This window comes from Protopterus annectens, chromosome 3.part0, assembly GCF_019279795.1.
Source record: "Protopterus annectens isolate FY-2018-M chromosome 3.part0, PAN1.0, whole genome shotgun sequence".
Classification (NCBI taxonomy): domain Eukaryota; kingdom Metazoa; phylum Chordata; order Ceratodontiformes; family Protopteridae; genus Protopterus; species Protopterus annectens.
Genome location: NC_056731.1, coordinates 1,276,226,840 through 1,276,371,018, shown reverse-complemented (window position 1 = coordinate 1,276,371,018; position 144,179 = coordinate 1,276,226,840).

The following is a 144,179-nucleotide window of genomic DNA, read 5'->3' as shown; positions in this document are numbered from 1 at the left end:
ATTGGGGGGAGACAATAGATGCCCTCCACAATGTGTCTTCCATGAGCCAGGATGGTGCGGGACAGGTGAGACATCAACACGGATGCATGCCAGCAACAGCAACAGCTGGCAGTTGTCGCAGATGGCACACAGATCACAGCCACTCCCATAGTGGCAGTACCAGCCCCAGCAATGCTGGGGCTTGCCTGTCTGTTGACTGCCCTAGTAAACCACATGCACATGGCTCTGGCCAATCCCAGCAGGGACATGGGTCCATCATCATACCTCTGCCTCTGATGATAGTACCCAGTCAGGGTTGGTACCCGATACTGCCCGTAGCACCCCTGCCAGGCACAGGTACCATGTCCGTGCCCAGAGACAGTGATCTGTACAGCCTAGCAGGTACAGTCTGTGGCTGTCCCACAACCTCCCATATATGGCACCCACATGGTGGAGCTGTGTGCATGCAGACACACACACACAATAACCAAACAACTAGGGCTCACACATACACACACACATTACATCAACATTGGCCCATGCTGTACTGTTGTCCCACACACACACACACACACACACACACACACACACACACACACACACACACACACACACACACACACAGACATGTTGATTGGATGGGTCAATGTCGGGCTCTGGCAAACCAACAACACACCCTGTGCATATGATGACACTTGTGCCACCTCCTGTCATCTGTAACATTGATGCAGGAACAGGCTAACATGGTTCTGATGCACGGGGTGACATTATAGCAGTGTAGCAATATTAGCAAGTTGTCAACAGGAAAGTGTAATGATATCCTTGTAGGTATATCTGAGCAGGCATTATGCATCACAGCTCTGATTGTCAATTTAGCATTGTTTACACCAGTGTTAGGTCTGAATATGTATTGTCCACCCATGTGCCACTTGGCTGAAGTGTACAGTGTTGCCAGCATGTGTTAGTGAGTGAACAGTATGTGTGTGGTGTGTGCATTACAGATTAGCAGGTGTATGTCTGTGAACATGGTGGGTGTGCACTGTCTGCATGTATGTGCATAGTGGACACATGGGACGTGTGCCATACCCTGTTGTACACATTGTTAACATCTCATAGTATCTTTCGATGGCCAGTATGCATTCTACTACAGATATGTACTAACATGGGTACACATGTGTGTATGACATGGGTTGACACTATGCTGTGGATGATACTGTTAATGCCTGTCAGTGATTTGCAGTCTGGTAGTATACCCAACCTCAACAGCATGACTTTAACTAATCATTAGATGATGTCCTGACAAATGACACACAGTTGTAGGGAACTCAGTAACAGTTGGATCCTTCCGGTACTATACTATAACAGTAACCAGTGGTATTGACCGCCACCCATTCCTGGGACCACACCTATTTGGCATATAGCCCTCTTAGGTACATGCAAACACACTAGGGATATGTCCATCCACATCTGGAAATGCATGCATTGGCCTACAATGCATTCCCTGGATGGGACACATATCCTACACAAGGGTATCATACAGACAGATACCACTTGTCCAATACATGTTGTATAGCAGTAAGCCAGCTATGGCATAGTCATCCACATTTACTATACATACTATCCCGACAGTACCACATAGGTGGTAGCCCTCAACATGTATGTTGGGTACCAATGTGTACATACAGCCATGTGTTATGTCATCTATCCCTTGGTATCCACATATCCATAGGTATTGTGGAGTCCCTTGGTGTGTCACATAAGACATTAGGGGCCTGAATGCATATCCACAGGGCTGTTGTACAGCTATAATGACTGTCCATTATTGCCAGTCGTTGTTGTGTATGAACATGTCTGACATATACCCCAGGCATGTACCCTCACTCACAGTACTCTATAGTAACTGTCATGGGTGTGTGTGGCACAGATGACCTTGGACACAGATCACTACAGTGGCCGGGCTTGTCACACACATACATATGTGACCTACGATCTGAGAAGCAGCGGCAAAATCTGTCAAAGGAAACAAATGTATTCATGTAGTATGCAGGCTTCACACCTATGTACTGATTGAGGTCACATGTATGCATATTTATTTGCCATGCAGGTACCTGATGTGTGCAATACACATACTGTTTTAATCATGATATGTCATATCATAGTAAAAGCAAAACCCACACTGCATTGACCAACTATCACACACACTCAGCGATTGCAGGATTCAAACTCCTACCTAACTATGTTATGATAGTAGAGAGATACGCATTAACACCGTGCGCTATATGCTTTGTTGGGTGATTTCTCTTCTCCTGCTATACTTGTAGGATGCTGACATCATCAGACTTTCCAAAGAGGAATGTACTTCTCTTAATATGTTTTCCCAGACTCCAAAAAGGGCACTCCTCTCAAAGGAAATCACACACACCCCCACACAAACTGTCAGTGTTTGCAGGATTCAAACCCCTACCTAACTATGTTATGATACTACATAGATACGCATTAACATGGCATTCTATATGCTTTGCTGGGATGTTTTTCTTCTCCTGCTATAATTGTAGGATGCTGACATCATCAGACTTTCCAAAGAGGAATATACATCTTTTAATGTGTTTTCCCAGTCTCCAAAAAGGGCACTCCTCTCAAAGATAATCACACATATACACACACACACTGTTTGCAGGATTCAAACCCCTACTTAATTATATTATGATACTACAGAAATACGCAATAACATGGTGCTCTACACGCTTTACTGGGTAGTTTCTCTTCTGCTATATTTGTAGGATGCTGACATCATCAGACTTTCCAAAGAGGAATGTACCTCTTTTAATGTGTTTTCCCAGTCTCCAAAAAGGGCACTCCTCTCAATGGAAATCACACACATGTCAGCGTTTGCAGGATTCAAACCCCTACCTAATTATGTTATGATACTATAGAGATACGCATTAACACAGCATGCTTTATGCTTTGCTGGGTGGTTTCTCTTCTCCTGCTATATTTGTAGGATGCTGACATCATCAGACTTTCCAAAGAGAAATGTGCCTCTTTTAATGTGTTTTCCCAGTCTCCAAAAAGAGCACTTCTCTCAAAGGAAATCACACGCATACACACACTGTCAGTGTTTGCAGGATTCAAACCCCTACCTATGTTATGAAACTTGAGAGATACGCATTAACACGGTGCACTATATGCTTTACTTGGTGACTTCTATTCTCCTGCTATATTTGTAGGATGCTGAAATCATCAGACTGGACATGGTAATATGTGTACACTTTGTTTTATGCAATCCCAGGAATGAGCAATGTGGGTCGGCAGGTGTCAACAGCTTGAGCAGGACCCCATAATTCTTACCTTGTGTGAGCTATCTGTCGACACATTGACATTCCTTCATATGTCAACACATATTTATGCACAGATTGTTGGTTTTGTGGATACGACATGTGTCAGGGATGTTGATAAAGGGCTATTCAAAGTCTATGTGGGACATGTGTAGCTCTGTTCAGTCATGTATGTCCTGGGTATCTACCTTGCAAACAGTCTAGCATGTTTGGGAACCATGATCTGCACATGAACATACCACAGTTGGTAGGGTTCTGTGTTTATCAGCTTCCACTAGCTCTGTTTATGACTTCAACCATGATGGACTCCATGGTCTTGCAGATGAGACTCCATAGGCTTACTGGACTATACTTCCCATGGTGTGTTGTGCACCAGCACTTGTGGGAGTGCCATATGTTGCTGTAACACATTCAATGGTTCCATATCCTGTGGAGAGGCTGAGGCTCAACAGACTGTTCAGGTGCAGGGTCTGTTTGTTCTGTAGTTCAAGCATGACACATATTGGGAAACAATGTAATCCAATTGCTGCCATGCTTTTGGCTTTGGGGGGAACTGTTCAGACATTCTACATGTGATATCTCCTGGTATGATGACTGGGACTATCATCAGTGGGAGGTGGGTATGTCTATATGGGCCTGTCTGACAGGATGTCGGCATTGTCAGTCAGGTACAGTTGTCCCTGGCTCAGGACATATATGAGTGTACATTGCTATTTATGAAATAGCTGAAAGAGGTGTCATGATTCAGTCTGGAATCCTTCTCAGCTACTCTTTGCAAAACACCAACAAACCTGAGCACTAATCCCTGTTATACTCTTTTACACACTTAACACCCTACTGATCCTTTGCGATCAGGCTACAGAGTATGTCATCATAATATCCTGGCATGTATTGCAGGTGCCATGTCTGACTATACACCAGTTACACATGGCATCACACAAGGCTCAGTCCTGGGACCTCTCTTGTTCAGTATATATTTGTGTGATGTACAGGCTAACACAGGAGGAATATGGCTGACCATGTTCGCAGATGACTGCAAACTGGGTGCCATAATCAACTCTCCAGCTGGCACATGCATACTCAAACGGGGTCTCACAGAGATAGGATGACTGGTGCCTGAGCCATGGCCTACAGCTAAATGTCATTAGTTGCATAGTCATCCCCTTTGGGAATAACAACATGCCCACACATTACCACATACGGTAGTAGTTGTTAGGGGTTTGGGGACACGACTTGTTTGTATTCTCACTTTTGACAATCATGTTGCCAAAGTGGTTAGACAGAACGTCTATATAGCCCACCTTATCCCATATGGTTTCACATGTTGATCAAGTGAGGTCATTGTGCCCATATACTCATCACGACCATGCTTGGTTACAATGCCACATTTGGGGTGTACCTTACCCGACACCTGCAGCAACTGTAATGGCCACAAATGTTCCTCAACAAGCAGATGTAGGGACTCACACGGATGCCCTGCACAGTTCAGATACAGTAACTCCAGCTCTACTCAGTCGCTTACCACCTACTCGGATGTGTTGTGTGCCTGTAGTTTAAGGAAATATCCGACCCAGATTTAATGGACATGCTCCACCTCAGGATATCTGACTCCCTTGGAGCTACACACTCCAGGGACATATACCTCAGCACAGATGTTAATAGGACATGCTGGAGGGACAGATTCTTATCCCAGAGGCTCCACTCACTCCGGATTGTAATCCCGGTTTTGCATGGGCAGAGCCACCCACTGACCACCTACAGGAGACTTCTTGACAAGTGGATGGGTGATCGTATGTTTACCCATGGGATATCTTCTGGGTCCCTGCTAGACAGAGGCACAATACACTAAACATAAATGGGCTATCTTGTGTGACCTACTATTCACAGGCACAGTGTTCTACTTTGACAGGGTTGCGAAAGCCAAACACACTCTGGCTAGGCTTGTACATGCCCTAGGGCGGATAGGCTAGTATCAACCTCTGAACCTATGCTAATGTTCAGGATGCACAATGTTTATTGCTGATACTGTTTGCAGGTTTTATCTTCTTTGCTTTCCCACTTTCTATGAACAACTTAGGTATCTGCAGAACATATTTGATTATGACAGGGTTCCACTATATTATATATGTGCCTGTTGTCATATAACTGTGTGCACAGGGCAGATTGCTGGATAGTGAGAGGTTCTTGGGTTAACACATGCAACTGCCTGATATGTGTGGCCCACTGCTGTACTCCAACATGGCCTAAGTGTGTGAGCATGCCCAGTTCAGACTGTCAGAGTTCTGACTCCTTGAAGGCTTACTGTGGCCGAGGCAATAGAGTGAGAGACAGAAAATAAAGCTGCTTTTGGATCCTGTGCTGACTCCTGTTGTTTTGCTGTGCTGCTTTGCTGTGTTCAACGTTGTTGCTGCTGTCAGTGTTCTGTTGCCTGACATTTGTCTCATTTATTCAAGTGTGTGAGCATTCCCAGTGTGACCTTTCAGTATGTTGCTGTCTGAGGTCCACTACTTTTGTTGATGTATGTGTACATGTCCAGTATTAACATTTCTACCGTGTGTGTTGAAAGTCAGGTTCTATTCTTACTGCGGGACTCACCTTTGTGTCATAACTCGACAGGGATTATGATGTGCCTGCAGGGTTTCCATGGAATACTTTGCATAGACTTATCAACATTTCTTCATAAAGGCTGACCACTGCAATACTGTCATGGTTTAGTGGTTCAGTACTATGACTGTAGTGCACAGTATACTGGGTTCGAGGCCCATCACTGCTTTATATTTTCATACTGAGCAGACCAGACTGCTTAAGGGCCAGTAGTGCATATATGAGCATGTTGGCTTTTGTTCAGCTATGCCCTACTTAGGTTCATAGGTTCATACCAGGCTATCTGCCCTAAGGCATCTACAAGCCTAGCCAGAGTGTGTTTGGCTTTCGCCACCCTCTGAACTGATTTTACTGTGCCCTTTTTAAGGTTAGCTTACAGTGCCTCTGTCTAGTAGTGACACCGATGTAATCCCCGGGGTAAACCTACAATCTCCCATCCACTTGTCAAGATTCCTCTTGAAGAGAGTCAGTGAGGGGCTCTGCCTAACATGGACTGGGATTCTATTCCAGAGCAAAGGGAGCCTCTGGGTTATGAATCTGTCCCTCCAGCATGTCCAATTTATTTCTGTGCTCAGGTTCAAGTCACTCGAGCGTGTAGCTCTAAGGGATTTGGATTTTCTGAGGTGGAGCATGCTCATTAATTCCGGGTTGGACATGGCTTTATAAGTCAGGCATAGATCGCCTCTAAGTAGGCGGTATGCAACTGAGTAGAGCTGGAGTTTCTTTAACTTAGCAACATATGGCATCTGTTTGAGTCCCATGATCCTCTTTGTGAGGTACTTTTGGGGTCTTTCTAGTTGCTGCAGGTGTTGGGTAAGGTACATCCCAAATGGGCCATTGTATTCAATTATGGGCCTGATGAGGGATGAATAAAGGGGCACAATGACCTCCCTCAATCTAGATGTGAATCCTTTCATGATAAGGTGGGCTATATAGAAGGTCTTTCTAACCACTTTGCCAATGTGGTTGTCAAAGGGGAAATTACTGTCAACTTGAATCCCCAGGTCCCTAATTACTTCTTCCGTACTTAATGGATTCCCGCCTATGTGGTAATTTGTGGGCACTTTGTTTTTGCCAATGGGTATGACTATACACTTTTTAGCGTTTAGCTTTAGGCCATGGCTCTGGCACCAGTTATCCATCTCTATGAGACCCTTTTGGAGGATGCTTGTGTCAGCTGGAGAGTCAATTATGACGCCCAGTTTGCAGTCATCTGCAAACTTGATTAGCCACAGTCCTCCTGTGTTAGCTTGAACCTCCTAAAAATATATGCGGAACAAGAGAGGTCCCAGGACTGAGCCTTGTGGAACGCCACTTGTAACTGGTTTAGAGTCTGACATGGCCCCAGCAATTCTGACTATGTGGGTTCTGTCCTTGAGCCAGTTTGCAACCCATCTTATGACATAGGGGTTTATATTTAAGCTTGAGAGCTTATCTATGATGCCCGAGTGTGGTATTGTGTTGAAGGCTTTTGCGAGGTCCAAGTAGGCTGTGTGGAATACCTTCCCCTCATCAATGGCCTTGGTGACTGTTTCAAAGAAATCGACCAGGTTTAAGAGGCAGGATCTACCCTTAACAAAGCTGAATTGGGTAGGAACCAGTGTCTGTAGGTCCCCAATGTCTTTGTTTATGAGTTCCATGATGATCCTTTCCATAGCTTTGCAGACCAGGCTAGTCAGGCTTATGGGGCGATAGTTTTCAGGGTCCGTAGAGGCACCACCTTTGTGGAGTGGGACCACTGTTGCTGTACGCCATTCTTTGGGTACATGTCCTGTAGTAAGGCTGAGATTGAACAGTAGCTTTATGTGGGGGTTTAGCTCTTCTTGGAGTTCATGTAGGACGCAGCCCGGGACACCGTCTGGTCCCATTGATGCTGTGTTTTTTGCTTTGGAGAGGGTGGCTCTCACCTGAGCATCTGAGATGTCAGGGAGGCAGCACTCTGCTGGGATAGATATTTGCTCTTTAGGGGGGGAAGGGGGGGAGATGTTTGCACTGAACCTGTCTGCCAGGATGTTGGCAATGTCTGTGGGTTCAGTGTATTTTTTGTCATTTTGGACCAACTCTGAGCATATCTGGGAGTTGCCACCCAAGTTTCTAACATAACTAGAGAAGGCCTTGTGATTATCTTTAGTGTCCTGTGCAATTTTTCTATCAAAGCTGGCCTTGGATGATTTTATGAGGGATCATAGTTTTTTGCTAGTACTGATCAGAGATGTGTTCCCTTTTAGGGATTTTGCTCTATCATGTAGTAGCATCCTCCTTCTGTTGTACAGCTTATTTATGGCTGGGGTCCACCAGGCAGGACACCTGCCTTTGGACGATTGGGTCTTGGTTTTATTTGGGATAGCATGATCCATGAATTCCTGAAGGTGTCCATAGAATGCGTTTATAAAGGATTCTGCAGTTTGAGCCGTAGTTTCCACTGACCTGGGGGCCTTGGAGGATTCCACCTCGGTTTTGAGAAGTGTGATGTTAGCTTTTGAGAAGTTTTTCATTGTGGTTTTCTGGGTTATGGGTGGGATCAGGATGTGGATATCCAGTGAGATTGATTTATGGACCGATCTTACCAATGAGGGGAATACCTCTGGTATGGAGAATAGACTCCCCATGTTGGTGATGACCAGGTCCAGTATGTTATCCACTCTTGTGGGGTTGGTGACTAGTTGTTCCATAGCATTTGAGTTTATAAATTCTAGGAACCTTTGGGCTAGGGTGTTGGGGCTTGAGTAATGCTCCTAGTCAATGTTTGGGTAGTTGAAGTCACCCAATATAATGGTGTTTGGAGAGACCTTCATATACTTAGACCCAGCTTGTCCAACATTGCTCAATATTAACCAACATTGCTGGACGTTGGCCTATATTACTCAACATTGACCACAGTTGTGCTAGTTGGTGTGTGCGATTTTCTTTACATATAATACATGGTGGTAAATGCTGTTTAGCACTGCTTTATATTGCTTAACACATGGTAATCATGCCTCAGGTGGTGCTGCAGGGCTGGCTATGTTGGATGCACATACTACACTCCCTATATATGTTTGGAAGCAGGTAGTGTCAACTTAGGCATCCCTTTTACTATATGTGTGAGTCAGAGAGAGATATCATTTCCAGAGTTCCTACTGAGCCAGTGTATGTGCGATGCGTTGCCTCTTTGCCAAGGCCAAAGCATACTGGGCATGCCTCCTTCTGCCTACTGGGGCAGGCTCAGGTTGTTTCCCCTCTGAGTCACGCTCTGCCTGTGATGGCTTTGGTGGGGGGCTGTTTGACCCAGGCCTATGCTGGTCCTGCTGCAGCTGTTTTCGCAGGATCATATTATGTAGAATAGCACATACCATGACAATTTGGGTGCATGTAGTTGGTGAGTACTGCAAGGCTCCACCAGATGTGTCCAGGCACCGGAACCGTGACTTGAGCAGCCCAAACACACGCTCAATTACATTTTGTGTTTGTGCGTGTGCCTCATTATGACGTTCTTGTTCAGGTGTGTGTGCGTTTCTGATGGGTGTCATCAGCCACAGCTCCAGTGCATAGCCAGCATCCCCCACTAGATGAACATGTGGGATGTCCCCGTTGGCAAATGTCTGGTACAGCTGCATCAGACGCCAGATATGGAAATCATGGTAGCTTCCAGGGCAGCCAGCACACACATTCAGTATTATGCCCTGGGCATCACACATGACCTGGCAGTTGATGGAGGGGAAGCCCTTGCGGTTGAAGTAGACCCTACCCTGCTCACCAGCTGGTGCTTTGATGTGTATGTGCGTGCAGTCTATTGCACCCACTACCTCAGGGTATCCCGCTATTTGCTGGAAGAGATGCATATTGCTGGCCAATTCCTCATGGGAATTGGGGAAATATACATGATCACTGACATGTGCTGACATGGCATCCAGGAACTGGTGCAGTACCCTGGATGCTGATGCCTGTGATATCCCCATCATATCACCATTTGGTCTCTGGAAGGTACCTGTTGCTAATATTCATAGGCCAGCACATACCTTGGTTTCCACTGGAATGGGTTCCCCTCTGTTGGTTCTGTGTGTGAGGCGTGGCCTGCACAGCTCAACAATTTGCTGCAAGAGGTCTCTGTCCATTCTATAGAGCTCCACTATCTCCAGCTCATCTAGCCCCTGGTAGGTTACCCTGGGCCTGTACACTCTTCTCCGTCTCCTCACTGTGGGTTGTCCAGCAGCATTTGCATTATCACCACCCTCAGCATGTTGCATATGTTGCCTTATAACAGCAATGGCAGCCCCTAACATTTTTTGTCTCAGTACAGCTTTTTCAGTTTTCACTTCTATTAGCTTACTGCAGTGTTGCAGTGTCTCTTGAGAGAAACATAATGGACTGTTGTTTGCAGAGTTTTAAGTGCTGGGCTGGGCTGGGCTAATGTACTGCCTCTGTAATTGCCTGATTCTGATTGTTTTCACCTGCTAGCTCTGCTAGTACTCCCTGGTAACTTCCTACTGTTTGGTGTGCTTTCTTTTCCCTTTCTGTTTCCTCAGGGGGCAGCGCCATGCACACAAGCGCAAACACGCTCACACCAGCTCACACGCGCGCACACATGCTTACACGGACTAAAACTTGCTTATTCTTGTTAAAACGTGCGCACACCAGTGCAAACGCGCTTACAACTGTTTACACAGCCTTACATATGCTTACTCTGGCTTACACGTGCGCACACACACTAACACGTGTGCACACTGTCTTACTCGGGTTTACTGGTGCGCACACGCACACATGCACTCTCAGCAAGAAACTTTGGTGTTATCCATGGCATACACCTTCAATTTCTTTACTTTACCTAGCCTACCTGTTGACACATCTCTTTCAATGATATATGAATGTCACCTGACACATGCCACTCTGCTCCAATGAGCTTCACTTCTTTCATACATGTCCCCCTCGTGATGTCACCTATCTTCTACTCTGTTACTCCCCTTATCCTACTCCTACACACCACTGACTGTGCTCATTTGCTATGTAAACTTGCGATTCACTATCCTAACCCTCATTTGCATAGGATTGCCTACTAATGCTTGGTTACATCTCTTAGACTGAGCTTCCCCCCTTAGCAATCTCTACTCGGTGGCCATGTTGTCTTCAGCCTGCCATTCACTTGCATTGTAAATTCATATCAGCAATAAAATCCACATTTGTGGATCTTAATTATTGATTTTCTGGTTTTTAGGATGCAGTGCATTTGCGCTGCGCTGCTACCCTTAAACCCTGGAGATCGGGATGAAAAAAAAAATAGTTATTTTATTTTTATTTTGCATCACTTCACATTGCCAATGGCCATATTTTTGGCCATTGGCATGCTTCCTCCTGTAAATGCATCCTTTTTTGGAGCTGTCACGGCTCCGTTTTGTTATTTGCAGAACCGTACTCAGTTGTCAACTGAGTACATTTCTGCAAATAACACTACTACTCGGACAGGTTCGGGTTTCCTGGATCACAAATTTACCTCATTTGCATAGCTTTTGCCTGCAATTGAGGTAATTTGCATATCCAAGCCCTGTCCATGTAGGACTAGTTTTGTGAGCTCTGTTGCACGCCCCTACCGGCTGTTCCTGGATCGCTCGGCGGACATGTTGGCTGCATGGAGTCTTACTCTACTCTTAGACTCCATGCAAGCCTTCGTGAATCCGACCCAAAGTTTTAAAAAAATTAGCAATAAGAATTGATAGAACAATCCTTTTGCTTAAAACACAAATTTTGAAAGTGGTAATAGTCAAAAGTTGCATACAGAAACTCCTGAAGCCATGTCTCGAAATGAAGCTGTTGTGTAGCAAGAGATGTCCCAAATGCAAGACCCAGATGTTAAGTTCGCCAGATGTGGTAGACTATAGAAATAACCAGATAGATCTACTGATGTTTCAGAGCTTACTATAATTCTAAGTCTAAAACTTTATTAAAAATTATCTATACTTTAGAAAGTCTGAGTCTGATATAAATAGCCTATGATATTCTTAATATGCTGCTAAAGTTAATTTACTGTGACCAGTGTAACATAATGCAAGTAAGCAAAACCACAATGCCAGTGGGTTAGATTACACCAGTATGATTCTGGAATACATCTGTGAAAAAAGCAATGCTGCAGTTGCTTTTCAGTGCAATGTATCTATGAGGGCATGGGAGAGGGGGGCATTTTACAATCACAAGTGACTTCCAACTGCCTGAGAAAGGTGAAAACCACATTAAAATGTCTACATAAGACATTGGCTGCAACAGTGGGTGACCCATAAAAGTGCAAGATTAAAATGACTATTTGTAAGCAGCTTTGTTTACAAGTTTAGTAACATAACTTTTTGATAACTGAAGGTGTGTGTCGATTCACGTATTTTGACTTTTGTTATTTCTGATTAATTCTGCATTAGATGTTTCATACGTGATGATAGTGTGGGACTGATTTGTTTCTTTTTAAAGTTCAATGTGTGCCTCCAGTTGCAGAGTATGGAGTTTGCTGTACATTTGAAATGGTGCAAGAAGCAGATGAATACGTGACCCATCCTGCTGTTTACTAGTCATGTGACTTATAGCTTGCTGGATGGATTAGAAATGATGTTGCATCACAATGTGGTATAGCAGCAGCCTATTACAAAAACTATGTCACAACCATCTGGAACAGCTAAACTGAATTTACACAAATAAAAGGCATTGCATATCCTCATCTTTGTAACACTTCAAGAATATGACAAATGAAACGCCAGCAGAATATGTATTTTATACCCCACTGGAGCTTTGTGTACACATTTTGAATTATAAACTAAACCCTGACATGTTTATAAAGTAAATTCTAAAATCATGATCTTAATGTAAAGATGGCAAATATTACTAATACCTTTACTAAACGGTCAGTACCAGCTATTAGGAAATTTCTGCCACTCCTGGACCAGTGCTAAACATCTATATTTCACAAGCATCTATTCCAGTGTCACCATCATCACACAAATATTAAAGAAATTAGTTTTGTGTTTCACAATGTTTTCTATGAAAATATTAGTGCCACCCTAATATAGATACTTTATGGATGAATTTTTTTTCCTCTCACCTTACCTATCCAGGACCTATCTAGTCATTGCTCTACCTGTAATCAGTTAGCTTATTCATTGCACAGGGAGAGGATAAGATAAAGGCATCCCTGGGCTAGGTGAGAGCCCTACAGCCAATAAAGTCCCACCTAGGAAACCTAACTAGCTCATTTCTTCCTCTATCTGGGGTAAGTCAGGTGGTCTGGAGCAGTCCAGCTTCAAGCCCTAAGGAGTGGCCATTCCCATCCCTCCCAAAGGTTGCTTGCTGCCTTGTTCTGAGGGGGTATGTTAGCACCCATACACACCTCCCCATTCCCTGGCTGTGTGAAACAGAGTTCTACACTGACAGCAGTAGTAAACCCGGCTATTACAGGAAAGTGATACATCCAACCACTGCTAGGTGTCACCAATGCCATGGGCTCAGCTGCCTCTTTCCACTGAGGATGAGTGTGCTGACATGGGACTCTCAAGTTCATCCTCACCTACCTAATCCATGGAACACCTATGCTGCTAAACAACAGGAGGTGTCTAGGTTATTATCAGGACTTCACCCCTCTGTGCCACGGCTGGAAAGGTTTAATGAAAATGAAACCTCTGGAGATGAGCAGAAAAGGGCAGAGAAAAAGAGTGAAAAGGGAATATCTGTTCAAAATAGGGTAGCTGCATTTCTGGTACGCCAAAGAGACACTTTGTTTTTCTTATTGTTTCACAAATGTAGCCTGCAATAAAAATGGCAAGCGTTCATAATCTTACAGAGCAGGATTCACTGCTCTGCACCACAAATCTTGTGCCAGACTGAGTGAGATGAATGGCAAGATATCCTTTAGAATATAGTAAGGAGGTGGTGTTTCACATACAGCAAAGCATAGGCCAAGCAGTACAGTGAGCCCCCAGGACTGCAAAGATGCATAACAAACATCAGTGCAAGTAGCAAGGTAATGGGCAAAGCTTGCACACGTAACAATGAATACTCTGAATATGCTGTATTTGAATGCATGGTGATGCACTTTACCTACATATTCTATGTGTCATAGATATAGCAACACCAACAGCATTAAAATAATCAAAGAAGAGAGCATAAATAAGAACATGATAAAATACACACAGAAATAAATAGAAGCACCCAATAACAATTAACTGTGCCACCAAGAAGATAAATAGACTAGATTAATATTAATAGTGGCAGAAATAATGATGTCATGCAGGAAGAATTGACAAATTCTCATTTGACTCGTTGCATTTTTGGCATGTGTGTGTGCAATGTTACGTGCAGTGGTAACAAAAACAGGACACATAGAATCTAATGCTTGGTACACTGTATGGTCACTTAGACCACAATTGTACAAGTAGCCATCTTAAGTTTCCTATGACTGAAATATATGTGGAGCGAGGATGCCCAGGACTTCTGATGACTAAAGAAAGGTTATCAGTTAACTATTACACAACAAAAAAACATAAATAATGACAACTGAAAGGTAACAAGGTAAGTTTATTAACAAATATGCTTCAGTTATGAGTGAGTGTGGCCTAGTCACTGGATTGCTGCTGCTCTATACAGGACTTATTCAATACTATCCTGCTACACATCGAGTAGTGAACTGCAAACTGTTGTGGCTGCCTCAGCTGTAGAGATATGAGTCCAAATTATCAGGATGGGACAGGGATTTGCCCCCTTTGGATGTGATACAGCTCCTTCTCATCCATGGTAGTGATGCTGACCCTGCAATGGGGAGACACAGTGGGAAGAAGTCATGAATGTGTACAGTTAAACTCACGGTAATGACAGATATAATTATCAGTCAGGGGCGGCCCGTGCTATCGGTCTGCCGGACTGCAGCCCCCTCAAACCAAAAAGAACTCAAAAAAATAAAAAGAAAACAAGTTTTAAATTTCGCGGACTACGCGCATGCGCAGTAGACCAGACTACTGGTCTACTATATGCGCATGCTCACGGCAGTCCAGCAGGACTGATAGGGAAACGCAAGGAGACATCTGTGCACTTTAAAGTGCACAGACACGCTGGGATTATACAGCGCGGCCGGACTGCAACACGAGCAGCAGGAATGGGAGCTGCAGTCTCATCGGGAAAGGGTTTGGATGCGATCTACTCTCGCGAGTCGTTGGAGTATTGCGCGGGAAGGGGTTTGGATCTAACATTGGTTGGAATGGAGGACAGGTAAGTGTTGAATATATGGTGCTTGTGAAACTGGTTGAGTATGGAGAACGAACAGGTGTGTGTGTGTGTGTGTGTAAATGCCCCAGGTGCTCATGGTGGTGTGGTAGGGAATACCTCAGGCTTGAACCCTGTACCCTGTATGCAGGTGTTAAAGACTTGAGTTCCCTACCCACCACCATTTGTAAAAAAATTGCGGATTTTTGCCTCATATTTTATCTGATCTGTTCCTCATAATATCTGTGGTTTGTAAATGTTGTAATGCTTGATATTTGATGGTGAAGTAGTAGCATTGTTGCCTCACAGCTGCAGGTTCTCAGGTTTGATTCTTGGCTGGGGTTCCTTCTTTGTGGGGTCTGTATCTTCTCCCTGTGTTTGTGTGGGGTTTGCTTTTATTTGATGGTGTACTGGTAGCATTGTTGCCTCACAGCTGCAGGTTCTCAGGTTTGATTCTTGGCTGGGGTTCCTTCTTTGTGGGGTCTGTATCTTCTTTCTGTGTTTGTGTGAGTTTGCGTTTGTGTCCTCCCGTTTTACAAAGACATGTCTGCATTATTTTTTTCCTGGGCCTCTGCTGAAAATTGTTTTTTGTTCCAAGTCAGACTGTCCTGATTAACAAATGTTAAATAAAATTGACAGGCATTTGAATTTCAGACTTCAGGTTTCTGAATGTGTGATTTCTTACATATTTGATGGTGCAGTGGCAGTATTGTTGCCTCAGAGTCACAGCTATAGGATTTGTGGTTTGATTCTTGGCTGGGGTGCCTTCTTTGTGGAGTCTGCATCTTATCTCTGTGTTTGTGTGGATTTGCTCTGGTGTCCTGCCATTTTACAAAGACGTGTCTACAGTATTTCTCCCTGGGCCTCTGCTGAAAATTGTTTTTGTTCCATCACAAGTAAAATTGACAGTCATTTGAATTTCAGACTTCATAGTCTTCAGAAAGTACATAGTAAAACAACTTTTTATTCTAGCAATAAATGTATAGTAACACAACCTTTTATTATAGCAATTTTATAAGGTTTATAAGGTGACTATTTGAAATGTTTCCTTATTTTTGGGACTGTAATATCCTGTTAGTGGCTTTGTCCAGGTTATTTGTGCTAAGGTTGACAACTCTGGCAAGAACTGAATTCACTGAATATGTTTGAGGGCTGCATTCCCTCATTACTGAGTTTGTCCAGGTGTTTTGTGCTAAGAGGTTGACAGCTATGGTGAGAACTGAATTCATTAAATGATAGCCATTTAAGTTTCAGTCTTCCTCTCATTCACAAAACAGCTGATTTGGCGTAGTGGTATGTTGCTCTTGACTGTTTTGCACAGGGACCTTGTCTGTAAAATGTACGGTGGTAACACAGCATTTTTCTTTCACAAAGCAGGTGATTTGGCATAGTGGTATTTTCTGACTCTTTTTTTTTTTTTTTGCACAGGGACTTTGGCAGTAAAATGTATGGTGGTACCGTGGTAACACAGCATTTTATTCTAGCAGCTTTCCAAGATTATACAAGCAATGTTTAATGTGTCCCTGGTTTTTGCCCTTTTGACCCACCCCAATAAATTTGGCTTTTTCCAGACTTCTTGTGCTGTGAAGTTGAGATGCAGTTGAGTATTGAGTAGATTTTACAAGGAGCTGAGAGCTGCAGGGGAAGAGAAGTTTAGTGCTAATAGCACACCAGGCTGTGTGCTTGCTTTTGATGCAGAAGGTTGTTGGTTCTACTCCCATAAGGGGTGAATGCTGCCGTACTGAAAGTTAAGATACTAATTATGAGCCTGTTATCAGTTTGCCATCCATTTCCTATTGCAATATTACTAGCTTATTTTTAATGTAATTTAGGCAATTTATTATACAGGAGCATCAGACACTTTATTGTTCGATGAAACCATGAAATATAAAGGTGATTGCTAGCACCAACCTCTTCATTACAGATTTATTTAACGTGGAATTATTTAGATGACTTCTTTACTACTTCAGAGATTGTGCATATTTACTGATAATGGTGGACTGTAGAATTGTGCATATTTACTGATAATAGTGGACTGTAGAAGTTTGAGTAGACTTTTATGATGGAAATGTTCTGAATTGGACAGTTTTGTTTCATTGTTTACTGGAAAAATGTTCAAAGCAATAGGAAGGTGTATCAAAGAACACATGTGTTTCATATGCAAGGGGCCTATGATTTGAAAACAGCCCAGAATTAATTTTTATCTGCCACGAGTAAAATGTATTTTCTTTGAATGTGGATTTTAATGTTGTTTCAGTGAATGTGAGTTTCAAGGCCAGAGAAGGTTTAATGCTAATTTTGTTTAGCAGATGTCTTAGTGTTTGTGCTGTAAAATGCAAAAATAAAACTTTCAAATGAAGTTCAAATCATCATAGAAGTAAATCAGTATGCACATTAGTGTTTATGGTAAATGGAGTGAAATAGCAAAGTAATGGATCATTGGAATGGCTGCAGGGAGGCTCCATTCGACCAGGGTTTTGTGAGGGGGAAGGGCGGCAAACTTAGACAGCCCCAGCTGAACCATACCTCCCAACTGTCCAGATTTTCAAAGAATGAATAGATTTTTTGCTTCTTATTTTTGATTTGTTCCTCATAAAAATTTGTGGTTTTCTGGCAAATCATTTAGGAATTAAGTCACTAAATAATGACACACCTAGTTTCAGACTTCATAACCGTCAGAAAAATCCATGCTAAAGTAAGACCTGTTCTATCAACTGTCCCAGTTTATAGAAGAGCATTTTTTAGTACTGTTTATATTTTCCCCCCAATATATTTAGCCTTGTCCAGATTTATGTCCCAGTTTATACAAGAGCAATTTTTAGTACTGTTTATATGTTCCCCTAATATATCTGGCCTTGTCCAGATTTATTGCATTAACAGGTTGAGAGGTACATGCAAATAAATTGCTTTATAGAATTAGGCATAGCTAAACCTCTGAACTGTCCCTGATTTTGACTCAAAATGTTGCTCTTCCCCTAATGATCCCTCCAAAAATAGCAATTTTGGAAGAAAACATGGAGGGTTTATAATTAAGAAATAACTGTAATAATCAGATTACTTTTATTTCAGAAATGCATGTAGATTATTTTATTTTGTCAGCTGCTCAAGTTAGCAGTACTAATATTAAAGTGTCCCTTCTTTGGTAGGTTCCCAGCTGTATTGTGTTGCTATTTTATATTTTTACATCACATTTGTTGGTCCATTTTTCATAAAATTGTGTTTTTTTTGGCAAATTAGTGACAAATAATTAAAGACTGAAGTTATAAAATAATGACAGACATTTGAGTTTCAGATTTCATACCATTCAGAAAATTCATACTAATGCAAGACCTCTATTAGCTTTCTAAGGTTATAAGAGCGATATTTAAAAAATTGTCCTTATTTTTGGGCCTTTGTCCCATTTCTTTGTATGGCTTTGTCCAGATTTCTTGCTCTGAGGTTGAGAGGTATGACAAATGTGTCAGGGCCATCACAAGTCAGCCAGAGACATTTCAAACTGTGACATACTTGTTACACCCCGCAAGGCAAGGAGTAGTTATGCAGTGTAAATGTGCAGAGAATCCCACCCATCCAAGGTAGACACAAGTACTAGAGTGGCTTTTCATCTGTCCTTGATTTTTGCAGAATGGTCTGGTTTCTGTCATATTTTTTGTACTGTTGATTTATGCTTATTACTCAAAGTGCCTGTTGTTCTGTGTTTAAGTAGCAATACTTTAATGACCATCAGGTAAGCTTGGCTGAGATTGCAAGATGCAAGTAAGATTTAATAAGCATACTGTTAAAGAATTGCCAACATTGAAAGCCTTTCTGTTGCCATGTAGAGAATACTTAACTAGATGATGTATAAGCCTTGGGTATTGAAATGCATATGCCAGTATTTGTAATAAAGGACAGAATTACATTATTTTAAGAGTCTCATTACACTTGGAGACTTACAGACAGTCATCTCTGCAGGCTTTAACCATAAACCGAATGCCAATCGCATGGTCTATAACCTGTACAGTAATCCTTTTAAGCAATGTATCTTGAGCTTATTTCTTGTTTGCTTTTCATTTTTTACTTTGATCATGTTTTCCGCATGAAACAAGTAGATGTCAGGCAGCACGTCTCTTTTGGATAAGAAACATTTTACAAGTGGGGCATCAGAGATTTCTACTTTCAGCATGTTACTTGTTACTTTAATAAAGCTGAATATAAATTATTAGAACTGCAGTGCAAGAAGTGGTTTGAGTTGAGTGCTGCTTGTTTTTCTTATACTTGATTTTGACTGGCATTCCATTAATGTATTTAAAAAAAAGTAATTTATTTTTTCATGCCTCACAAACTTTTTTGTTTCCATCTAGATATTAAGTTGTCATGCAGCCAATGCATTGAAATATTTTTATTCTTCTATACTTCATTTTGTCTTGATTGGACTCTCATGACAACTGTTTGGCACCCAGTGCAGTATATTTAGTTTTTGAGGTTTGCTACTACAGGTGTTTGTGTGTGTGTGTGGGAATACCTCAGGCTTGAACCCTGTACCTTGTATGCAGGTGTTAAAGACCTTAATTCCCTACCCACCACCATTTGTGGAAAAAAACTGAAGATTTTTGCCTCATGTTTGATTTGATCTGTTCCTCATAATATCTGTGGTTTGTAAATGTTGCAATGCTTGATATTTGATGGGGCAGTTGTAGCATTGTTGCCTCACAGCTGCAGGTTCTCAGGTTTGCTTCTTGGCTGGGGTGCCTTCTTTGTGGGGTCTTTATCTTCTCCCTGTGTTTGTGTGGGTTTGCTTTTGTGTCCTCTCATGTTACAAAGACATGTCTGCATCATTTCCTCCTGGGCCTCTGCTGATTTTCTTTTTTTTTTTTTTTGTTCCAAGTCAGACTGTCCTGATTAACAAATGTTAAATAAAATTGACAGGCATTTGAATTTCAGACTTCAGGAATCTGAATGTTTAAGTCCTTGCATGTTTGATGGTGCAGTGGTAGTATTGTTGCCTCACAGCTATAGGTTTTCTGGTTTGATTCTTGGCTGGGGTGCCTTCTGTGTGGAGTCTGCATCTCCTCCCTGTGTTTGTGTGGATTTGCTCTGGTGCCCTGTCATTTTACAAAGACGTGTCTGCAGTATTTCTCCCTGGGTCTCTGCTGAAAATTTTTATTCTGTCAGCAGTAAAATTGACAGGCATTTGAATTTCAGACTTCATGTTCTTCAAAAAATACATAGTAACACAACCATAACACAACCTTTTATTCTAGCAATTTTCTAAGTTTATAAGATGAATATTTGAAATGTGTATTCCCTCATTATTGGCTTCATCCAGGTTTTTTGTGCTAAGGTTGACAGCTATGGCAAGAACTGAATTCACTGAATGTTTGAGGGCTGTATTCCCTCATTACTGGGTTTGTCCAGGTGTTTTGTACTAAGAGGTTGACAGCTATGGTGAGAACTGAATTCACTAAATGATAGCCATTTAAGTTTCAGTCTTCCTCTTTTACAAAGCAGCTGATTTGGCATAGTGGTATGTTGCTCTGTTTTGCACAGGGAGCTTGGCAGTAAAATGTATGGTTCTAGCAACTTTCCAAGATTATACAAGCAATGTTTGTGTCCCTGGTTTTTGGGCTTTTGACCCCCCCCCCAATACATTTTGGATTTTTCCAGTTTTCTTGTGCTGCGAAGTTGAGTATTGAGTAGATTTTACAAGGAGCTGAGAGCTGCAGGGGAACAGAAGTTTAGTGCTGCTTAAGTGAAGTTGGTTTACCTTGTTAATAGCACAACAAGTTGTGTACTTGCCTTTGATGCAGAAGGCTGTGGGTTCTACTCCCACAAGGGGTGGATGCTGCTGTATTGAGAATGTTCTCCTTGGTGAAAGTACTAACTATGAGTCCGTTATCAGTTTGCCATCCATCTCTTGCAATATTACTAGCTTATCATTTTTTTAATGTAATATAGCCAATTTATTCCTGAGGGGCAACAGGCACTTTATTTTTCAATGAAACCATGAAATATAAAGGTGTTTGCTAGCAGCAACCTCTTCATTAGTTAAAGATTTCTTTAATGTGGAATTATTTAGATGACTTTTACTTCTTCAGAGAGAGTGCATATTTACTGATAATGGACTGTAGAATTGTGCATATTTTCTGATAATGGACTATAGAATTGTGCATATTTACTGATAACGGTGGACTGTAGAATTGTGCATATTTACTGATAATGGTGGACTGCGGAAGTCTGAGTAGACTTTTATGATAAATGTTCTGAACTGGGCAGTTTTGTCATTATGGGTGCATGCATTTTGTTTTATTGCTTACTGGAAAAATGTTCAAAACAAATTTAAAACGCCCTCTAACAACTGTAATATATTGTACAAGGAATATAATTTAGTACAATGAGGAAGGTGTATCAAAGAGCACATGTATGTTTCATATGCAAGGGGCCTATGATTTGAAAACAGCCCAAAATTAATCATCTGCCACTGGCAAAATGTATTTTCTTTGAATGTGGGTTTCAATGCTGTTTCAATGAATGTGAGTTTCAAGGGCAGAGAAGTTTTAATGCTAAGTTTTCATTGTGAGACTGCATTGCTTTGTTTAGTAGATGACTTAGTGTTTGTGCTGTAAAATACAAAATAAAACTTTCAAATGAAGTCCAACTCCTCATACAAGTAAAGCAGTATGCACATTAGTGTTTATGGTAAATGGAGTGAAATAGCCAAGTAATGGTTCATTGAAATGGCTGCAGAGGCTCCATTCAACCGTGATTTTGTCAGGGGGGAAGGGCAGCAAAATCACAGGCCCAGCTGAACTATACCTCCCAACTGTCCAGATTTTCAAAGAATGAATAGATTTTTGCTTCTTATTTTTGGTTTGTTCTTCATAAAATTTGTAGTTTTCTGGCAAATCATTTAGAAATTAAGTCACTAAATAATGATACACTGAGTTTCAGACTTCATAACCTTCAGAAAAATGCATGCAAAAGTAAGAACTGTTATTCTATCAACTGTCTCAATTTCTACAAAAGCAATTTTTAGTACTGTTTATATGTTGCCCCAGTACATTTGGCCTTGTTCAGATTTACTGCATTAACAGGTTGAGAGGTACATGCAAATAAATTGCTTTATAGAATTAGGCATAGCCAACCTCTCAACTGTCTCTGATTTTGGCTTAAAATGTTGCTTTTTCCCCCTAATAATCCCTCCTCAAAATAGCAATTTTACAATTAAGAAATAACTGTAATAATCAAAGTTATAGATTACTTGAAATGCATGTAGATTCTTTTATTTTGTCAGCTGCTCAAGTTAGCAGTACTAATATTAAAGTGTCCCTTCTTTGACAGGTTCCCAGCTGTATTGTGTGGCTATTTTATATTTTTGCATCACATTTGGTCCATTTTTCATAAAATTGTGTTTTTTGGCAAATTAGTGACAAATCACTAAAGACTGAAGTTAGAAAATAATGACAGACATTTGAGTTTCAGATTTTATACCCTTCAGAAAAGTCATACTAATGCAAGACCTATTCTATTATCTTTCTAAGTTTATTAGAGCAATATTTAAAAATTGTCCTTATTTGTGGGCATTTGTCCCACTTCTGTGTATGGCTTTGTCCAGATTTCTTGCTCTGAGGTTGAGAGGTATGACACATGTCAGGGCCATCACAGTCAGCCAGAAACATTTCAAATTGTGACATACTTGTTGCACCCCACTCCACCATGTACTGACTCTGGATGTGTCCAAGCAAGGCAAGGAGTAGTTATGCAGTGTAAATGTGCAGTGTGTCCCCCATCCAAGGTAGACACAAGTACTACAGTGGCTTTTCATCTGTCCTTGATTTTGCAGAAAGGTCTGGTTTCTGTCATATTTTTGTACTGTTGATTTATGCTTATTACTCAAAGTGCCTGTTGCTCTGTGTTTAAGTAGCAATGCTTTAATGACCATAATATAAGCTTGTCTGAGATCGTAAGATGCAAATAAGCTTTAATAAGCATACTGTTAAAGAATTGCCAACATTGAAAGCCTTTCTGTTGTTGCCATGCAGAGAATACTTGACTAGATAATGTATAAGCCTTGGGTATTATAGGACAGGATTCCATTATTTTAAAAAGCTCATTACACTTGTTGGAGACTTCCAGTCATCTCTACAGACTTTACCCGTAAACTAAACAGAATGCCAGTCATGTGTGGTTCATAACCTGTACAGTAATCCTTTAAGCAATGTATCTTGAGCTTGTTTCTTGTTTGCTTTTCATTTTTTACTTGCATGTTTTCCCCATGAAACAAGTAGATAGTTGTCAGGCAGTAGGTCTTTTTTGGATAAGAAACATTTTTACAAGTGGGGGCATCACAGAGATTTCTACTTTCAGCATGTTACTTGGAACTTTAATAAAGCTGAATATAAATTATAATTAGAACTGCAGTGCAAGGAGAAGTGGTTTGAGTTGAGTGCTTCTGGTTTTGCTTGTACTTGATTTTGACTGGCATTCCAGTAATGCATTTAAAAAGTAATTTATTTTTTCATGCCTCACAACCTTTTGTTTCCATCTAAATATTATGTAAGCTGTCATGCAGCCAATGCATTGAAATATTTTTATTCTTCTACACTTATTTTTGTCTTGATTGGACTCTCATAATGATGGTTTGCCACCCAGGGCAGCGTATTTAATTAAAGTTAGTTTTTGTAGTTTTGAGCATAGCTCCTCCCCTTTCTGGTTGGCCACACCCCTTCCCCTTGACCCCACCCATTCAGCTGTCTCCTGCAGCCCCCCTTTGATTTGAAGTCACCAGCCGCCACTGTTATCAGTGCCAATATGGCCCTTATCATGTGGCCCAGCTAGGCCACTGTCCCTCATTTTGTGAGCTACCCCATTCTCTGCTCACTCCACATGCACTGCAAATGAAAGAAAATTATAGCAATATGTCCATAAGCTGCACACCTACCAGATCACCCATAAGTACTGCAATCCATACCTATAGATATAACTATGCATAGCCCCCATCCAGCCTTTAAAAGTCTCAATGCTACTGCACATTATCATATCAGAGCCATATTGTCACCACCATTGGTACTGAAGTTAACAGCTGGGTCACTGCCAATCAGAACTCCATGTACAGAATAACTTCACCCCCAACAAGGTAACACAAGTATACAGTTGTGCACATGTAGTATGCCCTGAGGTGCACATGTACACTGTCACATGAGATATATCATACTCTAGATGTAGTATTCCATTCCCAAAAACATCATTCATATTGCCTATAGGTCACTAAATGCATTCAGCAGTCTGAAACACAGATAGGCAAACAATAGCTGACTGCTGTGACAATGATTCAGGGTAAAATCATAAATTTAGCTAGCAGAGCTTAAACCAAAAACAAATGTAACCAGAATACATGGAAGATATGACAATGGCCTCTCTCTTTTGATCATCTGCTCACATTCATGTAACAAAGCCAAATTCATTTGCAGCAGGTCATCATTCCTTTGGTGGAACTATTACGCAGTTCTCATTATCGATAATAAGACGATTTGCATGTTAGGTCAACCCAATCATACCTCTCAACTGTCCAGATTTTCATAGGATGTCCAGACTTTTGCCTCATATTTTTGGTCTGGTCCTCATAAAATTTGTGATTTTCTGGATTTTTGTGGCAAATCTGTGAGGATTGAATTCACTAAATAATGACAGACATTTCAGTGTCAGACCTCATATCCTTTAGAAAATGCATGGTAACAGAAGACCTTTCATTTTAGCCACTTTATAAGAGCAAGATTTAAAATGTGTCCCTATTTTTGGAGCTTTGTCACTCCATTGTTTATGGCTTTATCCATATTTTTTGTACTACGAGTTTGAGAGCTATGAACCCAATCATCTATTTTTAATAGGCCTTCGTAGTGCTGAAGTCAGTATGAATAGAATACAAAAATATTTGTTTTTTTTTTTTTTTGCACCATACTGATACAAACCATTTTGTGCACAGATCACATCCCGCAATGTCCATATCTAGACCATATGATTATCTAAGCAGTTGTGAAACTAAAGATGTTAGCAGAATCACATGTAAAAATACATCTCTAGCATTCTAAATCCAGCATAAACTGAGTTATTGAGTGCATGGAACACAGATGTGAAGTTACACGTTGACAGCGGTCTTGTCTTGCCACAGTACAATGACCAGCACAGATATAAATATACATATATATATATATATATATATATATATATATATATATATATATATATATAAAATTACTAAGGAATACAGAGACTTTCAATTCAGATAAGTCTCTTTACATATGAATGCTTTGAATCATTACAAAATTGAAATTCCATGCCAGACTGCCAGGCAGGCATCTGATCAGACAGAAGCTGAGTACTTGCTGATATTTTGGAATCAGCTACCATCTATGCTTACATACAGTAAGTCTTATATTATACTGAACTGTAAATGCTATGTCCCACTCATCATACCTCTCAACCTCTTAGTGCAACAAATCTGGACAAAGTCTAACAAAATGGGTGAACAAATGCCCAAAAATAGAGATATATTTTAAATATTGCTCTTATTAACTTAGAAAGTTGCCAGAGCAACATAATTTGATTTATCATACAGGTTTTCATGAATCTGAAGTCTGAAACTCAAATGTATGTCATAATTATGTGACTTCAGTCCTCAGATCATCCCAGTGATTTGAAAACCACACATTTTATGAGGAATCAACCAAAATTATGAGGCAAAAATCTGGACATTTTTGCAAAAATCTGGACAGTTGAGAGGTATGCCACTCATCTGTTGTATGGTCCATCAGGGTCTTAGTTTAAACAATCATGAGGGATGTATAAAGCCTAGCACATTTCACCTGTGGCTATGATCTCCAAAACAAAAACAAAGATAGTCAGTACAGCTAAGAATGCAGTGTGGTAGTTTTTCCAGCATAGAACTATGCTGGTTTAAAAACTTATTGCTGTTTGAGGACTGCAACTTTGAGATCCTTTTCAAGAGTGCAGACTATGATATCCATTACAATGCATGTCTACTGCTATACCCAGCTAAGTATTGCTACCTATTCTATAAGCAATGTTGTTATAGATAGTAGTGCCTGTATCTGGTTTGGTCATTATGTTATTTAAAAGGATGTGAAAGAATAGGCTGTTTGCTTTCTGTTGTATGTTACTGTCTTTCAGTGATCAGTCTGGCCAGGAATACAGTTGCCTGTTTTACTTTTCTAGCCACTGACTTTTGACTACCATCTCTTTCCTAACCTCTCTCCTTCACTAGCAGTATCTCTTCCCCTCGCACTCTGTAGCCTACTTTCTTATTGTAGTCATCTCAGCTTACATAAACAAGCTGTTTATCTCAGTGTTTATGCACTGTATGACACAGAGCATTAGGCCACTCAGATTTTAGAATGTATTGGCATTGCACACACATAGGCAAGACATACATACTGCTGCAAGGGGATATACTTACACACATACTCACTGAGTTGCTGTTGCTGGGATTAGAACCCCTACCTATCTAGTTGTATATACTGTAGTGCTACATCCTTATCGCATGCACCACAGCACTTATGTAAATTTGATATTACATTTTCTTTGACTTGTAAATCTTCATTCATTCATTATCTGCATGACAAATTTCATGTTACATTTTGCTGCTATTGTAATCACCATACGTTCATTATATTGTGAAAATTACTCTGCATATTATCAACTCTACATGGTTAAAATATAAATAAGTAAATAAATAAATGTTTTTTTTTTGCCTTTTATGTTTGCTATGTTGGCCAGTATCAAGTGGCAGATCATGACAAAGGCAGCAACATTTTTAGGGCTACAGAAAATGCAGTTCTCCTGCATGCTCTGAGGGAGTATGGTCATGCTTATTGGGTTAGGGTGGTATCACCAGGAAACAGTTCAACTACTTGTGACAGGTCAAAGCAATTGGTGACTTGATGAGACTCTGCTGCAAGGTCACTGATATGACTGATGGCCATGGTAATAAAAAGGCATGGGAAATTAGTACAGCATGGAGTGACATAAGTGGAGGCAGAACACCTAATAATCAGCTCACTGGCCTTTCTGGCCTCTCTATCTAGATTTGATGTCTTCAGAAGCATCCCTGATGGTGTCTTTTTTCCTATATGCTTTTGCTCCTGTGCTGCTGACTATCCAGCATCCCCTAATTGGACTGAGCCTGTTCTTTCCCTCCATAATGGGCATCTCCAGCATGAAAGTGAGAGTCATCTGGAGGGCCATCATTTGGGTAATGATATGAGATGCTACCCTTGCCAGCATCCTGGTAATCAGAGCATTATTTTTATACCCCAATATCTTCACTGGTTAGAGGACATGCAACCTGCATCACTGCAGACAGTGCTACTCCTTCCTAATGTAAGTGCACATTGCTGTATACCCACATGGAAGGCTACCATATGAACATGGCTTAGGGAGTTGAACATGTGCCCCAGAATAAATTCTGCTTTGCTGCCCCTCCTCTGAGGGGATCATGGCATTGCAGCAACCTAGACTGTTGTTACCCATTCAGGATGGGCAGTCATACAACTTCCAACAGTTATCTGAGCTGCTAGATGAAATCATATCACTTGGATTACATTCAGGGCTTTATCCCACTACACCTTCAGAGCTGTCAGCCTGTTGTGGCTTTGATATTGGTACTGGGTGGAACATGAGATTCCAGGTCTTCAGTGATTAGCCCAGTCAATATTACAGTTACCATTGTAACACTTGCATACTTAACACAGCTATAGCAGACCCATTTTCTATGTCATTCAGTCAATGATTATATTCTAGACAGTTCAGGAGTATTAGCAAGATATACATTTAGCCCAGGTAGGCACAGAACTGTATAGCTCTCATTTGTTTTGCCAAGCACCATCACTTAGGGTAGTATTTTATCAGTTACTGTTTGTGTAAGTATTCCCTCACTGGTAACTCTACCAATTAGGATTCTAATGTGAATTCCAGTATTCAGGATTCAAGGCATATGGCTGATTTGGACTCTACTAGATATCTAATAATGTTGAGTATATCTTGGTACCAGTCACAAATAATATGGGCACATTACAGATGATTTAACAAAGAGTCTGGAAGCCAGTTCTACCCAGGGTGATGAGAAGGATACTTTTACAGAGGTGCCAGAGACATTGAACATGCAGGATGCAGTACCAGTACTGCATTACATGTAGGTACACGCTCCATCCAGCTGTGACCTCAAGTTTCTGCCAAAGTCCTCACACATAACATATCCCCAGAAGTTTAGAGATCCACTAAGGTAAATGAGAAGATGGCGAGGAGTGTCATTCAAGCCAAGACTGTTGTCACATATGCCCTCCTGGAGCTGATCACAATGATTTCCTTCTGCTCTGAGATGTTAACAAGCTGCTTCATTTAGGCAATGGCATATGGTTTGGTTCCTTCCACTTTCATTGCCTCCTGGGTGACACCAAGTAAGTCACTTAACCAGACAGTGCTACTGGGTCTCCCCTGAAAAGGGACACTTATGTCCATTTGACTGACACAGTTAAAATGTATTTATTATTAAATAAATGAATAAACAGATGAATGTGTTTAACAGTGCCATCATGAGTAGATGTGGTTCATGACCTCTCTCATGACTGCCACAGCCTCTGTAGGTTGTTCCTTCACAGTGATATTATGCAACACCGGAACTGTCATATGTAGCACAGTTAGGTGTAGACAGGCTAGCTCATAGGTATATGTGGGATAGGTATCTGCAAAAGTTGGAGGAAGCAGGGATGCACAGGCTGCATCTGTGGATTGGAGCCATGTTACCCCCTCAATATAATTATCATTATCACCCTTCTCCCACACAGTTCTATCCAACTCCCAGCATGGGGAACCATACAGTGAGGCATCTAGTAATTGTCCTCTTCCCTAGAGATACAGAAGGATCTTTAGTTAGAGGACTTCCAACCAGTGAGGTAACTCTGTGGCACAACTCTTGTCAGTGCAGTACCCTGGGGGACACGCTGGAGAACATCCAGGGGGCATACCATGTAACATCACAGGGTCACCTTGTGGATTGTCCTGTGGCATACAAACAGGGAATCTCTCTGGAGAATCCCATGGATGATCCTCATGTCAGTGATATTGTGCTGTCCATCCCAACTTACTATGTGTATCCCGTGACTTTTGCTCTGTGTATGTTTCTGCTATTGTGTTTTGTGTCTTCTGCAGATCTGTAACTAGGGTGGTACAATGCGGGCAGCTGCCCCAGGCACAAGCTGTTAAATGGCATGAGCTTCAGATGCCAGTGGGGCAGAGCTGTAGTACCATTATTTATTTACAAAGCTGAGTGGATACTGGGGGCCTCATAAATGAATGCCAGTAATGCATTCCCATTTGCAGTGAAGCTCAAGTAGCTGTAGCAAGGTGCATTTTGCAGCTGTAAGAGTTGTAGCAAGTAGTTTGCTACAGCAGTTACAAAAGTGCAGAGGATTTTGTTTGGTCCTCCATTTGTCACAATACCTTATTTTTGTAGTCCTCAACTCGCAGACGAAAGACCTTTTTTCATTTGGGTAACTGCTGAGGGCATCAGATAACCTATGGCACTGGTATTCTCTTACACCAGCAAATTATGATAGCTGGTTGACATCTCCCTATTTTGCATGTGTTGATATATGGTAACAAGTGATGTATATTGTGAAAAGACCATATTCTGGACTGCATAAACTGCACTTAATTCATCACATCAACTTTTATGCTGTGTGAATCAGTTGTTCTGTGCAGCTCTTCCACTTGTTTGTTATTGCAGTAAATATACTTGTGCCAGAACTTACCACTTTATCTGGCTAACCTGTATTAGGCTCTGTATCCATGGTGAGAGTTGGGGACTTATAAATCTCTGTTATCCTTATTGTCACTGCTGTCACTATCATACCTTGATGAAGGCAGTTGTCCTACTGGTGACTAGGATGGTATCAGTTACCTGGCCAAAGCCCAGGCAGCCTGCTTCTTGGCAGCACTGTTGTGCAGGATGTCACATAAACACAACAAAGATCTAATTAGCCTTATAAAGTAAGTACTGTAGTACCCCTCTTGCGGTATCAAGGCATCTAAAACAGACTTGGAGTATCCCACATACATGTTCAACAACAGCACAGATCTGACTATGAGTGATATTGTAATAATATTGTGCAAGTGTTTCGGAATGCCACACTGGTGTCATCAGCCATGGCTTAAGGGGCATTCCATATCACCTGAATTAAATAAATTTTTATTGGGAGTTACAGTTTTCAAACAGTGTAAATGCTATAGCACATGTAATTCAAAGTACAGAGTTAAGTAGTAATATGATAAATACAAACGAAAACACAATCGGTGTACAAGCCAGTGCAAATGTTGCACTGAGGGGGGAATAAAAGGGCAGATTTTAATCAGTCTGATAAAGTAAATAATATACAGACTTCATTGCAAACTCCTGTTTCAGAACAAAGTAAAGAAAAAAATGCATTCCATAGCTAATCTCAATGTTGTTTGTAGTTCTATAAAAAAGATTTTCAGCTTACCTATAAAAGGTGTGGCACTCCAGCACCAAACCAGAGCATTTATGTGTCACTGTTTATGGTTAAAAGAAATAACAATATTTCATTGTTTACAGAAAAAAAAATATGGAATAATGTACTGAGTAATGCAAATAAATCAACTTCAGTTATAAATAGACCTTTATTAGAGGGGACAAATTCAGTTTTGTCAGGATTTAAAGGGTCAAATATTACAGTAGCTAATAGTTTGAAGTGTATCAGCTCCGTGCTAGGGATGGACATGTCATGAGAGTTGTATGTTGTTTTAGACTTTGGTAATAAGAGTTTATGGAAAAATAAAAATGCTACAAAATGTACAGTAGTGTACACAGATGACACTTGTAAGAATTTGCTTACAGAAGTTTGTGCAAATGTACAGAATTTGAAGAATTTGTTATGACAAGACTGAATTTGTCCCCTCTAATAAAGGTCTATTTGTAACTGAAGTTGATTTATTCCAGTTGATAAATTCCAGTTCAGCTGACAGACCTATAGTGCTCAGAAAGTCATATTGGGTTTAGCCAGTTAGAAAAAAAAGGGTAACCATACGCATCTGTGTTGTGTTGGGTACGCCAGAAATGACAAATTAATTTTTTTGTGTTATTTTGTTTAGCAGTCTTTGTTAAGAGCTTTGTATTGAAGTGCTGCAATGTATAAATAATATCTTAATACAGACAGAGACAAAAATAATTCATAAATATTAAATGATGTTTTTCTAGTTTACAGAGTGTAAAATTTAAAGTCAATGCTACATTGTAAAAGTGACAGTACAGTCAAGATTTCAGATCCCATGCATAAAAAGAGTACATCATCAATATTATGTGTCATTAAAGCCACAGGTTCAACTCTTATGCTATAAAAGACATACAAGTAAACTTCCAAATAAAGAAACTTTACATACTTGCATAAAGGGCAGACAAGTAAACTTCCACAATTAGATCAGTTTAAATCTGGTAATAAATGTCTATGTAATCGGTTTAAAACTGTATATATTTCATACAGAAATTGCAGTTTGCCAAGCACACCAGATCAGATTATAGCCAAGTTAGCAAATTGAATTAAAGATAGTACTGTATGCCATAAGGCAGTATTAGAACGGTATGTTAGAATCTGAGGGTCACGAGAGTAAATGTCAAAAGTTCAACTGTTACGATTAATTTTATATGGGTGCAGAAATGCACAGTGTCAGATTACTACTTTAGTGTTATTTGAGGTTATGACAGGAAAATGAGGTTTCAAGTTTAATCTAATAATAAAGTTATAGCCTTTCCATGTCACTGTTGTACATTATCAGTTTGCTTATGCCCTTGCAAGAATTTATTAGCAGCAAATGTTTATTTCATGCAGAAAAATGTAAATAAAGTCAGGGCAACAAGCATTGCTATCAGTTTATAATTGTTAAGGCTGCAAATGTTATTTTAAGGACCTGATACTAAATATTTTTCAAGAACTTTAGCCAACCAGCCTTGCACAGGAAATGAAAAGGAAAGGTTTAAAAGGCCTAACTATAAAAAGGACACTTGGACATTAAAGCAGGCCTTCCAATACCTCATCAATGACTGAGACAATGCAGAGTAAAATTTGACAAGAGCTGTGGTGTAGAAGTCGACTGTCTATGTGTTTCAGTTATTTCTTCAATGTTTGTTTAAAGTTAAAATGTATGAGTTAAAGCAAGTATGTAAATGCGCTCATGTTTTCAGACAGTTATATAACAGTACTAGTTTTCAGTTTATGTTTTTATCTATGTTCAGACAATACTGACAAAAAGTTATGTCTCCAGAATATAACATTAACAGATTTCAATTTTATTTTTTTATCTGTGTTCAGGTAACACTGTCAAAAAAGGTATTAGGTATGTACATGTTCTCATGTTTTCAGACAATTGCACAACAGTACTAGTTTTCAGTTTATCTATGTTCAGACAATATTGGCAGGAAATGGTATTAATAGTTTAGTTTCCAGAATATAACATTACCAGTTTTCAGTTATACTTTTATCTGTGTTTAGGTAACACTGGCAAAAGATATTCCTTTAGTATTACGCTAGTTTCCAGATCATAACATTTATACACAGCTATTTTAGATGTCCAGTAATGTAAATTTCATTCAAGATTCAGAATACGACATTCATAGTAAGTTATGTGTTCAGTATAGTACATTTCGGTCCAATTTCAGAATATAACATTAATACTCAGTTATACATTTCTGCTACACATCATTCAGTCAGTTTTAAGGGTAAGGTGATAGAATTACATTATTCAGTCATTAGTTTTAAGGGTAAAGTGACAGAATCATATGTACAGTCATTAGTTAAGGGTAACGTGACAGAATTATTTATCATAGGATCATCGGATCATAGGATTTATAACAGGCTTATAAAGATAAGTTATCTAAAGAATAGGTAATAATTCAATATACTCAAGGTATAGCAGGGCAGGCTTAATTTGATTAATTTACATATTACAGTACACTTTACTGTACACTAGTCAGAAGGTTAAAAGGACACTGACAGAGTATACAAAGGTATAGATCTGAAATACAGAAAGCATAGATTTTAGTAAACTATTATAGCTCATAAATATTCATAGAATATTTCAGACACAAATTTAGGAGGCAGACATCTATTACAGCACACATAAGTTAAAAAAGGTAAATAGCATTATTAACAATTCTAAATTATAATTTACAGACACCAGTTAATACAGTATATGGTAATTATGCTTCAAGACCAGTTATAAAGTTATCCCTTTAGTGTCGATTTCAGTTAATCTTCAGAAAATAGCCATCCTGCTTAACAGGCTATACAATAAAAAAGAAAATGGACTAAGCAGTACAATGTTGGAAGAGTTAAATCAATGAACAACAAGAAAAGGTTTCTTTTGCTATATGAAAGAGACATCACGGTACAATAAGGCACCAGTTCATAAGGTAAAAAACTTATGCAATAGACAGTGTAATTTTACCATTACAACATACAGAGATAGGGAAGACAAATAGACAGGGTTAACAGTGTCTAACTTAAATGAAGACTCACAGACAGGTTAAGGATGTGTTTGGCATTTTCTCCATGCTGTTTCTTGAACAGCAGGGTTAGAAGATTTACTTGGCCTAATCAGCTTTAGAAGCCACAGAATTAAAAGACATTGATTTTCAGAATAATGTGCAAGTTTTGGATATATCACACATACATCAGAACAGTATTTAGATGTGTCCAACCTGCGGCCCTCAGAGCTCTTCCATGTGGCCCTCAACCTCTAACTGCAACATCGATGTATGCATGCTCCAAAACACTTTTTTTGTTTTGTGTTTTTCACTCCCATGACCTGTAATGCTAATGTCGGTGTGTGCATGTGCCAAAGCACCCTTCTAGTTTTGTTTTTGAGCCAAAAAAGGGTCAGTGTGTTTACGCTATTATTTTGCACCAAACAATCAATGTGTGTGTGTATGTGTGTTCTCGCTGAAGAGGGACTCGTATGGATTTGCCGCTGTTGCCTTTGAAAGGGACAGCAATTACCTGTGTTAATAGGTAAGTACGGAGTGAGTGCATGCATGAAAGCAGAATTGTGTGCTTGAAATTAGAAGAAGAGTGTGTGTGTGTGTGTGTGTGTGTGTGTGTGTGTGTGTGTGTGTGTGTGTGTGTGTATGTGTGCATGACAGAGAGATATGCATGCAAAATGAGGCTAACAATGATCAGTCTACCTACTGAACACAAACAAGTTAGCTCACAAATACATCATACATTAAGAGTACACTTTCATTAAATTGCGGTTTTCCTGACAGGGAGAGTGTTGTATTGAACATGAACACATATCTCTTAACGGTATGGATTTTCAAAGAATGTCTAGATTTTTGCCTCATCTTCCAATTTGTGTCTTTTGCTTAGGAAATAAAAGTAGTCATCCAAGGTAATGCAGTTCCAGGGAGTAAGAATGAGACAGCAGCCTAGGGTTAATGGGTCAGTAGTGGACTGACTATGTGGGACTGTAGCATATAAAGTTGTATTGTTTTTTCAGACAAATAAAAAAGCACCTAGCACTGTTTTTTCATTGGTGGGTTCTAAGCAGTGGTAAATTGGACAACAGTAAGCATAGCTTTGGCGGATCATCAATCCTGGTAAATCAAATGGGCACAATGTCATTTTTTAAATGTTGGGGATTTTAGTGTGTATGTGTTTGCTTATGTGTTGGGAGTGCTGCAACAGTAGATGATTATTAAAGACAGAGACTTACGGACTGTGGAGAATATGTTTCTTTGTTTCAAAACCTAATACTTGGGTACGCATGCCAAAAGTAGATTTTTTAAGACATAGCTTCTTGCCATTTATAGTGGATGGATATTTACATTTAATGGACAATGTATTAGCGTGGGCCTGTGGGGATCTGAAGGATGCCAAGTCTACCACTGCCAATGTCTTGTAAAGTGATCTGGAAATGGATATTAGATGTTACTGAAAAAATACAATAAGTGGGCTTAGAAATATAGTTTAATTAAAGTGTACTTTCAATTTACAGGCGATAATTTAATTTATTTCAGGTAGTCAAGATACTGGTGGATTGTATACCATTTGACTTCATTAGGGAGAGCTGTCATTCTGGGGAAACAAGCAACCCTAGTTTCAGTGAAAGCTCTGTGGTTGCTTGCAGGTAGGAAGTTGCAGGGTGTGGATGCAATGTGTTTTATTTATTCTTTTAATGCATTTGTCATTTCAAAGCATGGTTTTCTTTGATGCAAAAGAAGGCAGGACTGAATGAGCCACATAATGTTTAACTGACAATGATGGGATAGAAAGATTATAAGTGATGTATAATGTTTGCAGCTACAGTTATTTCAATGGTATCTGTGATGCATAACTATTTTTGGGCCTGTGTCCCACTTTTATTTTTCGCTTTGTCCAGATTTCTTGCTCTAAGGTTGAGAGGTATGGTTTCATACTAAATCAGAAGTTGTATTTACCTTGGAAGACTTTTCGGCATAATTATGAAAAACAAAGCCTTTTTAATATCTCTGCTCATTTCCAATATAAACTGCCATGTAACTTGCAAGTAACCTTCTTATTAAGCTACTTTACTTCTTTTGGAATTGACAGGTATGATTCATCTGTTCGAACCTAAGCATAAAGTGCTAATGTGACTGATTTCTTGCAGCAGTTTGTGGTTTACATAATCACAATAACTTTTCTGTGTTTCTGGGTGTGTAATCAATTTAACAGTTTTAAAGATGTTTTCCAAAAATAAATAAATATATAATAAATAAATAATCCTCTCTACACTTTGAGCTATTGACAAAGCCTGGGAATTTGTTTTTTTTCAAAAGCAAAGGTCGGCATTACAGCTCAGTAAACGTCAGTCTGTGAATAACTTCTGCACAAATTAAAATGCCGGAATGTCAAATGGCTTTAGATTGGAGGGAAGTTTATTTTTATTTTATTTTATTTTACATTTGTTTACCAGGAAAGTCCGACTGGACACAGGTCCATTTTCAGCGGAGGCCCGAGGAGAAAAGCTCCAAAAATAACACAAAACAATATAATACAATACATGAGAGAGAGCAAATTATGGATGTAGTATTCATATAATATGGCAGAGATTACATCTCGTAACAGTGAGAATCACTGAGGTACAGAATAAACTTAAAAACATTTTTTTACAGTTATAATTACAGCAAGGCAAATATCAATGAGTTAAGTTTTTAGGAGAAAGCTGTTAGTACATAGCTGAAGCTCTGAAACAATCTTTTGGTATGGATTAACCTGGGGATTGGCACAAGTTATATGTTTACACCAGTATGTAGCATTATATTTTATGGTGTTCTTATTGTTTGCCAAGCAGTTGTTTGTTGATTTATTGATGGTCCTTTTGGTGGTTGGAAATTACATGGATGAATCCATCTCTATTATGATTTTTTTTTCAGATATTTTGACTTCCAGACAATTTCATTCAGTGAGTGAGTGTCATGTGATTACTGAGGTTGCCTATTTTACAAGTAGGGGCTTTTGTGTGTGTGTGTGTGTGTGTGTGTGTGTGTGTGTGTGTGTGTGTGTGTGTGTGTAAGAGAGAGATATTTACTATGTATACTGAATATAATTTTGCAAATGGAATTATTAGTTAAACATGCCCCTCTTCTTGGGCAACTAGACTTGAGTAACCAATATTAGATCTTAGCCATCCAGCTGGGAAAGGTTAGTATGTGGATTTTCCATCTGGTTTGATGAAGGATATGTTACTTACCCAAGGACTACATTTATGGCTATCCATCCAGCCATCGTGTTGCTGAACTACATTGTTTGATAATGAGAAGAGCTTTTTACAGAAGTTGAAGGTTTTTGTGTCAAGAACCTGTCCATAAAAAGTGGCTTGTTTATGTTGCAGTGAAGGCTGTGGTCTTTGTAGTGAGCATTTTAAGTATAACTAGTATTTCTGATGTAGAGGATGTCTCTTAAGGCAGGATCTTTCTTAGCCTGGAAAGCAAGCCAATGATGAAATTTATAGGGGCCAGTGAGAGACAGAGGAAGCAAGAAGCTTTTTAGTCTGTTTGGATAACTAAGTGAACTTAGTCCTTTGACCTTTTTTGTCAAAAATCGTTGTAGTCTTTATTTTGGCAGGGTGTTTTGCTGAGGCACATACCAAAAGGGGTATTGCATTCAATAATGGCTCTTGTAAAGGAAGAATACAGAGATGTTATGACCTCCTTGTCCCTGGATGAGATACCCTTACTAATGAAGTGGGCCATGTAAAAAGCTTTCCTTACAGCGGAGACAACGTGGTGGTCAAAAGTCAGGTTTCTATCAACCTGGGTGCCCAAGTACCATACAACTTATTGCAAGCTTACAACATTGTTATTAATGTGATAATTTATGGGGACATCACTCTCCTCAAAGGGGATGATGATGCATTTTTGGCATTTAGCTTGAGACCATATTTCTGGCACCAGTTATTTATTTGGGTGAGACCCTCTTTTAGCTTATTCAGAATTGTTTTATTAAGTCAGTAATGTGAATTCTTTACTTTATTGCAAATTTGTTGGGTTATTTTTGTGGATTATAGTATTGTAGGACTGCTGATGTTGACATTTTACGTAGTTGGACTGCTGGAATGGTTTTCCCAGTGAGAAATGCTAGTGCTGTAGTGAATATCTGTTTATTTGTAAAAAAAAAAAAAAAAAAAAATATATATATATATATAGATAGATAGATATATTAACTAAGATGTTAGAATTAACTGTTAGATTAGGGAATTAGAATTAGAATAAGAATTATAATCTTAAGGCAAATATTAGGCATTTATTACATTTATTCATTGTTCAAATGCACCAACAGTACAGCCAGGAGGTTGACTGTGGTCTTCCGGAGCAACAAAAGAGTTAACTATATGATATATTTTATATGCGGCCCCAAGACTATTTCTGTTCACTCAATGCGGCCCCAGCAAGCCAAAAGGTTGGACACCCTTATACTCAAAAGACTATGTATCTAGGTAATATGGTAATTAAATCATAAAGATAACAAACTTTAATCCAAACAGAAGTGACACCTAGTGGTCAATATTAAAATTGCAGGCTTATTCACCAGATAAAGAAAAAACATTAACAGAACTACATTGTTTGCAGAATTCATTCTGAAAATATAAAATGGTTGGCCCATAAAAGAGAGACTGGCACCTATTCAGCACAGGTTTGGGTAATTAAGACATCCATTCCAGTCTCATTTCCGTTGTTTCCAGTTAATTCCGGTATACTACAGTCTTAGGTTCATAGGTTCATAGGTTCATACTAGGCTATCTGCCCAAGGGCATTTATTGAATAAAAACTATGCCTATCATTTTGCCTCTGTCAAGCAGTGACACTGAAGTAATCATCTCCCATCCATTGGTCAAGATTCCTCTTGAACAAGGCCAAGTCTCTGGGTGATGAATCTGTCCCAGCGCTCTATATTTATAACCGTCAAGGTTTAAGTCTCCCGCCCTTGTGGTTCTGAGGATCTAGATTTTTGAGGTGAAGCATATTCATCAAATCTGGGTTTGACATGGCCTTATATGTCAGGCACAGGTCACCTCTGAGCAGAGACCCTTTATCCTTTTGGTGAGGAACTTTTGGGGCCTTTCAAGCTGCATCAGGTGTCTGGTCAGATACATTCCGAGCGGGCATTGTACTCAATCATAGGTCTAATGAGTGATGAGTACAGGGGACGATGACCTCCTTGATCTAGATGTGAATCCCTTCATGATCAGTGATGACTTTTCTGTGCTCAGTGGATTGTCACCTATATGGTAGCTAGGGATGGCTCTGGCACCAGTTATCCGTTTCTGTGAGGCCCTTCCGGAGGATATCTGTGTCAGATGTGTCATCTGCAAACTATAACCCTCCTGTGTTTGCTTGTACTTCAGAAAAGTAGATGCTGACAAACAGTGGAGGACCCAGGACTGCTGTGGGGACACCACTTGTGACAGGCTTTGAGTCTACATGGCTCCAGCAACTCTGACCCTGTGGGTTTTGCCAGGTCGAGGTAGGCTGTATGGACTGCCTTTCCCTCATCAATGGCCTTGGTGACTGTCTTGGATCCAAAGTCTGCAAGTTCCTATGTCTTTATTTATGAGTTCCATTATGATCCTCTCCATGGCTTTGCAGATAAGGCTTGTCAAGCTAATGGGCCTTATCAATTCTTTCAAGTGACATTGTAATAAATTTGTGCAAGTGTTTTGGGATACTACACTGTGTCATCAGCCATGGCTCAAGGGACATTCCATATCACCTGAATTACATAAATTTTTATTGCGAGTTATTGTAAGATAAATTGGTGCATTAATAAGTACAGTATGTCATAAGCTTACCTCTGGGAAATCTCACTGCTGAAAGATGAGGGGAAGTACACATGAAGAATAAGATGGCATCATGCACCAGTCAGTGTATCAAACTATTTTTTTTTTTTTTTTTTTTGCTTTTTTTCACATGCATTGTCTGTCAGCCATCACGTTTTTCCTGGCCAATCAGCCTGTTTGTTTCCCTTCACCAGGAATAGATCATCTTGGAGGGTCCATCATTTAGACAGCCATCAGGCTGGTTTGCGTTTATCTTATTTTCTCTCTGTTCCTAACTCTGCACACTCAGCTAGGTGTTGAGGAGGTGAATGCAACTGGCTATCCACAGAGGACATCTCTTTACTTTCACAAGGGGCATTCCCTCTAAGCATCCTGTCCCTCCCCTCGGAGTAACAGCAGTGGTCTCTCTTGTCTCCATAGCTCTCAACCTCCCATCTTCTAAATGAGGAATACTACCTCTCATAATGTGGAACAAATAGGCAAAATGTGGAACACTTACTGACAGCTTACTAACAACTTCAACTAGGAAGCTCACAGAAAAGTTCAAATGTGATATGTTTACTTATAGAATGGTTCTTTTAATAAATTAATATGATATAGTTCAATCTGCCAAGGATATCCGTTAAAAAATTGCTAACACTGAATGTGTGACAGACCCTTTCAATGTGGAACTTCAAGCAACACAAATTTTTTAAGACCCCAAATTAAGAATGTTTCTTGTAATGAGGTACACTTGAGAGGTATTCTTGTCTCCATCTTACAGACTGCACCACTTAATGTCTCCATGAGTACATTTGAAGCCCTCCCACCCTCCCCGTAGAGGTAAGGGGTTATGCCTCATTACTCCACCCCTCCCTGCCTAGCTTCACTAATGCTGAATCAGGGAGGGGTTATGCCTTATCACTCCTCCCTTCCCTGCCTAGCTATGTCAATGCTGAGGCTGCTAACTAAACCTCAGTCACATGGGTTACAGTAAGGGCTCCATCCCTCTGAGCCATAGAGCCAGATGCCAAATAGACATATCGGTTATGAGGTCCTCTATGCTACAAACAATCCAGATGTTGAAGGAATGACAGCCCTTCCTATTGATCCAGTGGATTCATGAGAATCATGTACATTCCATAAATGATTTCTGCACATGCAGTGTTTAGTATGTGCTCTGGGCATTAGCATAAGTAATAAACTTGAATCTCACTAATGATATGTGGGATACAGTTAGAATGAGCCAGGATTGAGTGGCAAACAAAGGTTGTGCACTTGCCATGTAATAGGACAGAAACTCACTGTACACTTCCTTAATTGCTCACCTGAATACATAGAGTGGATAGTATGGTTAGACATGAGTCCTATTATTATGGTGATACAATGTGGCATGGGTAGTGCTGAGACATGTGAGTATATGAAAGCTTGCAGGGAAGGTGATGGCTGTAGGAGAGGGATGCCTTCTATTCATAAGTATGTAGGCTCTTCAGAATGCATGTTCCCAAAACAGCCTGTACAGTGACAACCCTGTTGTCTTTGATCACTACATGCACAGATTAGACAGTAGCACACAAAGCTCTAGCTATGTCACAGTACTGTGCATGCTGTTGTGTGTGAATGTGTTGCAGACCTTATAAAGATCCAGTGCCGCTCTGTGGTAATTGATGAAAGTTATTCATAATGTTCAGTGTCACACTACACATTTCATTGGAGCAGAATTAATGTCCATAGTATAGCTCATAGCTGATAGGCTGGCCTTGTGTTCCCCTAAAGTTTTGTTGATAAGGTAAGCCCTTAATGTACATTTATTGGCTTTATGAATCAATGGTGGTGGTTTGCATACTCACTTGTATGCATATTTCATACCTTAATTCTTCTAGGTATCCTGAGACATAGCTGCTTATCTACAGGATTTCCATGCAGTGTATGAATTATGTAGCACTCTGCTATGTGATTTACAGGGCATGCCATCTGTGTGCACTTGCAGTCTGTGTTTATTTATTTTATTTTATTTATTTATGTACTTTTTGTTGTGTGGTCAATACCTATTTTCAGTGGAAACCTGGAGACAAAAGCTCCACAAAATAGTTACATTTGTTATATAATGGTAAAACAGTTTTACATAAACAGTACATTTACAAGAACCAGTAAATTTTAACATGAGTGATAAGCATTTTTCTTGAAAAATTACATGGGTTGGCTAAGTAACAGTAACATGACGTTACAGATGTAGCTAAAGGGGCACAGGAAAATAATTTTCTTGGGTGGCGAAAGCCAGGGTACCGTTTGGCTAGGCTTCTATAGCCTAGTACCTACCTATGAACCTGTGAACAGAAAATGGTACATTTTCCATGAACAGTAGAACCTGATATGAGCAGTAAACATTTTACTTGAAAAATCAGTCTTTGAAAGTTGTATAGACTGGCCAAGCAGAACTAGCATGAAAAACATATGCCTGTACAGTGCAAGAGGTAAAGAAGATGTTAGTGAAATAGTAGGTGTAGGCAGTTAAAGGATACAGGAGGCAAACAGAAATAAGAAGGATGTGGGGTGTAAGAAGTGAGAAAGCTGTGATTATGTAGTTAATGTGATAGTTGAGGTAAGAAGCAGGGAGTGATTTCAGAGAGAACTGCCAGTTGAGGAGAAGGAGAACAGCCAGCTTTCGTTTGATGCCGGTTAAGTAGGGTTTGAACTATGCTAACATTATCTATCTACTTTAAGTGAGAAGGGAAGCTGGGCTGCAGTTATGACACATAGTAGGAGTACAGAAAGTTACCAGCAGTGTTGAATGAGTTACTGATAGCCAGTTGGGATTTGTTGCTAGACAGAAAGTTTGTAGTTGGGGAGCAGTAATGTAGAATGTTTCATGATGCTGGGCACTTAGGAGCGTTTAAGAAATTATACTATAAAGGATCATTACTATTCAAAAACAAGCATGCTGATTGGGCAATCCAAACAGCATACCCATTGTAAATCAAGTATACACAAATAGAAAGACGTCTGGCCGCTGACACACCAAGGGGCCAGACATGATATTGGCATATGCTGAGTAACAGCATTGCAAACTTCTTTTACCAAGGACAAAGAAAATATGAGAAAAGTCAGCTACATTCTGCAAAACTAAAGAAACAGAAACATCCTTGATTCTCCTAATATTTTTGCACTGTCACTCATAACACTTTTCAACAGCAATGGAGATGCTTTTGTCTTTTACTTCTCCTGCACTGAACTGATGTACTGTGCAAGCATGGCAAAGTAAGACTCATATGCAAGCGCAGTACACCAGCAAACAGAAGTCTCTGGAAGAACACTAAAGTGCCGTTATACAAAAACATTATTTAAGAAATGTACGCAATTTCTTTCTTAAATAATCTTATTGTATAATAGCAATAACACACTCCTGAATGTGTGCATCACAGGCTTTATCAACAGTTGGCTTTATTTAATCTGTCGAGCTTTGCCCTCATGATCAAACCTCGCCATGTGTGGGTAAATCCTGTGTAACTGTGGGTTATTGCTAAATTATAAGCAATGATTAGTTGAGTGTAGGCAAGATAGATTTGGAGTTCAAGCAAGTTTAACTGTTTTAGTACTGTACATCGATATGTTTCATTAGGAAGTTTGTTGCAAATTTAGCTACTCTGGATTAACAAGATGCCAGTTTAGCTTGATATGTAGGATTGATGCTAGTAAGAATGGGAGAAGGGTAAAGTAATGAAGGAAGAAGGTAGGTTGAACCTTAGGTAATCCTTGGAGTGTGTAACTGATATTCCTTGACTCTCCAAAGGAAGCCAAGTTTTTGGTGAGTTTTCTTGATGGAATGAAGAATGTGATGATCAAACTTGAGGTTGTCATCTATTATGACTCCAAGGAGTTTAGTTTGGCTCACAGTTTTTATTTCTGAGCTATTAGAGGTAAAAATGAAATGTGTTTTTCTGGTTATGGTATTATTTTGGGGTAAATAACATAAGTTTAGCTTTTTTTGGTACTGAGAAGTGTGTTGGCATTTTTTGGTCAGGATTAGTTGTGAAGGAGAGTTGTGTGATCTCCTGTAAATTTGTTACAGAGATGGCAACGCAAATAAGAGTGAAGTCATCAGCATATTGCATGCAAGTGGCAAGTTTAGTAGTGATAGGAGGTTTGTTTACAAAATAGTTAAATAACAGTGGACAAAAAGTGACCCTTGTGGAATGCAGAAACTGATTGAAATGGATCGATTTTGTTGGCATTTAACTCCCTTTTGGTGATCGGTAAGGTGTGAAACCAGGTGAGGGAGACAACAGTGAGACCCTGGGTTGCAAGTTCTGAAAGGAGCATTTGGTGGGATAGTGTATTTAATTCTTTGGATAAATCAAGGGAAAGAGAAGAAACTAGATTCCCTTCATTACTGTTTCAGTTACCTATGTTAGTGATGTTAAAAAGAGCAGTAGTTGAACTATGATTGGGTCTAAACCCATACTGGTTGTTAGAGAGGATGTTGTTCTTAGAATGTGTTGCATAGCTGTGTATAAGTCCATTTCTCTAAGAATTTTGAAAGGGGTGATAGGATGGCAATGGGTGTACAGTATGTGAGTTAAGTTCATGTACCCCCTTTGTGAATGGGTATTATGAAATATTTTTTCCATATAGAAGGGATATAATTTTATGGGCAGCCGCAGTGGTGCAGTGGTTAGTGTTGCCGCCTCAGAGCAAGAGGCTGTCCAGTTCGATCCTCAGCTGGGGTGCTTTCTGTGCGGAGTCTGCATGTCCTCCCTGTGGTTACGTGGGTTTCCTCTGGGTGCTCCGGTTTCCTCCCACATCCCAAAGACATGCTGTAGGTGGATTGGACACTCTAAATTGGCCCTAGGCATGAATGTGTGCATGTGTGTGCCTTCTGTGGAAGGTTGGGTGCCGGGCTGGCAACTCAGCACCGTAAAACTCCACTGCCAATCATGAGTGGACAGGTGATATGCTGTGGCAACCCCTAACTAGGAAAAGCCAAAAGAAGAAGAAGAAGGGATATCATTTTCTGCTATGGACTGGTTAATTAGAAAGGACCCAGAGAAACCTAGTGCATCTAAATAATTTGTAGAAATTTGGTTGGAAGGCCATCTGGTGCTATGGTTGTAGGTTTTATCTTGCCTCATAACTTTCTTATTGTTGAAGATGGGAGAGGGCCCAGGTTAAATGACTGTGTGTGAATTTCCATAAAATGGGGAGATGGAATGGAGAAGTGCGGGTCATTGATTAAGGACAGAACAGGTTACATAACATGATTTTTAACTTGAGTGGATATAAGTTCACTGTTGTTACCAGTGGTAGGACTGGGTATGGTGTTAGAGGCAGGGTGTGCCAGTTTCTTTAGGGATTATCAGAATAGTTTAGGATTATTATGCTGTTTTAACTAGTGGTTGTTGTAGTATGATTTTTTTTTTTTGCCATTTTTTATGTGGGACTTGGTAAGGTTTCCATGATATCTAAAATGTGGCTAGGTATGTTGTGTTTTAATTTTATGCCAGTCATTCTAGGCTTTGTCTTTTAGCAGCATGAATTGTTTTGTCTCTTTTGTCAGCCAATGTGGTGAGTTAGATTTAACCCTTTTCTCCTGACTAGTGTAAGGTAATTTAGAATTTTTGGGAAGGTGAGGTTAAAATGACTAACTACTTCATTTAGGGGCAATGCTCTTAGTATATTTCAGTTGTAAAGGTTTAGGTTTGAGATAAATGTGGCTTTGTCAGATTTGGTGACATTTCACAGTTAATTGGAAATTACTTGTTTTGGTAAACCATGTTGGTTTCATATTACACAGACTGGGAGATAGTCATTGATTGTAACAGGTAAGCATCTTAAGGTTTTTATGCGGTTGGTTTATTTGTTAGACTCCAGTGCAGTATGGACTGCCTGTTGGAGATTTTATTGTGTCTGGTGAGGAAATGTATTAATTGGGTGAAGACATATAACTTTATAGTATTTTTAGGATTGCTGCTATTTAGTGAATTCTGATCTGTGCTTAGGTGTCCTGTTATTAGGGTCATGTGGGATGTTTTCTGATGTCCAGTGTAGGATTTCTGTTGATGTAAGGTTATTGCCTAGTGGGATGCCTAGTGGGATGTATATTGCTATGATACATATTGATTTTCTTTGGTTGACTTTGAGGTGAGAAAGTAAAAGTTCAGAGTTAAGCACTAGGCATGACAGAGCAGGAGAGCCACAATATATGCAGATGAAACAGCTGTTGTTCCACAGTACAATTTTAATAAAAATCCACAGTAAAAAGATAGTAATTCCACAGTAAAAAGACAGTAATTGAGCGCTTTCGTCTCTGTCACATCAGAGACTTATTCAGAATAAAACTTTTTGCCATTTCTCCATTGATTTAAATATAAAACCGCACATAAAGACACACCCCCTGCCCAAACTTTTAAACCAATTAGTAATGTAACATCATTAATACATTAATAAAATTAATACAATTACTACATAAAATATTCCTAAATAGAATAAATAAAAATAAAAAATATATAAATTGCATAAGATGTAAACCTAACACTCTAGTGGACTGATCTCATCTTTCTATAACTTTTAATTTTAGAAAACATTGGAGAGAAAATGAATCCTTTAACCCAGGCCACTGTAAAGCATTAGTCCTTAACTGCCATAAAGCTTATTGTTTTTCTAAATATAATGTCCATGGGTCACCTCTTATGTCTGACACAATGACCTCAAGGATGACAAATTTAAAAGAATGGTCACTAAACTCCATACAGTGTCTAGCCAAAGCATTTGTGTCTTTTTTATTCTTTATGTCTCTCAAGTGTTCATAGATCTGATTTTTAAATTTCCTCTCTGTTTTTCCTATATAAAAACAAGGACATTTAATGCACAAATTGCAATATACAACTTTTTTAGAGTTGCAAGAACATTTTTTTGTTTAATTTAACCGTAACATTATTAATGTTAAAAATACACCCTTCCTGAATACATATACAAAAGTGACAAAACTCACATTTCTTCATACATCCATTTGGTAGGTCAGTATAAGCTGACTCTAAGATATTTTTAAGACTTTTTCCTTTCTTGTAAACAATAGTAGGAGTTTCATTTATTGTAAGAGTATGTGTGATAAGTAGTGAGGTGAACTGAAGTAATGAAGATGCTGATCAGTACTGCTCAATTATATTTTATATGGAGATAGGTGGGGGATTAAGTGGAGATTTTTGACTATGCTAGAAGAGTCCAGAGTGATTAAGTCAGCAGAGAGAAGTCAAAGTTAGTGGTGAGCAGTCAAAAGGTATGCTGGTGTGTGTATATGACATATATGTTTAAAAGCACACTAGAAGGCAGGTAAAGGAAAAATGCTAAAGAGAAAGGGTTGAGAAAACAATTTGGAATACAAGAGCTAATGATAAACTATACCTGGGTGGAGGGACACTATAATGAGACACTATTTAATTGCAACAGGACCTAGCAGGCGTTTAATTCTAGATTTGTGTTACAGGGAATTGGGTCCCAAGGAGCCGTGCCCAGTAGTACAGTGGTTACACCCTTTATTTTATATATATATATATATATATATATATATATATATATATATATATATATATATATATATATATATATATATATATATATACATATACATATACATATATATTTATATATATATATATATATATATATATATATATATATATATATATATATATCATTCTCTTATTAGACACACATGCAGTTATTGCTCTATGCTTTGAACTGTTAACAGATATAATGTTGTCTATAACTGGTAAGGAGAGACATACACTGAAGTAAGCTGCCAGTGTCCTATTTCAGGGCTGGAACCATATGCCACTACCACTGAAATCCATTCAGAATGCAAACTCATTTAAAACACAACTAAAACTTTACCTTTCAAGTCAATGGATCTGCTCCTGTATCCCCAGGATAAATGTTACTGCTGACTTCAGCATGCCATATTGTCAAACCATTGCTCTTCATTTAGAATCCTATGCTCCATGACCTGTCTTCATCAATACTTGAATAGTTTTACTAGCATCTTCCAGCCATATACATAGTTTTGTGACACTGCTCACTCCCACCTCTATACTTCTAATATAAACCTTATAATCGCCATGTTTATAATTGTCTCTGAACCTGATTTATACCCCAACTCTTATCTACAATACTAACAATTTCTGGTCTACCTACTTCCTTCTGTCACCTTAATTTCTTTGAATATTGAAGCACTAATTACATGATCTATTATCTATTTGACAAGCCCACTAATACACCTCTTTAAATGCTCAATGTTCAACATCAACTAATGCATAAGTATCTTAAATACTGTAATAGTTGCCATTACTTCATATGAATGGAATCTTAGTAGCAAACATATGTGGAATTGTTAATGTATAGCATACAATGACAGGCCATTAATATTCAAAAATGAGCACACTGACTAGACAGCCCAACTGTTGTAAATCGAGCATATACCAAAGGAAAACAAGTCCGGACATCCAGACTTTCTTCTATAAATATACGCTGCACTTTTGCTCTTTCCTTCAGCTTTAAGAAAAAAAAAATACAGAAACAGAGACAGCAGACTTAGCTAAGTAAATCATTGATGCACAACCATTGTAAAACACCAGGAAAGTAGCAATAAGTAATAGTAAGAAACAGTAAAGCTCAAGACTAGCTTTTAAAACCAGGCTGCTTATTGAATAAATGGCCTGATTTTAAAAGCTATTTGTGAGCTTTACCATTTCTTACTATTATTTATTGCTACTTCCCTGGCATTCTAGAGTGGTTGGCGGTGCATCAGAGGTTATTAAAAAATTAATAAAAGCTTGAAATCCAGATAGTTGAGAGATACGAGACAGGGCTTAACAAATACATGGAAAATTAGGTACATTATGCAAAACTAAGCAAACGTACCTGATTTTCCTGGTACTTTCTCTATCTGTTCTCTTTCCTACCTGTCAATGGTCCAGGTTTCAAACATTATTTATTTATTTAGATGTCTTCCTTTCTCTGTTTCTTCTTTTCCACAGCACTGATGTACTGCATAGGCATGCATATTTGCAGTACACCAAGGAAGCCCCAGGATACAGTGGGAAAAATGTCGGAAGAGCAGCATGCCACCCTTATACAAAGACATTATTTAAGAAAAGCAATTAACTTTTTTCTTAAATAGTGTCATTGTATAATAACAATAACCCACAGCTGAGTGTGGGTAATGCTGGATTTACCCATGGCTGGCTTCACCCTCATGACCAAACCATGCCAACCATGGGTAAATCTAGCATTACCCACACCCAGCCATGGGTTATTGCTATATTATACCATGACCCCCCCCAAAACGTGCACGCTGATTGGCCAGCGTGCACATTGTAAATCGAGTTATACTAATGGAAAATGGTCCGGTCGCCCGGACTTTTTTCCATTAGTATAGCTCTACTTTTAAAACACTGTCTCGCTATGTTAAATGGGTTTAACATAGCGAGACAGCTTTAAAATAAGCAACGGAGATCTCCGTTGCTTATTTTAAAGCTGTCTCGCTATGCTAAACCCATTTAACATAGCAAGGCAGGTTTTAAAAAAAAAGCAACGGAGAAAGCAAGATCTCCGTTGCTTTTTACTGTTCGCTATGTTAAATGAGTTTAACATAGCGAGACAGTTTTAAAATAAGCAACGGACATCTCCGTTGCTTATTTTAGAACTGTCTCACTATGTTAAACCCATTTAACATAGCGAAAACAGTAAAAAAAAAGCAACGGAGATCTTGCTTTCTCCGTTGCTTTACAACTCTGATGTACTGCGCAGGCGCGCAGTACATCAGAACTGCCGCGGATGCCAGACATCTGCGGAAGGGCAGTAAACAGGCATTATACTATGCCATTATTTAAGAAAAGTAATAGTTTTTTTCTTAAATAATGTCATGGTATAATAGCAATAACCCACTTCTGGGTGTGGGTAATGCTGTACCCACGGTTGGCTTTGTTTGGTCCTCGGGCCGCCTCGGGACCAAACCACGCCAACCGTGGGTAAATCCAGCATTACCCACACCCAGGCGTGGGTTATTGCTATATTATTTAATGTTTGTTCATGTATATTACTTGTTTGTTTAAAAATGTTTATTCTATGTTGGAGCTTTTCTCCTGGGGCCTACATTGACAAGGGTTTGTTTTTGACTAAACCCAGTCAGACAAACCTGGTAAACAAAAGCAAAACAAAAAAAAAAAAAAAGATTTGCTGACTAGTGTCATTGTTTTTGGCTTGCAGATCAGTTTGCCAACTGCAGGAATGCAGAAGCCAGAAGGAAAAAAATAAGGAGAATGATGATGTGTAAACACCAGTGCTACAGGATCCTAACTCCAAGAAAAAAGAGCTAAAGTAATTTTATAAATCCCAAACAAATGGAAATATACCTACTGAGACCAGTTAGTGCTTCAATTTAACCATGTGTACTATAGCACCTGGGACTGAATGGATGTGGTTGATGTGATAGGCTGCATGCATGGTTGTGGGCAGTCTCCTGTTGTGTCCTTAAAAAATCAGATCTGATCTTCCACATATATGGTTTATTTATTCCTGTCTTTGATACCTTTGACTACAAGACCTTGGGTTCATCTAAAACCATCTGTGGACCTACAAAGCTGATATAAGTATTTTTTTTTCTACTTGCTCTATCTCAGTGCTATTTAACTGTTCTGTGCTGCATTTATTGATTTGGTTGATTTTATCACTGTTTGTCAGCCTGCACTTGTTAATGAAACACCATCTGTTTGTTACTGAAATGCTCTTAGATCATTTTAACAGTATTCTGATATTTCTTAACCTCCTCTGATACTGCAAAAGTTGTTCAGAGTTTGACAAAATATTTTTAAGTTTTGCAATGTTTTTCTTTGTTTGTAGAAGTTCTCATATGTTTGCATACATTTTTCTGTATTTGGGAACTTTTCTCAGTGTTTGTGAACTTATTTCCAAGTTCCAAACTCATTTCTCTTACTGCAGAAGTTCTGCCTTTTGTTGTAAAGCATTTGTTACTGCACTTAAGCCCAAAACTATTTCATTCTATATTAAGAGGGATTTTTTTCTGCACTCTGGTGGGAGCAGAGGGCTAATTCAACCCATCTTAGTTGGGAACTGCTGGTGGAAAGCTTATTGTATGTTTATCTGATTGGCCTGAGGACTTAACTGTATAAAAGTCTTTCATCCTGCTGGTATCAAAGCCTTACATTTTTGTGAGACTGTACTCATTCATTCAGAGCTTTCCTCTGCCTGGCTTGGACACTAACAAGCTGATATAAGTATTTTTTTTTTTTTTTTGCTCTTGCTCTAACTATCTCAATGCTATTTAACTATTCTGTGCTATATTCATTGATTTGGTTGAATTTATTATCATTTTCAGCCTGCACTTGTTAAAGAAATGTAATTTGTTTATTACTGTACTGCTCTTAAATCATTTGAACAGTATTCTGATACTTCCTAACCTCCTGTGATACTCTTAATTGTTCAGAGTTTGCCAGAGTTTTTCTGAGTTTGCCAAACTATTTCTAAGTTTTGTAAAGTTTTTCTGTGTTTGTAGAAGTTCTCCTACATTTGCATACATTGTTTTATATTTGGGAGCTTTTCTCAGGGTTTGTGAACTGATATCCAAGGAATCTTGATACTACAGGAGTTCTGCCTTTTAGTGTAAAGAATTTGTTACTGCACTTGAGCTCAAAACCAGTTTGTTTTACATTAAGAGAGTTTTTCTCTGCACTCTGGTGGGAACACAGGGCTGATTTAACCCATCTGAGTTAGGAGCTGCTGGGGGAAGGCTTATTGTGTGTTTATCTGATTGACCTGAGGGATTACATTTGTAAAAATCTTTCATCCTGCTGGTAAAAAAGCCTTATATTTTTGTGAAACTGTGCTCATTTATTCAGAGCTTCCTTGTGCCTGGCTTGGATACCTGTGACTACATGACCTCGGGTTAATCTAAAACCATCTGCAGACCTACAAATCTGATATGAGTAATTTTTTTTTCATTTGCTGTAGCCATTTCAATGATATTTATGTCATTACATCCAAGTAACACCTCCACATGCATCTGTAGTTAACTCTTACTGATGCTTCTAGGTGTCAAATATTGTTTGTTTATATTTGTATCAATAATTCCAAAACCATGCTCTGTACAAGGTTTTAAAAATATTTCATCTTAAAGCTTACACAATGGCAAATTCAACTGCATTAATAGTTGACTACTGTCTAGCACAGGTAAACAGATATCAAATGCTGTTTTATATTAATTTATATAGATATAATTCTCACATTTTTCTAAATATCTCAACAACCAAGTAACACAGACAGAACTCCTTAGCCTCATATGAAAGCTCTCAGCTAGATGAATAAAATGCTGCTGACAGTATGTGTGTAACTTGAGTAGCTGCTGAGAATTTGTAAGTTGTTTACAAAATATCACAAATGTAATAGTTACTGTGTTTACTGTGACTTATAACATTTGGTTAAGACCAACAAACTAAAGAATACTAGTACTATAAAAATAGTTTGTGCTGAAGAGTTTGCCATTTATACTTCTTTCGTAACTCCTATGGTCCCAGAGACATGAACATTTGTTTGAAAATTGAGGACATAATTTGATTCTGTCAAAAGGCTTGGGCTCCACCCATTGGAAGTTACAGTGCAAATTTCCAGAGCTCTATTGGAGTGAATGGATTAATAGTCCTGTGCTGTATTTATTGATTTGGTTGAATTTATTAATATTTTTCAGCCTGCATTTGTTAAGGAAATTATATATGTTTGTTACTGTACTGCTCTTAGATTGTTTTAACAGTATTTTGATATGTCTTAACTTGCTTTGATACTGCAAAAGTTGTTCTGAGTTTGCCAAAGTTCTCCTGAGTTTGCCAAAATATTTCTAAGTTTTGCAAAGTTTTTTCTGTGTTTCTAGAAGTTCTATTTGCATACATTTTTCTGTATTTGGGAACTTTTCTCAGAGTTTGTGAACTTATTTCCAAGGATTCCTGATACTGCAGGAGTTCTGCCTTTTGTTGCAAAGAATTTGTTACTGCAATTGAGCTCAAAACCAGTTAGTTTTACATTAAGATGTTTTTTTTTCTGAATCCAGGTTGAGCATAGGGCTGATTCAGGTCACATAAGTTGAATTGCTGGTGGAAGGCTTATTGTGTGTTTATCTTATTGGCCTGAAAACATAACTGTGTAAATGTCTTTCATCTTGCTGGTATAAAACCCTTGCATATGCACATTGTGCAAATGTGGTTACCTGTGCCTTGTATATTAAGCAAACCTCTCCAGTTTAAAATCCTCTTTAGGAAACATTCTCCATAGTCTCCCACTGTTCATTTCTGCTCAAAGAGCTGCCAGTTTGTGCAGAGGACAGCACCAATGCAGGTCATTTAATATTATGCTATTAAACACTCTCAGTTAGACCTTTAAGTGAATTTCTGCTACACCTTCCCATCTACTATCTGGTATAATGGATAAGCGATTCCCTTTCATTTATCTTTCTGGCCTGGGGGATATAGGTGTCCTGAGTAGTGTAGTAACTGCCTCAGTTTCACTGACAAACATTTAGTTTTAGAACATACAAACATAGTGTGTGAGAGATGTATATAGTCAATGTCATTGGAGGCAAAGCTCTCACATATATACACGAAAAATGCAAAGCAGGTTGTGAGCATTACATCCAAAACATTCACTACCAGCACTAAGGAACAAACACATAGACCCATATATGTGGATGTAGTCACTTGTAATCTACACAAACCTCCAAGACCTCCTAAAAGCATCTGTCAGTGGCCCCATGCACACTCAAAAAAGACAGCACCTCACATACCACATAACTCTGAAAATCATAGTAGCCCCACTTCCAAGCACATAAGGCAACACACCACACAGTCAAATGTACTGATTACTGGGGATTCCATTGTAAGACATACTGATGTCCCCCTTACCAGGCTAAACAAGGAGAAGAGCACAGTGCTGTCTGTCTGGAGCCAGGATCTACCAGATCACACATACACTTAGGTCTTTAAACCACAAGAACCAGTATAACATGGTCATATTCCATGTAGGCTTAAATGACCTAAGACCTACCTCCATACATCTCAACTGTACAGATTTTCACAGAAAGTTCAGACTTTTGCTTCATATTTCTGGTCCATTTGTCACAAAATTGTGTTTTTCTGGCAAATCATTAGCAAATCATTGAGGGCTAAAAAAGAAAATAATGAAAGTTTCAGACTTCATACCCTTCAGAAAATTTATGCTAATAAAAACTGTTGTTCTATCAATTTTCTAAGTTTATAAGAGCAATATTTAAAAAAGTATCCCTATTTTTGGTCCCTTGTCTCCCCATTATTGATGGCATTGTCCAGATTGTTTGCTCTAGGAGGTTGAGAGGTATGCCCACCTTACTGGACTACAAGAAGAGAGACATGATGGAGCTTACTGAATACTTGTCCCAAGCAGGTATGAATCTAGCCTTGAGTAGCAACTTATTTTCACCAATGATGGTGACACAGTACAAACAAAAAATGATTGACTTCAACAATTGGCTTAGTTTCTGGTGTCACAACAAGGAGATCCAATATCTGTTAGCCTGGGAAGACAAGATTGACAAGCTACGAGGATTTGCCAGAGATGGTTTGCACTTGTCACCACTTGGCTTCTGGATATGGACAAAAACTTTATCTGTCCCCATAGTGCCTTTTTTAAGCCATGCCAAGTCGATAAACCCTCCAACATAATAAAAATCACTCACAACTAATGGTACTGCTGCTCAATGCTAGGTGTTTAAATGAACAACTGCACTAACTGAAGGCACTCCTCACCCTGGAGAATGCAGACATATGTGTAGTCATGGAAACAGGGTTCAGAACCATGGAAAGCACCCCAGCTATCAAAAACTACACCTTTCATACATTTTGAACCCCCTTAGCTCAGTATAAAATAAAGGGAGGAGGTGTCTCAGTGTTCAGAAAGGACAAGTACACTGTTAGACTGGTCCAACAAAATTACCTTGCTTGAGCTACTCCATGCCCAACTAACCATAGGTGCGACCCCCTACCATATTCTTGCTAGCTACAGATCCCCTAACATGAGTCTGGAAAACCACGTTTCTTACCTAAACCTACTGGAATCACTTAACATTCAGGCTTTAACTATGCCTCCATAAACTTAAAGACTTATACGACCCATAATTCACTTGCTCAGAGGTTTTTGAACTTCGTCACTGCAAACAGCCTGGAGCAATTAGTTAACTCCCCAACTAGAGGTACAAATATCCTAGACCTAGTACTAACAAGCATGGGGGGGGGTGCTGCTTATTTCTGTGCATTAACTCCTCCCTGGTAAGATCTGACCACAAAATTATCTCCTTTAGTATTAAAAATATCCTAGAACCCCCATCAAAATCCAAATCTGTTACGAATTTTGCTAAGGCCAATTACCTCAAACTAAAAACAGCTTATTAAACTTCCAACCCTTTCAAGCCCGGATGATGCTGAGGCCTACTCTGAGTTGTACAACCACATTCATAGCTGCATAGAGGAGGCAGTACCTGTCCGAGTCAAAGCTATGATTGCCGGCAAAAATAAACCACCCTGTTGGTTTAGCATAAATAGGCTATTCAATAAAAGGGAAAGAAATCCTTTCCCAAGCCAAGAAGGAACAGACAAAGCAGTGCAAAAAAAGACTCACCTGTCTAAACAAACAAATTAGAGAGCTGGTCAAATCTGCCAAATTAAACTACAAGGCAAAGATAGCCTCCCAGGTGAAAGATTAACAGAAGAATTCATAACCTCAGGGGAAACACTCAGCAATGTGCTGAGTTAATCATCAATGGCAACACTTACACCCATCCTGAAAATATAGCAAACCTACTGGCTGACAAGTTCAGTTCAAACTTCTCCCCCCATCACCTCCTACCACATCCAAAGAAATACCTGCAACCATCCCCCCAACCAGTTATTACAAGGACACAAGTATTATCACGCTTGCTAAAGCCAAAAACTCAGCCTCCATGGGTCCCAACATCATTGCAGGATGCTTCTTAAATAGCTTAAAATAGAATCTGTCAGAGCCACTAGAAACCCTCCTTAACCACAGCCTCTGGATGGGCATTGTTCAAGAGGAATGGAAGACTGCAACAGTTATTCCTCTACACAAGAGCGGCCCATCAACTGACCCAGGGAACTACAGACCTATAAATTTGACCAGACCTATCTGCGAGATCATGGAGAAAATTATCATGGACCTGATCAATAACGATGTAGGAACTCTCCAAACACTGGACTAGACCCAATTTGGCTTTGTCAAAGGGAGGTCTTGCCTGCCCAATCTGGTGGACTTCTTCGCGAAAGTCACCAGGGCCATGGATGAGGGTAAAATGGTACACACCTCTTATCTAGACCTGGCCAGAGCTTTCAACATGATCTTCTACTCAAGGATCATAGATAAATTTACTGAGTTAGGCATAAACCCCTACATCATCAGATGGATAGCAAATTGGCTCACTGACAGGACACATGTCCAGATAAGTGAATCCACCTATGATAAGAAACCTGTTACTAGTGGTGTTCTACAGGACTCAGTGTTGGGACCTCTGCTGTTTGGTATATACTTCTCTGAAGTGAAGGCCAATGTTGGGTGCCACTGGCTCTGGCTCACAAAGTTTGCCGAAGACTGTAAGATGGGAGCAATCATTGAATCCCCAAATGACAGTGACATCCTACAAACAGGCCTAAAAATGACAGAAGACTGGTGCCAAAACCATGGTCTGAGACTAAATGCGAAAAAAATGGGTAATCATACCCTTCAGTAAATCAGATATCCATGCTTTGCCAGAGATGGCCTGCACCTGTTGCCCTTAGGATTCTGGATACTGGCTAAGGCTCTTGCCACCCCTATAGTGCCTTTTTTAGGCAAGGTTCAAATGACAAATTCATCACCTTAACAGGTACAAGCAACCAAAATCTGAGGGTAATGCTACTCAATGCTAGAAGTCTAAACCTCAAAATGCACTCACTCGAGGCACTCCTTAAAATGGAGAACATTGACATCAGTGCAGTGACAGAGACCTGGTTCAAAGCTCCAGAGAGCACCCCTGCATTACCAGGCTTCAATTCATACCACACCTTTCGGCCACCTAACCCAGAAAGAAGCACTAAAGGCAGAGGCGTGTCCATATTCATTAAGGATATCCACACCTCCAGGCTAGTTGCACAGCATAATGCATCCGAGATTATCCTTGTGCAACTAACTCTGGGCAAGACCACAATCCAAACTGTAGCTTGCTACAGACCCCCCACCATGCCCCAGGATTCACACTCCTCATTTCTTGATACACTGGAAAGTATTAGGGTACAACCCAACACCCTAATAATGGGCGATTTCAACTACCCCACCATTAACTGGGAAAACTACTCATGTACCAACTCTTTTGCTCAACGTTTTCTAGAATTCATAAATTCCAATGCCTTGGATCAACTTATTCACACCCCCACCAGGGGCAGCAATATCCTAGACCTGGTCATTACCAACATGGGAAACTGGTGTTCGACACCAGAGGTCAATTCCTCGTTGGTCAGATCTGACCACAAGCTAATCAGCCTAGACATCCACATCCCACCTCCACCCCCAATTAGGGAAACCATCATAAAAAACTTCTCCAAAGCCAACTTCACACTTCTTAAGACAGAAGTGTCAAACTTCATGACACCCATGCAGACGGACAATAGAGGTATGACTGCCGAATCCTACGCAAATGCACTTTATAAGCACTTACACGAGTGCATGGATCATGCTATCCCTAATAGAACCAAGATGTTATCCTCCAAAAAAAGGAAGCCAATCTGGTGGTCCTCTGCCATAAACAAACTCTACAACACAAGAAAGAAACTGTTGCAAAAAAGAGTAAAATCCCATGACTGGAGGAACTCCCTGATCAACCTCAGTAAGAAGCTGAGATCCCTCATAAAATCCTCCAAAGCTAGTTACAAAAACAAAATTGCCACTGACTCTAAAGACAACCACAAAGCATTCTATAGCTATGCCAAGAATCTAAATGGGAACACTCAGATCTGCTCTGAGTTACAGCACAATGGCACTAAATATACAGAACCAACTGATATTGCCAACATCCTAACAGATAGGTTCAGTGCTAACTTTACCCCCTCTCACCCCCTAGAGGGCCCATCTCTATACCGGAAGAATGCAAGTTCCTATAATCATGGCTGCACAGGTAAAAAACACACTCTCCAAAGCCAAGAACACAGCATCCATGGGACTTGACAATATCCCAGGCTGCGTTCTACATAAACTACAGAATGAACTGGCACCCTACCTAAGCACCATGTTCAATCATAGCCTCACCTCAGGCTTTGTACCCACTGAATGGCGAACCATGACGGTTATCCCACTCCACAAAGGGGGAGCCATGATGGACCCCGGGAACTACCGCCCCATTAGCATGACGAGCCTGGTCTGCAAGGCCAAGGAACGTATCATCGTGGAACTCATAAACAAAGACATTGGTAATCTCCAAACTCTGGACCCTATCCAGTTTGGATTTGTAAAAGGCAGATCATGTCTCCTAAACCTGATTGACTTCTTTGAAGCAGTCACCAAAGCCATAGATGAGGGTAAAATGGTTCACACAGCTTATCTAGATCTCGCCAAGGCTTTCGACACCATCCCCCACTCTGGAATTATAGATAAGCTCACTAAACTAGGTATAAATCCCTATGTCACAAGATGGGTTGCCAACTGGCTCATGGACAGAACCCACACTGTGAAAGTAGCGGATTCCAAATCCGACATCAGACCAGTGACAAGTGGAGTACCACAGGGTTCAGTCCTGGGTCCTCTCCTGTTTGGTATCTACTTCTCTGAAGTGCAGGCCAACACAGAAGGTCTTTGGCTAACAAAGTTTGCAGATGACTGCAAACTAGGAGCCATAATCAAAACTCCTAATGATGTGGGCAAACTACAAAAGTGCCTCACTGAGACAGATACCTGGTGTCAAAGCCATGGCCTGAAGCTCAATGCCAAAAAGTGTATTGTCATCCCCTTTGGTAAAAAATCTGTACCCATGAACTACCACGTAGCTGGTAGTCTACTTAATGCCGAAAATGTGATAAGAGACCTTGGGACACAGGTGGACAGTAGTCTCTCCTTTGATAATCACATCGCCACAGTGGTCAGGAAATCCTTCTATGTGGCTCATCTCATCACAAAAGGATTCTCATCCAGAAAAAAAGAGGTCATTGTTCCCCTCTACTCATCACTCATTAGACCCATTATAGAGTACAACGCCTTTTGGTATGTACCTCACAAGACATCTACAACAACTGGAAAGACCACAGAAATACCTCACAAAGAGGATTACTGGCCTCAAACAGATGCCCTATGCAGACCATCTCAAAAAACTACAGCTTTACTCCATCGCATATCGCCTACTCAGGGGCAATCTCTGCCTAACATACAAAGCTATGTCAAACCCAGAGCTGTTGGACATGCTCCACTTAAAGAAATCCCAATCCCTCCGAGCTACACGCTCTAGGGACCTAAACCTTGTCACCACAATAAACAGAACATGCCGGAGGGATAGATTCCTGTCCCAGAGACATTCCATACTCTGGAACAGACTACCTATGTCAAACAGAGCTCCTCATTAGCACTCTTCAAGAACAATCTTGATGATTGGATGGGAAATGGGAAATTCACCCCAGGGATCACTTTTGTGGCTCTGCTCGACAGGGGCACAGGAAAATAATTTTCTTGGGTGGCGAAAGCCAGGGTACATTTTTTGGCTAGGCTTGTATGGGCCCTAGGGCCGTTAGCCTGGTACCTACCTATGAACCTATGAACCAATGAACCTATGCAAATTATATTACTGATAGTACACCCCTAAAAGTAGAGGGGTCTAGGAACACAAAAAGATAGTAACCTAACTACGACCACCAGGTTTCTATGGTAGTGTGGAAATCCTTCTGTGTGGCTCAACTTATTTATAAAAGCATGGTATGAAGATCAAAGGAAGTTACAGTGCTATTGTACTAAGTCATCATCAGGCCCATAATCGAGTACAGTGCTCCCTTTATGTGCTAACCAGGCACTTACACCAGTTGGAGTGGCCCGAGAGGTTTCTCACCAAATAAATACAAAGTGCAAGGCACATGTCTTATGCAGACTGACTAAAGGCCCTATCCATTTACTCCTTCTCATATTGTTTATTGAGAGGTGACTTATGCCTGACCTGCAAGGCATTCTCTGATCCAGCCCTGAAGAAAATGTTACATATTCCCAAGAAAAATTATATAAGTGTTATCCATGGACCTGAACCTTATTTGCGACTCTAACAGAACTTGCTGGAGAGGCAGACTCATATCCCAAAGGCTACCTTGGCTATGAAATAAACTTTCCATCTTCCTAAAACAAAGCCCATCCCACTGTCTCTTCAAAATTAATTTGGGTAAATGGATGGGAAACCATAAATTCACTCCCGGGGTAATGCCCATGTCCCCTATGGAGAGAGACAGTCTGTAAAATGACTCAGGGCTGCAAAACCCAAAGACCCACTGTCCTGATACTACTCCATCCAATATCTAGGGAATTAAGATGTTATAAAACTGTTTCCAGCCCTACTGTGATTTCCAGCACTTCTGTTGCGCATGCTATCTGCTGCTCCAATTTATACTTGTGAATTCCACTGAAGAGTCCAGATCCCTTGTTTTTTCTGAATCATAGCACCTTTGTTTAGTTGTTTTGTAGATTACCTTCCCCTTTTATATACACTAGAAAATGTGAAAAAATAAATGTGCAACGCTCACTTTATAAATGGCAGTTCTGTTTACATCCACATACTTTGCAACTATCCTTCTTGTATACTAGATACATTCCTTTTGACTTCTACTAACGTGTGTCACAGGTAAAATAGTAAATTACTAATTTGTAGACTATTACAAGCCTGGCCCATAACCAGAAGTCAAAATCAAATCCTGTACTTTGCATTTGTGAGGTAAAGACCTAAACCTTTATGCCAACCCCACCCACCATGTGCTTCAAAATTAACAAAAATATTTTAAAAGTAGCCTAACAAAATTGAGCATTTGAAATGTTCCACTCATATAAACATGCAACTTTGCTATGAAACGCAGCTGATGCTTTTATTTATTGGTTTGTTTGCTTATTTTATTTTGCTGTTTAGGAACTAGACATGCACCTGCTTTGAAGGCATGTACACTAGCTGTGATGCATTTTATTACTTTTACCTTTTTCATCTTGCAGACCATACCATTTTTATCTCTTTAGTCTTTCCATGAGTGGTTGAATTATTTCACAAAATTATAGGTCTTGGCATCATATCCTTTAGTATGGTGGAAGCACAAAACAAATGCCTAGTAAATGGTTTGCTTAATCTCTTTCTGTTATGGTCAGGATGACTTATAGAATAAAACCCTTTCACCACTGTATATGCTACTTTATTAAAGTGTTTGTCTTCTTCAGTCTCTCTTTTCCTAGGAAATGATCCACCGGTGTGTTTCTAATTAAACAGTTTAAAGGGAATTCTGCCTCAAGCACATTCCTGTCTGTAGGTTTCTTATAACATGCTGCACAGTTTGTGCTTTTTTCCTCTTGTAAGTCAAAACATGCACAAAATATTCCTCCTCACTGATAACTAGTGTGAATGTCTAATGTCGATTATTTAGTGATATAATCTGAGAAGTGTTCATGTCTCTTCGTTTCAGTGCTGAAAAGATGCTGTTTATCTTCTCTAGGGCTTTAAAACGGGGAAAACATGCAGTGTCTGGCAGAGTGTTGCAGCTCCTGAGGTTTCTGATTCATTGGGCCTTGCACAATTTGGAACATATTTCCCACGCCTTTATTAAGAAGCAAAACTTGCAGCTGTAATCTATTTTGCATATTAAGATTTAGAAATAAATTAAGGATACCACTTGTCTTACAAGCATTCCCAAGTCAAATGGTGCTCCTTTGTTTTTCAACTGATCATTAAATCTGTAACTCTTATTCACTTCAGCATAATGCACGTTTCTTTGAATCCATTGTTCTGTGATGGTGCCTGTGTGAACCAAGAGTGGTCAGGGATGCCTGTACAGAAAAGCATCTGAAAATAAATCAGTTGCAACAGCACTTCAAACTAAAGCTCTGTGATCCAAGACAGATAACAAGGCTGTACTGTTGAGGACCGGTTATCAGCATTATGAGTCATTGGACACAGAGTAAAACAGTCTAATATTCAGGATTACGTTATTTTTGTTACATCTCCAGTGTTTTAATAATTGTGTTGGGATGGTCAGTGGTTTTATTTCTAGACTGCAATGATATATGCAACAAATGTCTCTATTAAATATCAGAGGTATGGTTGATAATAGGCTGTGTAATGCCATTTCATATTTCTTTGCTGACCCTGTAATCACACAGTCACACTGGGTTTAACTTTTACAGGCAGGACAAGAGAATATACATACCACAAAATACATATATAAAGAATGAAGACGCTTCTACATTGAAAAGGAAAAGTCCACTTTGCATATTTTAGCAACCCACTTACCTGCCTTCATATGGTGTTCTATGGTGGTAATACAGCTTGGGAAGGGAAGCTTTTTATTTATTTACTTGTATGGAGTATTTTATTGAACAGTTATCTTCTACTGGGTTTGTGGTCTTTCTTCAGAGATACAAAGCATTATGTTTATTTGTGTATTTAAGTTTTGTTAACATGTATATCCAGCTCACCAGATGCCTATTTTCAGCAAATGCCTATGATGAAAGGTTACTCAGTCACATTATATTTATAATTGCATTCAAACTGCATTAATGATACAATGGCAATGCATTTCTTACGGATATAGTGAAATTTATTGTGGAATACAGTTCACATGAGAGCAGCTAACTGCTTGGAAACTGATTAGTTTAGCACACAAAAAAGACTAGAATAGAGGCAGTGCAGTAATGATGCAGATACCTTGTAATGACAAAGAATACAGCTGACAATTGGCAATATAGGATGGTTTGCTGTGCAAACGGCCAGCTATAGCACTGTTAATGGGGCAATGACAACTGGTTTGTCATTTGAGTAACCTGATTATGCATACTATGCAGTGTCATCCAAGAAGGTGTATGTAACCTACTAATTGCCAAAAGGACAGACAGCAGTTGGAAAGTAGTTGTTTAAGTGTGAGTAAGTTAGCAATCTGATTGGTCCGTTTCACTAACTTGCTTCTGAATGCTACACTGTGTCATCTTTCAGTGCCTAAAAGTCCTAATGACTGACTATTTTATGTAGTGAATTAGCAGAAGTGAGGATAATTGTCAACACTTTATGCTGTCAGGCTCCAAGACAGCCAGAAATTACCCAGGTAAGCAACAAGAACAAAGCATTATTGTGTCCTGGATAAGATGCAAGTCCATCGCATGATACATACAAGCACCCATCTATAGCCTGGTTTAATAGGTGAGGAGGAAAATATTACATGAGTTATACAGGTAAAAGGAAGGAATAGCAGCATTGTGTGTTATGAAAGAATGGGGTGACAGAAATAGGTAGGCCTTAGAGGGATATATATTGTTGCTATAGAATAGCCTAATGGGTTATGGAGGAGACAGTTCATAGGTTGGTACTAGGCTATTGACCCTAGGGCCTATACATGCCTAGTCATAACAATTCTCTGGCTATTTCTTCCCACACTATTTACTTCCCTGGACCCCTGTCTAGCAGGGCGACTGACGTGATCCCCAGGGTGAATTTCCTTTCTCCCATCCAGTCGTCAAGGTTCCTTTTGAAGAGGGCCAAAGAGGCGGTCTGCTTGACATGTATGGGCAGTCTATTCCAGAGTCTCGGGAGTCTCTGGGTCTGGAACCTATCCCTCCAGCATGTTTTGTTTATTGTGATGACAAGGTTTGATCCCTGGAGTGTGTGGCTCTGAGGGATTGGGATTTCTTTAAGTGTCGCATGTCCAACAGCTCTGGGTTTAACATGGCCTTGTATGTTAAGCTTAGATTGCCTCTGAGTAGACGATATGCAACAGAGTATAGCTGGAGTTTTTTTAGGCGGTCAGTGTAGGACATCTGCTTTAGGCCTGTGATTCTTTTAGTGAGGTATTTCTGCGGCCTTTCCAGTTGTTGCAGATGTCTTGAGAGGTACATACCAAACAGGGTGTTGTATTCTATAATGGGTCTAATGAGGGATGAGTACAGTGGGACAATGACCTCCTTTTTTCTGGATGAAAAGCCCTTAGTGATTAGGTGTGCCGCATAGAAGGATTTCCTGACTGTTGTGGCGATGTGGTTATTGAAGGTGAGACCACTGTCCACCTGTGTCCCTAAGTCTCTTATCACACTTTTGGTATTTAGTGTACTTCCACCTATATGGTAATTCATGGGTACATGTTTTTTCCCAAAGGGGATAACTATACATTTCTTGGCATTGAGCTTGAGCCCATGGCTCTGGCACCAAGCATCTGTTTCTGTAAGGCCCTTTTGTAGAGTATCCACATCATTTGGGGATTTAATAATGGCTCCCAGTTTGCAGTCATCTGTGAAATTTGTTAGCTAGAGTCCCTTAGTGTTGGCCTGTACTTCAGAGAAGTAGATGCCAAACAAGAGCAGTCCCAGGACTGAAGCCTGAGGCACTCCACTTGTCACTTGTCTGGAGATGGATTTGGAGTCGGCTACTTTTACAATGTGGGTTCTGTCAGTAAGCCAGTTGGCAACCCATCGACTGACGTAGGGATTAATGCCCAGCTTAGTAAGTCTATCTATGATTCCAGAGTGGGGGATGGTGTCAAAGGCCTTGGCGAGGTCCAGATAGGCTGTGTGGACCGCCTTACCTTCGTCCACAGCTCTGGAGACTGATTCGAAGAAGTCAATCAGGTTCAAGAGACAAGATCGTCCCTTCATGAACCCAAACTGGGTGGAGTCCAGTGTTTGAAGGTTGCCAATGTCTTTGTTTATAAGTTCCATGATAATACGTTCCATGGCCTTGCAGATCAGGCTTGTCAGACTGATGGGGCGGTAGTGCCCGGGATCCAAGGTGGATCCCCCCTTGTGGAGTGGGATAACTGTAGCTGTGCGCCACTCAGTGGGCACAGAGCCTGAGGTGAAGCTATGATTAAACATGACACTTAGGAGAGGTGCCAGTTAATTTTGTAGTTCATGTAGTACACAGCCCAGGATGTCATCTGGTCCCATGGATGCTGTATTCTTAGCTTTGGAGAGTGCGTTTTTTACCTGTGTGGCCGTTATTACTGGAATTTGTCAATCTTCCGGTATTGAGATGGGCCATTTAGGGGGTGAGAGGGGAGTGAAGTTGGCACTGAATTGATCTGCCAGGATATTGGCAATATCCTTTGAATCAGTATATTTAATGCCATTCTGTTTTAGCTTAGAGCAGATCTGAGCATTGCCATTTAGATTCTTGACATAGTTATAGAATGCCTTGTGGTTGTCTTTGGAATCTTTGGCAATTTTATTTTTGTAACTAGCTTTGGAGGATTTTATGAGGGATCTCAGCTTCTTACTGAGGCTGGTAAGGGAGTTTTTTGCATCCTGAGATTTTCCTCTTTTCTGCAACAGTTTCTTCCTTCTGTTGTAAAGTTTGTTTATGGCAGGGAACCACCAAATTGTCTTCCTTTTTTTGGAGGCGAAATCTTGGTTCTATTTGGGATGGTACAATTCATGCATGAGTGGATGTGCTTGTACAGTGCCTTAGTGTAGGATTCAGCAGTCAAATTTCAGTTCCCGTCTGCATGGGTGTCATGAAGTTTGTCACTTCTGACTTGAGTAGCATGAAGTTGGTGGAAGGATGGAGGCTTGGTGAGAACAGCAGGAAAGCGCGGAAGGCTGTAGACAGTTTATACCATATCTAATAATCAGCATACAGCTGGGGGATGGTATAATGGTCAAAGTGTTTACCTCACAGGCACAAGGTATAGGGTTTGATTCTCACCTTTGCTCACTATGTGTTTATTGGCTAGGCATTTAATCGCCTTCAGACTGAATGCCTAATATCTACCTATGGACCTATAATTGTGGTGGTTTGCAAGACCCCTCTTACCAAAAATAGGAGGTATGTGTTTAGTAGGCTATTTCAGCAATAAAGTGGATGTGATAAGCAAAGGGAACTATGGCCTGTTGTACAGAAGTTAGGCAACACAGCAACAGCAGATCCAGTTATACTGGAGACATGACTGAAGGATGATTCTGAAAAGTAGACGTAGACAAGACAGTGGCTAAAATTTCCATCTCCAGATATAGTTCCTATGGTTACCACTAGAAGAGTAATACTTAATAAGTGAGGTTCCTTGGTGGGTGAATACCATTTTAGGATACAACTTTCTGAAAGACAAGGCACTTATAGATGAGCTTCTATCCAGAAGTATGTGTACCAGCCTGTGACTATTTTGGAATTCCAGCCATCTATTTTTAGGAAATCAGTCAGTGAAAGTCTGTAGTACCAGCTCCAGCTGCAAATTTCACAAAATTATGATACATTGCTTCCAGATTACAAAGCAGTGAGAGTTCATCAAAAAACACTCCAACGGCTAAGTTGGGATGAAACACAGCCTTCACTACCTTGCACTGTGTACTTCAGGTAAGGTCACTGTTATCATATATCACATTTCTGATTGATGATTATTTATACTGATTGTGGGAAATATGGTCAGGAACTAGGGGAAACTGCATTGTTGTTTTTCAGCATGACCCCTGATGATGTTAGTATCCATCACCACTACTGATATATAAGCAGGTGAGGCCTTGGTTTAACACCTCATCCAAGGTACAGCACTTCCTCCGCTCCTTCATTTTGCACTGTTTTGTTAGTCCTAGTATATGATTCCAGGTGCCTGCCATGTAAAATAATGCACTGCCCTCTGATCTTCCCAATGTCAAAGGTAAGCATGTGACTTCCTGAGTTGCTGACACTGTATTACAAAGTTGTCAGTAATTTCTGTGATGGCATATACAGATAACGGATTCCATTAAATGAACCTTTAAGAACATCTAGTATTTTTATGAGAAGTGCAGAATGTAAAGTCGTTCATATTAGATAGGGATAGGGGTTATTACAGACCTGGAGGCAAATGTGCTGAAAACCTAATCTTTTAAAACAGTGGATACCCTAATTATTTCCAGACTAGTTATGGAGGTAAATGTCTACTATGACTCCAGCATGAAACTCTAGAGTTTAATACGCTTGAAAGGGAGAATAGTACATTACCAGATAGAGGGCAATGATGAAATGGTGCACCTTACTTTGGTGTGACGAGCACACTGCAAGAATAAGATGGCTAGTAGGCCCTAGTCATGACCTTGGCTATGCAGCAAAAGCAGACTTTATCCTAGATTAAGTGTGTTTCTGACAGTCCTGACACAATGGCAACTCTAGGATAGATTAATATAGGTAGGACGGCATTTCTTGAGAGGGTTAATTTTGTGTCTGGAAGAACTTTATTATACTGCAGAGTAGTCTTAGCTTGCAATGGATTTTGTGGAGCTGAATGTCCACTTGATTTGTAAAACTTGTTTTGGATCTAGTCACGTTCCAGGGTACTTTCATCTGATAACCATGTCAACAGATTTGTTTTTAATGAAGATAAAGGCAGAGATGCATGAAAATGCCCGTATCTCTTCGAGCTTGAAAGACTGTGCTTTTTTTCCTGACGATTAAAACTGAATTTGCAGGTAAATATTCAAAAGTGCAGAACTCTTTTTGCAAGTTGGCCTCAGACAATAGATTAGGATTTCTACTACACAGTATAAGATGTTACTGACAACACAACATTGGCAAAGGTACTTGTTAATGATTACAGTCTAAAGAGCCAAGGACAGAAACCTGAGGGACAATAACACTTGCAAGTGTGGAGAAAATGGTGAATTTTCACATTACCAGGTTAGCTCCATCATCTAGGTAATTGAAGAATTAGGCTAAAAGATGAATGTCGAATATTAAAAAATGAAAAAAAAAGATGTAATGATCTACTGAAGTGGCTTTACCTAGGTCTAGAAATCCCTTTGTTTGGTTTGCTGTTTTTTATTAACCTGTTAGCTTCATTAATGCATAGAAACGTCTAGTTCACCAAGTGGAAGTCATGTGTTTTAAGTTCAAGTTTTGCAAACCTATAGATGAAAAATATGCTTATAGAAATTACTTATTTATCTGGGCAACATCTTACTGGCTCTATTCAATGCTAGACGTCTAAATAGAAAGACTTGAACTTGAGGCCCACCTGCAACTTGAACAAATTAATATTTGTGTAGTTAGTGAGACACAGTCTGAATGCAGTGACAGTACTCTCTCTATATCTGTAGTGCTTATCATACCTTCATGCCCTTGGGAAGTTTTTGGTGAGTATCTACATTTATTAGAAACACCATCACCTCAAATTAGATTACCCACAACCCTAACTTGGACCTCTTGGAGAGCCAAATCATCCTTAAACTCAACTATTACTTCATTGTTATCAAAGATCATGGCAATTATCTTAACACCATTGAAAGATTAAATCCATCCATGCATCCTCAATCCCTTTTCCCATTTTTTGCACATGGGGTCAGGGTGTCACTTCAACAGCAACAATCATCTAGAGCCACTGATGGGTGGCTAGCCCTGCCTCAGTAATTCATCCATACCACACACTTGCACACACACTCACATCTAGGACCAGTTTTAGAGTGTCCAATCCATCTGCTGAATGTCTTTGGGATGTGAGAGGAAATCAGAGCACCAAGAAGAAACCCACACAAACATAGGGAGGACATGCAGACTCGGCACAGAAAGCACCCCAGCTGAGAATTGAACCTGGAAACCTCTCGCTGTGAGGTGACAATGCTAACCCTGCACCACTGCACTGCCCTTTGGAAAGATTAAATATCAAACCATATACATTCTTGCTAGGGACTTAAATACCCAAGCACTGATTGGCATATATACACCAATAAAAATGGATATACTGAGTATTTCATAGACTTTGGTAATACCAATGCACTGTAGAAAAATGTAAAACTACCAATTTCAGACTCTAATATCTTTGATCTTATTCTTATCGACCTAGCCCCTGCATGTCTCCCACTACACATCTCCTCATGTCTGATTAAATCTAACCACAAATCAGTCATGTTTCTGCTAGCCTAAGTGGTACAACTGAAAATCAAATGAAACTGTCTTTAGGGACTTTTCCAGGGCAAACTTCAATTTATTGAAGACATATGAAAAGTTTCCAACAATGTCCTACACATGGAATCATCTGAAAGGGCTGCTACAGTCTCTGTAAATGATTTAAACCAGTGCTGAAATATAAAGAAAAAACAAACCAATTAACACTTAGTAGAAGCAAAGGCTGTATCATGCATCTTAGCATGTTTAACCTTTCTTTTAGGATAACTCAAGTCTGTCACTGTGGCTGTTAGTTTGGGGCTTTTGTTCTTATTAGGGGGGAAAAACTTCAATATTTAAAGATGTACATAGTTTTGTGTGTTAGTATCAAGTTAATATGTTTTAGGGGGGTATTGGGTACGTTTGTGTTTTTTTTTCTTGTATGAAGGTTTTTAATAAAACAAAAAAGTTTTGTAAGTTTTGTATGTTATGTGACATGACCTCAAATGGATATGACCAGAAACAACTGTATAAAAGTTCAACCAGTCAAACGGTGTATGCATGTAACACAAAAGCTAGAAATAGAAATAGAAAAAAGGTGTTATACATAAAAGGTAGAATAATAACTTTATAATGCAATGATGCTTTCTGTAATGTCTTTAAATGCCAATGACATCATAGATAAATACAAAAAAGAAAGAGTAGAGAACTAAATTAAAAAATGTAGAGTGCAAATAGCTATGTTACAGGAGACACACACACAGAAAGAACATGTGAATTTGATAAAGAAAGGTTTTCAGGACAGTTATTCAGTGGCATACCTAGGACAAAAGAAAAAAGGAGCACATATTCATTGCAAGAAGAGCTCCAATAGTGATAGAAAATAATAAAAACATAATAATGGCATATTGTAGTGCTAAGGGGAAACTGGCAAGGGAGGAGGGTTAACAGATTGGAAGGGACAAAGCAACAAAGCTGATGTATGTAGATGATGTTGCATTATAAGCAGACTCTGTAGAAAAACTTCAGGAAATAGGGTAATGGAATGCAGAACTAAATGCATGTAGGATAAAACTTAGTACAGAGAAGAAAGTTATGGCAGCAAATGGAGGAAATCAGGAGAAGATGAAAATTGACTTAGAAGGGAAAATACTGGAAAAGGTTAACAGCTTCAAAGTTCTGGGAGGGGTGGTATTGAAGAAACGAAGTCTGAATGAGGAGGTCAAAGCTAGAATCAGAGGTGCTGCAACCCAGTGGCACAGAGTGTGAGAAAATGTGTAACAGAAGAATGCAAAAGAAGCTGAAAAGTAAAGTGTACAAAAACAGTGCAACCAGTAAATTTGTATGGTATATAAACCTGGGCAGTGAAGGAAGCTAGAGATGATGGAGATGAAGTGCCTGATAGGGTTGCTAGGATCAGGACTATAGAATAGATGAAGAAATTATGACACCAGAGCAGAAGCCAAAGTAGCTCCAATTTCAGAGAAGGTCAAACAGAACAGATTTTGGTGGTTCAGGCAGATGTGCTGAAAAGCAAGAGACAATCTGGTGAAGACGATTTGAGACAGACAAAAAGAAGGCAAGAGGAAATGAGGATATCCAGGAAAGAGATGGATAGACTGCATGGGGGACCTGTTACAGTCAGGCATGACTGTTGAAGAAGGTAGAAAGAGTGGCATTGAATTGATAGAGGTGGCAACAGTTGATGTGACACCCCAACCCCAAGTAAAAAATGGATGGATGGATGAAGACGATGATGGCATTACACTGGCAAGCAAATATATATGAAAAAATAAATAAATAATAAATAATTTGTTTATTTTATTTTAGTTAATTAGGAAGGTGTGCTGATCAAGGACCCTTTTCAGCCATGACCCAAACTGTAGGCACACAAAAAAACTCAGCAAATTATACATCAATAACAGACATTAACCAGAATGTTACTATACATTTTTATAATAGTAGAAAATAGTTTCAAGATATTACTTCAATAGCAAGAAATTAGAACACATTGAAAACTTAAAAAGTGAGTAGTTATAAAAACATTTTGTAATAAGAAATATGATATGTACATACATAACTTTAGCAAAATAGCAGACAATTGCAGTTTGTGATACAAATTACATGTTACGAGTGTTATTAAATGACAGTAATTAGCCATTTTGTCTAAACTAGTCATATTTGTTGGTAAATTTGAATTCTCAGTGTTTTTTCCTAAAACTGAAATAATTTAGCTGATTGCGATGGACTGAAGAAGCATATTCCAGGAGGCAGGTTCATAGTTTGTTACTAGCCGTGCAGTCCAAAGTGCAGTTAAGAAGCCTAAACCAGTTTCCCCAAAGTACTGCCTGGCTAAGTGACTTGTTGAAGGTCATACAGTAGGCGAATGAAGCATGAGGGAATCATACCTTGAATAACAGGAAGCAGCTCATTAACAGCTATCCAAGAAAAGGACATTTCACCAATAGGCAGAATGAAGGTCTGGCTTGGGCTAATGGTCACGGTCTTAATTCCTTAGATGGCAGTTGTAAGCTTTCACAGACAAATTGCTAGTTGCAGGGGGAACAGTTAAGATGCAAGTCTGAAGGTCAAGGAAGAGAATGATAATGTTTCTGTTGCTATGACTGGCAACTAGTTAGTATTGTCAAGATACATGGGGTCTATATTATGTGATCGAACACCAATCACTGACCACAGAATATTGAAAGTAAAAAACAGCAAATGGCCAGTTTAATGCAGGGAAAGATTTCCCTTGGCCATTTACTGGATTTTGCCGTTTTCTCCACTGTGTTGCGATCTCGGAGTTGGTATATTTAGTTAGGGGTTAGTTTGGCTGTAAAGTTAATTTTTTTTTGTGGCCAACAGTAACGTTTCCTGGTGATGTTCGATATTACTTGGTTGATGTTTAGGTGTTTGATCACCTAATTATTCGATCATGTAATATAGACCCGATACATGTAGTGGTGTTCCTTGTAATGTCACAAAGAGATCTAATGACAATTTTTTTGGCTGTAAGTTGAATTAAATTAGTATTGTGAGAGGATTTTAGGGAACTATGAGAAGGATGTATTCAAGTCTAAAATTAATGCCAATGGCTTTCCTGGTTTTAAAATTTTGAGGATCAGATAAGTTTAGTTTCTGGTGCCTGTGTAGTCTACACATAATTTACAATAAAATTAGAAAGATAGTGATGGATTCAACCACAATTCTAAGTAGTTTTGTACAGTGCTTGATAGTAGTTAAGCACAAATCTTTGATAGGGTAAATACTATATAAACAAAAGAACTACTCAAAATAGGAAAAGATGACACAAAATAATCTGCATTAAATACATTGGCTGGATGTCTTAAAAGTGATACTGTGTGGGCCTAATGCTAAGAAAGAAGATCTGCAGGAAACAAAAATGTAACTTACAGAAAAAAGTGCAACAAGGTCACATAATAGAAATGCATTCATGCTAGAATTACCCAAGTCATAAGGAAAAGAAGCACTTTCGTGACACTGAGGCAGGCAGTATGAGCACTGGATCCTTCAGTGGGGACTACACTGCAATGCAAAATGCAAGAGTTCCTACCTGACAGAAACCACTGGCCAAACATAAGAAGAAGCATGGACATTCATGATGGTACTAAGGAACACTAGAAATACATGCACATACAAGCCATAGACTGTATACCAAATGCATATGACACAGGCATGGATGCCACCACTGCTAATTTATATACATAATGATAGGCATGGATGAAAACACTGCTAATACATATGCATAGTGATAGGCATGGTTGCCAGCACTGCTAATATATATATATATATATATATATATATATATATATATATATATATATATATATATAGTGATTGGCATAGATGCCAGCAGTGCTAATATATATGCCTACGTGATAGACATGGATGCTAGCACCTCTAATAAATCTCCATTAATGATAGGCATAGATGCCAGCACTGCTACTATATAGACACATTTGTGATAGGCATGGATGCCAGTACTGCTAATATATATCTATATCCATATATATATATATATATATATATATATATATATATATATATATATATATATATATATATATATATATATATATATATATAGGTCTACCGGATAATGCCAAAAGCTCAGAAGAATGACAACGAGATAACCGACACCGGAAGATCGACAACATAGAAGACCGAAAGTTGAAAATCCCGACACTGAGAACAATGACATGTTAAGGTAAGTGTGTGATAGGGACGGACCTTAGGGTTAGGGTTTAGGTTAAGGTTAGTGCATAGATAGTTGTGTATGTAAGGTTTAGTGTAGGGTTGTGAGGCTGATGGTGTGCTTGTGTTGTGTGTGTGTTTTTCGGAAAAGGTATTTGTTTTGTTGATTGTCGGGATTGTGGTTTGTCAGGCATGTGAAGTTTCGTGTTTTTGAACTTTCGGTTTTGTGGTGTCAGTTATTTCATTGTCGGTGTTTTGGCATGTCGGTGTTATCAGGTAGATATACATATATATATATATATATATATATATATATATATATATATATATATATATATACATTAGTGACCAGCATATATGCCAATACCTCTAATATAAGCATGGATACCAGGACTACAAATATATATGCATTAATGATAGACACTGATGCCAGCACTGCTAAAATATATCCATTAGTAACTGGCATGTATGGCTATGGATAGAATCCCTAGTGAAAATAAAACAGAGGCTGCTAAAGTTGCCATGGTGAACAGCTTATTTTGAAAAATGATCAAAGACAGCAAAACTAAATAACAAAAAGCTGTAGTGGTATATCCAAAGCTTAGAAATACGGACACCAAATTTTTAGCGCTTTCATTCACATTTATTTCTTTGTGAACTTCTTCAGAAATAATGAAACTCCACTCACATCCTTTTTATACAAACCTAATCAATCACATGCTTCATTATGCCATAAAATTTTATTTTTTTATTTTATTTTACATTTGTTGACCGGGATGGTCCGACTGGATACATATCCATTTTCAGCGGAGTCCCGGGGAGAAAAGCTCCAGACACATAATAATTTACAAATTTTAGGTAGATAGCATTAAGTAACAGTGAATACAGAAAGAAAAATAGATAGTACAATAATTTCAGTTACAGAACATACAGGCTGATTACAGGCATAGCAGAATACATCCATCCATGAGGCATGAGACATACTTTAAGTTGTGGTAGTAGGTAATTGTTATCTTATTACCTAGGGTTTAGGATATTTTATTAAGGCAGTAATACCTAGATTAGTTAGTATGATTGATCAACTTGTTTGGATGGACTGTTAGGGTAGTTTGTTTGAAGTTAAAGTGAGGTGGAGGGGGTGTAAGGGGTACTAGTCAGGGTTGGTACAGGGACATAATCAATGTGACTTAAGGTGGCTTTTAAGTTTGTGTTTAAATAACGTTGGCGAAGATTCTTGGGTAATGTCATCTGGCAGTGAGTTCCAGTTTTTACCGACAGAGTTAGCAAAGAGGGAGTCACCTGCAGTGTGGTTTGATTTGGTCATAAGTACTAGAAGTTTGGTGGATGAGCGGAGTGTTCGATTGTTACTATAAGGGCGGATTATGTTTCTGAGGGCTGGAGTAGTGTCTGGGTGGTGGAGTATTTTATGGGTAACTATGAGCTGGTTGAGCTGGAGGAGTTGGTGTAGTTCCAGCCAGCCCAGGAGATTCAGGTTCAGACAGTGGTGGGTCCTTTAAGGTGTGCCAGTTGCAAATCTAGCAATGTGGTTGTAGCATGTTGACAATTTTTTGAGATCGGTTTTACTCAGGTGGGAGAAGAGAGGGGAGGCATAGAGAAGGGTTGATAGAAGATGGGGGCGGGCAATAGCAGTTCTTGCTTGCGGGGTTAGGAATGATCTGATCCTATAGAGGCTGCCAAATTTCTTATTGATAGTTTTTATGGTTTGACTTGATGTGTACATCAAACCTAAGGTTGTCATCGATCATGACACCCAACAGTTTAGCTTGGGTTACTGGGGAGATGATGGTGCCATTATTAGCTGTTATGTTGAATGATGGTGATTTGGTTCCATTTGTTGGGGTGAAGAGAAGTTACTTAGTTTTGTTGGGATTTAGTATTAATCGTTGGTTTAATAGCCAGTTTTCAACCTTGTTGAAGGTGTTTTGGGTTATTGTGGTAAGTTTTGTAGGGGAGGAGGCAGAGCAGATCAAGGTTGAGTCATCTGCATATTGAATGCAGGTAGCCTCTGGAATGACTGCACCAAGTTCATTTATAAAGATGGAAAAAAGAAGGGGACCTAGTATTGATCCCTGGGGGACTCCAAGTCTGATGGGGAGGTGAGAGGAGAGTTTACCCTTCCACAGTACTGCCTGTTGCCTGTCTTGTAGGTAGGACTCAAACCATTGGAGGGCTTGTTTATTTAAGTTTTGGGCTTCCAAACTGTTCATTAGCATTTTGTGATCCACCATGTCAAAGGCCTTGGATAGGTCTAAGAAGAGGGCAGAGGACAGATTGTTATTGTTATGATTGTGGTTGATGGTGTCAGAGAAAGAGAAGGAGAGCTGTTGTGGTGCTGTGATTGGGCCTAAAGCCATGTTGCGAATTGATAAATTAAATGATTAATTATCTTAAAAACACTTAAAATAAATCCAATATAGTATTGGATATATATATATATATATATATATATATATATATATATATATATATATACACACCTTAAATAGATCAAACAAAATACAAAAAATTATTAAAAAAATGTATATGTCCAAATAGTCAAATTTAATACTGTCTCATTTGTAAGAAACACTTTATATTGATTGTTTCATTTAACCCAGGAACAAAGTCTGCTCTTAAATGCAGCTGCCAAAGAGATTCTTTACATTCTAAAAGGACTTTAACATCACCAGCAAAAGCCCCTGGTAAAACACAGTCCATAACAGAGAAAGTAAATTTCTTAAAATCATGGCAAACCAAGGAATGTTTAGCCAAAGCACTGACTGAATATTTTTTCTTTATGGCTAAAAGATGTTCACTAATCCTTTTTCTAAGGCATCTTGTAGTCATGCCTATATAGAAACTGGGGCATGTGGAACATTGAGCTATATAAACCACCTTATCAGTACTACATGTATAATCATTTTTAGACCAGTATGTTTTTTGTATATGTGAAACGTATACAGAGGAAGAATTACTTATATACCTGCATTCTCTGCAGGCATTACATGCATAGGTACCCTTAGTTAGAATTTTCGGACCTATATTATCATCTCTTGCTTTACTTGTCCATTCTAACATATTTTTGATGTTTTTAATTTTTTTAAAAACGAATTTAGGTCTTTCACCTATAACTTTTGTCAATTCCTGATTTCCTAACAGAACCTTCCAATTATCTAAAAACATCTAGCCAAATCGAAATAGGCTCAGTTTTAGAATTGTATGCCGAAATAATAGGTCTAAGTATCTCCAGTATATACAGCTCCTCAATAATAGGTCTAAAAGGGGGGGTTCTGACTATTTTTTTGTATTTTTGGAATACCAAAAATATGAGCCATTTGAGGATGTGGAATTGTTAAATAAGCGTTACTCTGATAATCTATTTCTTCCTGACAAAACATATTTGAACATATACATTTTTTTAATAATTTTTTGTATTTTGTTTGATGTATTTAAGGTATATATATATATATTCAATACTATATTGGATTTATTTTAAGTGTATTTTAAGATAATCATTTAATTTATTTTATGACATCATGAAGCATGTGATTGATTAGGTTTGTATAAAAAGGATGTGAGTGGAGTTTCATTATAAGAAGTTCACAAAGAAATAAATGTGAATGAAAGCGCTAAAAGTTTGGTGTCCGTATGTCTAAGCTGTGGATATACCACTACAGCTTTTTGTTATTTAGTTGAACAGCTTATTTATTTTTAATTTGTTTACTGGGAAAGTCTGACTGGGTAGTAAATACCCATGTTCAGTGGAGGCTCAGGGAGAAAAGCTCCAGAGAATTAAATAACATCAAATAAAACAGTAGTATAGATATAATTAAAAGAAGGGTTTACTATCAAAATGTGGAAAATCAAAATAATTTTCCACATTTTGATTGAACCAGTTTGCCAAAACTGGTAATAACATATTACCAAAATTTCAGAAATATTAAGAAAAGGAAAGAAAGAAAAGAGAGACATTTGATAGATTGGAATCTTTTAGATAGGTAGTTAGAGAACCATAGAAGACTTAGCTTGGAAAGACCTTTAGACCAGGGAAAGCATGGGATTTCTTGTAGGGGGGTGCAAACCCAGGCCCCTCCACTCAGCCCCCCCATACAGCCATTTAAGTGTCCCATTACTTGCCTATTTCTCCCCGGTTGCCATAAACACTGTTCAAAACTCTCAGTGTGCATATTGTTTTATTCTTTACTTCAACAATGATTACAGATATTTGGATTTAATTTACAACTTTTATTTCAAATTTTATATCACAAACACTGATAGACATTTGCTAAATAAAGCAATAATCTTACAATGAAAACAGACTTGGCATTAAAACTTCTCTACCTTTGAAACTCACATTCACTGAAACAGCATTGAAATCGACATTCAAATAAAATGCATCTGGCCAGTGACGGCTTAAGTTTATCTTTGGGCTGTTTTCAAATTATAGGCCCCTTGCACACATTTTAGAACCATGCAAAAGTTATTTGATTCACCTTCCTGACTGTATTAATTATAATATCTAATAATTTAATTATAGCCCTTGTATAATACAGCACCACTTATTAGAGTGTTTTAAATTTATAGTTTTGAACATTTTTCCAGTAAGCAATGAAACAAAGCATATGGACCAATAATGACAAACTGCCCAATTCATAACATTTCAACCATAAAGGGCCACTCAAACCTCTGTCATTACAATCCACCAATATCAGTCAATATGCACAATCTCTGCAGAAGTAAACATCATCTGAATAATTCCACATAAAATAGATCTGAAATTAATGAAGAGGTTGTTGCTAGAAAACAACTTTATATTTCAGTGTTTGATCTACAAATTCAGTGACAGCTACCCTTAAAGAATAAATTGCCTATGTTGCATTAAAAAATGGTAAGCTGGCATATTGCAATAGGGAATGGGTGGCAAGCAGAAAAACAGGTTCATAGTTACTAAGCATCTCATCCAAAGGAGGACATCCTTAGGACTGCTACACCCCACTCCCTTATAATACAAATCTACATGCTGTGGGAGTAGAACCTACAACCTTCTTCATCAAGATGCAAGTATGCTACCTGGTGTGCTACTAATACTGCTTTAAACTTCTATAACAGAATAGTGATACCATTTGCTAAACAAAACAGTTGCACATTTTAACTAGACTTGGCATGAGCAGCAGTAAACTTCTCTTCCCCTGAAGCTCGCAATTCCTTGAAAATGCACTTGAAAATAAATTCCACCTGCTAATTCCAAACAGGGCATTTCTCTCTCTCTCAAACACCCACACCTCAACCTCTTTGTGCAAGAAGTCTGGACAAAGCCTTAAATAATTAGGGACCGATTATAAATATTGCACTCATGAACTAAATAAAATGGTAGAATAACAGGATTTGTGTTAGTATGCATTTTTCTAAAGGATATAACATCTAAAACTCAAATGTCTGTTATTATTTAGCAACTGGACAGCTGAGGGGTATGCTACCTCCCTCTTACACACACACACACACACACACACACACACACACACACACACACACACACACACACAATAACGCTGAATCTCTTAGCACAAGAAATCTGGACAAAGTCTGTTATATATAAAGGATATAAAGTCTGAAACTCAAATACATGTCATTATTTAGTAACTTTAATCAGTGATTTGTCAAAAACAAACAGAATGTTTATGAGGAACAGACCAAAAATATAAGGCAAAAATCTGGACATTCTGTGTAAATCTGTACAGTTGAGAGGTATGCATACATCCCCCTACCTCCTTAGAAATTGGATAGAACAACAAGGTTTTTATTAGTATGCATTTTCTGTGGATATGAAGTCTAAAACTGAAATGTCTACCATTATTTTCTGACTTCAGTCCTCAAAGATTTGCCAGAAAAAACACAATTTTAAGAGAAACAAATTGAAGCTATGAGGCAAAAATCTGAATAATTGCAAAGTATGACACCTCCCACACACACTCCTACCCCCCTCTTTCTTACACACAAACACACACACACCCCTACCTCCTCCTTACAAACACACACACATACCCCTACCTTCCTCTTACAAATACACACATAAAGACCTACCTACTTCTTACACATAAACACACACACATCCCTACCTTTACCTACCTACTTCTTACATACATGCATACACATTCCTACTTACCTAGTTCTTACATCTACACACCCCTACCCATTTCTCACGTACACAGATCTCTTAAACACTTAAACACACACATGGACAAACGTACCTCTCGCTTGTAGCTTTGTCCATAGTCCAAACGTCTTCTGGAATTCAAATTCCACGTGGGCGTGGAAGATGAAGACCTAGAAAAACAGAAGAAATTTACTTCCCTTGGTCTCTAGCCTTACTAATGGTGTCAGAAAAGTTGAGGAGAGATGTAGTGGTGCTATAGCCTAGTTGGAAACCATGTTGTTTTGGGGATAGGAGATCATTTTGTGATAGGTACTGAAGGAGTTGCTTATGAATACACTTTTCCAGGATCTTAGAAATGGGGGCAGGATGGCAATTGGCCTAAAGCTAGAGATTTCAGAAGAGCCAACTGCTTTATGAAGGGAAATAATATAACAAAGAACTTTTTTTCCAAAGGGCAGTGACATGGAAGTCTTCAATAGATCTACTGATGAGAACTGAGACTGGGTAAGCAATAGAGTCTGTTGCGAGTTTAAGGTGCTCAGTATGGAGATCATCAACACTTTTGCAATACAAAGGAGCCAGTCTGCTGCTTAACAAACCTCTCTTTTCCCTAATTTTGGAGTGTAATCACGGCACTCTATATGCTATAAATCCTTTTTTGTGATGCTGCATGTTTGCTCAGTAGCCTTTTTTTTGCTTTTAAGAGTTTTATTGAGGAAAGTACTAGGGTATATATCAACTGTGTTATTGTCACAACAGGTAGGATACGCCTCTTTGGTGCAGAAGGCTGTGAGTTCTATTCCCACACCAGGCAGATGGATTGCAGACACTGCACTCCTGAGTATATCATCCTTCAAATTAGAAGTGAAATTGAGGTCCTGCCTGCTTGAGTTGGTTGCAGATCAGGTGGATCTAAAACATCCCATGACACCTATTGAAAAGAGTAGTGTTTACATAATCAATAGAATCACATTTACATGTAAAAACTTACATTACTTAATTCACTTAATACAACCATAAATTAATGAAAATAAATAAATAAATAAATAGATCTATACAATCAACTATTAATTAATGACCCCACTCCATTTTTCATAACCAGAATCTTTTTATTTTCAGAATTTCCTGTATATTACAAACTGTATTAAGCAATAGTTCATTCACTCTTGCATTCCAGTACTCCAAATTATAATAATCATTTTCCTATCAATAGTTTGCTCATTGTTCTTCATATTCTTTCTGTACAAGTCATATAACATCATTTCCATATTAATTTCTTCCCTTTTATTAATATTTCATATTAAACCTTCTTTACATACAACCTCTCATAGGTTCATAGGCTAGTACTAGGCTAACTGCCCTTGTGAGCCATTTTAAGCCTAGCCAGTTATCCTTTGTGAGACTCAAATTCTGCACCTCGTGTTTGTAAGGCAAACACCTTAACCATTAGGACACCCTCCCAACCCCATAACTTTTAAACCCTATTATAGTCTAAATGTGGGTCACTCTTTATGCTTGGTTTTCAAAATTTACATACTCTCTCCAAAACTGGCATATATTTCATCTTTCTTTTTAGTGGAAGCTTATTTATAGTTAATCTCTATAAAATATTTTGACATACTACTATACTTTTAAATCTACCCCTCCCTCTCTGAATAGCTTGCATTACTGCTGCTTTAAGGTTTTCTCACATATTAGCTACATGCCTTGGCCTAACAACAGACTCACCCCACATTCCTCCATTATCCATATTTTTCCAAATTCAATGTCCATAAAAATATGTTTTCTTGATAAATTTTAATTTCCACCTTTATCAATTTCTTCTGTTTTTTATTTTCTAACATTTTTTCCCAAGACTCATAATACTTAATCTTATATAATTTCCCTCGGAAATCGTCATTGTTTCATTTCTTTTCCTTCATATCCAAAATAAATGTAAAGATACATAAAAACAATGGGCCATATTTAACTCAACCCTTCTCCATCCCAACTCAGATTCAAAACATCTGTTTTAACTGTGTTTAATCTATATCCCCATATATTCCTGAGCAATCTGTAAAAATCTCCTTTTTTCTCCATCAGAATCCTATAAGTATTAGCTAAATATGCCATTTTTGTAGCATTACAGTGTTAAGCACATAAACCCTTTTTTTCTAAACGACATTCTAAATGATCTCTAATATATTCCTATTTCTTTTAACTTTACTATTAACTTACCACACTCATTACAAATGCACTCAACTTTCCCGAATGTAACTCCTAACAATTTAATTTAATTTCTAGAAAATAAATAGCTTCTGTTATCAGAATGTCTCCTAACCCTTTAATTTTTTCTTTACTTTGACTAGCCTGCAAACTTCAAAGTTCCCTTCAAATTATTAATATAAATTCCACAGGGTAGGTGAATAACAGAATCATTTTCAGCTTTCAAAATTTTTGTTTCATCTCTTTTTTATACTGTAAACTTTTTCACGTAAATCCAGCATACACATTTCTTTATTAATTTTCATCCATCTTATCAGGCCTAAATCGCAAATGAAAAATCTCTTTTAATATAGTTGTATAACATGAAAAAAATAAATTAATTCTAAGGAAAAAATGTTTTCTTTTTTCAAGAGACAACATAAATCTTTCTAACATTATTTCCAAGATTCGTGAACAGTCATGTACGCTTTGCACAAAGCCTACATGATGTTTACGTGTTAGTGTGATGAGCCAAAGTGATAATCGCATTTGCCTGCTGCTCATTATGCCTACATGAATACAAGTACATTTCCATGGACAGCAACAGTGTTGGAAGCCACAAAAAATGTGTTGAGCAGCACAAGCACATACAGTAAATAAACAGACTTGCCTTTGAGCAAACCTGCTAAGCATGCTCACGCGTACATCACAAAGAGCTACATAAGGCAAATAATGCAAACTGCACCAGGCAGGAAAGGTGTACTGCATGAGTTGTGCACATAAATCAAATGTATGAATATAGAAATAAGTAAGACGGGAGGGTACACAGCAAAGGCAACTACAATAGATCTGTTACCAGGCAGGTGAAGTGTACTAAGGACAATGTACCCAGAAATTAAAGACATGTATACAGAAAAACCTAACAGGGGAGGGTAAAGGTTCAAATTGTACTAAGATAAATGATTTAAAGGTACTGAATAGGAAAAACCTTATAAAATCCAAAGGGAGCCCAAGTTGAAAGTTGTCGTCAAAATACAGGCAGCAAATTTGATAGGTTTGTAAAATATTTAAACATATAACCAGAGAAAGTCAAAGTAGTGCTACAATTAAACTGTCAAACAAAAGTAACAGTTAAGTGCTTTCATCCCAAAATACAAGGGATTTCTTCAGAACCATTGCTAAAATGCATCCTAGTCTTTAAATAACAAACCAATATGTGACACCAATTATTAAATTAAAGAAATAAAAATACTTTTTAAAAGTACAGTATCATCAAGACAAAATCTCACAATTATTAAAATTACAAAATTTTAATATTAATAAAACAGAAAAAATTAATTAAATTAAAAATTAAAAAACAAGTAACTAATGTTAGAAAAGACAAGTGTGCCTTAAATAAATATACAAGTTATAGCATCTCTAAAATAATTTAAGAACAGGAGTGATGGAAGCATGTTTTTTCTGTCTTGGCTAGTTACATGCCTTAAGTCTTAGTTGCCAAACTATTCTCTCAGTTCTGAATTGATTTTCCAGGAACCACCTTGGGTGTTGTTTGGTGCTACTTCTAAAATGCCAAAGAAGAATTTGGAAAAAGTGGGACAATTTAAAGTGTGTGTAAATAGTAAATTATTGGTGTTGCCCTTAGAAATAACATACATGTGTTCATAAATTTGCTTCCAAAATGGTCTGTTGATTTTCCTACATAAAAATGTGGGCATTCACTACATAGGACAATGGAAGCCACCCCTTAGAAGCACAGTTGCCTCACTTAAAAAGATTTTAGAAGGGGGGGCACCCACTGTGATACATTCAGTTTCTAACAGGTAGTTAAACTGCTTGCAAGCACCACATTTCCTAGTGCCTTTGTATAACTTAGTGTTGTGAATATGAACCTGGTGTTGAAAAACAGCTTTACTATTCCTACCAGTTTTGTAGACAAAATTAGAATGTTCACCCAAGGTTTGAAAAACATTTTCATCTGCTTTAAAAATGTTCCAATTCTGTGTAATAATTCTCTTCACAACTTTCAAGAATGGGCCAAATGTGAGCAACAAAGAGTTAGAATAAGTATTCTTACTGGAAGTGTGTGAGTTATAGTTATGTTTAAATGCCCCTTCAAAATCAGTATCTAACAATGGTTTAAATCTCATATTACAGCAGGTTAAACAATAAGTTGGCTGGATAACCCCTCTCCAAAAAAATAGATGTTATGTTGTTGATTTCAGCTTTAAAATTATCAAAATTAGAACACATCCTAGATGCCCCAACTAAATGATCTTTGAAAAACATTTTTCTTGGTGTGAAATGGATGACAGTTTTTGTATTCAAGATAACAATTAGAAAAAGTGGGTTTGCTATAAATCTTAGAAGCAAAACACACTTTAAGGTCATCCTTGTAAATAGTGACATCTAAGTAATCAATAGCGTCTTTGAGTGTTTATGCATAAATTTAAGAAAAGTAGTGGTGCTGTTAATATATGAAACTAAATTTTCAGGTACATTGCCCACATCTTTCCATAAAATAAAGATGTCTCTATGTATCATAAATACACATTATTAATAGTTTTGGTAACTTGAGCTCTGAACATACTTCTTTGCCCAGCTGTACATTTCTAAATTTGTGTAGATGGGTACACAACTGGCTCCCATGGCTATGCCTATAATTTGATGAAAAAATTCCCTTCAAAATATATTACATTTTTGCTAAGAATTAATTCCATAGTGTCCATAATAAAATTAATAAGGTGGTTTTCAAGGTCAGTTAGTTCTATAATAGCTGAATGAAAGAATTCCAGACCTCAACTGTGGGTGATACAGGTAAAAAGGTCAACTACATTAACAGTAGAAAAAACTACAGTTATTACTGATGAAATGTGGTTTGGTTTTAGTGAGAAAATCCCAGGAACCCTTCAAAATATATTTGACTGAATGTAAAGATTGTTTTAAATATCAGTCGATAAAAATTGCCAAAGGGAAAGTTTTGGAGTTGTTAGCTGCAACAATTAACTGATAGGGTTGTAATATAATATCCTTATGGACTTTAGGTATTCTGAATATTGTTGGTATAAAAGGGTTCTTGTTAACCAAAAAATGAAACATATCTACACCTTGTGCTAAAGAATCTTTTAAGAAAAAGTATGTTTTTATATGCAACATAAATTTAATTCCTGAAAATAGTCTCATAATTATCAATATCCTGTAGTAGGTTAAAAATATGACTAATGTAGTTGTTTTTAACTATAACTATACCCCCTCCCTTGTCTGGTTTCATAATTCTCAAGGAGTTTCTGTTCCTTAATTTTGATAAATTCCTTTCTTCCATTGAAAGTTTGTAAAAATGGGGGGAAGGGGCATAATGTAAGTTGTTTAATGGGGGGTTCCCAATGTACAAGTATTAGAAGAAAGACATGGGTTGACAACAGCCTGGTGTAGTGGGAGGAGTTCAAAGTTGAGCTTCCTTGTAAAAAGTTTAAGTTCAATAAGTTTGTCTGTCAAATCAGTTTAAATAGGGAACAAATTCCTCTCTTCTACACCTGACACATCATTTCCTTCCTACAATGAAACTATTTTGTCATCGCTTGATGGTTTAATGTTAACCCACCAAGGTTTTAGCATCTTTAATTATACTGACATTAGTATTACTAAAACTCATTTCACACTTTTCTGAAAAGGATTTAAATTTGTTCTGTATTTTAAATTGGATACCAAGCAAGAACTGGAGCCACCTGTTTACAATGTAGTACTCAATGCATGTGCCACAGTAGCACTGTCACTATGACATTGGCAGACCAAAATTCTACTCCATTAAATACAAAGATAAGTTCACATGTGTTCATACAACATAGAAAGGGGTAATACTGATGCAATATAATGGCTGTTGTGTGACATCAGTACATTCACACAAAATTATCCCTATTCTACAACTGAACATCAAGCTGTACAACTCCTCAAACTAACAATATGGCTATGAATCACATGTGACACAGCGGACTGTTATCACAGCTGTGGAGTTCCATCCATGTAAAGCCATTAAATCAGATGTGATTTATTTGGCCATAATTTGTATCTGATAAAATGGATGCGGGAGACCTCTGCCACTCTATACACACACCCATTAGAATTGGCAGGATGTCAATCCTGCAGAACAGTTAAGGACACAAACGATTGCACTCAATCTATGCTGGTTTGGGTAAGCATTGAGAAAATCAGCACAATGGTGGGATCACTGCATGCGCCATGGTATAAATGTATCACCAGTTGTCATATATGTGTGTTATGTGAAAGCACTACATCATGTTAATGGATCAAGGAATATATGTCCCTGTAATTAATTAGAAATAATCTTGACAGACAACATGTCTGATGCTAGGCATACCCAAACAGATCCCTTGGCCTCCTGATGTTGTCACTGTGATGGTAGAAGAACAATTATGTACAATGTGAATATAATCCTGTATTAGAACACATGCCTTACTTAGGCAACAACATATATTACATCATCTCATGGCATCTCCCTACAACTGATATGGAAGGACAATCTAATCAAATGATAGCATCAGTCTTCAATGCAGCTTTTCAAAATGAAAATTAAAATAAACTGTTTAAGAGGAAACAACATCTACACATGAACATAGCACATGTTGATGAAAACACAGTTAACAATTTGTACAGTGACTGTAAGCAGTGATGTCAGGATTTGAACTATATACCTAACATCACAAGCTAATGATGGTTTGCTAAAAGACAAGTGACATTCCTGATTTATTTTACTACCTTGATACTGCACATTTCAATGGATGACCTCAACTTTGTATTTTACATCAATGTTTGTACTAAAAGGTGGTGGCACAGTACAAGCACACTGTATACATATAAATCATATATGTATTTGCAGCCTGTTCTGCACAGTAAGAGGGAGAAACACACACTCACAGAAGACAGCCAATCCTTTACCTATGTACTGACACAATCTACATGCAAATGTATTATATGCGTGCACCACAGAAGAAGTATGACTGCATGTGAGCCACACTGCATCTTTGAAGGGAGGACAGCAGTTGTGTCATGCAAAGGAGATGTGCTCAAAAATGACTTATACAGCCATGTTAAGTTTCTAAATGTTGTTAATACCAAGAGGTGTAAGACACTCTTGCATCTATTTTCAGTCACACAGTCAGGAAGTTCTCACTGCTGTATCCAAATTCCCTGCTTATCTACTGAGACAATCTACATGCAAATGTATTATAGGCACATACCACAAAAGATGTCTGACTGCATGTGAACCACAATGGAGGATTGTAAATGTTGTCAGTACTAAGAGTTGTAAGACACTCCTGCATCCATTTATATTCACGCATACACAGGAGGTTATCACTGCTGTGTACAAACTCCCTACTACACAATCTATATGAAAGTGTATTATACACACACTCCAAAGGACAGATTTGATTTTACTGGTGTGAAAGTGCACTTCTGAAAAGATGACCTCATAAGTGTGTTGCAGACAGTATGTGTTTGTGGACAGAGGGAAAAGTGGATGTGATATTTATCTGGTGATATAAATGTTTCTCACAAGTGGGAGCCAAATGAGCACAGCTGTTGAATTAACCTTGTGTTTTGCCATCTCCACACACACACACACACACACACACACACACACACACACACACACACACACACACACACACACACACACACACACACACATTGACTGTTGTGAGATTAGAAACTCCTATATATCTATTTATACAATTTAGAGTGCACCATATTTAAAGCAAGTGCCACCACAGAAGTCTGGCTTCTACAATTTGAAAGTGGACTGTATAGAGGATGACATCAGAATTCTGTTGCAGAGAAGATGATGTTGGGAGAAGGGTCTGACATTGATGTAAACTCACTCTGCAGTGTAAAGGTTTCTCCAGACTGCATGTTCAGTGAGGCCTTCACTACATAAGGTCATATACACAACCCACATACACAAGTAAACTGCTGAGACAGTAAAACCCCCTACTTATCTAGTTGCACAATCTGCAGGACACAGTACATAAAGCAAGCACTGCTGCAGAAGTCTGACTTCTACAATGTGAGAGTGTACTTTATAGAGAATGGCATCATCATTGTGTTGCAGAGAAGATGATTTTTGGAGATGAGTTTGACAATGATATGGATTCATCCTGCAGTGTAAAAGTTTCTCCAGACTGCCAGATCAGCGAGGTCAGCAGTACATAAGGTCATATTTACACAACTCTATACACAACTCATATACACAAGTTACCTGCTGTGAGATTACAACCCCCTACCTATCAAATTACATGATCTTAACACAGTACTTAATGCAAGCACCACCGAAAAATCCTAATTTCAACAGTGTGACAGTGTAGTGTACATAGGATAAGTTTCACATTCTGGGTCAGAGAAGATAGTGTGCTTTTGAAGTTTTTGTGCAGAGCCATATTTGTTGATATGAAGTAGTAAGTGCATTCTTCTGATCAATAATAAATACATAATGCTGACTTAAGGCAGCTGTGCTGTCATTAATGTGTATTGCAGAACTGAGAATAATATGTAGATCAGACACACATGCTTGTGAAACACAAGCTGGAGAATGAAGCACTCATGGCTCATCAGGTTAGGAAGATGGTATGTAAACCTTAATGAATGCCACTGATATTAGCAATGGTATCTGCTCATGGGCAATGGACAGTGTCAATGCAAAAAAATCCTTAATGTTCTAATACAGTATGTCTAAGTAATGATGAAGTATGTGTGCCAAGGCTCAGTGTTGTTGTATATCATTTGAAAGTGTGTTATAGTGCAGATTTAGCTGTACAGAATGAAGTGGTCAGTCAATCACACAGTTCATTGCAATTCACTTGTGTACATTAAGCCAGTTCCATGTAATGAAGTAATAACATCGGGTAACAATACTTATCTTTGTTCAAAATCTCTTCCTAAAGCACAATGCTGAGAAACTCATTTGCGTGAATGTTGGCAATGTATTAGAGCATGCATGATTCTACTTTGAGGTGTTGAACTCAGAATGTGAAGTAGCAGTGTTCAGTGGTGCTCTGTGCCAACCTTTCCACAAATAAGGAGCAGCCATAAAATGGTCTAACTGTGGTTAAATGTAGAACAGATCTGTTTTATGTGAATGTTTAATGTGCCGTGATGTCAACATTTGCATGGAAGTACTTGCTCAGTGCCTTGCAGATATATACTTTGCATGTTGTACTCTACACTTGACATCTTAGTGCCAAAGCTTTTTTCAAAAATGAACTGTCACTGACTTCCCTGTTTGCAACAAGACACTAGGCAGCAACCAAACAGGTATCACTGTTGATGGAAAAAAGTGAAAAATTTTAAATTGGTTAGCTTTTTGTAGCACAAGCAGGCTTAGTGGTGATGTATGGCCATCACCACTCTGGATAGTACTAAGTGGAGAAAAATCCACTTGTCACCTAACTTTCTCTGTGGCACAAGATGGAAGCTCATTGAGTTATATTAGAAAGCAGAGATGAAACAGGGTTCATGTCCAGTATGCAGATAACTTTACAAAGGATGTCAGAATGTGATTATTATAAGTCATTTTAATCATGACTGTAAGATTACATAGGAATGACTATCCTAAATATGTTGATTGCCCAAACTGTCAGTAATGACTACTGAAATAATCTTTTATACCTACTATATATCAGCCATACTTCAAGGGAAATCACAAGTTATTTGGGTGTACAGTTATTAAGCATGACAAGGATGGTATGTATTTTAAAATAATTATTATAATACAGAACATATCCTAATTATGGGTGTAGGGCAGGATGTGTCCTGCTCTGTACCAAGAAGTGATTGATATAAGGATGTAGAAGGTGGAGAATTGACAATAACCAATACATCCACATACATCTAGTTGAAGAAGGCGTAAGAAATTGGAAACATGATGTTGACATATGGATAGTGTTTTGTTGACAACAGCTGTAGCACACACTTACACAAGTAATATTAATGTAGATAAAAATTATATTACTGGGGTCTATATCATTTAACTGAACTTAGTATTTGTCGAATCCCTATTTGTTGAAGACATAAATCAGCAAATGGACTTTTCATTAAACATTTTCCTAGGGCTAACCAATGGTAGGCCAACTTAGCGACTGTAAAAAAAATCCATAAAGGTTAAAACTGGGTTGGGGGCTTCACCCCACCTCCAACTAAATATTCCAGCTCCAAGACTGCACTACTTTGGGGGAAAGGGCAAATTCCAGATGGTAGCCATTCATTGCTTTGCCATAGGAAAAGGTTTGATGAAAAGTGCGTTTGCTGATTTTTGTCTTTGACAACTAGGATTCAACGAATAGGGATTTGACAAATAGTAAGTTTGATTAAATGATATAGACCCTATTACTGTATAACATGCATCAGGATTCAAATCCCAGTAGAAAGACAAGTTTACAAACAGTTTCATTATCTTAGCTCACCACCGAGGAGCTCATGCTGTAGTAACATTCAATCACATATCGTAAGAGAGACTCACATGTTCAATAAAGGCATTAGGTAGGCAGCAGTATTCATTACACTTATATCAATTGTAGCCTCCCATATGCTTTACATGATATCCAACAGCTTGATATATAAGGAAAAGTGACTGTCACAGTTTATTGCCTTAAGTCTGTTTTACAGTACAGCAGTAGACATATTGCTATTTGCATTAAGCTAACCATGGCAATGCAGTCTAAGGCAAAAACTCACCACATTTTGCAATAATACTTGAAATACCATTTAACATGACAACGTATACATGCTTGTTGCCAGATCTTATGCAGATGCTGAAGACTACAACTGATAAAGAAGAAGAGGGTTTCACAGATACATGCGCAACACAACACATTAAAGAGACATATAAAAGCAGGTAGTATAAGTTTCACCTGCTGATAAATTAGAACCCTTGCCAAGATGCAAAATGAAGTTTATAGACTTGATCATCATCTCAATACACCATAAAGGAAATTTTACTTCCCACATGTCAAAATCACACCACTGAAGGGACAGTGATAACCTATTGAGCCAATGTAAGATGTAGGTATTGGCCTTCAGGAAAGTAATGTTGTTGTTGTTGTTGTGTCTTTCGGCTTTTCCCGGTTAGGGGTCACCACAGCGGAACTCCAGTCTGCTAATGATTGGCAGTAGATTTTTACGTGCTGAGTTGCCAGCCCTGATGCACAACCTTCAATGAAGGTATACCCATTCACACATGTCTCCACACAGAAGACGCTCTAGCTGAGAATCGAACAGGATAACGTCTTACTGTGAGGAGACAATGCTACCGCAGCACCACCACCGCAGTACCAAAGTAATGACAGTATGAAAATGCCACAAGATGAAATTACATCCTACAGCCTAATAAGTAGTCAATAGTGGAAAGAAGTGAGAGAGATGGGGTAAAGACTGAGAATTAGAGATATATCAAAGGTTGGTGTTAGGGGTCAGTAATGCACATTTTTATGGTGTGTCCTCATTATTTATCTATCATATTCTGTATCATTAACAGATGGCTCTGTTAGATCATGAAGCTGTAGGAGAGGCAAGTCATGATTAAGACATGAATATAATAAGGGTGGTTTAATAATTCTTTCTTATGGGCATGGATGTGTTTGCAATATTCAAAATCTGTGCATTAAAGGTTGCAAATGGATAAAAATTAAGATGTACAGTAGATATAAAAAGTTTACACACCCCTGTTAAAATGCTAGGATTTTGTGATATAAAAAAATGAGACCATGATAAATCATTTCAAAACTTTTCCCACCTTTAATGTGATGTATAACCTGTACAATTCAATTGAAAAACAAACAAATCTGTTAGGGGAAAAATATAAAAAATAAAAAATGTACAATAAGCAGGTTGCATAAGTGTGCACACCCTTAAACTAATAATTTGTTGAAGAACCTTTGGATTTAATTAAAGCATTCAATCTTCTTGGGTAGGAGTCTATCAGCAATGGCACATCTTGACTTGACAATATTTGCCTACTCTTCCTTGTAAAAGCACTCCAAATCTCTCAGATTGCAAGGGCATCTCTTGTGCACAGCCCTCTTCAGGTCACCCCACAGATTTTCTATTGGATTTGGGTCTGGGCTCTGGCTGTGCCATTCCAAAACTTTAATTGTCATCTGGTGAAGCCATTCTTTTGTTGATTTGGATGTATTCTTAGGGTCATTGTCATGTTGAAAGGTGAAACTCTTCTTCATCTTCAGCTTTCTAGCAGACACCTGAAGGTTTGGGGCCAAAAGTGACTGGTATTTGGAACTGTTCAAAATTCCCTCCACCTTGAATAAATCCCCAGTTCCAGCTGAATAAAAGCAACCTCAAAGCATGATACTGCCACCACCATGCTTCACTGTGGGAATGGTATTCTTTTGGTGATGCAAAGTGTTGTTTTTGTGCCAAACGTACCTTTTGGAATTGTGGCTAAAAAGTTTAACCGTGGTCATATCAGACCATAACACATTTTCTCACATGCTTTTGGGAGACTTGATGTATTGTTTTGCAAATTTTAGCTGGGCCAGGATGTTGTTCTGTGTAAGAAAAGGCTTCCACCTTGCAACCCTACCCCATAGCCCAGACATATAGAGAATACGAAAGATTGTTGTCACATGTAGTACACAACCAGTACTTGCCAGAAATTCCTGTAGCTCCTTCAGTGTTGCTGTAGGTCTCTTGGCAGTCCCCTTGACCAGTTTTCATCTTTCCTTTTTATCAATTTTGTAGGGACATCCAGTTCTTTGCAACATCACTGTTGTCCCATATTTTCTGCACTTTTTGATGTCTGTCTTCACTGTGTTCCACAGTATAACCAATGCTATGGAAATTTTTTTGTACCTTTCTCCTGACTGATACCTTTCAACAATGATATCCCTTTGATGATTTGTAAGCTCTCTGTGAACCATGGCTTTTACTGTAGCAGGTAACTGAGTATGTGTCAGAAAAATCCTACTAGGACAGCTTAACTTTATTTGGGGTTAATCAGTCTCTTTAATTCATGGCAGGTGTGTACTCAAGAAGACTGAATGCTGTAATTAAATCAAAAGGTGCTTTAACAAAGTATTAGTTTAAGGGTGTGCACAGTTATGCAACCAGCTTATCGTACGTTTTTTATTTTTTATATGTTTTTCCCTAACAGGTTTGTTTGTTTTTCAATTGAATTGTACAGGTTATAGGTCACATTAAAGGTGGGAAACATTTTGAAATGATTTATTGTGGTTTAATTTTTTTTATATCACAAAACCTGGCATTTTAACAGGGTGTGTAAACTTTTTATATCCACTGTATGTCATTAAAGATATAAAAGTACATCACAGTAAGAAATATTGTGGCATACATCTGGAATCAAACCCTTGATGCTATAGCCGAAAATCAATCTTCAGAAAAGCGATTTATGTCAACACTTCGCAGAGGAAGTTGCACATTTTTACATCCAGTAGTCAAAGAAATGTTAGAGTAACTGCTGCCAGGCATTGCCTTCATTGTGCCTTTACTCTGTATTACAATATAGCAGCAAGTTTAAGCACCTTTGTGCTAGGATAACCAGACTACTGTGGGTGATAGCAACAACTGACCAGGTTTTTCCATGGGAAATGAACAGACATTCACAGTCACTTGTCAGTGGGGCACAATGCCAAACTCCACACAAATGGTGAGGACAGAAAATGAAGACTTTCTTATGGGTCATTTCTGACCATAAGTGTAGTGTGTGATTCTATTTTGTGGCAAAATTAAATGTGTGAAAAAGGATTTGACAAGAAAGTGGTGAACTACTGGCAAACAGAGGAAAGGATATAAGGGAAAGAATAGAGGAATTTGCAGGAAGGTAGTGGGAGAGAAACATAGCTATCCACTTCTTCACACCATAAATGTAGAAGTGCATCCAGAATTTGCTGATTTTGGACTGTCACCACACCAAGGGTAGGTGACAACAACAGAATAATGCTGTACAGCCAATTGTACCAAATCAAGTGTGTCAAGAAGATACATGGGTGAAGTGGAGGGCTATGTATGGGTCTTTATTTTTTCGTGGTGCAGGTGCCCGGTTTTTCATTATTTATTTATTTTTTTACTTTCAAAGAGAGTGGAATGTTGGGTGAAGGGACTTAGGAATGTGATGGTCAAGTAGGGTAGGTGAGGAAGCAGGTGCAGACATACAGGACATAAAAGACAGACAAAAGGTTGGGGATGCCATGACTGGGGATAAGTAGAGGATATCAGAGGTACACCCAAGTCAAATCTACAAACAGTGAGCATGTAGTCCTCACTGTGAAAGCTGTCATCATTGTCTCCTGTTTCATTTTCCTGTGTCAGTGCTCAAAGTGGGATCATCTTTGCAATATGATGAAGCATCTGTTCTACACAGCCAATTCAGGCACCAAGGCCCCTTTCCATGATACCCTTCACTAGCTGTGTCAGCTCTTCCTGGGTGACAAAATCACCACTACCACTATTACTACTCCCAAAAGATATCAGTATACCTCAGGAACAACTACTTGACTCAGATGGAGCAAGTAAGGCAGGGCTTGTGGAGGCAGTGCTGACAGGTTATGTGCCATTCCAGGTCACTACAGGGGGTGGCGATGACAATTCTCCCAAGTGCATGGGATGCTAGTTGCACTGGATTCAGCCATGGCTACTCTGTTCCAAGCCTCAGTCTTATACTGAGATCCAGTATAGTCCCCCTGCAGCAGCCTACAGCTGTAGCACTTCATTAGAACTGCCTCAGAAATTCTGAACTCATCAACACCCCACTTCTGTGCTCTAATTTGGCACCATCATCTTCCACAACAGACATATCTGCAGAAGTCAAGCAACAACTCTGTGTCTGAATTGGTACCAAGTTTCAATTTTGTGTTTAACAACCAGTATGCAAATATGCACAACCATGCTAACTGCAGTTGCATGACTGAAAGCAAAAAGATCCATTGCCAGACAATGAGGCAGGGATTTCAACAAACAGCAATGAAGTTATGAAACATGGTGAAAATTGCTATATGTGTGATGCTCAACCTATTCACACTTTTTCCAGTGATCAACACTGACTTAATGGCTGGACATGTAAGCCTTGGTTTTTGGAGGGTTAAATAGGATGATTTGGGACATAATTTGATAGGACTAGCACACTGTAAATGGTTAGTTGTACATGGTGGGAATCAAACCTATGAAGGAAGAACACATAACTTTTAAGCCACATTATAATTTCTTAGTGCTACAGGAAACTTCCTTTCAGCCATGGTCATTACAGATACAGTGCATTTGGTATGAGTGGAGATATAGTTCAGACAGGCCTGTATGTGTATGACTTTAAAAAGTCCTGGGAACTGCATTCTCATGTAAGAAGAAAAGCATTACTGTTTGTAAATATATTTAAAATCGATGGACTTTCATGAGCTGAGTAATACAGCTTGATGTATGATGCATACATACTTCACAACTCATACTGTTCTAAACCCCATAGGTGGGCTATGTGAGTAGTCAATATGATTTTAACTTAACTATTGTGCCCATCATAGATATGCAAGTGCATTTCTCATTAATTATCATAACTGTCATGCTCAAACAATTACACACACAATCAGCAGTGTTTCATAAGTAAGTCATTATTGAGATATGCTAGCTAGAAAAGTGTAGTTGTTAAAGCATTACTAATACATTTCTTGCTATCAACGTGCTAATTATAGCCATTTGTATATAGTGTTACCTTCCTAATCAAAGCATTGTGAGAAATGGAATTCTAACAACCTTTGTAAAAATAAGTGCTATCTGGATTTGAACCCAGGATCACCTGTGTGCTGTTCTTGAAGTCATTGCACTTACTCCTTGCACCACTGAGACAGATACACAGCAGGTGTATGTTCTCTACTCAGTACTGTACAGAGTGCTAACATTTGCGCATCACCACTAAGGTTGTTTGCACTACAGAAGGCTGCCTAAATAAAAGTTTTCACTTTTTTCTTAAGCGTGAAAGCTTCATTGCACACCACTCAGCAGCAAGTGCAGAAGGCAAGAAACAGCATATAAAGTTGAGATGAAAGTAAGTCATAAATCTTGAGTTATAATTTCAGCAGTCCCTTCAAACAGCATAAACTATGAGCCCCAGAGCAACTCAGTTATTGGCCCAAAGTCACTGCATTTACAGCTTATGCCACAGAGACAGGTATATATCAGGTGCACATCACTCACTCACTAAATATACCATGCAATAGTGCCAGCAGTGTTTATTCCTACAAATCACAGGATCACAGGAAGTTACTAGGCTATAAGCCTATCCAACAGTTTAGCCCATGTTTAGATAAGTCAGCGCTCAAAGCCCCTGTCCAGCAGGGACACGGGTGGAATTCCAGGAGTGTATTTTATTTCCCATCCAGTTATCCAGGTTACGCTTAAAAAGGGATGATGAGGTACTCTGCTTGATGTGGAGAGGGAGTCTATTCCACAGATGGGGGAGTCTCTGGGACACAAATCTGTTTGCCAACAAGTCCTATTGATGTCACAGACCAGCTTGAGATCGTGCATGTGAGTTACTTGAGTGGAGCTTTATTTGCGGAGATGCAGCAGTCCCATCAAGGCGGGGTCTGAGATTGCTTCGTATGCCAAACAGAGGTCACCTCTGAGGAGTCTGTATGAAACTGAGTAGAGGGACAGGGCTTTTAGCCTATTTGTGTAGGGTAGATGTTTAAGGCCCTGGATTGTCCTGGTGTGGAACCTTTGTGGTCTCTCCAGCTGCTGTATGTGCTTTGTGAGGTACATGCTGAAGGGATGTTGTACTCAGTAATTGGCTTTATAAGGGAAGAATACAGGGATGTTATGATCTCCTTTTCCCTGGATGAGATGCCCTTACTTATGAGGTGGGCCATGTGGAAAGTTTTCCATACAATGGAAGCAACATGGTGGTCAAAAGTCAAGTTGCTATCAACCTCAGTGCCCAAATCCCTCATGACTGATTGCATGCTTAGCATGTTGTTGTCAATGTGATAATATGTGAGGATGTCACTCCTCCCAAAGGAGATGATGATACATTTTTTGGCATTCAGCTTGAGGCCATGTTTCTGGCACCAGTCATTTGTTTGGGTGAGGCCCTCTTGGAGGACGACAACATCACTTGGGGAATTGATGACCACGCCCAGCTTGTAGTCATCTGCAAACTTGGTCAGCCATAGCCCTCTGATTTTGGCCTGTACCTCAGAGAAGTATGTTCCAAATAACAGGCCCCAAGACCGATCCCTGGTGTACACTACTCGTTACGGGTCTACTGCTTGAGGTGGATTCCCCTATTTTGATTAGGTGGGTTCTATCAGTGAGCCAGTTTGCTACCCATCTGGTAACATATGGATTGATGCCTAGTTGAGAGAGTTTATCTATTATAACTGAGTGGGGAATAGTGTAGAATAGTGTAGAAGGTTTTGGCCAGGTCAAGGTAGGCAGTATGCACCGTCTTCCCCTCGTCCATGGCTTTGGTGACTGTCTCAAAGAAGTTGACCAGATTTAACAGACATGACCTTCCCTTGACAAAGCCGAACTGTGTGAGGTTGAGTGTTTGGAGATTGCCAGTGTCCCTGTTAATGAGGTCTATGATAACCTGTTTCCTTCAGATCAGGCTAGTTAGGCTGATGGGTCTACAATTGTCTGGATCAGTGGATTCTCAATCTTTGTGTAAAGGTATGACAGTGGCTGTCCTCCACTTGGTTGGGACAAAGCCAGTACTCAGATTTTGGCTGAATAGGTTGCTTAATGGTGCTGCAAGTTCATTCCTGAGTTCATGTAGGATGCAGCCTAGAATGTTATCTGGTCCCATGGAGGCTGTATTTTTGCCTTTGAGAGGCCAGTGATGAACTGTTCCCTAGAGATGGGGGGGGACAGTTACTGGGGATGACCTGATTTACTGATGTAGGGGACAGAGCAGTGAAGTTTTTACTGACTCTGTCAGCCAGTAGGTTGGCTATATCTACAGCATTTACGTATGTGGTGTCCTTGACCACCTGTTCTGAACAGATTTGGGTGCTTCCTTTAAGACTGTAGACATATGTCAAGAAGGCTTTATGATTATTTCTAGTAGAAGTGGCCAATTTGGACTAAAAGTTGGCTTTAGAGGATTTCACTAGTGCTCTTATTTGCTTGTTCAGGCTAAGGAGAGATTGCTTGCAATTCAGGACCTGTTCTTTCTTGGTCCTGGACAGCAATTTTTTTTTCCTTTTGTTATATAGTTTATTTATGGCAGATGTCCATCAGACAGGTTTACTCTTCCATGCAGAGGATGATTTTGTCCTGTTGGGTATTCCCGATTCCATGCTTCTATATAAATGCTCGTATAGTACATTGGTGGTATAGATTTGGACATTGGTGCCAGTTCCTACAGAGGGGGAGGGGGCTGTGAAGCTGTTTATACCATCCCCGGGAGGTTGCAATCAGCTTTGTAGAAGTTTTTTTGTTTGACCCAAGCTAGAGGGGGGTCAGGGGAGATGGTGACTTTGAAAGTGACCTCTTTATGATCAGATCTTACCAGGGAGGATGATACTGTAGGGGTGCTGCAATGGTTACTCATGCTGGTTAATACCAAGTCCAAGATATTATTACCTCTTGTAGGGGTATCGAATAGCTGTTCCAAGGCATTTGCATTGATAAAATCGAGGAATCTCTGGGCATTTGTATTCTGGCATGAGTATTTTTTTCAATCTATAGTTGGGTAGTTAAAGTAGCCCAGGATCAGGGTAAAGGGTTGAATCTTGATAAATTCAAAGAGGTCCAGATAGGTGGAGTGCACATCTTGAGTAAAATTTGGGGGCCTGTACCTAGCTATGATTTGAATAGGACTGTTGTCAATGGTTAACTGCACCTGGAGTGTCTCCTGTGTGTCTTACTGTTTGACCAACCTGAAGGTGTGTGTGTCTTTAATATATATTGAAACTCCACCTCCTTTTGCTTTGCTGCCCACAGTTTGTGATCTGAATGTATGATAGGATGAGTAACTAGGTAAGGCTGGAGTGCTCTCTGCAGCTTTGAACCAGGTTTCTGTGACTGCACAAATGTCAGCATGTTCCAAGGTTAAGAATGCTTGCAATGAGTGCAGTTTCATATTTAGGCTCCTAGCATTTAGCAACATGATGTGTAATCGCCATATATTTCTTCTCTTTATTTTCTGAGCATCTTTCCCTTCTCTCAACTAACAAAAATGCAATGTCATGAGCATTTCATTGCATCTCTGTTTCAATGTGTAATATAGCTGATTTGCATTGCAGAATAAATTTTAATTAGAAGATGGAGTGTGTGTGCTATTATTACAACAATATCAATGTTGCAAAGGTTGTTCTCATAGGTATTAAGATGCTTCCACACTTTGTCTTAAGTCTAGTCTACATGGTACACACACTTCAGAGAGAAGAGTCTTTTCAGTATTGCTTGTTGCTGTAGTTAGAGTAATCAGTAACACCTGCAAGCAATTAGCAGCTAACAATTGTCATTGCTCCTCCCTGCAGTCCTAGGGCATGTGCATGCAATTGTGTAGCTACTTACATAGTGTTTACCTCCCCTACACCAAGTGAGAAATTTGTATTCAGGAATGCTAATGATTTAACAACTCATTTGTATATTCACAGTACTCAGAGGGCTGAATCTACATTATATAAAGGTAATGGTATAGCTATCAAAGTGGAAGGAGGGGAAAACTGATTTGATGCAGACAGATCATTACTCGTATTTATTTGGAGATTTGTCCACAGATTACTGCATTTTTTCATAAGGTATGTTTGCCCTCTTCATAAACTGTTTACATTTTCATATTTGGAAAGTATTTCAATATGCAATAGAAACATATTTTTACCTGTATGCAATTTTTCATTCACTGTAGGCATAGTGCAAGTGTGACAGATCTTGCTCTGATTTCAGTTTGTTAAAGAATGGTATGATTATATCACAGTATTGTGTTACCATTTGATCTTGGCATTTCACCACTTATGGCAAACAAGTTTATTGTGTTTCCTATCAATTTCAAGGGATGTGCGTGTACAGCTAACAGAGGTGTTAGACTCCTCAGATGTCTCATGATGACCTCCACAAGGAAATTTGCTTGGCATTGCTACTTTGAATTTTTGCCTATTTATGGATAACACTGCCATCCAGTAGTCAAACAACTGCTGTCCTCATTACAGAAATATTAACAGAATGGATACAATGCTAAAGTAGTACAAATGTTCTTGTTTTTTTAGCTTGTGTGTAGTCCTAAATGAGCATTGCATGTTCAATTGTTTTGTGTTGATGATGGGTGCACAGAGTCTATTTATGGAGAATAATTTCTCTATGTGCTACAAATGTTTTTCCTGTCTTTTTTCTCTTTCGTGTCCAACAGGATTATGCCACCCAGACCATCTGTTCCAAGGATGCCACCATTCAGTAATGCAGACAAAAAGGTTATCATTGAAGCCTGACATTGCCAGGGATCTTTCTTGCTTGACAGAGGCAGAGGTGACATGTCTGCCAGAAAAAGTATATGGCAGCAGATGTTCGCTAACATAAATGGAGTTGGTGGCTGTGTCAGAACCTATAATGAGGTGTGGCACCATGCCACTGATATGATTACAGAGGCATGGAAGAGAGCAGCTGTGGTAGCACATGAAGCAATGGCTATGGGGGGTGGTCCTGCTACAGAACCACCAGTCACTGAAACTGACCACTTTCTGTCCACTGTCAGAGACCCCACAATCTCAGCAGAAGGTTCACACAGACTTCTTGATGTTGGTGATGATGTGGATGATAGGTCAAGTGTGTCCCAGGAACAAATTCCAGATATGCTATAAATAAAGCATTTACTGCCATTCTAGACATCTTTATGTGCTAATGCTTGTATACTTCTACTATATGTGGAAACATTAGTCATGTGGCTTAGAAGAGACACGGTTCAGCAGAGATTGCATTGAGGGGATGGTCATTGTGCTTCATTCTGAGATATTTCTTAAAGGGACAATAGGCAGAGAATTAGTCTGTCTATTCTTGTGTCATTTGCATTGTGATGCTTATTAGCCTTCTTTCTACTGCCTTCGTCTTTTTCCAGGGACATCAGAATTACCATCTGAAAGACCACATGCACTTGGTAAGCACAAACTTTCTTTGATCAATAATACCCATTAGTTAGTTGTAAGTCTGAGTAGAAAGTATGTATTATATTCCTTTACCATCTGAAACTGATTAACATGAATGTTTAGAACACAGTCTGTATCATTTCTAGTCACTATTTATCTCATTCTTGTTGCTTATTATCACAGGTGATCCTGACAGTGGCAGTTTAGAGCTCATACCACCTGATGTCAGAGTAACAGTAGGTTCTGATGATGATGACGGCAATATAGAGGCACAGTCAGGGTGTGCAGAGGGTCATTTTGAGATGGAGGTTGTGTTTCACACATCCCCTGGCTTTATATGGGACACAGTCTGTATGCCTACCCATATCCATTCCAATAAGACCTCAGATATAGGGCAGATGGAGGGTAACACCGTTGATTGTGTTAGTGTGGTTACTCTGGCTGCAGTTGGCTGAGTCTGTCTGTAGCCATTGTGAGGTCATGGTACCACACAGAGGTTTGTTAGAGGTGCTCGGAGAAGACCTATTATCCACTCTCCTCCTGATGGTAGTGTGTCATTATGTGCTAGCAGACATATGTATATGGCCATCATGGAGGCACAGTCATGTTTCACCATGGCCTCAGAATATAGTGTGAGTCCTAAACATGGCACATTCTGATGGATATGACTGTCTAAACTGTGTGGGTGTGTCCTTGTACAGGATGAGTGACACACTGGATCATGCAGTGCCAGTGATGGAACATCTGCTGGGGAGGGTCGCCATCCATTTACCCATAGAGTTGCAACATCCTCTGGTGTTAGCCGATGTGGCTGTGCCAGATCCACTCCCATAGTGGCACTACTTCAGCTACTCTATCAGTGATTGAGTTGTCCACACCCAGATGTGGTAGGCCATGGGGTCATGGTCCTGAACATAGTTGTGAACAGGGCTCATCCAGCAGACATCACTCATGTTCAGGTGGTACCCTCACTTTGAACCTGGGAAATGGAAGTGGCAGTGCAACTCCTGGAAGAAGCAGTTTATGTGGTCAGAAGGGATGGCACTTACCTGACAACTCTACCATGCATGGCTCACACCTGTCCAACATGCCAGGATGTAGTGCTGGCCGACAGCTTGACTGTGTTCATGCAGACACACACACACACACACACACACACACACACACACACACACACACACACACACACACACACACACTTCATAAAAACTGTGCATACCTACTCACACACATGCAAGCTGAGAAAACCTTAATGTTCATTGCGATACATCTCCTGTTAGTGGCCCTGAGATATTTGCTACTTTACTCAGTGTTCTGTGTTTCTTACTCACACACATTCACTACTTTGGGTTCAGCCATGGCCCCTACCCCCCACCATGTGCAAATGATGATGAGTATTCACATAGCGCTGTATATGTCTGATGCACAGAGTGGAAAGCTAAGTGAGTCTTTCTCATTATGTTCATTTTATACACATGTATTACATAGAAAAATTTGGGATGTTTTTGTACAAATTCATATCTGAATGAGTTTTTCAGTTAGTATTGTAAGTCATGCAGTCAGATCACTTATATTACATTCCTGCTTATTGCTCGACTTGTGAAACTGATGATGTAATTGTCCTGTTCACTGGTTTGTGTACAGTGGGTAAGTCACTGCTTGATGCCAGTTGTTGTGTACAATGCATAACTATATATTGCAGATATTAATCCTATAAGCCAATAATGCCATTGGTGGACACCTCACACAGATTTTGCTTAAGTATATTTACCATTAATAGTATGCAAGTGTATCACTTACTTTTATCTTTTTACACATTTGTTCGTATACTACAGGTTTCACACTTACCTTAACATGGCAGGTACAAGTCGTGTCCTTGGGGCTGTCTCTGTCTGATGCTATCTTTACAATACCATTACATGGGGATGCAAAGTTTGTGGATATTGTCTGGCATCAATTTTACTATTCGTATGTGCTTAAGTTGCTGTGGGTATTCCTTAGCTGGTATGTGTGCTGTCCTTTGCCTGTTAGGTGGTGAATTTGTGTGTGTGTGTGTGTGTGTGTGTGTGTGTGTGTGTGTGTGTGTGTGTGTGTGTGTGTGTGTGTGTGTGTGTGTTTGTGTGTGTGCAGTATCCTTTAAATCTTAGCCAGGACAAGAGTATATTGTGCATTCCTATGTCTGCCAGTTCCCTCTTCAGCTGCAGGTTCTCCAATCCTCATCTCTATGCGCTGGAGGTGCTGGTCATGCCTGTGGTCCAGGAATGTGTGGGCCTGACCCTCGCTGTCTCTGTTGCAGCTGTTTTCTCAAGATGATATTGTGCAACATTCTGTTGATGTACTTCCTTCCCTGTTCACCAGGTGGGGCTTTTATTTTGATATGAGTGCAATCTATATCCCCAAGACTTCAGGGAAGTGTGCTACGGCACAGAATTCCTTCATTGTTCTTGCTCTCTCCTCTGCAGTGCATGGAAAAATAAATGTACACCCTTGCATGTTTTTGCATAGCATTAAGACATTGGTGTAATATTCTGGTGGCTGAGGCCTGTGACACCTCAAGTATATCCTCTGTGGATATCTGGAATGAACCAGTGGCTAATATTTATAATGCTACACATACCTTAGATTCCCCTGGGACAGCACAGGTTGCAGAGTTCCTGGAGTGTTTTTCTATAAACGCTGTATCACTCTAATATTTCAATATCATGCAGTCCATGATATGTTAAACAGGGTCTGAACATTCATCTTCTCCTTAATCAAGGTATATCAGCAGCAACCGCAGCGGCATAAATTTGAGCCTGTTGCACATACACATGCAAAGGAGCAGCAGCAGCCTGTAACATTGCCTTTTTCTCTGAGTTGATGGTGCCTGTATTCCAATAGGTTTTGGAGTTCGTGGCAAAGAGCTACAGCAAGTGTAGCTGATTACTTTATAGCTTACCGAATGGCTTTGCCATTTTGGATTAGTTAGTTAATTAGCATGTAATTCAGCTAGTTATGCTTTCATTAGCATACTCTACCATTTACCTTTGTTTTGCAGCTCTACACATAGTTTAATGAATGCAAAATAGCATGCCACACTTTGTGTGTTTTGGCACAATGTGCACACAATAGCAGCGTGTTGTGTAGCCATTCATGAATCTGGCTCAATGTCTGTTTAAAATGTAAGATCACAAAAAGTCTTTTTTCCCAAATGTATGAAAGTTCTTATATCACCAGATGAAAAACTAAATGGCAACACAATGTTGTTCCAAACATAATATATGTTGATTATTTAATTAGTTTTTGATTTAATTCCAACTGTATGTTTTTTTCTTTTTCACATAGCTTGATAGCATTCCTTGACCCCCTTTTCCAAAAATGTCAGCATACATTTTTGTAACCTCACCAGTTATAAATTCAGCATTTTTAGTACACAGTACCTCAGTTTTCTTTCCTTTCCCTTTCGAAAAAAACTTTCTCTGTAATATCAGTTCATGATACTGCTGAATCTTCACCAGCATGTTTCTTTTCCATCATTCCGATGAGAATCATATCGCCCAAACCTCCATCACACCTTCAGTAATTAAAACTTCTTGAGTATTCAGTTTGTCACTAGAAGCAGCTAAGAGCTACCCATCTGTACATCCAAGATCAGTATTGAAATTGGCAAAAATCTCTACAGCAACAGAATTGCCTACACTACTGTCTACCATCTCAGGCTTCGCTTCAATTCCTGCAGCTTAACCACTTTCTACCATTGCACACCTCTCCTCCCAGTATCCTTCAAGCTAGGAACAGGAGTAACCTATGTGGATCAGTTCCTCCTCTCTGAAATGAGTAGAGAAAGTTTCCAGATCACTTGATCAAATTTCCCCTCGTAATAGTATAAATAGCACCTCGCTTCTTCCTGAATGGGAAACAGAAAATACATCCCTGGGATCCCACCTGTGTTCCTGCTGGACAGGGGAAACAGGTGCTGACTTTGGGGGAACATGGGCAAAAGTCTTGGCTAGGCTAATAAGGGCCTCCGGCCCAGTAGCCTAGTATCATCCTATGAACCTATGAACCTATGAAGAGGCCACTAGTTTAATGGGACTAACCCAGTCGACAAAGGAAAAATAAAAAATTTTCTTCCTGTCTTATTACTATTGATACCACATAGGGTATGCAGTTGTTTTTTTTTCTCACATTTTAAATTAAAATCCCAGTGCAGAATAGCAGAAAAGACAGGAAAACCCCATTGTCCAACAGTCGAACATACTGTAGGCAAAGTATCTGTAAAGGAAAAAAAAATAAGAGTTTGAGGTATATTGGGAGCCAAGGAAAAGTCATCTACATACAAGGCATTTATTTCTCATTAGAAATCAAGGGTCTCAAGAAAGTACTGAAGCTTATTTAACTGAACTCAAGATCAGAGCCAGGATCTGTGAGTTATGATGTGTATTATTCTCTGATAAAAATATTAGCTGTTTAGGTTTTTTGATCAGGTAAATCTATTGCAGCCTGCTTTGAAATGAAGGCATGGGGAGAAAGTTCCAGAACAATTATACTTCAGTATGAAATAAAATTTAGTCCTGTTGATATAGATAGGTAATAAAAACACTCTTTAAAATATAAAATTGATAAAAAATAAATATGCAATAAATAGGCAGCACAAGAAAACAAGTGATAAATAAATAAACAGGTTAAGGGAAATTTTTGTAACAATGTAAAAAAGAATTAATAAAGCCAGGCCAACAGGTATGTACCAGAGAATTATAGACCACCTGGGATAAGGAATGTTAACTAAGGGGATTTTGAGTCACATGTATGGAGGAGTAATTTGGCAGTGTGGGTGTCCAGTTGCATTTTCAAGACAGGATTATGTGGTTCTTGAATAAAGTCGGATGAATGCATATACAGCTGTCATTTGTGCTAGGGTAATGACCACAAGGACCTTTTTAAGTTTAGCCATACACACTGAATCACTGACAAGTTCTGGCACCCTTGATAAGTATAAGCATGGGCTTGGGAAATTAAACATTTACAAGTGGGGTCCTTGGAAACAAACCATTTACAGGCTGTCTATTTCCATTAGTGATATAGGTGCCAAAGCAGGGATGAATTTCCTGTTCCCCATCCAATTGTCCAAGTTTCAGTTGACTTAGGCTGGGGACGCACTCTGCTTCACATGGATGGGGAACCTGTTCCAGAGAAGGGGTAGTCTCTGGGATACAAGCCTGTTTCTCCAGCAGGTCCTATTTATATCACAGGCAAGGTTTAAGAATTTAGAATGAGTAATTATGGTGCTGTTTGTTTTGAGGATATGCAGGAGCTCCATCAGAGTCGGGGTCTGACATTGCCTTGTATGCCAGGCATACATCTCCCCTCAACAGCCTGTAGGAGACAGAATACAGGGATAGAGCCTTGAGGTGATCTGCATTGGACATGTTACTTATGCCCTGTATTCTTTTAGTGAGGAACCTCTGTGGGTGTCCCAATTGTTGGATATACCTGGTTAAGTACATACCAAAGGGGTTATTTTACTCAATGCTAGGTCTGATGATTGCCAAATACAGTGGAACAATGCCCTCCTAGGACCTAGATAACATACCTTTGTTTATAAGTTGCACAACATAGAACAATTTCCTCACTACTGTAGACACATGATGGTCAAAGGCTAGAGTACTGTCTATGTGTGCCCCCAAGTCCCTAACTACTGGGTCAGCTCTTAGGTGTGTGTTGTCAACATGATAGTTACCAGGGGTGGCTGACTTCCTGAAGAATACTATTATGCATTTCTTGGCATTTGGTTTTAGTCCATGGCTCTGACACCAGTTATTTGTCCGTCTCACCCCTTCCTGCAGAAGAACTGTGTCAGTGGAGATTCTATGCTACTTCTAATTTTCAGTCATCTGCAAATTTAGTCAGCCAGAAGTCCTTGCCATTAGCCTTGATTTCAGAAAAATAAATGCCAAAAAGGAGCAGTCTCAGTGCTGAGCTTTGAAAGACTTCAGTTGTGATTGACATCTTTGTAGAGGTGGACTCCCCATTTCTAACTTCATGGATTCTGTCTCTGAGCCAGCTAGCTACCCACTTTGTGACATAAGGGTTTATACCCAACATCTTGAGTTTGTCCACAATGCCCGAGTGGGATATTGTATCAAATGCCTTGGCCAGGTCAAGGTAGGCAGTGTGAACTGTTTTGCCAGGCTCATGATGCAAAAACAGAGAAATTAAAGTTTCCATGCCTTCCTGTGTTGTCTGATAGGCACTTGTTTGAGGATTTGAGGGAATGGATGGGGTTATGCTACTGAATAAGTGGATGGAGAGAGATGGGCTTTGTAAATGTAATGGAGAACAGAGTGGGCAACTAACAGTGTTATAAAGCTAAGTTTTCCATGTCTTACCAATTATTAGATATAAGAGTTATTTCAAAGATATGCATCTGGAGTATTTCTCCCCAGACCTCCTCTGAAAATTGACTTTGTTTCAAGTCGGACTTTCACGGTAAACATATGTAAAATAAATAAATAAATATACACTGGCGGGTGTTTAGTCAAAGGTTCAATGCAATGCATCTGATACAGTGGTAGCTAGGTCCAAGTAAAGTGCTAAGCTAACAGTAGTAAACTGGGAGAATAGAAAAAGTGGAGAAGAAAAAAGACGTGGTAGCGGTGAATCTCTGCCTAAAGGTTAAGAAGTTATTTAATGAAGCCAGAACTGTGTTATAAAGGAATAAATCCCTACCTTTGGCCCAGGGGATCCTTGCTCAATTAGCAGTTTGGGTGTCTGAGACACTGGCAGAGAAGGATGTTCATGCATAGCCGAGGGGTAGGATGTTCATCTAGGCACTCCATGTAGGGAGATTCAGGTTGGAGAGGGGAGTAGCCCTTGGATGGAATAGATGAATACAAGGGGAGAAGAAATGAGATTAAGTCACAAAAAAAATCCCTCTAAGGAGAAACAAATTCCAGAATGACCTCCTATGATGCCCTTAAGATCCATGCCAGCCCAGGACTTCAGTGAGAGAAAAACCTCTGGTAGAAGGAGGAGCTGGTAGACCTTTCAGAGGTCAAGGACACTGGTATGGTCAGACAGTATAAAGCAAAAAGGGGGAGTTCTTAAAGGATTACATTTGTATAAATCACTTGAAATATGTGACCAAAGTTGATAAGAGAGTTAAATGTGAGATTTGGAACTGAGGAAGATGCTTTGAAACAAATATATCATTTTAATCGGTTGTATTTTTTTCCACATGCTGGTTGGTTTAAATAATTTTTTTCTGCACCTCATTTGGATGTTTTGCTTTTTGGACTGCAACAGTGATGGGTCGTTGTGTAGAGTTAAAGGTAACCCCATGTAGTTTAAAGCTGGTACCAGTTTAACTGTAGTATGGGTGATGTCATATATTCATAGATCAGTTGTATTGGAGGTTGAGCTACTAGTTTATAATAGCATTATGTTTGTTTTCTTAATGTTCAGTTTTAAGGCAGAATTCTCTATCAGGCTCTGAATGAAGATGAAAGCATTTTGGAGGGATAGTTTTAGGTAGGTGGAGTTGGAGGAGAAGTTTATAGTGGGACCATCAACATATTGAATGGTAGTAGATGGGTGACCTGCATAAGGCATGTCATTTACAATGATTGAATAGTAAGAGGCCAATGATTTGTCCTTGTGGCTTTCCAAGATGAAATTGTAATAGAGGATTGGTTTAGGTAAGTCATCTTATTGCTTGTGTATGGCCAGCAACATAAATGGTGAACCAGTTCAAAGCAGGAAGTGTGATACATTTTTGATAGTCTAGATAGAGGAATGCTATGGTTGATCATATAAAAAGCTTTTCACAGATTGAAGAAAATAACTCTGGCAGTTTTTTTTTATTTTTTAGTTGTAGCCTCAAGTAATGTGTGAAAGATATTATTTCAGTTTGTGTGCTGTGGGCATGCCTAAAATTATTCAGTGCATAAGACAGCAGTTTGTTGTCTTGTTGCTACATATTACATTAACTAGTGGTGAACACAGTTTCTAGAATTTCAGAGAGGAACATTTGATGCAGGTTTATGCTGAACAAAATATAGTGAGGTACCACCTTTATGGAGCATTTTATTACTGTGGTTTTCCCAGAACTGGGAATGGTGTCTTCATATTGTGACATTTCCACTCTGGTCCAGTAATCAAGCATCCTGAATCCTCACCACTGACACTGGAGAGGAATGTTTACTTGGAACAAAAATGAATACACCCATGCAGCTATCTGCATCAAGCACAATTTCCCTTAAGAGCACAGAGGGAACACATACAGTCCAGGGGCTAGTTTCTCCCTCTCTCTATCTCTCTCCAGATGCCTAGTAAGACTCCCCCACTGGCACAGCTGTAGAGGTGAATCCTCAGTCGTGTCCAAGCCAAGACCTCCTCCACTCTTTCTCTCTGAAACCAGTGCTTTGTGTCTCTGCTTCCAGCAGCTGACACATGCCCTCTTTGAGAATTGATTTTCAGACACACACACACACACACACACACACACACACACACACACACACACACACACACACACACACGCATGCACACACACACACACACACACACACACACACACACACACACACACACACACACACACACACACACACACACACACACACACACACACACACACACCTGGGAAATGCTGGCACAGCTTTACTACCTATGCCCCCTTATGCCCAGACTATAAGGTAGGTACACAGCCACCAGACACTCCAAAGCCAGCTACACTAAGGTTCTTACAAGGGTACCCAATTGTACTGAGTGAAATTAATATTAATACAAATGATAGTGTTTGCCAGTGCAATAAGGCTTTCAGGAGTAGCCAGAGTGTCACCAAAAAGATACACGTTCTCTCAAAGTTTAAAATATTCTCTAAAGGACCAGAAAAATGGAAAGTTTAAATATATTTAATAATAAATAATAAAAGAACATGAAAATACTAAATATCTATTTACAATAAACACATGAGTTTCAGTCACAGGAAATATTAAAATGACACAGATGAATAGATTCACACAGATAGAGAAAAACAGTACTTAACTAATCTCACTAAATTTTCCTGACTGACCTAAAGAAGTACTATTCCCTCGTTCACTTACTGGATCCACACAAGGTGAAGTAGATGAGGAGTCCTTCCTTGTCAGGTTCCAAAAACAGAGTGCTCTGAGACTTCAGTCTCACCTAGTATTAAAATAGATGGATTACAGAATGATATCACATACATCTGGTCATCTGACTTCTTGTTCCCATGGTACCTCCATGGCTATAAGCTGCAAGTATTTAGCACATATGTGTTACAATACATATGTCGAACTTTGCCAAAGTTTATGCAGCATCTGGAAGCTGTAAAACAATTTTAACACTTCTGCTCTTCCTACGTAGACTAACAAACCATGATTCTTACAGACACTGCGTCTCTGGCTTCATTCAAAACTTTGAGATAATATCTTTATGGCTTAGGCCCAGTAATTGAATTTTAGAATATTTTTCAAAGTCAGGTGGATTGACATTGACCACTTCTCTTCCAGTATCCTCTGTTAAAACATATACATTTAAACGGTTACAATACAGTCAAGACTCACTGTTGGTACATTTTTTAACACAAGCAACTTTACAAATACATTCCCAACACAGCACTTGTACAAATCTGTTTGATATACAAATGACATAATTATTTACAAAATTCTGTGCTACTTCTCTTGGCATAGCTGGCAATACGTTGCATCGTCACATATCTGCCCACTTTGAAGACTCTAGCTAGGTTTTCAAGTGATCCTTGGGAAGTGTTGCTTGAGAGGAATGAACCTGTTTGTGAAAGCATTAACCCATACCCTGTCTTGAGAAGCACTGGCATTGCTAACCCCACTACAGTGCTGCACTGTCATGTCATATACCTGCAACCCTAGGCTCCACCTTTGTAACTTGGCATTTTGCTGGCTGGCTTGATGTAGCCATAGATCTGCCTCAGACTCCTCCTGCCACCCACTGCAAATACATTAGCACCAGGGTCTCCCTATCATGATAAGGTTTCATCATGTTAACATGATACAATTGGTGCCCCTGCCTCCTGCCTAGCAGTTCTGTCATGTAGTTAACATCACTGACCTCCCTTACTACTTTGAAGGGTCTCTCCCAAGTTGTTTGCAGCTAAATGTGTCTGACAGGAATGAGAACCATAACCTGCTGTCCCACAGGATACTCTCAGGTTCAAGCATTCCTGTCATACCAGACCTTTTTCTGATGTTGGGCTCCTGCCAGGTTCTCCTGGGCCAAGTCCATGAGCTCCCTAAGCCTTGTCCTGAGGCTTAGGAAATATGCCACAACAGACTCCTAGTAGGATTCACACTCACCCTCCCACTCATAAGAAATAAAATCTAAAAGCCCCCTCACCCTTTGCCCATACAGCAAACTCAAAGGGTGAAAATCTGTGGTTTCCTGTGGTATCTCTCTGTATGCAAACAGCAGATGGGTCAAATATTTGTATCTGGCAATACCTCACATCATCACATCTGGGCCTGTTAATAAATTGACAAGATATAAGACTGCATTTGGTCATGGACATATCTGTAAACAAAATCATGCTTTAGAATTTTAATTCTTTTAAATGCCTTTTAATGTTGTCTTTTTGTTAAGTCTTTTTATGTAAGTGGCTATCCTGGGGAGATTAAGGTTATCTAGCCTTTTTGTCCTCAGAGGGGCCTATATTGTTTAAGATGTTAGAGAAAGTTATAGTGAAATACTGTTTAGTTGAGTCAGCAGGAAGTGACTATAATGGCTGCCAGTTAGCAGACTTTAGAGGTGAGATAAATGTGGAAAGTTATGGAACTGCATATATAAGTGTGGGGTATGGTTCTCTTAAGCTTTATGGTGGTAAATGAAGATGGCTGAATAATCACTGAAAGTGTTTGGTATCTACTCCAGAAAAAGTTCACCACAACTTGCATAGTATAAGACTCTTTAAGTATCCAGCCCAGGTTAATATTTTTTATCAGTTACAGAGCCAGTTCCTAAAGTAACTTGGTAAAGTTCTTTTTAAAAACGATAAACAATGTTTGATTTGGTAGATGGCACTAGCTTTTTGCAACATGCCAGCAGTATAATTCAGGGCATATGCAAAAAGCTAGGTGCCATTTACTGAATCAAACACTGTTCATCAGCTACATCCATTGCTGCTCAAGCTAACAATCTACTCCTGCCAAAACTGCTCCATGGCTTCTCAGTCATTGGTTGTTGTTGTTTGTCTTTCGGCTTTTTCCCAGTAAGAGGTCACCACAGTGGAACTCCGGTCCGCTAATGATTGGCAGTAGATTTTTACGAAACGCCGAGGTGCCAGCTCGACGCCCAACCTTCAACGAAGGCATGCCCATTTACGCATGCATGTCTTTCAAATGCTACCCAACCACGGGGAGGATGTGCAGACTCCACACAGAAGGCACTCCCAAACCAAGCCGAGAATTGAATGGGAGGTAACAACACTACCGGTGTACCACCGTCCTAAACAAATCAGTTCAGTGTAAGCTTGAATCCACTTACTATAAAATAGCTAAATTTGCAGCACTACTCGTAGCAGATACTCATGCCTGCAGTATTCTAAACAAACTAAATTGGATGACCTTTCCTTGTAAAGTGAACTTCATCCATTGCACTTTCACTCATAAAGTCTTCTACTACAACAGATGCCTGGCCCTTAATTTCTTTATTAAATTGTATAAGCTAGATAGAACTCTTAGGTCCTCTGATAAAGATCTTCTACACATGCCCAATACCACCTACAAAACTGCTGACAAAGCCACCTTTATCTTTCTAGCTCAATCATGGTGAAGTGACAAAAATCTCAGACACCATAGCATTCAAAAATACATGTAAAGTATACATCTGTAAACCTGCTAAATATGTTAAGAGTTGTGCAACATGAATATATATCCTTTTTCTATTTAATCTCAGCTAACTCCCTTAACTTACTAATTGCAGTCTACATGCTCTGTTAATTTTATTAACTCAGCAAATACATTCCCTACCTTTACCTTACATTTTTCTTGATTTAACCAACACAACCAATCCATTCCCTACTTTTTTCTTTTTGCTTCTCACTAATTTAGATCTTTGTCTGCACAAAAGGAGGAGTTTTATTTTTCATATTTGATCTGATGTATGCATATATGTACCATCTGTGAATTATTATTATGTCTTGACAGTATTTATTCATTTTCCTTTGTTTATGTTTTCTTCATGTAGTCCCTTTTGTACTATTTTACTCAGTCTCTGCTCCTTTGTAACATGTATGCTAATGGTTTGTTCATAGTGTTTGCATCTTACTCTGCTCCTTGATCCCCTATGAAAATGGGCTTTGGCTCAGCAGGGTTAACCTGTTTAAGAAAATAAATATAACTAAGTAAGAAACTAACTAATTGAATAAATGAGCTAATTTGAACAGCTGGTATGAGAATGTGTGAATAAGTCATATCAGGATCTAGGCACACAACGTCAGGAGGCTATATTTCCATAAGAACAAGATGCTTAATTAAGGTGAGAGACAAAAAAATATAAGAAATTGAAAAGAGGTTGAACTACAAATTTGCAAAGTGAAATAAATAAGCTGGACAAGCAAATTAAATATAGAGTGAGACAAGATCAAGAAAAAGTTGATGAAAATAATAAGAAACCATTTTGTAAATACATAAGATGTGGTAGGAGTAAAGACATACATTGATAAACTGCGTGTTAATTCTAAAATGTATTCTCAGACACAACAGATTACAGATAATATTTATAAAATCATATGCAAAGCAGCTTGGCTCTACAAAGGGGGTGATAAATTGTTCTAGTAACATCAAGGCAAGCTCAGATACTGAAATCAAATTAGATTTTAATGAAAAAAAGGAAAACTATGCAAAATGGACCCAAACAAATCACAGGGAGGAGAAAGAATTAGTGATAATGATCTGAACACTTCTGCATGATGTTACAGTACCATTATATCTGTTATTCATTAAGCCATTTAAATATGGGTAGATTGGAGACATGCTCTTGTTAAACCCATATTTAAGGGAAAGGGGAGTAGGACAAACCCAGAATCATACAGTCCCATAAGTTTACTTTCATGCTGTGAACAAATAGTGGAGAAGGTTATGTTGGATAAATTATTGCCATAACTGGAAAGCTTAGAACATGAATCCATATATCAGCATACATATGTTGACCACAGATCTATAACCATCTATAACATGATCTTCTATAACAATATAGTAACAGCTAAAAATGAAAAGATGTAACTTTAGCATTTGATAGGATCATACACAAAACACTGATCAATACATTTGAGCAACTAAGTATTGATGTACTCTTGATAATATGGATAGCTGCATGGCTTACAAATAGGACATGGCAGGTATCATACAGCAATTGGACAGGTGAAATTCTAGGTTACAGCCAGGGCGTCCCTTAAGTCTAGGCCTTTACTTGTTTAGATTGTATCTTTCAGATCTATCTTTTTCATCTGAGGTATTCTACAGTCTGCATGCAAATGACTTGAAATGGGTAAATTGATTACAGCTGTTACAGATGAGTTATGTCTGCAAAAGAACTTGAATAAATTGACCAATTGGGCACAGGAGAATAATATGCTGATAAATATGTCAAAAACTAAGCATATGACATTTAGCAGACCCAAACTGAAAGGTGAATATTTAATACAGCACAAAGTGATTGAAACTGTAGATTTATTTAACAACCCGGGTATATGGGTAGATCCAGCTTTGAACTTTTCTAATTATATCAACCAATTGTTTAATGATAGTTATAGAACTATAGGTTGTATAAAAAGATATATACAGTCTAGGAAATCAGAAATGATGAAATCATTATTTGTTAGTTAAATTAGACCCAAACTTGAGTATAAAATAACAATATGAAACATTATATGAAAAGCATGAGTAAAGTGGAAAGAGTACAGTGGAAATATACCAAGGGCATTCATGGATGTGAAAATGTAAGTTGTTATAAAAGACTCATATATGTCTGATATAGATATTTAAGAGGAGTCCTTATTCGGGTTTATAGGGCATTTAGCGACAACTACCTCTGAGAATGCTTGAGGTTATCAAAACGTAATAGAGAATCACCATAAAACGTATGTAGGAGATTCTATAGGAATGAGAAGTCTACTAATTGGCTCTCTGAGAGAGCAGCTGGTGCATGGAACATTAAAACAATCACTAGTAAATATATTTTTAAGAACAACCTGGACACCTATTAAGGGAATAACTGTTTTGGTGTATTGGCATGCTAGAAGGACATTATTGCCTGTGCCTGTGCCTGCAATATTTGTATGTATGTATGTATGTATGTATGTATGTATGCATCTCTGATTCATAGGGAACATGATTTACTATCCAGAAGAGGGTTTCCTTGGCAGTATTTTAGGTGTCTAAATGGGGCCATAGTGATTGCCAATTATAATTTGTCTTCTTGAGTTATGTTTGGGTGATATTAGAATGGCACTGATTGTAGTGTTATTTTGAGGTTGTATGCATAGGAGATACCATATAAGTGTGTTTTTGACTACTTTACCTGCTTTTTTGTACTTCTGTCTGCCCTAAAGATATTATAACAAGGGAAATGATTTTGAATTATGTATGTGGTGCCTTAGTAACATTTCAGAAATTTCTCATATTCTGGGTTAAAATAAGTGAGCCAGGCATGTGAGTTTTGGGTGTTTTGTTACAGATGCTTCCAGCACTGATAAGGAAATTGTAAGGAAATGTGTGCTGTTCCAAAGTGTGCTAGAGTTTTTTTTTTTTCAATTATTGTGCTTACACTACATGGACAGGTGTTAGGATGAACATCACTTGTGCCTCGAAATAATAAAGCATGGTGAGGAACAGACAACTAATGTGACTAAGAAAAGATTTGTACGTAGGTACTTGCAGGGGGTGGTTTGGAAAGTAATGATAAGGTTTGTTTGTGATGCATTCACACTCCTGAAACCAATTTAGACTTTTTCATGTAGATGAAGATATACTGTTTATGTTAATGCTTCTTTGGAGTCTATTTCATATATATCAACATTTTTCAACCATAAGAGTTGCCTGACTTTCTGTCCAAGATATAACAGATATAATACTGGAGACAATGACGATTATAGCATCAATGACAGACTTCAACATAACTTGGTAAAAGATGGTGGACTGGTTGTAGTCGGGAAGGTAATGAAAAAAGGTATAATGTTTATATTCTTTAGAGGAAGAATATAGGGCATAATATGCAAGATATCAAAATGACCTCAGAATGGGTGAAGAAAAGATCTTTGAAGGATTGTCAGCTCTAGACTGAGTCACAGACAGCAGTATGAGAGGGCAGTGGCAAAGATCAAAAGGATATTGAGATGTTTAAGTAAGGGAACAAACAGACTCAGGAAATGCTGGTGCTTTCCTTCCAGCGTTCAAGCCACAAGGAAGGTCACAATCACATCACTGTATTATTCCGAAACACATTTTACCTTTTACTCTCTTTATGATCAGGCTGTTATTACACTAGAATTTATCCTGGAGCATGACAATAGACAAATTAAACACTGCACACCTCTAAAGCCATAGAAATAGTGGCATTACACTGATTTTACTATATGTAATAAGCAATAAGAGCTCAAGGAACAGCTGACATTTAATACAAGTTTAAACCATTTTCTTGGCATCTAGTATGCTTGTTCTCTTGAGGGTAAACAGGACTCTGTCAATACAATAGTCCTGGTAATGGTTTTGGCCCCTGTTGACTGCCAAAATAAATAAACATTTGGACTAAATGTGTAACCATCCCAGAATATATGTTTGTTTTTTTTTAATTCCTTTATCCTTTCACCTTGATTGCTGTGAGTCTAATATTTCAGGTTTGTCTGGTCTTCCTTGCTGTTCTCATCCCATAGCCTACTGTTCAGTGCCATGATAGTTTATTATATCAAACTAGCTACAATAGGCACACTGTGTTCCCATACATCTCTTCTCTTATTTATTTAACACTATTCTAAATCTTTATCTGACATCATGGGGATGAATACACAACATTGCTCTTGAGTGTTAATTTAGTTCTTTCATTATCAGAAACTAAATAGTATTTATAGAATCCTTATTCTCATATGAAAGCCTCATCAAGTGTGTGTGTGTGTGTGTGTGTGTGTGTGTGTGTGTGTGTGTGTGTGTGTGTGTGTGTGTTATTTTTCATTTGTGTAGTATGTCATGCATCCTAATTTTACACATACTCTTCTTTTATCATACTTGAATATATAAGCTTTGATTTCCTCTGGGATATGTGGTGTATACTGCGGTGGTGGTGCTGCGGTAGCATTGTCGCCTCACAGCAAGACGTTGTCCCGTTCGATTCTCAGCTAGAGCGTCTTCTGTGAGGAGACATGCGTGAATGGGCATACCTTCATTGAAGGTTGTGCATCAGGGCTGGCAACTCGGCATGTAAAAATCCACTGCCAATCATTAGCAGACCAGAGTTCCGCTGTGGCGACCCTTAACTGGGAAAATCCGAAAGACACAACAACATGAAAAAGTTATATACATTGCAGTCTTGGAATCTAAATGATATACATAAGTGATAACAGAACGTTATTCTGATACTTTCTGTGCATTTCCTCTGACTTAGTGACATATGCTTAGAAACTCACAGATTCTGCACAGCTTCTTAACACAATAAAAAGTGGATTGAGCATGTAGCCACTGCTGAGCAGAAACATAGTATTAAGGGCATTGCCATTATTATCAAAGAAGTAGTCAACATTTCAATAGGCAAAAGTGCCACTGGTAAGGAAGGGCATTATTAATATAATACACTGGGCAGGTGTATTTCATCTGTGTATATTCTGTTTGGAATACTAGAATATGTGTTATACCTGCCTGATGTAGTATATGACACCTAACTGTTTAATGTAATCCATTGCATTAGGCAAAGGTAGGAATTTCTACAAAATACAAACAGCATTCTAATTGCTTCTTCTACTGCTTCTTAATCAGACTAAAATGGCTGACTGTATTAACCTTATAGTATGCTCTGTGACAGCTTACATAGACGTGATTAGTAGCAATGCCATGAAAAACAGTACCAGTAACATAAAGTTTGAAAATGCAGAGGGTCACAGCAGTAAACAAAACAGTAGACAGTTACTTATAATGACGGGAGGTATTAACATGTGTTGGGTTGTTTGGTAATATTTTTCTGACTACTGAGTGAAGGTGGTCTCAAAGTGCTATGCTTAATTCTGAAAGGTAGGTAGGTCATTATGGTGAACAAGAAAGTCATGAGTGAAGATATGAAGGAGATGAAAAATCCAAAGTGGTATGTTTACAGCAAGTAATACACGGAGATATTGCAATAAACACCTTGGCTTTCAGCTTTGAGAACAAGCTCACTGTATATAACCATTGGAGGTCTGAGAAAGGGTTTCTAATACTAGTGGTTGTGCTTCCAGACGGGAATACCTTCATCAATATATAATGCATGAATGGCTAAGGAGAGGTGGACTTAACCTCCCCCCAAAAAATAAATAAATAAATAAAGATTATGTCTTAGAAATATAGTGGAGTTCTTATATTTATTTAATTAATTAATTATTTTTATTTATCCTTTGTTGACTGGGTTAGACCCACTAGGCTAGAAGTCTGTTTTCAGGGAAAACCCAACATGATACTTATACAACTAGAGGAAATTTGACCAGGGAGGTAAGGAACTTCCCCTTCTCTTTTCAATAGGTGTCATGTGATCTTTTACATCCACCTAAGCTACCACCAAGTCACACATCATGAACCAAGAAGTTAAAAACACCTCTACAGCATCAGTAGAAGGAAACAAGAAAACTCACTGGCTAGGCATACTATGGAGCATGCAAATCACAAGTTTAAATTTATGGCAATCGACCAAGTTACGGGTGGTAACCGAGGGGGTCCAGAGTCATTAATTTTAGAGAGACGAACTCTTGTGGCAACTCCGTACAGATGCTTGTCATTTCCTAGGGCTCAGTGAGATTTGTTCAATTTTATGCATCTTAAAATTAAAAAGCCTATTGAGATGAATAACGACACTGACCAGTTATATAAATACATAGGAAAAGTCAGTGCGCTTATGTTAAACATAAGTGTGTAGCTATACACAAAAATTTGTAGGCTAAATTAAGTTTAAATAATGTAAAAATGTAGTTGTTTTAAAATAGTAGGGATGTAAAGGTTTTATGTATGTGAGGCACACTTAGAGGAAATAGTGATTAATCAACAATGTTTGTTAAATTTACATTTAATATGCTATTTGGATTTTTGTTTTTATTTGAAGCAGTTTCACCACTGAGTGAGACAAAAAGCAGGCATGTAAGGGTTGATGTATGTGTGGGAATATGTGGTGGTGACAGTGACTGGTTAGCAATGTGTGTTAGATTTATATATAAGATGTAATTTGGACTTTAGTTTTTATATGAAGAAGTCCCACCATTGAGTGAGACGAAAAGCGCTTAATAAAACAGTCTTTTTATTTTTATACATGCGGAGTTTGTTGGCTCTTGGGTTGCTGGTGACATTTTTTGTATCTACCACCAAGTCAAACAGATGGGGGCTTGGTTTAACATATCATCTGAAGGTCAACATAGTTAAGAGTGCAACCCCCCCATCATAACATTGTTAACAACTGATATAACTGGTATGGGAATAGAGCCCACAGCCTTTTGTACCAAAGGTAAGTGTGCTAACCATTGCACCACTGACACTGCAAAACTAGTTTGCAAATTCTATAGAAAAAATTGGGTGACACAAGTATGTTATGCAGTACAGAACTATAAACAGTTGCACATTTTGCTGCCAGTTGTAATACACTCACAGCTGAGGTCTGTACATTGAAAGGCACAATGATATTGCAAAGTTGTTACACTGGGGATTGTGCAGGTAGCTGAGAAGCACTGGAAACATGAACCACTAGGAACTGCTGGAAATGAAAAAGTACTGATAACAAGCGATCATCCAATATCCAAAATCAAGAAAGTAAAAGCAAGAAAATAAGACACTGACGTAGAAGAAAAAGTGACAAAGGTTACATTAATCATTGCGATAACTCCACCTATCGATTATACTGCCCTGTTTGCTGACAGACATAAAGTTATAAAATGCCAAGATATACAAACAAAAAACAGAGGAATGTGGGATAAAGACACCCAGATAGTTCCAAAAGTAGTAGGAGAAACAGAGCTAATAAGAATTTTCAGGCATACTTAAATATGTTACTGATACAGGTAACGCCATATGAAATGCAGAAGGAGGCAATTCTGGGGGCATTCTAGGTGCTGAGAAGAGCACTCTTGGTAGACATACAAAATTGAAACAATACTAGTACCTCTTTTGGGTTTTCCCGGTTAGGGGCTGCTACAGCAAACTCCAGTCCGCTAATAATTGGCAGTGATTTTTTACGGTGCCGAGTTGCCAGCCTGATGCCCAACCTTCAAAGAAGGCACTCCCATTCATGCACAGACCTATCTATATATATATATTGATCAGTTCATAAAGGAGTGAGAAGTGGAACTAATCAGTCTGTTCTGCTATATTAAAAGATGTTGTTTTTTTTGGCTTTTTCCGGGTTAGGGTCGCCACAGCGGAACTCCGGTCTGCTAATGATTGGCAGTAGATTTTTATGGTGCCGAGTTGCCAGCCCGCTGCCCAACCTTCAGCGAAGGCATGTCCATTCATGCATGTCTTTCGAGGCTACTCGACCACGGGGAAGAGATGCAGACTCCACACAGAAGGCACTCCAGCTGAGAATCGAACAAGAGAACCTCTTGCTGTGAGGCAACAACACTACCGCTGTACCACCGCAGTTCCTGCTATATTAAAAGATGTAAGTGAAGAAAATCACAAGTTTGGAGAAAGAACTCCCTTTCCTCATCCACTGTTGGTAGAAGAGAACACCCATATCAAGCCAGAGACCTTCTATGTGATATGTGCTTCCTCCCGCTATGACAGCTACCATCTTCATCTTGAATCTGTCCCCTGGTCTAATGGCCATTGCTGCCTTGCAAGTTTCCACTTGTATGGGAGCACTTTGGCTAACTAGGCCTACCATTTCCCTCCATCTAGGATGGATGAGCAAATATCATCACATTCTCCTAAGGCGTCCCTCAAGGTTCTGTATTTGTCCACTTTTATTCTTACTATTCATAAATGACCTTTTTTGGGAGTTGTCACAAAATAACTGTCTTTTATAACAAGATGACATGGTAATAACCAAGGCACACAAATCTAATACATTAAAAATGTTTCCAAAATAATGTTAGCTCTGTCCGGAATTTGCTTGATAAAAATTGCTTAACTATCTAAACAAAACTCAGAAGTAATGCTTTTTGGGACTCATGAAAGACTAGCCTCTGTTAACTTTAACAAAAAACAGTCTCAGCACCTATACACACACATTTGTCAGTTACAGCACAACAAAAGTATCTATTATGAATATGTAGCTGAAAAAGTTTTAGCTCATCTTAAAGTCTCATAAAATAACTCATGTTTCATCTAAGCAAGAAAAACTAATGCTATTAATATAATACTGCCTAGACTTAAGTATGTATTTTCAATAGTTGCTATGATTTCTCCCAAAATACCTCCATTTTGTAGAAAAAAAACTTCTCAGACTAGTCCATGTACCAAACAAAAGGGGAACATCACTGTATATCTTTAAGTAAAACAAACTGTCAGTAATGGTTAAAAAACTTTTCTTTTAAATTCAATTATCTTTAAGCTCCTTGATGAAAATTATTAGGGCCAGATTCCAAAGGGTTGCTCCAGTGTAAGTCTGACATGATTCCAAAAGACTTGTTCTCAGTTTAAGTGACTACTTTTCTGTGAGGCCTGTCCATAAACAGTCTTACTACAGAGTTTGTTTGTGTCTTTCGGCTTTTCCCGGTTAGGGGTCGCCACAGCGGAACTCCGGTCCGCTAATGATTGGCAGTTGATTTTTACGTACCGGCTTGCCAGGCCTGACGCACAACTTTCAACGAAGGTACGCCCATTCACGCATGTCTCCACGCAGAAGACACTCTAGCTGAGAATCGAACCGGACAGTGTCTTACTGTGAGGCGACAATGCTACCGCAGCACCACCACCGCGGGTATTGTCTTACTACAGAGTGCAGACTCAAAATCACCTGCTCTTAGCCTGCTCTTACAATAGGTGGTCACTTACACTGGGAACAAGTCTTTTGGAATTGGGGCTAAAACCTTATGTTAAAAGACCATTTCCAAATAAGAAGCCCAGCCTAGTCTCTATAAAAACAAGAGTGTATCCATCAGACCCCCATCACACCCTAGCTGTATGCAAAAAATCAAATCTTTTGGTAAAATAACCCCAGCTACCTGGAATAACATCCCAAAACGAATAAGAAAAACAAGCAACTTATGTTTATTCATAAAACAAATTAAAAAGAAAAAGAAGTTAGAGTTAGTTTAGTTTTTTGTCGTTCTTCTCAAACATTAGAAAAAAACTGTACTCAATGTATCTTATAACTGTGTGTAGATATTAAATGTCTATGCCTTGTAAACCGTCATGACTTTACCACTTTACAAATAACTAATAAATTGCAATATTAGTCCACCTTTTGTTGAAGTATATACAGTTTCATGAACTGAGGGTGGGCTTACTTAGAAAACTTTTGTGTTTTATAAGGAACTGTGATTTTTCGTTTTAGATTTTCCTTAAATCTGTCTAAATTTGAGGAGTTACATAATTTCTTATAAGTTGTCAAGAATTGCTTATTACTTAAAAGTATATTTTATACTTCCTTGTTTACTTATAAATAATTATGTTTATAGTGCAGATGTTATGTGAAAATTTTAGTATATTTCTTAATTGTTTAGAGAAACACCAGCTCTACAGTCATACTGAGCAAACATCCAGTTTTAAAAAAGCATCAAGGTGTTCCAATTGTAGAGGCGTTTGTTTTCGCAGAGGTTTGATAACTCTGAATTGTAGAGGCATTTGTTTTCGCAGAGGTTTGATAACTGAATTGCAGAGGCGTTTGTTTTCGCAGAGGTTTGATAACTCTGAATTGTAGAGGCATTTGTTTTCGCAGAGGTTTGATAACTCTGAATTGCAGAGGCGTTTGTTTTTGCAGAGGTTTGATAACTCTGAATTGTAGAGGCATTTGTTTTCGCAGAGGTTTGATAACTCTGAATTGTAGAGGCGTTTGTTTTCGCAGAGGTTTGATAACGCTGATTATTTTCGTATCATTTCAGGATTAGTAGGTCTTTTTCTTTGGCATCCCTTTGCTTCAATCTGTGTGGGGGATGTGTGTAGCACTGGCAATCATTTTCTTTCTTCAGGATTGCTATGACTCACTGTGGTAGAGTTAGGGGATGTTACACGGATGTTCTATTAGTAGCCTAGGCAGACATTTCTATCAGCAGTACTACCGTATCATGAGATCTTTGAGGTGCGGGAAGAGAATAATAGGCACTGTTTGTAGCATGGGTAGGCCTTAATATTTGGACTGGATGAGAAGGAATGACAAGTACTGTTATTAGCCTGGTCATACATTTCTTTCAGCAGAACTTCACTGCAATCTTGATGTCAGTGTGTGTGTGTGTGTGTGTGTGTGTGTGTGTGTGTGTGTGTGTGTGTGTGTGTGTGTGTGTGTGTGCACAAACACGGGTGCTGTATATTAAATGGAATGACTATTCATTTGACAACTTAACTGCAGCATGTCGGTTTGCTTTCTGTGGAAAAAATACACTGTTTGTGGTGGTACAAGGGGCATCACCTGCTGACAGTATTTTTTACGGGGCATTACCTTTGAGACATTGTTTGCTACCAAGGTCTTAGCAGATACCAGTGTTATATCTGTATGTCCATACTTTTGGGGCCATCGACTAAGGTAAGATGCATTTCTTCAGAATTTTTTATGGTATAATCATTTGTTTGTGGCTGTTTCATTTTCACATTAATTTACATATGTTTTACATTCTTGAATTTATGAACCTCTTATATTCTAGCTTTTTTACTTAAATCTCTTCATATCCAATACTGTGTCATTAGGCACTTGGCATTTGTACTACTTTGTTCTGATGATGACACCACATTAGGTCTCACAGGTACTGATGTCTGGTTTGTGGTCTTGAGTGTACATCTGTGGTTTGGGGAACATATGTTTAGGTAGTGACTGCATATTGCAGTTACATGTTTTCATTATGTAAGCTGCATTAATCTAGTACTGAAGTAATAATTTACTGAAAAGCTAACATTACCATAATGGCTGAGTGTCAAGTGTGGCTGTTGTGATGGTGATGTATAGAACATTCATATTGTCACTTACTATAGGATACGTTGTCTCTGGGATTCATTAACTGCTACACTAAGTGTACACCATTCTGAGTGAAAAGATGACACAAGCAAAACTCACACCTTTTTCCCCACTTAATTATAGTTTTCCCTACTGATTTTCTTGCAGCATTAAATATTGAGGAGGACTTATAAAGGTTACCAGAAAATGTAGACTACATGTACAGTTACTGCAATCTTTCTCAGTGATTTGAAAGCACAAAAAATGTGGGTGGGATGTTCTTGAATACAGATTATGTACACTTAATGTATACTTAGTGTAGGCATTAATTAATTTGGCCCTGTATGGATTGTTATTGTGAGGATGGCTATGTCATTACTACAATTGTTTCTTCATAGTTACGTATGTGGTCATGTCTTCATTCAGATCTAGTAGTCAGAAGGATACACATGGTATAGTATCCAACCAGAAGATAGAGATGTCAGCCAGGATAAGAATGCAGCAGGGTCTTATGCCATATAGGTGGCCCCAAGTAGTAGTCACAGTTAATGCCTCTCGTAGCAGGTTTCTGGCAGTTCAGAGCCATACCACTTAACCTCTTAGAGCAAGAAATCTAGACAAAGCCATAAATAATGGGCAGACAAAAGCCCAAAAATAGGGAACATTTTAAATATTGCTCTTACAAACATAGAACGTTGACAGAATAACACGTTTTGCATTAGCATCCATTTTCTGAACGGAATGAAGCCTGCAATTCAGTTGCCTGTCATTATTTTTTGATTTCAGTCCTCAATTATTTGCCAATGATTGGGCAGAAAACCAAAATTTTATGAGGAACAGACAAAAAATATGAGGCAAAAATCTGGACATTCTGCAAAAATCTATACAGTTGAGAGGTATATTCAGAGCCCAAGTGTATATACTGTTTACAATGTGTGGCCAGATGGTACAAGGGGGCAGATTTCAGGTGAGAGAGTTGCAGTCTTTAAAGAAGGTTCAAAATACTCCTGAGCAGGTAGAGACAGGGCTGCCTGAGCTCAGCAGGATAGTTGGTAGACAGTCTATGAATATATATTGAATGTTAGAGCTGCTTCTTTTCCTGACAGTACAGAGATAAAACGGGCATGGGGTGGCACTGTAATTCTGGGTCATTACTAGGCAATCCAGATCATCAACACAATGATCTGCTTTTATTTTATGTGTCTCCTCATGACTTAGTGAAATGCAATAGTATGTATTTTATAGTGCTAATACTTAGTGAATTGCAGTGTTATGCTTTTTATAATGCTATTATTAGGGAAATGCAGTAGTATGCATTTTCTAAAGCTAATTCTTAGTGAAATGCAGTATTATGAACTTTATAGTCCTGACACTTGGGGAAATGCAGTAGCATGCATTCTATAATATTTAGACTTAGTGAAATACAGAGTTATGCATTTTATAATGCTGATACTTAGTGAAATGCAGTATTATGCATTTTATAATTTTGATACTTAGTGAAAGAAAGTGTTATGCATTTTATAATGATATATTAACCAGAACAAGCGAACTGTGATACTGGTACATAAACTTTCAGAATACTGAAAATAAAATAAACCCAGCCAATTAGGTAAATACTGTTCATACATAAATTTAACTGCAATCATATCATCAAACAAAAAATATAACAATATAATATATATCATATCCTAGATGCCCTATTTTTTAGTTCACTCGTTATTGAAATGGCATCATTTAAACCAGGGTGATTGCTGGCATCAAGTTGCAATTGCCAGATCATCTCCTGGTACAAAAGATAGTTCTTCCAATCCCCAACATAATTACATTTAACCTGCTCCAGGACACAAAATTACTCTTTTGAAAGTCTGCACAGGTAAGCGAATGCCTCACCAATGCACTCTTATTGTCCTATTTAGTAACACTGTAATTATGCTGGCATTTCCTTTTATAGATTCCATTGTTAGTTTTCCCAATGTAATATGCTGGACAAGAGCCACACCACACAAGATAACTAGCTGATTGACAAGCAAATTTACTTTGCATATACCATTCACTGATAGAATCAAATAGGAAACCTCCCACCTGTGAATTCACAAAAGAGCATTGATGGCAACAACCACATTTCCTTGTAGTGGGAAAGGCAGATATAACCCTGTCCTTAGGTCATTCCAAGATGCTCTTAAAATTGGGAACATTCTGAAGGTGAATTTCAGGTGCTCACTGAAAAGTGTCTTTAGTGCCTCATCACAATTCAGGCTATACCAGTTCTTAAACAGAATTGCCTTAATATTGTGAGCATCAAGTGAATAATGTAAGGACATGTTGTTATAAAAATTAGGTTTACTGTTAGCGATCTCACCAGTAACATTAGCATCTTTTAAAACCTGTAAACCTCCCCCCTGATGATGGCTGAATATTTGCCATTCCTTTTGAGTGCAACCGCAGCATGTATTTCCTCAAGCATGTTTTTAGGATAACCACGTTCGGTGAACATTTCCATCAACTTATCAAACTCAAATAAATAAACACAATCATCAGATGTCAGATGGAAAGTACAAATTAATTGGCTTTTTACCACCTCCCTCTTTTGGTGCATGGGGTGATTGCTCCAGAAATGTAGAAAAGGACTACAGAAAGTAGGTTTTCTGTAAACCATAGTTTCCCGCAACCTGTCAGAGCCCTTCTTTATTAAGACATCCAGGAAATTAATGTGATCAAAATGATATTGATGTGTAAATTCAAAAAAACGTGAAATGACCTGAAGGTGTGTAATAAAATCACTAATCCCATCTGTTTTACTGGTCCAAATCAGTGGCGGCTGGTGACTTCAAATCAAAGGGGGGCTGCAGGAGACAGCTGAATGGGTGGGGTCAATGGGAAGGGGTGCAGCCAACTAGAAAGGGGAGGAGCTATGCTCAAAACCACAAAAACTAACTGTAATTAAATACGCTGCCCTGGGTGTCAAACCGTCATTATGAGAGTCCAATCAAGACAAAATGAAGTGTAGAAGAATAAAAATATTTCAATGCATTGGCTGCATGACAGCTTACTTAGTATCTAGATGGAAACAAAAAGGTTGTGAGGCATGAAAAAATAAATAACTTTTTAAATATATTACTGGAATGCCAGTCAAAATCAAGCGCAAGAAAAACAAGCAGCACTCAACTCAAACCACTTCTCCTTGCACCGCAGTTCTAATTATGATTTATATTCAGCTTTATTAAAGTACCAAGTAACATGCTGAAAGTAGAAATCTCTGTGATGCCTCCGCTTCTAAAAATGTTTCTTATCCAAAAATGACCTGCTGCCTGACAACTATCTACTTGTTTCATGGGGAAAACATGATCAAAGTAAAAAATAAAAAGCAAACAAGAAACAAGCTCAAGATACATTGCTTAAAGGATTACTGTACAAGTTATGGACCGCACATGATTAGCATTCTGTTTAGTTTACGGTAAAGCTTGCAGAGATGACTGGAAGTCTCAACAAGTGTAATGAGCTTCTTAAAATAATGTAATCCTGTCCTTTATTACAAATACCCAAGGCTTATACATTATCTAGTTAAGTATTCTCTGCATGGCAACAACAGAAAGGCTTTCAATGTTGGCAATTCTTTAACAATATCCTTATTAAAGCTTACTTGCATCTTATGATCTCAGACAAGCTTACCTGATGGTCATTAAAGCATTGCTACTTAAACACAGAGCAACAGGCACTTTGAGTAATAAGCATAAATCAACAGTACAAAAATATGACAGAAACCAGACCATTCTGCAAAATCAAGGACAGATGAAAAGCCACTGTAGTACTTGTGTCTACCTTGGATGGGGGGGGGGGTACTGTGCACATTTACACTGCATAAATACTCCTTGCCTTGCTTGGACACATCCAGAGTCACTACATGGGGGAGTGGGGTGCCACAAGTGTGTCACAATTTGAAATGTCTCTGGCTGACTGTGATGACCCTGACACATTTGTCATACCTCTCAACCTCAGAGCAAGGAATCTGGACAAAGCCATACATAGAAGTGGGACAAAGGCCCAAAAATAAGGACAATTTTTAGATATTGCTCTTATAAACTTAGAAAGATAATAGAATAGGTCTTGCATTAGTACAAATTTTCTGAAGGGTATGAAAACTGAAACTCAAATGTCTGTCATTATTTTCTAACGTCAGTCTTTAATGATTTGTCACTAATTTGCCAAAAAAAACCCCACAATTATATGAAAAATGGACCAAAAATGTGATGCAAAAATATAAAATAGCCACACAATACAGCTGGGAACCTGTCAAAGAAGGGACACTTTAATATTAATACTGCTAACTTGAGCAGCTGACAAAATAAAAGAATCTACATGCATTTCTGAATTAAAAGTAATCTATAACTCTGATTATTGCAGTTATTTCTTAAATGTAAAGCCTCCATGTTTTCTTCCAAAATTGCTATTTTGTAGAGGGATTATTAGGGGGAAGAGCAACATTTTGAGCCAAAAATTGGAGACAGTTGAGAGGTTTGGCTATGCCTAATCATAAAGCACAAAGCTTTCTCATTGCCCAGGAAGAAGGTGTAGTAATCCTTCTCAAACAACAACCCAGGAATCCTTTGCATCCTCCCAGTACACTGAACCACTTTGGCAGGAAATGTGTGATTTGTTATAAAGCATATTCCACCGATCAAAAGTCAAGTTACATACAAATGAATAAGAGAAGTAAAATAGATACAGAAAACTGTGTAATACACACTATTTACATACAGGCCACTAAAATACAGCAACACTTTTATTGTTGAGTCTTTGAAGGGGGATTCATTATTGCTGAGACTGCATGCATAACCAAAGTCTGTGAAGACAATGATGAACTATATTAGTCAAGTAAAAAAACAAAGATGAATGTAGCACAACCCACAAACGTAATCATACAGCTTTCAAGTTTGGGGACGGAAGAGTTGTAGGATGTACAAACAGTAACTATTGTGGCAAAAATGGGTCTGACAAAATGTTTCTCTTACATATTGGCCAATTTTTCATTAAGAGATCTTTGAAAGTTGTGACTGTGCTAAATGTAAAAATGAAAAAGACGTATTTGAACACCCAATCAGACCTGAATTAACAACTGTGGAATGTTAGTGCATTAACATCCCTGATAAAGAAAATCAGGGCAGTTCAACTGAAAGTAAGATTCAGATAGTCAATGACGACATGACAAACACAGTTAAACAAAAATCAGTTCTAGATGTTTGTAGGCAATTTGAACATGCCTCTGTTGACTAGCTGCAAAAGTAGCCGGTTAGCACAGGCAATATAGATGCTGAAAGTGTAAGTCTTACACAGATTGTGAGCAGTTGTAAAACATGCATGCAAACAATACTGCAAGACTTAGAGTAGAACAGCTGTGACACTGCTACTGGCCACAACATACACAGGACTTTCAGCATGGCCTTACATGAATTAGAGCCTATAGTGTCTTCACATAACTGATCATTCATTTCAGTGCATTAAGAATTGTGGTCACCTGAAACTATTTAAACATTGAAGTGTATTCACTGATGAATAGCTGTTTGAAGGTTACTGAAATGGTTATATAGTAAAAGTGGAAGCAGTAATGAAGAGATGTGAGATCTGGTAAAGAGTGTTAACACTGAAACTAAGACAATACCAGACTACAAACTGTGTGGAGTAATGGACTCATAGAAAGACATAACCAAACGTTCATATAATTTTTGTAAATGATATAACAGAACATATAACTGAGAAACTGTCCTAAACTATGTTCTTATGTTGAAGAACTACATGTGTAATATACATGGCTACAGCTCGCATCAGCTGGTATGTCGAAAAAATCCAAATCTCCAATCAGTATTTATTGATAAACTACCTGAGGTGCTGTAGCAACTGTTTGGGTGGTACAGTTCATCTCTGCATTCTGTGCTGCAGGCTGATCCTTTAGACAAGCAGAATCTGCAGACAAGATTTGCAGAGCCTTACATAAATAGACAAACACAATCACAGATGAAAGACACAGGAGTGCACACACTCACATATACACAGAAAGATATAAGGTATGTAGTGAACTAGTAAGAAAGCGAATAGTGGAAGGGTCCTGGATTGTCATTGGACAAGATGGCATGGTGAATTGTTTTGAAAGGGTGTTGTATGTGTGTATATATACACCTTCTGAGACTCAGGAAAGTGAGCACACAACAAAGTGATGGAGATTTGCCTGGAGGGAAGTACACCACAGAAGTCACCACTGACAAGGCAGTTATTCTAATCAAAGGTGAGGTAACAGACACTGAGAGTGAAGCGCAGATAATTTACAGTGATACAGTGAACTGCTGAAGAAGCAAAAGATCTGCAGTATCTCTCTACACTGAATCACCATTAATGAAGTCAGGGCAGACTGTCAAACAGAAAGTGGCATCTCCCACAAAACAGAAATCATTGGATACATAGCAAAAGGCAAAATGTAAATAGAAAAACTAGCATAATGTGTGGTACATAGAAGCAGAGGAAATTGCAGAGCATGTAACATTAAAAGCTAAAGGTTAAAATCTCTGTAATGATCCAATGGGCTGTGGACAATCCAGCCCAGATGCAGATGAAGATGTCTGTTTTCAAGATACAAAATAAAATGGATGAAGTAAACAATCTGGGACAAAAGTGTATTTCCACAATGTAGTTATGTACACTAAAAGAGGTACCTACGTAAATTGTGCCAGGGGTAATGTAGTGGCTAAGGGTTTCAAGGAAATGGATATTTGGAACATTCTAAATTCTTATTCTCTTGCTCCATAAAGTCAGTGGAATTGCTGTTGAATGTTTGTTAAAATGGTGTAATTAGCACTCTATGGTTGTCATTTTATTAAAGACAACATAGTAATTTCATAAAATTTTCATTCAGCTTCCACAAAGAACAAAAAAGAAAGAATCCATACATTGGTAGAACACATTGCTTTACTGACACACTAAGGTCAAAGGCACTGTGATTATTACTGGTGGAACAGTTAAAAAAGTGAATACATCTATCTTCTTTTAAGCAGATTGGGTTACTTGTTTTCCATGTTGATGGGATTAAACTTTGGGTAGCTGGGTTAAAAAAGATCTTGCAACAACAGTGATTCTTCACGTAAAAGATGTTAGATTGGAGGAGAAGAGTGAGGGGAGCAGGATAGTTTTTTCTTAATAGTTATGGAGCTTTGTTCTTCTTGTAATTCCACACACACACACACACACACACACACACACACACACACACACACACACACACACACACACACACACACACACACACACACACACACACACACACACAGACACACACACACACACACACACACACACACACACACACACACACACACACACACACACACACACACACACACACACACACACTACCTGTAGCTTCTGTCTCGGCCATGATCCCCTGCAGCTTCTCGGTCGCCCTCCTAGCCCACGCATACACTCCAGCTTCTCGGTCACGATCCCCTGCAGCTTCTTGGTCGTCCTCCATGCACCTCCTAGCCCACGCATACACTCCAGCTTCTCGGTCTGGAGTCTCTCCGATACCTGCAGCTTCTCGGCCCACACATACACTCCCGTGAGATGTGAGGAGGCTGGAGCCTCCAGCTATTGGCCCAGACTGCAAGCAATGCAGTCTGGTGACCGTCTGAGTTGTGCGGTCATCACCGCACAGCTCTCTTGGTTGGAAGGGAGGAGTTTACTCCCTTCCCTATCCAGACTGTCTAACTGAGCAGTCTGGAGCTCAGGAATGCCTGAGCATGCGTGCTTTGTCTTCTGGTCGGCCACGAACTTAGCACGCATGCATGCAGTCCAAGATTTTTTTTTATTTTCAAATTGTTTTCTATTTTTATTTTTTTCTACGGGGACTGCGGGACTTTATTTCACAGGTGGGAGGGCTGCCGTCCAGCAGTCCTATAGCACAAGCTGCCCCAAATGAAAAATACATTGTCCAGGTACTAGAAATAACATGAACAGAACTTGAAAAGCTCCAATTTGAACAGAATCTTAGTCTCCTAACTCAGTAGAACAGCATTAGTGAAAGTGGGAGAGCATGCTGCGCCCATTGCTACACCACATAATTGCTTTTAATATTCTCTGTCAACTTTTCAATTGCTTGAAACAATTTCCATAAAATCAGAATAAAGTCCACCATATTTGGATAAGATCTCAAAGAATCATAAAAGCCCCTCTTTGTACAGAATAGCTACAAACAAGTTTCTGATATCACATGTCATGAAAATATCAGTATCATTAACAACCACCTTTCTAAGCTTATCGAGGAATTCCCACAAATCTTTTAAAATGTGGGAAAAGTGGAAAAATAAGGATTTGAGTTTGTAATCCACAAATGAAGTCAGTGGTTCAGTAATGGAACCACTGGCTGATATGATAGAGATAAAGGTGGATTAAACCTGTCTGAATGGATCTTTGGGATTCCATATATTTTGGGGACAAGTGAACGATGTACCTTAAGAAAATCGAATGGCCTCATGGAGATAGTGTCAAACAAAAGTAGTTCATCCAAAGCCACACTAATGGCCCTAATATGAACCTTGTCCAGTGACACAAGGCTGTAGGTTGATTCATCACTGAGCAAAGCATTCATCCTACTACATTCTTCCATGGTATCCATGATAACCAATTCCCCCCTTTATCAGGTTTCATACAATGGCTATTCAGGTCTTTGTCCCGTTCATCTTTGGCGAGATTAAAAAAAATATATTTTTCCAGTTATCATTTAACAGAGCCCAAATATCTCTTTCACAGGATTTTTCAAATACATTGAGGGCTGGATATAACAGGGGGTTGGCATGCTTCTACATTTAAGGCTGCTGTCTAATACATTATTAACCATCTCATCACCAAACAATATCTAAAATCTGAGCTTAATTTTAGCCCTACCAGGGGGAATAAAGGTGAAACCCTTATGGAACAACTTGTGATGTTCAGGACTAACTATAAGATCTGAGAAGTTGTAGCTATTAAAGTTAAAATAGGAAGTAATAGACACAGTACCTTTTTTAGTACAAAATGGTTGGGAATTATTCATAGAGTCAAAATCTACCATGGTTGTTGGTGTCTCTTGTGTCTGTTTCCATTCTTCCAATGTCTCCCATTTGTTGGATGCTGGTAGTTGGTTGAATGAGTTTGTACTTTGTTGGCTATGTGTTCCAACCTCCTGGGTATCTTCTGGTCTAAGTAGCTACAGCTTAATCAGAATATGAGTGTTCAGGTCTCTCAGTGTAAAGACAGACCTGATACTTTCCACTAGATGAATTTGGTGGTTTTGGATAAACAGTTTTACTGTTATAATCTTTATCATCTCACACCAGTTTTTTATCTTTACGGTGTTTGATGGAAATCATTTGATGCTCAGCTTGTTTAAACACATTGTTGAAATTAGCCTTGTGCTTAAAAAAATCCAAGTTGGTGGTAATTGAGCTAATAAGTCTATTAATTTCTTCCTTTAAGTGGTGCATACAACGCTGATTTTCCTTAATGATTAGATCCACCAAATCCAAACCAGACCTATCAAATAATTCAAGCAGCTCAAAATGGAAAGTGGAGTTTTCATCTATTCCCTGAGGGAAATTTCCAGAGGTGTAAGCCCTTCTGCACATCCTTCCATTTAAGACTCTCCTCCAACAAATAATGATCAAGCGGCAGAGATTTGTATTTAAATAAAAATCTATCCAAAAAGTGTATTTGTTGATTAAAAGTTAAAAACACACATTCAGACATACGAATGTGCTGTCTTTCCTCAGGAAAGTTAAATTTGTCCAACCATTTGCTGACATTGTGGGATTCACTATAATCACATGTAATAGAAGTGAAGAATTGTTCTCCAGCAACTGGAATTTCTCCCTATGGCATGTGGGGAACTGGTGAACCTCTAGAGTGAACATTCATGGCCGTGAAACTTCCCACCTTACCAAGGGCTTGCTGTTTGGATAGATGATGTATTTTTTGTTTGGACTGGTAACATACACAGGATTAGTGATTTTATTATACAGCTTCAGATCGCTTTATGTTTTTTTTTTAATTTACCCATCAATATCATTTTGATCATATTAATTTCCTGGATGTCTTAATTAAGAAGGGCTCTGACAGGTCGCTGAAAACTATGGTTTACAGAAAACCTACTTTCTGTAATTCTTTTCTACATTTCTGGAGTAATCACCCCATGCACCAAAAGAGGGTGGTGGTAAAAAGCCATTACCAGAGTACAGTCAAGAAGTAAGTTTTGTCAGTTTTTGATGATACTGTGAGTCACTGGGACTAGGTATTTCTCCTTCACTTAAATGTACAGTAGCCACAGAGTTGGTTAAAATATTTAGTGGGGTGTAGAGGCACAGCCCCCTGGAAAAAAAGTATTGCTGTTGACCAAATATAGTTTTAAAACCATAAATTTTATTCAGATGACATTTTTGACAGTTTTCCATTTGACTAATTAACCCACACCCACTCTGAAATGTTTACAGTAGACAAAACACATCACATATACCCTTTACCTCAGTGGAACAAATGAGACATTTATATCAGCCGTTACCTGTGTTGCTGTAGACATATTTTACTTTCAGTCCTTCATCAAAGTACTTAATTAATGAGCTCAGTGGGAAAACAGTGTTTCTACATCATTCTGACATTTAAACAGAATCATGTGATTTACTGGGTTATTTCAAACCAGGTGTGTGTATTAATAATATGATTTATTGTGTTCAGTTATTGTATGAGCAATTGTTTCAGTCTTCTGTACACCTGTACACTATGAGTCACTGATGTGTTTTATACAGGACGCTAAGGAATGAATGAAAGCATTTATTATAGCCATTCAAATGATTTTTGATGTTAGGTTATTTGGGTAGTAAATAGGGATTATTGCTTCAGTTTGCATTTCTGACATTATTTTATTAGTTGTCCTTGTATTTGATGAAGTACTGTTTAGCATGCTGAAATGTATCAGTACTGAATTTAAATCAATTAACTCCTGCGAAGACATTACAACACTTTTCAGCAGTGTTTGTTCTTTTCTTTGCACATTTTAGTGAGCTGTTCCACAACAGTTGGACAATGTACATTGTTCACATTTTAATTTTATTTGATAGTCAGTTTCCTATAGCTTCTGTATTCACCAAAATGTTATTTGCTAATTGTTTTTATTATTAAGCTATGACGGGACTGTTTGTTCTGCTAGAGTGTTTAAGCCATGTCACCTTTACTTTTTTACTGATTTGGAAGACCAGCTCATTGGCATAGCAACACTGCAGAATGCTATATGTCAAGCATATTATTTTATTTGCAGTCAAATTTGGATTATTAATCTATTGTAATTTTAGTTCTTATAAAAAATGCAAGCATTCCATTTAGTATGCACAAAATTGTCCACAGAATATCACAGAGATTTGCCTGAAATTAGCGTTTCATATGGGGATCAAACCCCTCTACTCCTCCTAAAGCACAGGAGAAGAAATGTTGGTCTAGACTCCAAAAGACTTGCTCATTGTGTAAGTGACTTACTCCAGTGTAAGCCTGTTCAAATTCTGAAAGATTTAGTATTGTTTTTTTTAATTTCTCCAAGTCTTTTGGGTTTCTAATACCATGACGGGAATGGAAACCATTCCTAAGTCTAAGTACGATTAAAGTTCATGAAATTAGTATTGTTTCAGTCTTTGATGTCAGCCAAAAGTGTTCTTCCCAGCACCCACAATATGCCCAATAATGACTCCTGCAATTTGTATGGAGTTACATGGATTGGTAACATATCTAAATATGATTGTAGATTCTTTTTTATAAGACCCGTTGCTCCTACTACTGTTGGAACTGTCTGGGTGTCATTATTATCAGTGTAAGTGACGTAATTTGGTGTAAGGGCTATTAATAAAGCAGGCTTACAGCAAATGCCAGATTCCAAAAGATACACCAGAGTAAGTGACTCTGAGAACAAATCTTTTGGAATTGTGCTTCCTGGTGTAAGCCTGTTTAATGATAGGCCTTACTTTGAGGTATGTCACTTACTCTAAAAACACGTCTTTTGTAATCTAAGTAAGCTTACACCAAAGTAAGTCACTTACACCAAGAGTAAGTCTTTTGGAATCTGGTTTATATATTTGTTCTTGTGCAAAAATCCAAGTATTTTGGAATCTGACCCCCTGGCGCAAGGCTATTTACGCAAAGGCATTACTCTGAAGTAGGTCATTTACACTAAGAACAAGCCATTTGGTATGTAGGTAATATTACCCTGCCTAAGTCGCTTACACCAAGAGCAAGTCCTTTGGAATCTGGTTTATATATTTGTTCATGTGCAAAAATGCAAGTATGTGTCTTTCTCCTTTCTTTCATGATTTTGGAAAAAAGTACCATTTTCAAAACAGAGTCATTGAACTGGTATAATTAATCTGGACACCGGAGATTCAAATTAAAAGAAAATATATCCTTAGAAGTCTGCCCCTTCTGTGTTAATGCTTAAAGTCACATTTGTTTTTTCACATGTATCTAATTTCTTTTTCTGCAATGTTGAAAGAATTCATTGGAAGCGTAAACCCCAAAGTATATCAAGTAAGCAGTTCAACATGAATTTGTGATATGATGTGTTAACATGTGAAAGAGGAGAGCTGGATTTGTGAGTAGATAAGAAGGCATAAAGCAACACTAATTTCATACAGCAATCTGCAAATGCAAACAGAAGGCTGCATAGTGATATACATCCTATAACATTTATAATAGGAAACATGACATAGCACAAGGCAATTCAAATGTTGTGGTATATAGGAGGAACAATGCAAAGTGCAACACTAGGCAAAGAATTATATTTCACATCATATAGTAAACAAGAATCACATGTCAATGACAAAGCAACATAATAAAAATTACATTGTCAGTGCTGACTAAAAATGTATTACATACAGACAGTCATGTAGTCCAATTTAGTTTTTGAAGAATGTCATAAACCACTGCATGAAGAATTTTCTTGTAATGCTGTGAAAAATGAGATATATGAGCATTAAGTTGTTGCAAAGTAGAGAAGGTGGTAGCCACGGAGTTTGGTGCAAATAGTTTGTCAATCAATAATATATACAGGCTGCACTGCTACTGCATGCATATATTAGGGTTGCCAGCTGTCCATTTTTTGACCGGACTGTCCAGTTTTCTGACAAATTGTCCGGTTACACGTGAAGTCCAGGTTTTGTGCCACTGAGTAAAGTTGGAGTACAAAGTTCAATCAACACGCAGTACACTTAAAAACCGGAATACTGATTAAAAAAACTGAGCATCCATTTAAAAGTGTCAGTTGTTCGACTCATTTCAGTAGCACCAACTTCCAAATAGAATTTTTCTCCCTCAATGGCTGATTGGCCAGTTCCTTATAGAATGCTCCTGAGACGCCCTTCACTGATTGGATGGATGCTGCAGCAGCTGCCTGTACGAAATCTTTTCCAGCCAGGGCGCCAGTCTCAGTACTGGAAACATTATGCATTGCTGTCTGACAGAAAAGAAGTAAAGTTGAAAGTTGATGCATAAAGGTTGGGAAGTTGTGGGCCAAGAAATGTATGCTCAAGTTCCACTATGTATTGCCTGCTGTGTTGGAACACTGGGTCAATGGGATTGGATTGAAAGGTAGTAAACCTGATGATTGTTAGTTTTCTTTCTTTTTTGTAGGCTTGCATATTAGCCTGTATGCCAATACTTCAGTGGTCTTGAGAAATAGTGTCTGGAACTGTAGTTTATTCGGTATGGGACAGGGTCTCTGATAAAAGATTGCACTGAAGGTTTTGTGCACTTAGCTGTATTGAAACTAAAACTATTGTAGTAGTGTGGCGGATTGGTTCCGAGGTTTCCCTTGGTTGTAAACAACTTTATTTAGCTGCATGTATTATATTTGTTTCTTCAGGTCGTTTATGAGACATTTACTACCGCCCGGTAACACAATATAGTGTTTACTTCTGGATTACATGATGTACAGGAATTATTTAGTTGTTAGCTGTGGGAGGTTGACTTCTGTTGAACTGATAGAAGCAGAACATTTGATGAGTGGAGTTCTTTTTGTAATTTTAGTAAATAGAAGAAATTTAGCTGCGATTGGTACCGGGGGCTTAGTATTTTGTGTGTGCCACTTGCTGTAGCCTGAACACCTGTGCAGTCTGATTACTGTGACTTCATAGTTTGACGCAATGTCATGAGACTTGTTTTAACAACAATGTTCCCTTCTCCCCTGCTCATAAACTGTCCCTGAGTCAAATTTTATTTCTCTTTTAATCCCCTTAAAACTGGTGATGATTGGAGAAAAGGTGGAGAATTGCACTTAAGAAATAATGACAATAATTATAGTTAGACTTTCTTTTATTTCAGAAAATGGATATTAATTCATATTCTCTTATTCTTTCAATGTCTCACGTTAATAGTACTAATAATTTTAAAAGTGTTCCTGATTGCCCTGATTGTTTCTTAATTTGTCCCTGAGGAACAGACCAAAATATTCGTTGAGAGCCATGCCCCTGCATGTTAACGCCAAATGAAAGTCAGACAAATGATACTTTGAGGAAGTGACTGGGCTGCAGTTATTTCCACTTGTACTGCCGGTTTCATGTGGCCACTTACCAATTATTAGCCAGACCTTCTCAGTTGTTTCTGTTTTGGTTATATAGAGGTGTCACCCTAACATGAAACTAATCATGCTGCTATTTACTTAATGATCACACAATGCACTTTTGTGGAGGAAAGTGGCCATAGCCATGCATTTACTTTGCCAGGCAAATCAACTGGATGAAGTGTCAGTCAAGGCCAGGTCAGTGAATCAAATGTCAGTCGACCGCCAGTCACTGAATATACAGATGTGTGCAGAAAGCAGGACATGGAGGGATGCACATTAGCCAAACCCTGCCCACGACTGGTGGAATTTAGGTTTAGGTTTAGGGAAGGGAAACAGATTTTAGGTTTAGAATGTTATATGGAATTTGGCTTTAGGGAGTATGCATAGTTATGACTGAATAACATTCCATCAGTGATGCATCATTGGCTGATTTACTATGCTTTTTTACAGGAAAGCATAGTAAATCGGCTGACAGCAGGCATCCAGAACAGAAAAAGAGGGTGATGCCATCAGCTGATTCCACGGTGATGTCACAAAATGGGTAGAGCATGGGTGGGAGAGGGGGTGGGAATAGGTGGAGTTATGGGTGATGCAAGGGGCATGATCTTAGTCCGGTTTTAGCCACAAAGAAAGCTGGCAACCCTATGCATATTGCTCAGTTTTGACATTCAGAAACAGGGTGTAGCACATGGCTAGGTGGTGGTAACAGACATAAGCTATGCCCTTCCACTGTGAACAACAATCAGTGCATAATCACAACTGATTGAAAACACATCCCACCTGTAAAGACTGAAATAGGCTGTCCTGCAGAACGGCAAGCCACCTGTACTTCAAGTTCTTAACATATTTATTCTAAATCTGTGATCACAATCCCCATTAATGTTTACGATGGTCAAATTCATACAATAATCTTGCACTTGCTAAACATCTTGTTTTCAGTTTCTGATAAAATTGAACTGCAGTTGATTATTCACAGAACCCATTTAGCTGGTTCTAGCTTACCACTCAGAGACCATAAAGCCACACAACAGCAATGAATATACCACAGATAATGGTTGCAGAAGTAGAATTAAACATACATAGCAACTCCATGATCATGTAAACAACAGCTTAGGCTTGTGACCCACGCATACAGCTGGTTGCATAAATGCAATGCCAGGCATTGAATGGGCACTCATCCAAGATGCACATGCAAACAACATGCCACGTGTGATGGGATAATGTATGCAACAGCAGAGGCCATGACATGCAGCAGGGCATCCAGGTTTAGCATGCTGCAGTTGCAGCACTGAGTACATCAGTCATTGGGGACCACTGACCACTGCAGGAATAGTGCAAATTCACGTGTGTGGTATACAAGTCCCATACCAATGGGGAATTTACACAGTTAACTATATAGCCCACAGGGTGTAAAAGATGTATCTCATGCTGTTACCATAAAATATGAAACAGAAAGATATATGTTGGACACTGCACTATGCATTATGCCTTAAATGAATGTCACTGAAATGCAGACCCAACTCCACATCATAAAAGTAGCAGTGTATTCCACTAAGCTGGATGTGCTTTGTGACAAATATAAGCTTACAGTGCCTGATTCTGGGGAATCCGTGCAGGGAGACAAGTGAAAAGTATGCTATCTGCAACATATAAATGGTAGTTGGTTGCATGGATATAGAACAGGGATGGAGTATGTTGTGGACAGGCCACAAGGGTGATAAGAATCAAAGATATGCTGGTTATTAGTTTTATTTTATGCTGCTCAGTGGTACTTGGGATTATTCCTTGGTTAACAGTTATAGATATGATCAGACAGAGAGGCAGTGACATAAATTATTTTTAAATATATGTGAAGCAACAACACTGACTGCAGTAAACAATGGAACAAAACACTTCTCAGTCCAGAAAGTAGAGTAAGCAAGCCAAGGTCACACAACAAAGTGATACAATTCATTTGAAGCCAGTGCTTTGTGAAAGACAGTGGGGTGATGAAGGGTGGGTACCGTGACCATAAAAGATGAATGGCTAAGGAGTCATTCATCTTTCACTCCATCTTCTTTATAGGATGCCATGATCATCAGATCACTCAAGTAACTGGTATAGTCAATGCTGTTTCTGCAACATGTGAAACATGGACATCCTGCTGCATGTCATGACATCTGCAGTTGCTGTTGGAGTGCTTATGGTGGCACTGTCAGCATGACATCACACGTGTGTCCCTCTCCTAATCCCACAGTTTCGGGGTAGTTGCTACTGCAGAGGAAGTTTGTGGCTTTCATGATGCTGGGCACAGACACAACATCCTATTCCTCGAAGATCACATATTCATCCACACTCTGTGGCACTGCTACCACAGCATCTTGTAGTACCAGAAGCAGCAGCTACCCACAGCTCCCATGCCACCTGGGCCAGTTGGCATAGCTGGATATTGCACTCTTCTACCATCTGTCTGTGCAGATCTGGAACCACTGACCTCTATTAAGATGGAAACATGGTTGCACATTAGACACTTACTGATAGTACAGTTGCCAGGTGTGGGACACTATAGTGCAAAAATACACTACACCAGCAGTACATTCACACCCTATGCTTCTCTTGTTCTGCAAAATCTGCAAAGCAACATTTCAAATATGCTTAATAACATAGCAGCTGCAGTCATACAACATTAGCAGCTATACAGATACCTTCCACAAATATCATAATTCATATTTGAAGATATGCATAAAATCTCAGCATAGGCCATAATGCCAATATCATACAGCACCTAGAGACTGGAGTTTTTATTTTAATATAATTACACAAGAATTATTAGTAATAACAGTATGCTGCTAATACATCATTCACTACTATAAGAACATATGTAACTTTTGCAATCCAGCCATTCACCCAGTATACCCATTTAATCCAATATATCCCCTCTGTTGTAACATATCATGTTCAGCTTTCCAGGCTTTGCCATAACTTTTGATTAAATTGTAAGAATCCTATAACATTCTTAAGTTAGGTTACATCATAGTTTAATTATTATACTGCTTATATGTTACTGTAATGTTCTATTATTCCAAATTTTAATCCATATTAATTTCAGTATTAAACACTAGGGGATCCCTGAGGCAGCTTTACTACTTCAATCTCTCCCTCTCTCTTTCCTCTAGTGCACCCACACCTTAGCTAAATACTCTCTAGTGATTTATAGCACTCTTATTTTTTTTTTTGTTATGAAATTTCATGCCTGATGCAGCAAAATCCAGTTCATCTTTCTGAAATCCCACTTGTTATAGGCCACTAAACATCTGGGCACTCTGACCTTATTTCAATAATTTCCTGCACAGTTTTCTTCTGGTTAGGTAATATTAAATAGAAAAGTGACAGAATTAAGAGATAACCAGTCTCCATCTATCCTGTATACATGTCACATATCCATAAGCACCTACCACCATATGGTGAATACCTCCCTAGTTACCCAGCACCATATGGTTAATACCTCCCTACTTACCCACCACAGTATGGTGAATACCTCCTTAGTTACCCACCACCATATGGTGAATACATACCTAGTTACCCAGCACCATATAGTGAATACTCCCCTGGTTGCCCACCACCAAATGCAGTGCCAGGACACTATTACATCATAACAATAACAGCCTCTATATATAGAAAACGGCTGAGCTGTAAACACATACATATATTACTGATAAAGGCCAAAATCCGCAGTCAAAAAATGTCAGTTCTTATGGCAGAACACAGAATAACTCTTAGCTAAATGATGGAAAGCATGTTTATCATCATCAACTTCTTTTGGCTTTTCCCGTTAGGGTGTCGCCACAGTGGATCATCTGTTTCCATTTCTTCCTGTCCTCTGCATCTTGCTGTGTCACGACAACCACCTGCATGTCCTCTCTCACCACATCCGTAAACCTTATCTTAGGCCTTCCTCTTTTCCTGTTACCTGGCAGCTTCATCCTTAGCATCTTTTCCCCAATATTCTCAGCATCCCTCCTCAGCACATGTCCAAACCAATGTAATCGTGCCTCTCTGGCTTTGTCTCCAAACCTTCCAACCTTTATACACCATGGCAAACTATGAGTAATTCATATTTTACTCATGATATAGGACATTATTTATTCAGCTTGAATGGCTAAACTACAGTCTCCACCAAGGGTAGATCTATGAACTTCCCACAACTATGCATTATTGTATTATTTTTGCATTGCATTGCATTGTTATTATAAAGTGATATTATTTTAAAACAAAACATCTTGCCAGCTTTAAACTGCTCCTCCAGCTTTCCAGACCCAGCTTTTTTAATATCTTTGCACTGATACAAGTCAGTGGAGATGATACTAATCAAAGTGGCTGGGGACTTACGTTTACCAGAAACAGACTGTAGTAATATTGATTCAACAACATTAGTAATGAAATTACTTGCAACATATGTTCAAGAACAGCAATTGCTGCAGATTGCAAAAAAGACCACCAAGGAATAGAACATGATAGACATTGCTTGTGTTCCTAAGGAAATGACTGTTAACTTCATGTCACGTTTTACCACCGTTGATGTGATGTGATCATGAGGTTATCAAGGTTAAATTGTTGCTAGATACTTCTGCCAGAATGAAAGATAAACCAATTCCCAGAAGTTTAATAAGAGGTCATATGGAAGCAAAACATTCGCTATGTACAATTAACTGGAGTGATGGCTTCAGTGGAAAAGCTACAGAAGGAATGTGACAAGTTTTAAAACAAAAATCAAATGCAAACTATAAAAAAAAAATGGTTAACATCAGGATCTAAGCATGAAGCGTCAGGAAGATATATTTCCACAAGAACAAGACATTTGTTTAAGGTGAGAGACAAAAATATGAGCAATGGAGAAGAAGTTGAACTATAACTTTGAAAACTGGAATAAACGAGCTGGACAGACAAATTAAACACAGTATGAGACAAGATAAAGAAAAAAATGAAGAAACTTTATACAAAGGAATTGAGCATAATAGGAAACCATTTAAAGATACATAAGATGTGTTAGGAGTAAAACATGCAAACTGCTAAACTGTGTTTAGATTCTAAAATGTATTCTCAGACATAACAGATTATAGATCTATTTACAAAATTGTATGAAAAGCAGTTGGGCTCCACAAAGGGGGGTGATAAATTGTCCTAGTAAGATCCAGTAACCTCAGATACTGAAATAAATCAAATTAGATTATATTGAACAAGGACTATGGATTCAAAACTGAAATGAAGCACAGGGAGGAGACAGAATTATTAGTAATGACCTGAGAACTCTGTTGTATAAACTCACAGTACCATTATATCTGTTATTCACTAGGTCATTTAAATAATGGGTAGATTCCTAAAGATTGGACATGTGCACTTGTTAAGCCGATCTTTAAGGGAAAGTGGAGTAGGACAAACCCAGATGCATACAGACCCATAAGTTTTCATGCTGACAAAAAATAATGGAGAAAGTTATTTTGGGTAAATTATTCTCAGAACTGGAAAAGTTGGGACTTGAAACTATATAGCAGCATGCATATGCTGAAAATAGATCTATGACCACTTGTAATATAATGTACTATAGAAATATAGTAACAATTATAAACAGAAAAAAATGTGCTGTGATATAATGTAAATAGACTTAATTTCAGCATTTGATATGGCCATACATAAAATGCTGCTCTATAAATTAGATCAGCTAGGTATCGATGTACTCATGCTAAGATAGATAGATAGCTGCATTTATTACAAATAAGCCATAGCAAGTATAATATAGCAATTGAACAGGTGAAATTCTTGGTTACAGTCAGGGTGTCTCACTGGGCTCTGTCCTAGGCCTGTACTTGTTTAGTTTGTATCTTTCAGATCTATGACTTGAAAATGGGTAAACTGATTACATGTGTTACATACAGGTCATGTCTTAAAAAGAGCTTTACTAAACTGACCATTTGGACCCAGGAGAAAAATATGCTGATATATACATGAAAAACTAAGCATATGAGATTTGGGCAGACATGAACTGAAAGGTGAATATTTA